The sequence below is a fragment of the Strix aluco genome, chromosome 3 (assembly GCF_031877795.1).
Source record: "Strix aluco isolate bStrAlu1 chromosome 3, bStrAlu1.hap1, whole genome shotgun sequence".
Taxonomy (NCBI): domain Eukaryota; kingdom Metazoa; phylum Chordata; class Aves; order Strigiformes; family Strigidae; genus Strix; species Strix aluco.
In genome coordinates this window covers 45,223,502-45,367,680 of record NC_133933.1, presented here as the reverse complement: position 1 = coordinate 45,367,680, position 144,179 = coordinate 45,223,502, and the positions used below count along the sequence as shown (strand labels likewise).

Here is a 144,179-nt window from a genome sequence, read left to right as displayed (position 1 = left end):
CATTCTGAAGTCACCCACAAATGGATTTAAGGGCTCATTTCTTAAAGGGCCTGCTTCTAAAATTCCCACCCCAGCAGACTTATTCACAGAAGTCTAGAAGTCTGTCTTTAATCAGACTTTCCATCTTTAAAGAAAATAGATTCTGAATCAGTAACTATCAAATAAGCTTGCAATGTACATGCTTATCAGTTTGCCCTTGAAGCCAAAGCTGTCGTAATCAAAATAATCTCTATAAAAGCTAATCCTCTAGATTGACGTGTTTTGTTCTGCAAGATAACAGCCGAAGTGTAAAAGTGGTTCCAGATACACAGTTAAAGCTTGAAACAAATATATAAAAATTCACCTTTGTGTCATAGTTTTGTTACATGCACTGCATATTTGCTTGTTGTCCAGATTTTTCCGAGTGAATGTCAATGAAGCTATAGAAAATGGCAAGTGAAGTTTTCATGCTTCACTGCAAAGTTCACGAGTGAATCCTGAAGTCTTCATTCAAGAAAAATTCGTATTAAACATTAATGGAGCCTCTGTACATAAGGACTTCATCCATTATTCACTTTGGATTTTAACCCAAAGCTTTCAGAAATACTTTATTCTAAAGATCTTCCTTCTCTATATTAGGCTTCACTTCATCATCTTTCAATCATCTTTCCACTGTTAGTGATTTCTTCTTTTAAAACATTATCATAAAGCTTATCTTGCTTCCTAACAGGTCACACTTTATGGCCAGTTTACAGTTCTGTATCTTTGCCCAATATTAACACTAAATGCTTATGTCAGAAAGGAGCGAGGGAATGGTTAGATGATCACAGATAAGGGGCTTAAATGCAGAATTTTGTACAAAGCAATCAAAAGCATTTGTCATTTGTGGTTCAGATAAACCTATTGATCTCAGTAAGACATACATCTGAAACATGATGCATTTGGTGGATCTGATGGGATAACTATGCTGGGCATCATAGATTCTCTGCTTTTTCTGTGGTCATTAAGCCTTTTTGGCAGAGCCTATATTTAAAAACAATTAGGGATAACATACACATGTACCCACCTTGATTTTCAAACACGATGCAAGTCTCCATAAAGATCATAATTTAAATTTGGATGACATTCATATTTAAATTAGAGGAAAAAATCATCTTACTTGCTATACCCTTCTTTTGTCTACTCATTGAACTTCTAGGCAAACTTGAGCAGTAGTAGTATGGTATTAATTTCTTTACTTCCAGCCGTAGTTGCATATTCAGATCAAAAATTACAAAGAAACTTGCAAGTTTGTTTCTACCGTAAGAAATAATAAATTCACAATGCTAACCTGAGTTAGCTAATTCAGGTTAAAACAGAAGTAAAACCAAGGTTTTCATTTGTATTAGCAACTGGAATTCCACACTAACAGACAAGTGTTGAAGACAACTTACTAACAAGAGTGAAAAATAGAACCTTCTTGTTATGGATTTCATGGAGCAAAATACAGATTTATTCTTACACACATACACACACCCCCCGCCCCCCAAGTAGGGACTAATTCTTAACATTGATTTCTCCATGTTGACTCTAGCTGTGATGCTTCAAAACAACCCCAGAACTTTAACAGTAAAGAACAGGTGTAAGTGTTCTTTAACTACTCATGATAAATAAAGCACAGAGGCTGGCAAGCATGTACCTGGGGATACTGTGGTAACTGTCCCTAGTATTGATGGTATCATGCTATGAAATTAAGCAATTTATGAGACTCCATATCCTGTAAGGTTGAGGCTCTCCAAAGCAGGGGAGGAGGTGGAAGGTGGTGGTTGCATGTTCTCCTCACTGTTACCTCATAATAAATGGTTGCATGCATGTGGTATTTAGCTTTATGCTGGCTAAATCAGCAGACTTCAGGGTCTCTTTCATATGTGATGCTCTAGTACGGATCATCTCTTTACAAGGCTAGGTCCTGCGTATTTCAGATGATAAGCAGATGGAATATCCTTCAGCTATGTAACATGCCTGGCTTGATGCCACAATCCCCCCATAGCACCAAGCTTTCGAGTGGAGCCATACCCTTGTGAGGCAGCAGGAATTGACTCCCAAAACCTTTAGCTGACATGGCAGGAATAAAAAAAAAGGAACCCTACACACAGCATTACCTAGAGTAGACACACACACAAATCTCATAAGTAGAATATTTGTCACTCTCTCAAAGATTGTCTTAAATCTGTTTTCAGAGCCATCCCTGGCATACCTCCCCACTCACACACATAAGCCTCTCTCGTCCTCTGTATTCCTCCATTTTTGGTATTTCTTTTTCAATCCTGCTGCCTACGAACACATTCTTTTATATCACACATTTTGGTGGGAAAGGATGGGAATATATGACAGTAGCAAGTACAACTACTGTTTTTCTTCTCTGCATGCTCAGAAGTCAAACTGAAAGACAAATCTATGACCATAAAGGATCTCAGGTCACAACTACCATTAAAGAAGTGAGAATACAGACCATCCGCCCAAGGATAATGAAACTTGAAGCATCTAATACATATGCCAATTGAAGTATCTGTCACTACTCTTACATGCCACCTTCTGGTGCCCATCCTTTCAATAAACTGGCCTGTTACCACCGCTGTGAAGCAGCCATGAATCTTTTGTTTCAAGCCATTATAAGTTAAAGAGGACTCCATACTCCAATCTCTCTCCTGTCCCTCGCTGTCCGTCCCCCGTCCCCCGTCCCCGTCCCGTCCCCTCCCCCCCCACCCCCAGCACACTAATTTTGGGTCAGTTTTAGTTGGCTGGTAAACAGCAGGTAATGATGTCCATTGTAACCAGAGTAACAGTGTTACCTGAATTAAGTCAAATCTTTGCAGAGATTTGCCAAGAGCACACAGATGCAAGGCTTCTTGTGCTGTCCTCACAGAGATGCAGTGCTTTGCATTATGCCATACACTTTGGTGGTAGTTCTTACCTGGAAGAACCTTGCGGTTTTTTAGCCCACTACCTAATCACATCATGCATGTTCTTGCACTGCTTACAACTAACTTATATATGATTTATGCATGTGGATGATCCCTTTTCTACGTACAATTCAGTTTTTGTGGCCTAGTGCAGAGGAAAGCACTGAATTTTACTTCCCTCCCAAGCAGCTTTTCTGGAAATTATTTAAATTTCATTCTGAGCAAGTTGCATAATTTAATATGATTAAATATGTGCTGATTTAAAAAAAGAAATCTGTTACAGAAAGCCATTATGGTTAACATCTGGGTATTAGCCCCTGAAATAAGAACCTGTACTTTTCTTCAGGCAAGGGAGAGGCAAGTGAGGGAATTAGTCTTAGCAAAAATATGCATTTCAAAAGTTTTTAGTTTTTACTTGAAGCAAATTTTGTTGTGCTTAAAACTTCTTGAGATACTTGAGATCTATGTATTTTGATTCAAGATTAAGGCCCAAGATTCTGAGGGCTGATTTACTCTACTAGCAAATCAGTTTTCCTCCTTCTGAAAGACCTGACTGCTCAGTGTTTACAGATAATGCTTGTCTGATCTGTAGATTTTCATCTCAGAGCATACTCCTATTTGTAAGTACTAGTTATAAACATAAACACTCTTTGTGTTTAGGAACTACAGATCTAGTTTTATCTCCGATTTAAACCTGGGCAATTACCCTCCTATGAATGGGGTCATTCTCATTAAGCTGTGTAGGTCAAATGTAGCAAAAGAAAAGTGTTTTCTTGTTTAAGCCAATAGCACACAATGTCTATGTTCCAACTCTTCCTCTTCTCCAGTAGCCAGCCACTCAGAATGACAAAGGAATAATAATTTTTGGGGGGTTTTTTTTTGAAAGAAAATTCTCATTTTTGCCATTTTTTATCGTTTTCCTACTGAAATACTGCATTTAGTGTAGATCTGATTATGTCTCATATGTGATAATTATTTCCTCTGTACTGTGTTTTTCCAGGTGTCACATTAGTCTGGATAAATGATTAAATATTGAAGCTGCACAGTGTGGGTCATCATGGAAAAGAGTGCAAAACACACCTGAGCTGCAGTGCATTGTCCCATACAATGTGTGTGTTCGATTTTATAAACCTTAATTAGAACAAAAATATTGCAACGCCTGCAGAACAGAGGTGTTTGTTAAAACTAGTTGAAACTATCACAACTGCTTCTGCCCTCTCCATGCAATATGCAGCTTACTTGCATGGTTTGCCACACTGCTCCCTGAAAATGTGGCTTGTAATTTGGACAGAGGTATCAGGTATGTATCCCTGAAGACTGAGCATCTCTAGAGTAACTACAGCAACGTAGTAAACTACAGCAACATAGTAACTACAGTAACGTAGCAAAGGAGATTCAGCTCTGAGACAAACAATGACTTCTGTCAAAGGACATATTTTCTGTATCAATTAATCCTTGACCTACATTCAAGTGCTGATTTACTATTTTGCATACCTAATCAGTGGGGAAAGCCACTCTACTCAATCCCTCCTCACCTCCTTCACATTTGAAAAACTAGACAGCAGCAATTTAGTAGAAGCAACTTCTTGTCCATGGCAAGACAAGGTGCTATCACACTGTAGTTTTGTTTCACAAAATATGTAACCAGTCTATTTGAATTCAGGAATTAGGTGTTATGGTACATTTTAGGCAACAGCTATGTATTACTCCTATTTTTTCAACAAATTTTAGCATCCACAGTCATAAGTAGGTAGATGAAAATCACTTCTTCTAGACACAACAGACTTCAAGTATATTTTATATACACCTCTTCTATAAAACTACAGTGGAATTAATCACCTCTTCCATGTTCAATCCTGCAAGTGATTAATTCACTTCAAAATAAAAAATTGTTAAAGCTGAAAGCATGCTGATTGAGTCTCCAGCTGTCTGTAACGTAAGATCCTAAAACTGTCTGCTGAGTAACCATAGAAAGTGCTTTTAGTGAGATTAAAGTCACTGCATATAACATACACTGGTAATGGAAGAGGGTGGCACAGGGCATTGTTCTTTCAGTGTGCAGAGAACAGCCTTAGATAAGGTAGCTAACAATTATATACAGATAAATGTTTTTGCTTTGTTTTAGAACAGGCTGTAAGTGAAGCCAGGTCCACAGGACAGTCTCTGGCAATTAATCCTTACTTCGTTATTGTGTGTTTATATGAGAGAAGGGGGAGGGGGGAATCAGCTTGCCCTAAAATAAATAAAATAACCTCAGCTGTACACTCTGCAGCTTTTCACAGAGAAGTACAGTCTGTAAAACTGCTTACAAATTTTCCCATCCTCCAGTTCACATTACTAAAAGGGAGTATACACCTGGATCTCAACATTTACTTGGTAGGTCATCAAGATCTAGCTGCTGTATACCAATGGTGACTTGTCCAGAAGGGTCACAATACTTCAATTAATTTGACATTAAAAGCTGACAGTGTTTATTTACCCTTACAAGAACTGCTTACAGTTAGGAAAGACAGAGGTCTCTAATTACACTTCAGTAGCACTAGCCTGTCTATCAGAAACAATTCGGGTGAAATAATACAAAGCCTACCCCAGAGTACAGCCTTACTCTGCAATCTTCTGCCAAGAGACTGTCTCAGATACACAATTTTGGTTCTTGTTCCTCAAGACCATTCCTATTATCAACCATTTTTTCCACTCCTTTCTTCCCTTGCTCAATTAAACATATCAGAAAGTGTTAGAAGAACACTACTGGCAGATGGTTTAGTTGCCATCACTTGTAGCTGAAGTGATTTATGCTTGAGAGGTACGCACGTATGTTCCACATTATCAGACTAGCTTACTTCTGAACCCTCAGGGCCTATTCCTACATACAGAAGGCAGACATCCGCTGCCTGTGGATGGGCAGAATACAGACTCTTGCACACATCAAATTCTGCAACAGTCATTTAAAAAAAAAAAAAATCTTGTTTGTCTCTTTGTGAAAAGCCAGCAGATGCACATAAACAATATTACACCCTGAGCCTGTATTCCACAATTAAACAAATTCTTGCTTCAGGTAAGAGGGTATCCATGTCTGTTAATGAAGACATTTGGGTATATTTAGCTGCCAGGTGTCTTCTCTAGCAATTATACTCAAAACCTATGCTCTCAGTGATAGACAGCAAACCTTCCGGGTATGAGTTAGACTGCTAAACCAGATAAAGAGAATACACAGACCTCTAGTACTTGAAGCTTGGTTGGCTACAAACAAGAAAGAGTTACAACCTTTCACATAAGGAGAGGGCGGCAGACTCAGTGGGACCAGCATCGAGTTGACTGTACGCCTCCATGGAAAGGTGACCCTCACTGTTTAAATATATCACTTAATTGAAGTAGCTATCGTATTCCATCAGGATACATCACCTGTTAAAAAATAAAGACTAGAACTCAATAACTAAATTAAAAGGGGATTACTGTCTAAGACAGAAAACCACATCGTTAAAGCTTAGACTAAGACTTGTCAGTTAGCCATATGATCTATATCATTTTCCCCACACTAATACATGGAGTGCTAAGAATGTCTTTGTAACAGCAGAGAAGCTCTTTTCATGGCCTCTGTTGTGAAGACATATGTACCTAAACTGTATCTTGACTTCAGAATCTAATGAGTAAAAGAAAATTGGGAGTTACTTGCGTGACAAGTACAGATGCTTGGTAGTCAAAATAAGTTTTGCACTGTAGCAAGCAGATCTCTGCACATTCTAAAGGCTCAATGAAAAGCTGTCAAGTCCCAGAAAAAATAGCTAGCAGTAGTATGAACAGTAAGTTCTGAGCTGTACAATGGAACACAAGGAGCAGATATTACTACATGGGCTTACCTAATGATAAAGTCACTGTGAGAAATGAATTGTAACTCCCCAAAACAGGGCCTGAGAGAAACAGGCCTGTGAGAAAAAACAGCCTGAGAAAGATAAGGGACAGGGGGTCTGGAGGCCCTCTGAGCCGAGGAATGTCTCAAACACTCACAAGTAGAGAAACTATAGTCATGGGGTGGATAGTGTGGAGTTTGGAGCTGGTAAGGCTGCCTGCAGAGCAGAGGACGCAGCTGGAGGAGGGAGCCCTGTGAAGGCAGGACGGTTCTGCTCTGGTGCACCTGTAGTTTCAAGGTCCATCTGTCTGGTGAATGACCTTTGCTTCACTAACCACAAAATGCATATTGACATCCCTGAATATGCTAATAAAGATTAACAAGATCATGCTAATTACATCATCGCATGAAGCACCTTACCCCTCCCCATACATGGGATATGTGGGTCAACCTGAGGGACAAACCCAAGGAAAGTGTGTATAAATTGAGGGGAGTGAGGAGTGAAAGGGGAGAAAGAAAAAAGAAGACATGAAGAAGTGAAGAAGATGGTGATCTCTATTTATCTATTCTCTTGATCTCCCTCCTTTTTCACCTTTTCCCTCACTACCACTAAGTAATGCAAGGCATACTATATTGCTTGCCATAACTCATTATATACTTAGCCAATTATCATGTATCCATTTTGGGAAGTTAATAAATGTCTGGACTTCAAGACTTGTCTCATCGTTGTCCACTCCGTTGGGGATTTACGAATCTAAGTAATTTGTCTCCCTTATCTGAGCAGGACATGACAGTCACAATAATGCAGAAGTAGACTATTACATGGAACACAAAAAATAGCCATTTATTCCTAGACAGAAAAATCTGTAGCTCTGTTGCCACCTTCTCAACTGAAAAGTTTCTGAATGCAAAAATCCATTTACAGTGTCTAAGTTCTGGATCTCATGGGCCTCCAAACTGCTAGACTGGTTGGTAAAGTGAGAAGCACTTTTACAAAGTAAATTTCCAGACTCTCCATCCAAAATTCCTAAAAGTGTAGAGAGGGCTCTCCTCCTTGTTGTGGGGGGAAAAAAAAACAGTTATCATCGTTATGTAACAAATATTTCTGAGAAGGTAAATGCTACCAGTTTATTTTAAGCACATATTCCACCTATGTATTTAATCATATTGACATTCTTAAGAGGAACATAGAAATACCTTGATCTTCACTTTCACAGAATTACAAAATTGTCTAGGTTGGAAAAGACCTTGAAGATCATCCAGTCCAACCATCAACCCAACATTAACAGTTCCCAACTACACCATATCCCTCAGCACTATGTCAACCCTACTCTTAAACACCTCCAGGGATGGGGACTCCATCATGTCCCTGGGCAGCCCATTCCAACGCCTAACAACCCGTTCTGTAAAGAAATGCTTCCTAATATCCAGTCTAAACCTTCCTGGTGCAACTTGAGGCCATTCCCTCTTGTCCTATCGCTTATTACTTGGTTAAAGAGGCTCATCCCCAGTTCTCTGCAACCTCCTTTCAGGTAGTTGTAGAGGGCGATGAGGTCTCCCCTCAGCCTCCTCTTCTCCAGACTAAACAACCCCAGTTCCCTCAGCCGCTCCTCGTACGACATGTGCTCCAGACCCTTCACCAGCTTCGTTGCCCTTCTCTGGACATGCTCGAGTAATTCAATGTCCTTTTTGTAGTGAGGGGCCCAAAACTGAACACAGTAATCGAGGTGAGGCCTCACCAGTGCCGAGTACAGGGGTAAGATCACTTCCCTGTCCCTGCTGGCCACGCTATTTCTGATACAAGCCAGGATGCCATTGGCCTTCTTGGCCACCTGGGCACACTGCTGGCTCCTGTTCAGCCGGCTGTCAATCAACACCCCCAGGTCCCTCTCTGACTGGCAGCTCTCCAGCCACTCCTCCCCAAGCCTGTACCGCTGCTGGGGGTTGTTGTGGCCCAAGTGCAGCACCCGGCATTTGGCCTTATTGAAACTCCTACAGTTGGCCTGAGCCCATTGCTCCAGCCTGTTCAGGTCTCTCTGCAGAGCCTCCCTACCCTCGAGCAGATCAACACTCCCACCCAACTTGGTGTCATCTGCAAACCTACTGAGGGTGCACTCGATCCCCTCATCTAGATCATCAATAAAGATGTTAAACAGGAGTGGCCCCAAAACCGAGCCCTGGGGGACACCACTTGTGACCGGCCACCAACTGGATTTAACTCCATTCACCACAACTCTTTGGGCCTGGCCATCCAGCCAGTTTTTCACCCAGCAAAGTGTGTGCCCATCCAAGTCATGAGCAGCCAGTTTTGCCAGGAGAATGCTGTGGGAAACGGTGTCAAAGGCCTTACTAAAGTCAAGGTAGACAACATCCACAGCCTTTCCCTCATCCAACAAGCAAGTCGCCCTGTCATAGAAGGAGATCAGGTTTGTCAAGCAGGACCTGCCTTTCATAAACCCATGTTGACTGGGCCTGATCATCTGGTTGTCCCGCATGTGTTGTGTGATGGTACTCAGGATGAGCTGCTCCATCAGCTTCCCAGGCACCGAAGTCAAGCTGACAGGCCTGTAATTTCCCAGATCATCCTTCCGACTCTTGTTATATATGGGCGTCACACTGGCCAATTTCCAATCTGTCGGGACCTCCCCGGTCATCCAGGACTGCTGGTAAATGATGGGAAGTGGCTTGATGAGCACCCCAGCCAGCTCCTTCAGCACCCTTGGGTGTATCCCATCCGGTCCCATAGACTTGTGTGTGTCTACGTGATGCAGTAGGTCACTGACTATCTCCTCCTGGAATGCAGGGCAGTCGTTCTCCCAGTCTCTGTCTTCTGGCTGAGGAGGCGGGATTCCCTCAATACAGCTAGTCTTGCTATTAAAGAAAACAGTATGAGCAAAAACCTCATAACAACACATGAAAATCTAAAATAAAGCTGCATGATCACGGTTTTCAAAGTGATTCCTCACTATTAATTAGAGTAATTGGAAAGAATCTGATTTTTAAAACTTGTTGAGAATTAACTCCGGATTTAGCGAAAATAATTTAAAAAAAAAAAAAAAAAACAATGCTTTAATCATGTGTCCCAAACTTGTTTGCTGTCAGGGGAACCTCTCATTTATAGGTCAAATGCAGAAGGCAGCTTACACCAAATACTGGGGTTTATGGGCTGTTCTTCCAAGAAAAAGAAATTACATAAGGATTTTCTTATTTGAACTTAAGATTGAACAGCCTTTGGGCCTGAAGAGCTGGTACAGAAAGCTCACATAGCAATGTCCAAGTTCATATTCAAGAATGTAATCACATGCTGGAAATAGACAGGTATTGGTTATCCAATGTAAAATGAGCTGGGCTAGGTCCAGTCCCAGCACATGTCCACAGCACTAAAGTAACCTCACATGGTATCAGAGCTACCACCACTTTACTCTAGAAATGTCCTTTATTAGGTCACTCTGATTTACTGAGCAATTGAAAACTGCAAAGCTGTAACTACTCTGCTTAGTTAATGAGAACTTCACTTTTAAAAGCCACCAATTTTGTATGTCTTCTGATCAATGAACACACTTTTTCTTCCCAAAAGTTCCTGGGGGGAGGCAGCAGGGGGAGCGTTACGCTTTAAGAAGCACTGCTAGGTAATACACATACAAGACTTCCATTACATTACCTTCCCCACCACCATGACCCCAAAATAGCCAACTTGGGCTTTTATATACAAGAGAAGTGTATTTATAAATACCTGGTTACTCTGAATGAAAGCTTCAATCAGTACCTTTGCCACCACAAAAACAAACAAATGAAAACACAAAGAACAAAAAACAAATAAAAACACGCAAAAGCCTTTAAACCACTACTCTCTTCATAGACATATTACAAAATGAAACAAGAAGCTGTGGTGGCAATAGTCCAGATGGCAAACACAGTGTGATGCTACCTGCAGGGCATAATTAATTTTTTTTTCCCCCCTCAGTATTGACATGCCCCTGCTATCCAACTCAGGTGGGGAACCACTTATCTTCACAAACAGAAAAGAACAATCTTTTCTCCAGCTGAGAACATGAAAACAATACTACATACTAAAGGAAAGCTTGAGATTAGACTTAACTTTATTAGGTTAGCATCAAATTATAATAGCCAAGTTAAGTATTTTCTATGACTTTACATGGTAGCTGAACAAAGTAAATTCAGGCATCAGGTATTCCTGAACATTAAGTTATGCATTTATTCTCTACTTCCATATGACAAACTACATACAAACACACACTCTTCTAATACATCATAAAAAAATTTCTTCCCACTGAAACACTATGGAAGAGGAAAATAACGTGACCAAGCACAGGAAGATGTAATTTTGCAAACCAGATAGCTTGACTAGTCTGTAGTTAAGGCCCATGAATTTGCCTACATTTCTTCAGAAACAAATTTATTAAATAAAGGGATGCAGAAAAGCATCAACAATGGATACATTTATAGTGACAAATTATGTAGCACACCCCAAAACAAACAGAAATTAAAGATCATATGTGATCAAGCAATTTGCTTGCCAATTTATACCTCATTGTTTCTATTTGTTCTATCTTTGGAAGATGGTAAGAGATTATTATAGTCTGTTTTTTAACATTACCCCTACTATGCATCTTATTTTTGACCCTATATGGACAATATTTACTATTTTTTAAGAAGGCATAATATGTAAGGGATAAAAACAGGAACAGAACTATACTTCACTTCTCCTGTGTAAGCTCAATGTTCAGCTGCCTGGCAGAATCTGGTTAGCAGACACTTGAGTTTCTCAAGCATTTGAACTGGCTGAGTGATGTACATAGCCTTATGTTAGCTACGTTCTCTAGTATCTTCCCTGATAACACCAACAACCAAATATCCGACAGCTGTGCACTGCAGAAATGACTGAATACCAAACCTTGCACAAATGGCTGACGACATCCTGCATCCACCACAGCTTCCGAGACATAAGATTTTTGCTGCACTGTGTAGCAGCAGTCAAATCAATCATGAGCAACCACGCACCTTTGTCCCAGCAGCCCAAAGGCAGACTATAGCGCCATGTGAAAAAGCTTACTAAAGACTTTAATTTGCGGTATTAGAGTCAGTGTATATACATTGCATGGGTGCACTGTGATCCACCTCTAATTTACACACCTCTGCCAGAAAACAGAAAGATCTGACATGAGCTTTAGATTTCATTACTGATTAGCCAAACACTTCCACCATTGGAAACACAATCCCGTTCTTTTGCAGCATCATTTCTCAATAAAAGCAAAGTCGTATTAACAGACTGCACATGCATAGCTGGACTGAAACCTATTCTTCTGCAGATTTCTGTAAAGGGTCTGTATGAATTTGAGGAAGAAAAACATTAAGAGCTTTGTTTTTGAAAATGGAAGTAGTGGAAGTACTCCTTCTGCAGTGCTAAAAATCCCATTTCACAGGAATCAGTGGCTTCGCAAAAGCCAACTGTGAGACTGTTATGACTGAAAGATAGTACTGGAATTTCACATATGGATAACGAAAGGCAAGGCACTGCCACGGCCCGGGCACCTGCCCGGGCAGACAAGCGCGGGCAACGGAGCGGCCAGACCCTCGGGGCAGGGCAGCACTGCCACAGGGCACAGCCAGGTTTCCGCCTGTTCCACCGAGGCGGGACACTGCCGACCCTACAGCCTGACTCGTACGTGCTCCTTATCCACAGATTGCAGCGCTTCCTCATGTAAAATACAATCTTTTAGGCTGATGCTCTACGCAACACTCGGTCAGCTTGGAGACCCCTTTTAACAAGGCTGCTGCCTCCTCCCCTCACACCGGCAAAGGCGGGAGGCCGACAAACAGATTCCCCGTGAACTGACCGTTTGCTCCGGACCGTTCCCCTCAGCACTGTCGACTTTCTTACCAGAACTCCGCCGCGCCGCGTCGCCGGGAGGGGCACCCCCAGCCCCTGTCCCCTGCCAGCCGCCCCGGCCGCCGCTCCGCCCCGCCCCACGGCCGCCCGCCGGGCCCCCGCTCCTCCGGCGGGCAGAGGGCTCCGCCCGCCCCGCCAGGCCGCCGCGCACCCCGCGGGGAGGGGGGCGGTAAGTGAAGCGGGACGGAGGGCTGATCCCGGGAAGAAACTCCTGGGAGGAAGCTGAGAGGGACGCGGCGGCCGCTTGAGGGAGGGGGGGAGGCGACGGCTGGGGCGAGGGGACGTGACGGCTGGGGACAGGTCGCGGGGGGGAGGTACGACGACACACGACAGACTGCGGGACCGCCGGGGAAAGCGGGCAAGGAGAGCGAGGGCAGCCGAGAGGAGGGACCCAGCGGGACAGCAGGCGACGGTGACCACATCACCCACCGAAGAGGCTGTTGCTGAAGCCGTCCCAGACGCATCCGGCGGCGTCCCACACCCAGCGGCTCCTCAGGCAGGACATGAAGGTAAGGCTCACCCCGAAGACGGACACCAGCAGGTCACTGAGGCTGATGTTGACGAGGAAGAGGTTGGTGGGCGTGCGGAGCCGCTTAAACTTGTAGTAGAGCACCAGCACCAGCAAGTTGTTGCACAAGCCCAGCATGCCGATGGTGGCGACGAGCAGCGCCAGCAGCTCGTAGGTGCCGGCACTGAAGAGGGGCCGCTCGCCCGGCACCTCCGGCTCCGCCGTCGCGGACTCCGGCCGGCTCGTCATGCCCGTGCTGTTTCCCGAGTGCATGGCTTACGGCTGGCCGCTCATAGCCCAGCCGGAGCGGGGCTAAGCCTCTCCACCCGCTCCCAGCCCCATCGCAGACCGCTAATGAGGGCAAGAGGAGGAGGAGCCCCCTCCGCCTTCCCGCCCACGGAGGGCGCGCCCTCGGGTGGCTTCGCCCTTGCCTGCCCTAGGGCGGGCCCCTGCCCCTGCCCCTGCCCCTGCCCCTGCCCCTGCCCCTGCCCCTGCCCCCTGTCCACGGCCTTGCCGGGCGGTCGAGGCGTAGCTGCCGGCGGCGGGAAGCGAGCGAGCGCGGTCCTACCGGCACAGGCCGCCGGTGCGGGTGCGGGTGCCGCCCGGCTCCTTCGCAACAGGTACCTGACCTCACCCTCTCACTTGCTGCGGTGAGCAGACGGGTCGTGACTGGGATGGGGCTGCTTCCTCTTCTGCCTTAAAGCCCTCTCAGCGTTTTGGCTCGGTGCGGCTGCCTTCAGTAGCACTTCCCTCAGGGCAGCCGCATTTGAGCAGCCCTCCTCTGCGCCTAAAGACTGAACCGATATTTAGACTTCTCCGGATATCCTGCCAATGAAAACTCCTGTTATGGCGATAGTTTCTTCTAAGGTGCTTCCCCACTGTGCTCAGAGGTGGCTCTGGCAGTTGCATCCTCAGTGACCAGCAGCATCATGGCCCAGGCAAACCTGTGGTGCGGGTGAACACCTTTTTGTCAGTCACGGTGCAAGTAAGGTACCAAAGTTCGCCTTATGAAGTCACCTATTTTTATACTTTTGTCTCCAGTGTGTGTTGTGTGAAAACAGTACAGGAATGCCCAAGCTGCCTGTGTACAGCCCTAGCTGGTTGTAGTCAGGGTGTTGTACTGACCCCCAGCTGTGCTAGGGTGGCTGTACTGTCTCCAAGCTCAAGCTGTCCCTGAACGTGTTGCAGTGATTTTCCCTCAGCTTCACTTTAGGCCTAAAACACCTTGCCTGACCAAACATCAATCTTCCTCACAGGAAGAACTCTAGTCAGTTTGCTTTACTAGCTGACCCACATATGTGCTGGTGTGTGACAGCCTTCACGAGGGTCCAAATAAAACTTTCAGTTTAGATCTATTCTTAGTTTAGACAAAAAAAAAAAAAAAAATGTCAGCTGCGGAAGCAACAATTTTCAAGGAAATGTGCCTTGGCAAACAATACCTGTTTGTTTTTTTCTTCTTTTATACACATTGCAGTATTAAAAGGGCTAGACTGAGGATGTGATTCAATGTGGACTGAGACTGAAAACATGGGTAGTTGAGGTAGGTTTGATGTCTTTCAAAACACACATCTATATACAAATTATGGGCTTGTCATGGCAATTTTGTATGACAAACTACTGCTGTAACAAAGGGTTAGAAATAGAGAAAGTCATGAGTCAGAAAAATAAAACACTAATTAAAGTAACTATTCATATCAATGTTAACTTTATTTGCAAGCTATGTTTCCAAATCCATCAAATATGATTTAATCGATAACTGAAATCTACTTTAAAAAGCTAGTTCAGTCTGTTTCTTCATTACTGGTCTTCTGGTTTTTTTTCATTACAGAGGCAGGAGGAACGGCTGCCTTTCTCAAATCAGTTATATTTTTCCTCCCTAATAGCTGGATTAATAGAACACATGACCTTCCAATATTTCCAGTAACAGACAACTAGTACTTCAGCATGGGCTTTAGGGAAGGCATAATTTTTTATATTTCCTTCTCCATAAAAGAGATTTACCTGTGCATGACAGATCGTGTGCAAAAATAAAGCTAGTAAGGAAGAACAGGGGAGAAATGTAATTTAGTGAGTAGTGCATGTTGGACAACATACTGTCCTTTGGTAGATTCCATTACATACTCGGGGGTTCTAAGTAGTTTTCAGTACAGCACCTGTCAAAAATAATTCCTCTACATGTCTTTTGAATTTCTAGAAAATGAGAGGAAAAGAACCCATAAATTACATTTTACAAAGATCATATCTCAGAATTCCTGGTTTGGGATTTTTCATAGCAAAATTAAATAGATCCATAAATATGCAGTCTCTTCAATGCTTGATTTGATAGTGGTCACATTATTAATACTGTCAAATTGCTGACATTATTCAAGTGATCTTGAATACTTCATGAGCAGAGCTCCATTTGTCTTCCATGCAGTGTCACTATTCATATGAGGCCCAACAAAAAGAAATGCTGTGTTACTGTATCATCAGGTCAAAGGCAAAGCTGGAAACAGAACCCTGATTCCTAATTCTAGTCCAGCACCTGTTTTACCTAACACAGTCTAGAGCCAATGCAGCTATGGCTTTAATATTCTAAGTAATTCATGAGCCAATCCTTTTCTAACTTTTCATGCAATTAAAAAGCTGAAACATTTAAGAAACCCAGATGTCTGCTTTGCAATGCTTGACGTTTGCACTATTTTATATTTGGACCAGACCCTGCTCATCAAACATGCATGCATATTAATGGAAATGCTGCAGAAGGATTCTACATTTACTTTTACAGTTGCATTAAAGGAGAAACCACAACCCAGTATTTACATTTCTGGAAATGTATGTCTATGGCTTACTGGAAGTGTGTCTCAACTCAAAGTACTAAATATATATGTAGCTGAGCTCATGGGATTAAAACAGTACAACAAGAAGCTGGAATACAAGGTTCCCAGTCCTGTACTGTAAAAACAGTCTTTGAAACTCCCAAGGACTTTCTAGGTCACTTCTGCAATAGTCTTTTTCATGTGTTGTCTGTTACGCACAATTTACATGGGATGTAAGAATGCATTGGCTGTAAATTTTCAGGTGGCCAACATGTACGTGTGTGTAGATCTATGCTTACCTTAAAAGCCAGCCTTTGAAATAATAATTTACAACTGGAAGGTCTGCAGATGTCTGAGACTGTCTTCAGAAGTTCCCTGCCTTTGCTGTATTTAGTAATTTGAAATGTTTCAGGACATCAGAGCATCGAGTGTCACTCACATGTTAGAGCTGAAGAATCTGAAGCAGAGTAAATAAAGTGCCAAAGTCTCTGCTACTCTCTAACCTTGTGTAGAAATACAGACCACAAACCATGACTCACAGTTCTAACTATACCATCAAAAATGTCACGGCTTTTGCAGCGAGAACATTGTGGGGCCGAAAAAGAGTGGTTTAAGTCATTCAGGAGACCTATTTCATTTCCCATTTGTTCATTCACTTATTTGTTGCTTTCACTCATTTTCTCTCTTCTTTATCTCTGCTAGTGTGCCTTTCAAGTCACAGGCTGTTTCCCATCTTTCCTGACAAGCAGAGAGAGAGCAGAAAACAATACACTTGTTTCAGGAATCACATGGTGCTGGGGTTTTGCTGTCTGTTCTGGACTTTGTAAAACTTATTATTTCAAAGGGCATGGTAGACAGCCAGACTGCAGTCCTCTGACAGAAAACAAAACAACCCCCCCAAAAAAACTCTGACTTTTTAATTTGGATTTTTACAGCCTTCTCCTAGCATTTGTTTTCTTACATACTCTCGTTGCTATTCTTTAGCCTTAAAGGCAGATGAAAGCCAAGTGATTATTCACTGTATCTATATATAGCTGCAGCATATATCTATAGAGCAAGGCAGTTTATGGACAGAAGAAACCTTTCATCTGTTCCCAACCACTTGGCATTAAAACAAGGCTTTTAATATAGATCGACATCTGTTGATAATGCAATATGTAAGAAAAAAAATGCATAAGCCTAATGGCAAAAGTTCAAAATTAGGGCTTGATCTTGCAGAATTTGTAATCCTAGTTATATAATCTAGTCCATATTGGGATGTGAACTTTAAATCATAAAACAAGGTAAGTGGAAAAGTTTCAGGAATCTGCGAATATTCTGGATTGAGAAAAGTGTTTGGCTCAAACACAGTTCCCAGAAGCAAGCGTTTGCAGCAGGAGGGGGACCCAAATGGGCAATCCTGGGAGGTGATGAGATGCTGTCAGAACATCTGTGCTACAGTTGGAAGTTGGCTGCAGCGTGTACCATGACATGTGAGCTGTAGTGTACCTGGCATGTCTACAAATAGCTGTACTGGCTGCAGGTGTGATTCATCTCACCTAAATAATGTATTTAGAAGTTAAGCACCTAAGACCAGGAAGATGAATCACTCTCTGAAAGTGTTTATTATTGACTGGCATATAAGGTGACTTGAATGATTAACTTTTAGATGCCTAAATTAGGTGAGATGAACTTCATGTTGGCTATACAAACCTGTGTGGGACTGCTCAGGTGACAGATGCATATTGATGCCTCTGTTTCTTGTTAGTAGATTAAAACAAGTGGTGATACATACTTGTACCTGCTGACCTCATACCTCCCTTGGTTGTATAGACACAGCTTGGACGGCAGCTTGAACCCTAAACACCAACATTGTAAAACCGATATAAGAACAGTAACACCAGCTTTTGCAACAATAACCCCATGAAATTCACTTGTGATATAAACTGTTTATTTTAAAGGAATAGCCTTCCATAGGAGTTCATCCTTATGCTGCAGCTTCATGTTAGTGTGACAAACCTGAAGTGAAAGTGATTACAAATTCACTGGCCTGTTGTCATTTTCCAGAGTCTGACATACAAATCAATAAAAGGTGCATAGGAAATACGCTTTTTAAAATTATCACTTGGTCATTTCAGCTAGTGTTAGTGACACAGAGAAGCAAATGCACTTTATAGCAAGGAGTGTGATACTGCTTGTGGAGCAGTAATATGGCAAAAGCAAAGTGAAGAATGAAGTCAGTAGAAAAGAGAGTGAGCTTGTGTAAAGGTAAACTTGATAGCACCCCTTCAACACCGTTTCATAGGAGAACTTTAATTTTTACATTGCTAAAATTAATGAAGAGTTGACTTGCTCAACCCCATACCAGTCAGAGAGGAGTTCAGCCACTCTGAACTCAAGCAGCTCTATCCTGATTCACCTGCGAACACAGCCAGGCTTAAGGGAATGTTTAAAAGGATGACATAGCAGAGGATAGGTAGCTTAGTTCATCAAAAGAAGGCAGCTTCAAGGACTGATTTATTTTTTAATGGCTGAACTTTATCTGGACCAAAATCAGAGTCAGCACCAAAGTCTTTTATGTGCCAGAGCCTCTTTAAGGACAACTAAGGCAATTTTAGATCTACTGTGTTTTGTGTGGGCTATTCTGAACCTTTATGTTAGCTGGGGACAATTTGTCTTTGAATGAGACTACCAGAAAGGGTGACTGGCAACCCAGTAGAGGTAGGAAAGATCTATATCACCTTTTGCTGGTTTGTTTTCTGCAGTAACTTTGGTTTATTTGTTACAAGCTGTCAAATGGCATGGTCAGAATGTTAAAACTTGCATAGAATTTCATAGACTTACGATAGTTCTTGAGATAAAGATTGAAAATGATTGATTTTTCAAATGAGCGGCCATTCCTGCAATGAGCTGGATGTAGCTGATCTTTGCACCCATACAGACTTACATATCATTAACTTTGTACTGGTCTGAGAATTTCCAATAATTGAGACTAATATGATTACATAGTAAGAAGGGGAGAGTTAGGAGGTTCGACTTCTGAATAAACTCTAACATATTCCATATCCAATGCTTTCCACAATATCAGTAAGGCAGACAGGAAAGAAAATGCTTTTCATTGAGTTAATGCTACTATAGACTTACTATTGCAAGGACTTCCTGTTACTCATAAATTTAATATTGAATTTCCCCTTTAGACTTATCTCCTAATGCAGTTCCTATCTTCTCCACTTTTGTATGTCAGTCCACTGAGTCATCATATCTTATTTTAAAATTGTACTGTACATTTTTTTGAGGTTAAACATTGAAGACAACAGAATCAACTGGTACTGAAAGCAATGGTTCCTTATTTGGTGTTTCAGTCTATTTTCATTATACTATATAACATGAAGTTTCTTCATGGGTGGTTGCAAGAGAATAAAACAGCTTTCTGTTCTTAGCCATTCCATTCCAAGATGGATGTTAATACCTTTTATAAACCATAAACCACTGTTACTAATTGGGAAATGAGAATATAGCCTGATGTCATACAAGCTTAGATGACACAGACTGGAAAAAAATAATCAACAGGAAACACTGCATAACAAGGATTCAGCTGGAAGCAATATATCAAATACACCGTAACTCTGACCAAGACATAGTATTCTGACGAACCACTGAGTATGTTGACATACGAAGGAAACATTTTCCTGGAGCATTACCATTGGAACTAGCAAAAATGCATCCTCAAGCTATCCTTCTCTTTTCCAGGAATCAGCGCTGCTTTTCCCTGCCAAACGCTTTTCCTTATTCTAATCAAAAAACATACTCATTACTACCATTGAGGAGTACCCAGAAATTTTTGTGCTCTTAACCTGTGGAAATGATAGAACTTCAAGCAGTTGGATTGCTCGTGTTTGGTAGCATATCTTGAAACACCACTTTCCCTGGAGAACTAGATATTTCATGCAGAGACACTTACATGCATTTTTTTAGTAACTTTGTTTAATACCAAATTGTTGTCTTCCCTGTATGTTTCAAAAATGTTGTTCAGCTGATTTTCCCAAGTGTGTGTGAAGACTATGGTCTTTATCTGTTTTTCTGAAGAAGTGATTTTGATATTCTTGAAACATGCCTGATTGATACCAGGCTTTAGATAGCCACAAAGAAATATAATTTTCCTTTCACCTACAGAATCTCCACAGAGCAGAGACTCCATGCACAGCAATTCAAGAAAGCCTTGACCAATGAGCCTGTCATCAGCCTTGGGTGAAGTAATAGAAAACCTGATCTGGAGATCGATAGCTAAAGAACACTACAAAGAAATTGATCAATATGATCTAATGAAAAGTGAATTTAACAAATAGACTGAAGTTAATTATTTGACCAGAGTACCAATTTGCTTATTATGGTATAGCACAGCAACATGGCATCAGCATTCTTTAAAGATGCTGAAAGCTGGCAAATGTGGAAAAGAATCACAAACATTATTAGAGGCCTGAAGGAAAGTTTTGCAGTAGGAGGCAGAGAGTTCTATCTGCTTTAATTAACAAGAGAAAGAAATGGAGAAGTAATTCAGGTACAAAGGCCCCTAGTAGGAGAATATACCAGCTACTACTCTAAATCAGTGAAGATATTCCAACAACTGCTGAATGGAAGCTGAAGCCACACAAATTCAAATAGAAAGCTTAAATTTTAACAATGTGAGCAATTAACCTTTGGAACAAACATGATGGATTCTCCATCTCTTAGTGTCTGCAGATTAAAACTTGATACCTTTCCACAAGTTATGCTTTAGAACAAAGTTGTTGGGCTCATTATAGTGATAAATGGCTGATATTTAATGATCTGTAACACAGGAGGTGAAAGTAGAAGATCTCAAGGTCTCTTCTGGATTTAAACATTTCATGATGTCTCTGTTAAATTTGGGAGTAAGGACACTAATTAGGGTCAAAGGGGATATTTTGGAAAATCTGCCTGTTCTGGTCAGATTTTCTCATCCAAAACTTAATCATGTGCTTAAGAAAACACTAATGTCTGTACTGGTATAAAACCAAAAATAATATAGCATTATGCAAATATACCTTGGCGAGGGAAATAAAAAGTGGGACAACAGCTTTTCTCGTGATTTCTTCATAAGCACCATTTTTTTTTTGAATGGTAGAAGATACCAGCCTCTATTCATTGTCACTGATGTGCTTCTCTGAAATACTTCAGAATTTTGTTGATCACAGAAATATGTGATTGTGTTAATGAATGTGAATTAATGACTTCACTAACTGGAAGATCGGTGAACAAATGTAAATGAACGTTTGTTTAAGCGTAGCTAATGCCATGAACAGTTTTATTCACCTTCAGTTACGGTTCAAGTTATATTTATTATGCCAATAATATTCATGTAAATGTGCAGCGGACGTGGAGTAGTGTGATAAACGGCAAGGTGCCAGAATTTAATGTCAGCATAGTGTAGTGATACAAAAGGAACTCCAGATATTGCACACATAAAATGTGGACAGTAACTTATAAGAATTATTAATACTTTAAAGGAACTAATTCAGGGTTGGGATGTTGTTCCTTTTTTACAGGTAAATTTTAGCAACCTGATAAAGTTACCAAGAAGCAACAAATGGCAGAGCCAAGACAAGAACACAGTTCTTCTGTCTTCACAGTGGAACATGCTGCCTCACATGGCAGTGTCAGAAAATGGTAAGCCTTTACAATTTGCAAAATGTTATCAAGCATAAGGGGTCAGATTCAGTAGAGAGTTGTAGGGACTGGAAGTTGATCATCTGAAGTGTAGCATAGAATCCAGAAGCCTGAGCAAGATAACTAGCTTCCATATGCAGAGAATCTGTGATCATAACATGATCCAAAGTAATTAACATATTAACTACCAACACTTACAACCTTTTTTTTTTTTTTTATAAACTGTGACTGTTTAGTCAATAGAAGACTACTAATGATCACAGGTGCAAATAGTGAAACTCCTTTTTCAAACATCTGTTTTTTCAGGAAAATGCTTCCTCCTCCTTAAAATACACTGCACTGAACCATTCTTTGAAGACAGCTTTTTACATCATTTACATGATTTACATTTTCCAAAGAATGAGTGAAACTTGATTCTTTAGAATATTCCCCTTGCCCTTTCTTCAGTAGTCACTCTGTTACTCATTCAGGGGGTAGTTTTGGATTTAATTCTCTTTCAGCTAGAAGAAAAATAAATTCACTTTTCCAGCACGCCAGTAGCATATCTTACAGTTCCACTATTCAGTAAATAATTTAAGATGTAGCAGGATAGAAAGATAACACAGATATAACACAGAGACTGGTGCTTTTGCACGGCAAAAATTGTCTGATCTCAAGACACTGGGTGGCATGTAAAACAATTTTGATTAGTTAGTGAGTGCGCTTGGCTGCCACTTTCAAAAGAAAGTGGTAGCTGCAATTTTACTTTCTGAATAGCCCCATCCTGCTTTTGTTTATGCCCTGAGAGCAAAAACCAGAAAGGTCCTTGGGGTACCTAGGTATAGGAATATTCTGACTTTAAGATCCTGACTGAGTTTAGGTGCAAGTAAAATGCAGACCCTTTTCAAAACAGTAACCATTTAAGACATACAGCTGAGCTTTGGGCAGGCACATGTTAAGAGCCAACACTTAATCTCTAGTCTCATTAGTTGTATGTTAGGAGAAGGAAAGAAACAGTAATTTGAATGGAAGCTAAGACAAATAAAGGGAGATTGAATGGCTGTGAGAGCTTAAGGAGAGGCAATTGGACACCTGAAAGTAACTAAAACTCCACCACTCCATCATTGGATTTCTTGCAATCACAATCATAACGATTTATGCAATTAAAAAAAATGTTTCTGCAGAGTAATTTGGTTTCTAGGCTGGAAGTTCTAGTTCATTGGGTAAGGATTTTGAATACAGTAAAGAGGACAATAAGGCATATATTCAAGAAATGGAGAGATTTACTAAGGAAGCAAACATTCAATGTTACATTCAAGAATGAACTGTCAAACAGTGCTTTTCTAGTTCACAGAATCACAGAATTGTCTAGGTTGGAAAAGACCTTGAAGATCATCCAGTCCAACCATCAACCCAACATTAACAGTTCCCAACTACACCATATCCTCAGCGCTAAGTCGACCCAACTCTTAAACACCTCCAGGGATGGGGACTCCACCACCTCCCTGGGCAGCCCATTCCAATGCCTAACAACCCGTTCTGTAAATAAATGCTTCCTAATATCCAGTCTAAACCTTCCTGGCGCAACTTGAGGCCATTACCTCTTGTCCTATCGCTTATTACTTGGTTAAAGAGGCTCATCCCCAGTTCTCTGCAACCTCCTTTCAGGTAGTTGTAGAGGGCGATGAGGTCTCCCCTCAGCCTCCTCTTCTCCAGACTAAACAACCCCAGTTCCCTCAGCCGCTCCTCGTACGACATGTGCTCCAGACCCTTCACCAGCTTCGTTGCCCTTCTCTGGACACGCTCGAGTCATTCAATGTCCTTTTTGTAGTGAGGGGCCCAAAACTGAACACAGTAATCGAGGTGAGGCCTCACCAGTGCCGAGTACAGGGGTAAGATCACTTCCCTGTCCCTGCTGGCCACGCTATTTCTGATACAAGCCAGGATGCCATTGGCCTTCTTGGCCACCTGGGCACACTGCTGGCTCCTGTTCAGCCGGCTGTCAATCAACACCCCCAGGTCCCTCTCTGACTGGCAGCTCTCCAGCCACTCCTCCCCAAGCCTGTAGCGCTGCTGGGGGTTGTTGTGGCCCAAGTGCAGCACCCGGCATTTGGCCTTATTGAAACTCCTACAGTTGGCCTTAGCCCATCGCTCCAGCCTGTCCAGATCTCTCTGCAGAGCCTCCCTACCCTCGAGCAGATCAACACTCCCACCCAACTTGGTGTCATCTGCAAATTTACTGAGGGTGCACTCAATCCCCTCGTCTAGATCATCAATAACGTTCTTTTTGGATTGAATTGGATGTCCTTGACCTCTTTGTACAACATGAATAATCATTCATAACTTCTCTGGTAAAATGCTCTTATTGCTACTGTAAAACCAGACATCCCCACCTAGATTGAGATCCCTGGCTGAGCCTTGCAGCAGTAGCACATGAGCTGGTCTCAGTTCTCCTGTCACAGAGGAAATGTAAATGGAGCATTGGCTCTGTCATTCTTCACCAAATGATGTGTGGATCCAAGGGAATCCACAATTGCAACTGCTCCTAGCTCTGTTAGTTGGTGTGCAGCCTTTGACAGAAAACTTGGAAATAATCCACAGCACAAGAAGACAATATGAAACTTAAAGATAACTGGTATAATCTTCCTTCCTCCTCACTCAGTACAAAAGTCTGAAAGATGTGATAAACTTGCAACAGCTAGTCTCAAAGGTGTGTTCTTACTGGAATGTGATCTCATGTTGCTAAAGCAGTGCCAGGTGTAGCAGAATTGAACCACGATGAAATCCTTGTCTGGCTCTAGAAGTGAGAAATTTCATGTGTGTTCAACCACCAATTGCATCAGATACCATGAAATAATCTCGTATGCCAGGTTATTAGTGCTCCTGGTTCATGTCCTAGGGCCACCCAGTAAGTAGGGTTCTGTGATGTAATGGGAGGTTGTGACATTGACAGTCCACTGCTGTGTTTGCCAGCTTGAGATGCTAAGCCAGTCACCTCTTTTTTGCTGTACCTGTCACACAGCTGCATCTCATATGAACTCGTGGGAGTTTAAGATTTAAGGCCTGTCCCAGGCTGTAAGAAGAACTTGTCCTCTGTTAGTAAAAGATGTCTGAAAAGAAGGATTGTGATAAGGAGAATTGCTCTGCTCTTGAATTGCTGGATTTCAGGAATGCTTTGAAGCAGTTCCAGAAACTAGTTGAAAAAACAGTAATCCAGAAGACAAAGGAGAGATTAGGCTTGTATATCAAAGATGATGGTAAGAGATACTCTTTCTGATGGAAAAGTGTGATTTTCATATGGAGAGAAGGTGTCATAGAGACAAGACTATAAGAAAGACCTGAAATTAGTGTTCAGACTGTGACTTCTTGATTTTTACAGGAAATAGGCAGGTTGCGCTATGAGACTGCTTTTCTCCTCCAGTTAGGACTTCTGGTCAAAATACAATGCTATGGTGGTTGATCACAAAATATAATTGGTGGAGCTGCCACATATACAAGTTAGCACAATGCAGTGTTTCTAGTGATCTGTAAAAGCACAAACCTGATGAATTCTGTAAATCCAGTTGCTTAATTGTAAATAAGGAGGGCAAAGTTTTGCTTTTCTCATTGAGTTGCTATTGTTGCATGAAAGGATAAACTTTATTCCAGACACCATTCAAGTTCAGATCAACAAACCAGAATTGTGGGATGAAAGTAAGGGAGGAAAGAAGAGGTGAGAATTTTTCACCTATTCTTTTATCTATCTGTTTCCTGTCATGCATTGCAAATTGGGTAGTTTTGAAAAGACTGAACATTAAGACTGAACTTTTTTTTTTTCTTTTTTTTTTTTGCAAAATGCTTTTGTGAATACAGGTTGAGGAGCTAGAACTTGCATGCTATTGATATTGAAGGAGAAATAAAACAGGAGGTAGGGGGGATAAGGAAAGAAGCTGTAGCTTGCCGGTTTTTAACTCTGTGTATACAGTTCCACCCATACAGATGAGATAGACTATGACAAGTTCTGTACAACCACACAGACTTTTCTTGGTCCAGAAGTCAAGGATCATAATGTTAAGGCCTTTTACAGGAAGATTACCAACAACCTTGATGCAAGAACAGAATGGTGTGAGGTAAGGATTTCTAAAACCTGATTAAATATAAACAACTAATTAGAATCTTAAAAGGTAACAGTGTTTAGCTGTTGATTATGTGTTGTTCATGAGTCTGTTGTTCATGAGCTCTATGGCATAATGGGGCACTCTCATTTATCCTGGCTGCCATTCATTTCCTAAAAATAACAATTATTTGGAAAACAGGTATGCCTTTGAAGCTAGAAAATTAGATAAAATATATTGGTTTTGTTGATCTAGACAAAAACTATATTGAAGAACTGGCTTAGAGTAATTTACTTGTTGCTGTTATCCTATTCAAGAAGTGATGTTTAATTTTGACAAGTTGAGAAGGAAAGAGGCTCCATGTTTGGTGTGATAATAAACAATTTAGAAACTTGCATTTGTCCATTTGTTGATTAAATGCAAGTTTCCAGGGAAGATGTTTGAAGATAGGAGGGTAAAATCTGTCTTTGGAATTTCTCTTGTGACATTTCAGTGATGATATCCATCCTGGTATAGACCTTGAGAACTGAAGGAGTTTGTAATATTGTAAAAATTTAGCTCTTTCTAGCTTGTGTTATTCTGTACCCTATGCTATTATACTTTTAGTTTAAGTAAGTATAATCCTATGCTCCTAGTGCCAAAACCTGGAATGTGAAACTTGAGCATCGTATCAGTATTCAGTGTACGTGGAAGTTGTAAATATGAAAATAATCCCTAGAGGCATCCCTAACCTATTTCACTAGAGTGAGGAGTAGTTCTAAAAGGGGCCTCCAGTACCTAAAGGGGACCTACAAGAAGGCTGGAGAGGAATTTTTTATAAGGGCATGTAGTGATAGGATGAAGGGTAATGGCTTTAAACTGAGAGAGGGTAGTTTTAGATTAGATATAAGGAAGAAATTCTTCACTGTGAGTGTGGTGAGGCACTGGAACAGGTTGCCCAGAGAGGCTGTGGCTGCCCCCTCCCTGGAAGTGTTCAAGGGCAGGTTGGACGGGGCTTTGAGCAACCTGGTCTAGTGGAAGGTGTCCCTGCCCCTGGCAGGGGGGTTGGAACTAGATGATCTTTAAGGTCCCTTCCAGCCCAAACCATTCTATGATTCTGATTCTTCCACGCCATCATGTCAGTGGAAGATTAAGTATGGAAGACCTTTGCTGAGCCCTGCCTTTCCCACCTTTTTCATATGGGTAAACAGGTGGGTATTTTGCAAATGACAGAGTTGTCTCTACAAGCTTTTTGCTAAGAGATTCCCTGTACTGGATTTTCTGCTGACTATCTCTGGCTAATTTCAGACTTCTAAATATATCATGCAGAGCAGCTTAACACATGGGAGAATCCATGCTGCTAATTCTAGCAGATTCTTAAGAGCAAAATTTGCTCCTACTATGCTGGTTATAAAATCAGTCCAGTAATTTCAGCAAGCAGGACTATTTTTATTCCAAATTTGTATGATTTTTCTTACCACTCTTTCCAACTTTGAGAGGTATCTGTCCTTGTAAAGCCATGCCACTGGAAGTCTGATTAGAAAGGTTAATTAGAATGAATTAAGTAAAGCCTGGGTAGGTTACATTTTTATTTGTAGGTGAACTACTTTTCTTTCCTAGCCCTACCTGTTTGGTACATCAGCCGAACCTGCAAATCAAAATTCTTATTAAACATTAGTCATGCTCCACTGGTTTACATGAATTGAGGAAGTTGGCCCCTGATCCTTGATCCTATTATGTGTATGCACATGAATACATGTTAAAGCGTGACCTAACTAAATAAAAGCATTTTTCCATCTTGTTTTGTGAAAAAGCACTGAGTTGTCTACCAGAACTGCTTATCCTCAAAGTTTGATATACTAGATTCCTGACAAGGCAGCAGGATCTGGAGCATGGAGCCTGAGTCTTCTTCTGAACTGCTTCACTGATATGCATTGGCCTCAGGCTTCTTGACAAAATGCAAAATCTCTTATGACTACAGTATGCAATTTGTGCTCTGAGGATAAGGCTATCTTTAGCTAAGCCATCAGAAATATCTTTTTTCTCTTTCCTCTCTTTTCTCTCTTTCCTCTGCTTTCTCTCCTTCCTCTTCCCCTTTTCACAGGGATAAATCTGGTCTTTACTTTAAATGTGAGGCATTAGAGGTATGGCAGCATTTATTAGAGAGTGTTTTTAACCACAGTGTTCTGTATGTATTATGTGAATCTGTAGATGGGCAAGATCCATGTAATCCATTTTTCTGTCTCTGGTGGCGGTAAATAGCAAATCTTTCTAAAAAGCATGTAAGAATGAGGTAACTATGAAATAGTAGATCTGGGTTACTTCTAGCTTCTGGCTGCACATAGCTTAAGGATTTTCTGTGCCAGAGTTGCAACTGCAGTCTGTGTTTAGTATCCTTTGATGGACTTTTAATCTATCCATTTATAAATTACTTCTGAACCCACCTAAAAAAGGATACTTCCATAGCATTCACAGTTTTACACATTTTGTGAAAAAGTACTTTGTCTTGTTACTTTTAAACATGGTGCTCTTTTTTTGCATGTGTTACAAGAAATTATGAACACTTGCTCTAGAAAAGTATCTTTTAAGGTATTTTCCCATGGATAGTGTTTCAAGCAACTATTTTGTAAAAATGACTGATTTTTACATTGTTTGAGCCAATCTGTATCAAGAGCATCCATCATTATACGTTACTGCAAGATTTTTGTTTGTTTTTTACCTGAAGACAGCACCACCTATGCTATCATAGGAAAGTTACTGTGTACTCCAAGTTATGTACTGTGGAGTACACAGTAACTTTTCTATGATAGCTTAGGTGGAACTGCCATATATAGCAAGTCCTTGCTGGACTTAAAGTCATAAGGTAAGGCATTAACAAGTGGCATGAACTATAAATTCATTAGCATATTCCCATTATATGTTACACTGGAACACCGTGTTATTATTTGAACCTTGAAGATACCCAACACCTGTTCTTTACATGTTATTAACGATTGCTAGCAAGTAATTTCCTAATACCATCCTAAACACAGTGTGTTTGGTCCTTTCAATTTAATAAGGTTCTGTATAGGAACATTTCTGGTTAATACCTCTCTTAACATTGTTTTTACTTATAATGTCACATTACTCACAAACTTTGGTTATGTCAGGCAGTAAAGATTTTCTTCAAGGAGGGCCTAAGGGAAATCTGTGAAACAGCTGTACAGGACATCAAACATCATGTAACTGCCTTCTAGTGAACTTGCCTATAAGCCCTCTTTAACAGATAGAACTTTAGGCTACATCCAATTCCTCTGTTATTAAATTCACCTTATGAGAGGTAAATTTAAATTTTGTTATCTTTGCATGTCTCCTACTTGCATGTCATCCCTTCTTCCTTCCTTCCTCTTTCAACATGAGAGGATACTTAAAGGTGAGGTCCTGGCTTTTCTCAACATTTCTTTGAAACTCTTTAAAAATAGGGGGAAAAAAGACATTTCTGGATTTGCTGGTACATGTTATACAAGCTAAGCTATTGAAATGGCCAACTGCAATCAGACATGCTGAAGTACTGCATGACAGCACCAGTCAAATTGTTATACTATTCAAAATTCTGTAGCTCATTTCAAGCTTCTTACTGCTTTTTGTATAAGATGGAGAGAAGTGATATAATATCTTGTGTAGATGTGGCAAGCTAGACACATATCCTATACAGAGTAAAATATACTCTATGGGTATGAAGCAGGGACCAGTTGAGAAAAGTACTTCTGAAGTCCTGGTGACTGTCAGGCTGACAGCCCTTTGTTTAGGGAAGCAGAACAGCAGCAAATTATGTTGAGGGCCATTAGTTTATAAGAGAACTGAAAAAAGTTCTGTTTGTTTGCTGGAGTGAGTATCTTTTACTCCAAAACCTTACTTGAGTTTCCAGTGCGATCAGGCTAGTTACCTGGATTACATAATTACACAAGCAAGCACAGGGGGTCTAATGAAAGAGGTGAAGCCAGCCCCTTTGGTTTCCTTATGAAATCTGTGTGGGAGTTGCCTGGGATAAAATTCCCCAGAACCCTTTCTATGAGCATTCCTCAAATTTTACCAAGTGTGAGCTGACTGATGACAGCCTTTTAAAATGCCCCGTGTATAAACTTTCTTGAAAAAATAGGAATGTGGTATTCAATGAATCTTCAGCATCTCACAGCATGCATTTCATGTAGAAGAGGGATATCAGTGAGACTATATTGAGTTCTGTAGGGAATGAAATAGAAATATTTGTTATTTCTCTGTTCAAAAGAATCCTGATTAAAGTGTTAATGTGGTTTTTTTATTTATTTTCTCTTGTGGGGAGAAATATTTAACATTAGGTAACTGGAAATCCATTATGGAAGTGATAATTCAGTTATGAAACAGACAAAGATCAGACTACTTGAATCAGCCTCAACCTGACATTGATTTCTTTACCTCGACACAGCCTTATCTAGCACAGTTTGAAATATAATACTGCATTGAAAAGCGGCAGTGAGTTTTTTTGCTTTTTTGTTTTCCTTCTGTGTAGTGGGAAGTCTGATGGTGATATGTAGTACAAGCTATCTATACCTTATGGGACATAAAGCTAAGCTCCTTTCCAGACAAAAGCATAAGATTTCTTTTATGGGTAGTCTGGGTATAGAGAAAGATGAAAACTGAATTAAGAAACCTGCTGACTCCTGAAATTCTCCAGATTTAGCTTACACTGAAACAGAATAATTGCTGCATTGATTATTTGGTTGTTGCCTAAGCCCAATTTACATCAGCCATAACTTCAGCATCAGCTTTTGATCTACTGTAATTGTGGTAACATCCTATATGTAATGATTGGATCAAACCACATATTTCCAGGCTTATTTGAATGGGTTCTAATAAAATAAAATGGGAATGGTTTGTATCCTATATATCACGTGGTGGTGGTCTTTTAAAAATTTATTTCTCTGACAAACTCTACAGTTTCAAAATGGTTTGGGTAATCCTGGAGAGTTGCTAATGTCAGGAAGGAGCCAGTGTTCTTTGTTCTTCTAACTATGCCACAGGCTTACAAGGGTAGCTGTACTACACCTCTAAAGTCTCCTCATCTCTTTTTCACCTCTTGACATTTAAAGATGTAGACATTTACTTACTCGTGAGGATCATAGATCCTTTTTTTCTTCCACTCATATCTGTAGCTCTTCCACTTTTTAAAGTTTTTTATTTTTATGTTGACTCTATTTAACACTTGACCGGCCTAAGTCCCATGTACTTTTCTCATCCTCCTTAGCTTTTCATTCCTTTTAAGTGAAACTTTTCTTTTTCTGGAAAAGAAAAAAAGGAAAATCTGCTCCTTTACATGCTTGAAATGGTAATTGGCTTTTTAAGACTGGAAAGTATTCTGAGTATTCTAGTTGAGACCAGCTGTTGTTTGAGAGAGATGGTGAAAGAGGAAGATATGCCTCTCTTAGCCGATACATTTATTCTTATAATGTTTATCAACCTACTAGTTATGTTAGACAAATCACATTTATAAACTGCAACTGGACATATCATTAATTACCCACTGTGAACAATGTAAGTAACCTTGATTTTGCTTCAGCTTCCTTTTTATCACTTAATTTTTCAAATGTATTATTGATAACAGTTACTTTCTGTAACATCCTAAATAGCCATCATGGTTTCTGCTGTCTGTGCTTCAGTCTTGTTTTTTTTCTAAAAGGACTGTATTTCATCCCTGTTCTTCTGAGTTCCCCTGCTGCTTCTGGCACTGCTGAGCATGCCCTCAGTCTTGAAAGTCAAGTCGCTTTTTCCTTTGATATTTCTCTTTTATCATCTCTCTCTCTCTGCTCCCCATTCCCAGAACTCTATCCCTGACCCTTTGTTCTTCTCTTCCTACTCTCACAGACCTAATTTTTTCAAATTTACTTCTACATATCTGGCCTCTCTTTAGCTTGACAAAATCTTCCAAATATACTTCCATGACCTAAAAGATCATGGCCTTGTGTGAGTGCTATTTCTTTATCTTTATGATGTTTCTCTTTTTCAAGTACCTCCATGTTCAAGGGTTTTCTAAGTTTCCAGCAGTCTCAACAACAGTATACCCATACTCAAAGGACACTTTTTTATTAAAGTTTTTAGTTTAAAAAGTCTTTAGTTAACTAACTTTAGTTAAATTAGAATCTACCCTTAGTCATTTAATGGCTTCAGAATTTAAAAGAGCTATCTTGGACAGTCTAACAGCTATCATTTATCAATGACTTGGGGAACTGACCTCTGCATCTCTTTCCCAAATGTAGTTGGCACTTTGAAAACTGTATTTTTATAGTGGCAAATATCTGAAAGATGTGTAAATTGCATTTTGCTTCATCTTCTATGTCAACCTCTGATAGACATTATGGGATGGGGTTTGCTGGGATCCCGTCTCCATGTTGGAGTCAGCAGAAGCCATTTATGCAGCTGTAAGGGATTTCTAAGATGCCCTTTCTTTGGGCAGTGTTTTGCCTGCTGGGCAAAAGCAAAAGATCAGATGTGGCACCGCCTCATGTCTACAGGAGGCATGACAGGACACACCTAGGTGTCTCACTGAGAACTTCCACCTCTGTTGGCTTTAGGACAGCTACTGACCTAGCCCAGCCACTGCATCCAGCATCCTGTCAGACTCAGGAGTGACCTGATACCAGGTCAGTCAGTCGTAAAGAAAAGGTCCTCCCACCAAAACTTTAGTCCCCATAAAGGTGAAAGGCCTGTTCTCCACTGTCTGGAAAACAGAAACATACAGTTAAGAAAGCAAAATGTCACTCCTGTCTTCAGTAACGGCAAGAGAAAGGATCCATGGAAGTACAGGACTACTAGCCTCGCCTTGATTCTTGGTGAAGGTGATGGAGTAACTAATTCTGGAAACCATTTCCAAACACATGTAGGACAAGGTGATCAGGAGTAGTCAGCATGGATTTACAAAGGGGTAATCAAAGAAATCATACTTAACCAACCTGACAGGATTCTACAATGAGGTGGCTAGCTTGGTGGGTAAGGGGAGAGCAGTGGATGTTGTTTACCTTGACTTTAATAAGGTTTTTGACATTGTCTTCCATAACTTGTAGGCATGCTGACAAAGTATGGGTTAAATAAGTGGTCAGTGAGGTGGAAAGAATACTGGCTGAACCCGTAAGTGATAAAAAAAACAGTTGAAGGCAAGTCACTAGTGGTGTATGCCAGGGGTCGATACTGGAGCCAATATTTTTAACACCTTCATTAATGACGTGGACAATGGGAGAGAGTGCACCCTCAGCAAATTTGCAAATACAAAACTGGAAGGAGTGGCTGATACACCAGAGGATTGTGCTGCTGCCATTCAGAGGGACCTCAACAGCCTGGAGAAGTGGACTGACAGGAAGCTCATGAGGTTCAACAAGGGAAGTGCAAAGTCCTGCACCTAGGGAGGAAGAACCCCATGCACCAGTGTACACTGGTGACAGAGTAGTTGAGAAGCAGCTCTGCACAAAAGACCTTTGGTCCTTTAAACATGAGCCAGCAATGTATCCTTGTAGCAGAGAAGGCCAACAGCATTCTAGGCTGGCTTAGGAAAAGGATTGCCAGAAGGTCAAATGTGGTGATCCTTCCTCTCTATTCAGGTCTTGAGACCACACCTGGAGTACCATGTCCAGACCTGGGCTCCCCAATACAAGAGAGATATGGAGCTACTGGAGCAAGTCCAGTGAAGGACTATGAAGATTAGGGGGCTGAGGCACCTCTCATATGAGGAAAGGTTAGGAAAGCTGAGACCATTTAGTCTGGAGAAGAGAAGACTCTTAACACTGTGTGTAAATACCTAATGGGGAGGGAATGAAGAAGAGAGAGACAGACTTCATAATGCCCACTGACAGGACAGGTTGGACGGGGCTCTGAGCAAACCGATCTAGTTGAAGATGTCCCTGCTCATTGTGGGGGGGTTAGACTAGATGACATTTAAAGATCCCTTCCAACCCACACTATTCTATGATTCTATTCTATTCCATGATTCTAGGGCAAGAGGCAATGGGCTCAAACTGAAACACATGAAATTCCATTTGAACACAAGAAAACACTTTTTTGCGGTGAGGGTGATCAAACACTGGAACAGGTTGCCCAAAATGTTTGTGGAGTCTCCATCCTTAGAGATATTCAAAACCCAACTGAACACAGTCCTGAGCAACTTGGTGTAGCTGACCTCCTTGTACTGGGGAGTTGGACTAAATGATTGCAAGAGGTCCTTTTCAACCTCATGACTTTGTGATTCTGTAACACTGTCTTTGTATTATAGGTGCAAACCTGTTACAAGAATATTAATTGATGATAGTGGAAAGAGTACATCCTTGATTTTTTGGGGAAACACTCCATTATAATGTTCTAGCCACACCAATTCTTTCAGAACCCTTCTACTTAATACTAAAGAACTGGGGCATTCAGGTGGAACAGTGAGAATCAACTGTGAATGAAAATGCTGTAAAGTGAAAAGCAGTTCATATGTATTACCACTTCTTGATTCATGTGTGAAGATTATGTTATTATGCCTTTGCAGAAAGAGCATACACCTAGAATTTAGGATACTAAAAACCCTGTATCCTGTCTTGATACAGGATGGAAAGACAAGGTGATATTACAGTGAACTAGAAAGACGGATGTAAGGAGCTATAATAGATGATGTATTGGCTGATGATGTATGATAGATAATAATTGTGTGCATGGTAAGGAGGGAACTATGAAGTGAAGGATGAAGAGTAATGTTGTGTAAGAATTTGTTTTTTGAAAGATGTACATCTGAATCTCTCAAAGAAGAAATATGGGAGTTCTGTTGCATACCATGAAAAATATTGAACTAGAAAAAAAGCGCAAAGTTTTGTCTTGCATCCAAAGGGGCATTGCTTTTGGAACTCAAGAAAGAGGGTATATATAATGTCCATAATATAAGAAAGGAGATTAAAAATTCTGTACAGCTGAGTGGGGCTGAACTAATTACCTGAGGAAATGACTGACATACTCTTGGGTACAGAGTTTGAGCTTTGGAGAGCATTTCAGCATGTCACACCCTGGAATAGAAATGAGCTACTTGCCTAAATATCCTGTGTAGGGATCTCCATCAGTACAAATGGAACATTGCCAGGCTTAGGCAGATGGCTGAAAAAGAATTTTAAAAAATGGACTTTATATTCAATTTTTTTCAGGAAAATGGGAATCTACATAACGTTGTGGAAAAGCTCTTTTTCTGTGCAGGCTAAACCACTATGCTACTTTGAATCTTTCAGTTTATATAGAGAAGTCTGTTCTGTCTGCCTTTTACTGTCAGCTGAAGTCTAGCTGAGAAAGCACAAGTAGGTAAAACTGGAAAAAGGAAATTGAAGATGATTATTTACAAACAAAAATCATTGCAAGGCAAAGCTGTACTAACAGCTTTGTCATTTAGATGATTTTTATTCCTAGAAGCCCTGTCTATGCTGTCTTCTTTCCAAACATTGAAGAAAGATTGTGCCTGAGTAGCAGATCTCAGCAATCTAAAGTTATAGATAGCTAATGGTTAAGGCAAATAACACTAGGAAACTTACTCAAAGAGTATTAAATGATAAAAATGTGAGGTAAATATTTGACTTTATACAAATAAACATATATTGCAGAAGTAGTTTTGTTATGAATTGCTTGTTCTGTCCTATTTTGTTTTGTTTAGATTTTTGGCTATTTCATAGGAGAAAGTGATGCCATGTCTTCCCAGCTGAAAGAAGAAAACATGGTTTTCCTTGTATCTGAAAAACAGCAGGTTACTCATGCAGGTGATGTACTTCATCTATTTTTTTTTAATGCCGTGTGTTGCACACTTTGTTGAAAGTACAGTAATAAGATCACATGTCTGTGTTTATTATTCATGCTTCATCTTCTTACGTGTTCCAGAATATATGGTTTCTTTTACAAAACTCATTGCATATGAACAGTCCACTGTTGCCTTGCCCAGCTCTCCATTTTCCTAAATTATTTTGAAATTATGAATTTGTCTGACTCAGACTATTTATTTATGCAGTTATTCTTTGCCTTTTTTAAAAAATAATTTAGAAAGAACTAGCACATCCATAATGCATTAATGATATTTAAAAATGCAACATGATTATTTCAATCAAGTATAGGATAATCTATGATATGATGCGTTACTGCCTTGGAGTTGGTACCGATATGCATTTCAGGAAGATAAAATGTTGATACTATGGTTCTATTTGTTTAGATTTTCTATGTCTGTAAGATGAAGAGTAATATTTTGTCACTGACAGTTGTCAAGAGACAAGATGTGATTAAGGGTATAGTGAAGGTGCCCCATCTGGATTTCACAGTAACATCCTCTCAGAAAGGAGTGCTAACTATTTTTAACAACCAGGTAATTCTGACTCAAACTTTTTTTATTAGTCCATTAAGTAGTATATATGGGAAGTGAGTGAACTGTGATCTAGCATGCAAACTACTACTAAAAAAAAAAAGCTAAATAACTTTTCAAATTAAAGTTAACTTTTTCTATATTTTTAGGTACAGTAGGAAATATGCATTGTTATTTTCAATTATAAACCTACTGAACAGTCCACAGAAGTCGACAGAAAGTAGAGATGGCTAATAAGACATTCTTAAGTTAGTTTGCTATTGGAATTAACTTCTGCATATACAGTGGAAACCAGAGAATTAACTATTTACTACAGCTACTGAGAATATCTGGAATGGACAGAAACATTTATCAGCTGTTAGCAAAGAAGAGTTATTCAATACAGCAATATCTAGAAAGTCGTGTTTTCTGACAGTCTGCATGACACTGCTTCACAGTTACTCCCCTTATCAGCAAACTGTAAGGAGATCTGTACCATTTTAAGTAGAAGTTCAGGCTCAAGATGCTGTTAAAGTATAATATGTAAGTGATTCCCCCAGATGATTTTATTACTATTCAGGGGCATGCACTTCTAGATGCTATGGGGTACATCATACATCCATGCTCATTGGCGCTTTACATTTGTACAATTTGAATACAACCAGTTTATTAAAAGTTGTTTCAGACAATGTAGTAAAGCATTAAAGCAGCACTAATGCTTTCTAGGGGTTTTAGCTAATTACTGCATAATGCTTATGACAGGAACATGTAAAGCAACAAAGAACTCCTGTGGATGATTAAACAACAAAGCAGTACGGCAGTTTTGCTAAGTACTGAAATAATTTATTTGAAAGCCTAGTTCTCTGTCCTCCAGAGCATTATCCCTCTTATGTACCTACGAAAAATAATTTCATAAAGTATAATGTTAAAAATAACTCTCTTCCCCACCTCCTACCTCCCCATGCTGTTTTCAAGTTGAATTGCTGCTTCTTGATAGACTGGACTGATGTCACTCTGACATCAGTGACTGCAGTGTAAATGATTTTACACCCAGCTGCTTAACGCAGTGAATTAGAGACCTCAAACTTCACTTATAAAACTATGTTCTGAAAATGACTAAGGCATTATGATGGCAGTCGTTTACTTATGATATGATCTCTGATCTCAGTTTGTCTGAGCCAGTGACTTTTGACTTCATTAGAATTGCTCTGATATATCTTGATGCAAGAGAGAAAACTAGTTCTTTAGCATTGCAGTCATTTGAGTCCTGTTGCTAGAATATGACTTCACATCACAAAGGCATATACAGAGTTAGCAACTTTTGCATCATTCTTCTTCTCTCAAAGACCAAGGATTTAAAGAGATCAGGCCTTAAAATCTCATCCAGGGAGTTGTTTTGTCTAGCTTGGCTTTGCAGCATATTGGTAAGGGAATATGAAGATGCTTGCCCTGAAGATGCTGCTTGGGGTGACTTGTGCCCTGGGTGGAGGGGCCAAAATATGAGTTCATGAGCAGTGCATTGACAAATAGACAGAGAGGCTTATTTTTGTGTAATTGTTCCATTTCTAGAATTATTAAACATATGGTATTCTTAGATGCACAAATATACCACAGAAGTCAGTGTGAGGCTGTACCTCAAATAGTTGTGTTCAGTTTTGGGCCCCTCACTACAAGAAAGACATTGAGGTCCTGGAGCATGTCCAAAGAAGAGCAACAGAGCTGATGAAGTGTCTGGAGAACAAGTGTTGTGAGGAGCAGCTGAGGGAACTGGGGTTGTTTAGCCTGAAGAAAAGGAGGCTCAGGGGAGACCTTATCACTCTCTACAACTACCTGAAAGGAGGTTGTAGCGATATCGGTGTTGGTCTGTTCTCCCAAGTAAGAAGTGGTAGGACAAGAGGAAATGGCCTGAAGTTGCACCAGGGGAGATTTAGGTTGGTTGTTAGGAAAAATTTCTTCACTGAACGGGTTGTCAAGCATCTGAACAGGCTGCCCAGGGAGGTTGTTGAGTCACCATCCCTGGAGGTGTTTAAAAGATGTGTAGATGTGGTGCTTTGGGCCATAGTTTAGTGGTGGACTTGGCAGTGTTAGCTTAACAGTTGGTCTTGATGATCTTAATGGTCTTCTGCAAACTAAATGATTCTGTGATTCTATTTGAGGGCTAAGCATTGCTTTCTACAACAAATGTGGACCCAATATGCTTCAACACCTGTATGCAGTTCTGCATTATCAGCCATTTCCTGCATACTCTAGAACATGAGACACCCTTTTCAAGTTCTCAGGCATGGATGCTGCCTTGATCAGCACAGAAGACCTGTAGAAGTAGGCAGCCTTAAGGAAAATTCTCTGTGCACACTCTAGTTAATGTTACTGTAGATAAAGTCAAATCTGGTAACTGCATGGATATTAAACTCCTGATTAATAATAGTTTTAAACTCTGCTCAAAGACTATGTCCATGATGACACTGGGCATCACACTTCTATGGGAAGAAAGATTCTGATCCTAGCTTCTTGGTTTATGAAATGTGGAATTGCTGAGATGAGGCATCACTGATTAATTACTAACGAGGGACAGGGGCAAGAGTTGAAAAAGCAGCTGTGGGTGTTTCAGAAGGGAAAAGGTTGGAAGTGCTTTTGAAAACTGGATAGTAGTTTTGTTAAAGAACAAAGAAGGTAATCCTGTCTCTACTGGATGATGGTGACAGGTATGCCTACCACCCTGTCACTTGAAACACTCCAGGTTTTGAGTCACATTTAATGGCACTAGTTGACATGTCATCTGGGACAGCATTATCTTGTGTTTCTGTATGACACATCCTAGCTCTTACAGGAGTTGAAGCTGTTCCAGCTGTGCCAGACCGTTAGACGCACAATTCCATCAGAAGAACAGCTGATCTGTACTCCACTGCAAAAAATGGGTATTTTTTTACTTATTTTGTTCTTAATTTGAAAGAAAAAAAAATCTCAATTTGAAAAAAAAAAAACCACCCAAACAAACAAACCAACAAACAAACCATGAAACAACTGTGAGAGGAAAAGAGGTTTTAAGTTCTTCAGTATGTATAGAGGAACAGGTGGTAAGTAGGTTAAAGATCTTAAGAAGATCTTAACTGCAAACTCTTTCTGTTGTCTATTATTGTTCTTTTCTACCTGTGATACAGGAGAGCTGGCAGTGTTCAGACTTCTAATTTAATTGCTAACTTCTTGTTGTGACAACATATTTTTGTTTTTTTCAGATGAGGGTTCTGGCAACCACTAGTGTTGAAGTAAGTTCATTTTCCTCCTTCTGCTAAATCATTTTAATTAAAAATCAGCGGGTACTAAAGTGAAATGATTAGAAACTGAGCATTGTTCTAATGCTACTTCGAACCTTGAGACTTCTGCATAATTTGTCATAGGATACCATAGGTCAAACAGGTTCAATTTATTCCTTTCAGTTATAGAAACCATTGAGTAACTTGATTTCTTTCCTCTGATAAAAAGAAATCTCAGATAAATGCTGCTTTTTCTACCAAATTCTCCTTTACCCATTACCTTCCCAGAATTTTTTCTTCTAAGATCCAACACTTCAATTGTCACTGTAAAACTTAAATAAGAAAAATTATAAGTTCATTAGTGAAAAGCAGTTCTGCATCTTGTTAAGTAGATTGGTTGGCTACACAGTATATACTTTAAAAGCTCATTTTTACCCTGGGAGTATCACTGCAGATTTTAATGAGGTAATGAGCTTCCTTCAGATGACCTGCAGACAAGAGAACTGTCATCAGTCTTAACAAAATGACATGACCTCTTGCCCTAAAAATCCATGTAGGTATCTTGTGCCAGGGGGCAGTGCATTTTGTTGATTATCTCTTAGATATTGTGGATATTCTAAAATGCAATAGAAGTACTCCAGACCACAGGCCCTACTACAACTCAGAAAACAGCTCTGGGCCTGCGTTGCATTTAATTTCTTGCAAGGAGTAACCCAACCTGTCAAATCAATGCAGAGAGGTAAACTTTGAGAAACATTCTTGGGACCTATCGACTTTTGGAAACTTTGACTAGAATCAGCTTAGAGCTTCTCCTACAGCTGTGTTACAGGAGTGAATTTTAGTACTTTCTTCCTGCATTGTTTGTAGGAACAACTTCCCAAGTCCAAATATGCAAAGGTAGGATCAGAACAATATTTAGTGCTTGTCCCCAGAGATGCCAAGGGGAACAAGCTGGAAGAAGCTGGAGCACCAGCCTGATGCAGTGGGCAGTATGTGGCTGCAGGGTCCTTTTCCTCTCTGAGCACTAAGCACCAATCTTAGGACCGATTCCTCAAGTGGATATGGAGGTCTTTTTGCTGTGGCAGTAGGATGATACTTGGCAGCCATGGCAGAATTAGACACCATGAAGGACATCTCTGCCATAAAAAGTGTGAAAAGAGGATATATGTAACATAATGGTATCTCCCAGTATTATGGTGTAATACCATAATTGTAAGGATTGTGACTCCAAACAAATACAATACCAAAACTGTTAGTCTTAGTATCCACAGATAACACTGGTTAGTATCTGTGAGCACCCACTTCTGTTCAGCTCTGCACCAGATCTGTGTGGTCTAGCCTGATCTGCTGTCTCTGTTGTTACATGCCACTCTCCCGTCCTTTCCCAGCTGAGATGTGTCCACTTTTCAAGCCTTCCCTAGGGAAAGGAAGAAGTTGGTTAGAAATGGTTTCGATTCCTTCCCTTTGGGATGGAGGATCATTGCTGCTGGGGATCACTGGATTGGTTGGGATCATTCCTGCTGAGCATAGCAGACTCTACCATAGGGTGTAAAGTCTTTCAGGGGGAAAATCTTTGGCTTCTCAGGGACATTTAAGTGCCTGGGGAGCTGATGGTTAGTGAAGAGAAAAGAGAAACCCATGCCCTTATAAAATCCCTCTGGCTCTTTGTCTGACAGATTTAATAGTATTTGGTGATGTCATGTTACTCTTGTTATTGTTATATTCACTTTTTTGGTATCAGGATTGTGACATTTTCAGGTGGTCTAGTTAAAAATTACTCTCTTCTGCTTTGTGCTCTGCCTTGTCTTAGGGAATAGGCAATCTTACCTAACATTCTTAAGTGTTTGCACTGAATAGTCTTGTCCTTAGCCAATTTACTTTCTTCTCATCCTTCCTCTAACTACTTCACTGAAAATAGAGTCAAAATGGCTTTTACTGGGCTTGAGGTTCCTGAACTTTTTGATGGTTGTTAAAAGATTTTTATGCTTGCAGAACATAATTTAAGCTATTTTGTTCTTAAAATTGAAATTCTATATCCTTATCCCAAATTGCAATTAAATAAAATTCTGGATTTTTTTGAGATAATAAATGCTACTTTGCAGACAATTGAAATGTATGATGCTATTAAGTTTATTAACTCGAGGATTCTTTGAGAGATATATCTCTAGAATTGGTTCACAGTTTTTCTGTTGTAAAGCATGCTTATTAAAACTGAAGTGTTGCATTTTAATAGCTTTTATCTAAACATTTATTAAAAATCAAAGGACAATATCTTATGTGAGTGTGATTCATCACCCACCATTTACTTATTAAAGATTTGGTGAACTATACTAGTTGAAGACCTCAGCACCAAATGGTTATAATGTACCACTATGAATAATACCTTATGGTTAATTTCTGAATAGCTAAAGAGAGAAAGCTGCCTTTGCCTTGCAGGGCTTGCATTTCTCTTTTTTTTTATCTATAGAAATAACAGTCCATTCTTTTCTCACTACAATTGTTATGCCATTTTCATCAGTTTTAACATCATCATCAATACTGGCATTAGCTAATTGATCAAGCTATATATTTGTATGCATCTCTGTGCAAAAGAATTAAGGTACTGAATTCAGAGACAAGTTATCAGACTCCAAACTTTCCATCTGTTGATAAACTATGAAGTGTGTAGAGGGTGGCTAACAAACTGCAGAACAGTCCTGAGGTTCCTCTACCTTCTTCCAGTCAGTGTTCTCATTCTTAAGATGTTTCAGAACAGAGACTTACTCAACCAGTGACAGGTCTTGACCCTGAGGATATTGAGCCAGAAAGGCTGCGAAACATAGTAGTTCTGAAAGTAAAATCCAGTGGACTGCAGCCATTGGAACTTTCCCAGAATCATGATGGTATAAATGGAACATGAACTATGAGTACAGATCATTTACTGGTTTGTTCCAGGGATGTTAGGGAGAACAGGTCATTTCAAGAAAACCTGATTTCATTTCTTGGTGGGATTATGTGACTGAGTGAAAAGAATGGAGGCATAAATATAACATACTTAAAACTCTGTACAGTATTTGACTTAGTACCATATGACTTTCTGTTTTAAAAGATGAGCACTGAAAAAACCACTAGAGTGCATGGGTTACCAATTCTCCAGCTGACAGGTCCCAAAAATAGTAGTCAGCATAGAATCATTGAATGATGATGGGAATACTGGTAATGAACAAGTCACTTCTCTTGAAGAATGGAAATGAAATGTCATTTAAACGTAGCATAGAAAAGCATAAACAGACCCAATGGATGAGCCAAACAAGCTGAAACAGAAACTGTATCGGAAATGAGGGAGTGAAGATAGAGCCCTTGAGTGACAGGATGAAACAAGGAAATAATGAAAAGGTTGATCTGGTGCAGCTGCCTTGTTTGTCTGTCAAGTATGGCAGTGCTAAGAAGAGAAATTCTTACAGCCTTTGCTCTAAAGCTGCAACTAGGCAGCTGTTTGGCTTATAGTCTCTGGCAGACTCTCAGCCACTTCTCAGTGTATCAAATTAATACATTAATTTGTGCATTGCTGTCTTCAGGACTTTCATACTGTTAGTTTCAGACTAGTCTCAAGCCACACCAGGAGCCTGTTTTGGTCAAGAACTTTCATTTTTGATCTTAAGGATAGAGCACCATTCTCTGCTGTTTACACAGCCTCTTTATTCCACAGCCTGAGGTCCTTGAACAAGAACTGGCCTGGAAGGCAGTGCTAGCTGACTTGAACAATCTCTCTGTCTCCATCAGGCTCTAAAACTTCTCAGTAGACATTCTCCAGAGCATGCTATGCAGGAAGCCAAACTCGGTTAATATAGTGGTCTCTCCAGGCCTTTATAAGCACTGATCTTTGGTGTAATTTAAGTAATTTCACTGGAATTATTAAAGACAAATTTAGTGCAATTTTGTCTAGTCTTAAGATGAGAACAAACCAGTTGTATACATGAAAACACTTCTATTGCTGCCTGTTCCAGGAAATTTCGATTTCTCTATGCTGGATCTTTCCCTGACTGCAACTACTAATAAACTGGTTCAATAAACACATTTTTTTCTGCTTTTGCTGTTATGTTATAAAATATGACTGTGCCTATAAATAATGCAAAAGGAACGAAGAGGATAAATCTGGAGTACTTTTTATTAATTCTTGCTTTCTGCTGGCATATACAAATTGCATGTCATATGTTGAAGCCTGATTTTTTCAGATACTTTTATAGACTGCCTAAGTAATTAGAAATATATATCTTCTAGAGAAGAGAATCTTACAAGAGAAATTCTGTCTTGGCCAACATTTTCCTCCTGTTGGAGTGTTCATTGCTTCCCTACCTATGTCTTTCTGCTTTCACTCAAAAGTTCATTGCAGTCCAGATGCAGTAAGGAAAATTTGAATCTGTACACCATATGGTTCTATTTGTATGTGTATTAGACATAGCCTGATGTGTGTAGCCTTTGTATAGATGTTGTAAAAAAAACTTCATATGAACACACGTTCTTATTTACTCTTCAAGCCAGAAGTGGTTTTAATGCTTCTTAGGTTGTAATTTCTGTCAGTTTTTCTTTTCTTTTTAGTGAAATAGTATATTAATGATAATCATGTCTCTAAGCCAGTGGATGCTACAATACAATGGCTAGGATGCTTCACTGGAAAAGAAAGATCAAGCTCAATTTTGACTGGTTTTTAAATGTTTACTTAACTGCAAGCAGGCCTTTCCCTCACTGAATTAGAAGATAGAGCTGTTCCTATTTGGACTAAAAACAGTCAGAACAGAAGGCACGTGTTATTCCAACATCTGTTTCCCTTTCAGTGCTAATTCTTTAGGGGAGTAATACTCCTCAATCCTATGAGAGAAGGATTTTCCCTGAGAACATCCTAAGCATTAAGGTACCTTTACATACCAATGCATGGGTGCGTGTTCCTTGTTTCATTTGCCTAGAGACTAACTACTACCAAGTTCTTGTTTGACAGTCTGATTTTCTAGTCACAGATACTGTGACAAGAGAGAGAAGCTGAAGCCCATGCTTGTACCCTGTTTGGTGGCTCAGCATCGTTAGCTACATGGCGAGAATAATGAGGGAGAAACTGATATCCAGAATTGCCTAATAAAGCTGGAACCAAAGTTATTCTGAAGATTGGTGGGAAGCAGACACTACTAAGGCCCTGTAGAATATAAGTATATGGACTAACTGAGACTCCAATGTAATTAAGAAGCTAACTACATTTTGTAAAGTTTAGTTACGTAGTTGTGGAAAGTTAAATGTTTTTCATTTTTCCTGGATGTGAAAGGTTGAATCCCACTTATCTGTGCATATGAAAATCTAAAATAAATTAATTGACTCCAGTGACTATGTCAGATTTTCAAAGGGGCAATGTGTCCCTGGCATCTGTTTCTATCATCAGTGAGAAAGGATCTAGCTTTCCCTTCAGTTATTCCATCCTGTGGAAAGGGCTCTGACCTCAGCTGAAAGAAAAACTTAAATGTCTCAGTGTCAGGTGCCAGCACCCAGTAAATACCCAGTGCATTTTTACCTGCAGGTAGACCTTCACAGGCTGCTGAAGAGGTGCCCTATAACACCTTTAGAAGAAAGCTTCAGGAGAGTAAACTTTGATAGTAGGCCTTGAGGCAGAGGTTAAAGGAAAACATTTGCTCTTTGAGACTTTTAGAGAACTGTAACTCACTGTAAACTGTAGCTCACTGCTGGACATGTGAACATCATTGTTCTAATATTTTGCTTAATTCCTCTGTTAGAATTAATAAATTGTGCCCTGAGAGAATATCCCCTGCCAGCCCAAATGACAACAGCCATTTTTGCTCTGTCTTATGTTCTCAAAGTATTTGAATTTGACCTTCAGTATGGGAAAACAGAATAGTAGCCTTGAGCTAACATGCCTAAAAGACGTTTAAGTATGATGAAGACATTTCCCTTGAGTTGCCAAGCTAACATCTAGCCTTTCCCACTCATTCTTCCTTAACTGTTATCAGCCATCTGACTTTCTTCTGTCTTCTAAGATTATCCTCACAGGTTAACTGAGTTGTTTCTCCCAAATAGGTGAGAAATACTTTGTGTTCAGCTGTGGTAAGTCCCCTCTCAAGGCATACACTGACTGACTTGGAAAGATTCAGTTACTAAGACAGCATGTGTGGGGGACAGAACTTTTCACAGGAGGTGGCATTTAATCTGTGAAAAACTACTAGTCATGCCTTCTCAGATCACTGTCTGGTAACGTGATTTGGTTTTTTTAATTGTTTCAAAGTAATATCAGAGATTCTTGGTTGTATTTCTAGGCAAGTTATGAAATAAAGTTTTTGGTATCGATGTTTTAAGTCCTTTCATCAGGGCTTGTTTGATTGCCTAAAATTCAACTACAACACAAAAAAGAAAGCGGAGCGACATCTGCCCCTTTCTCTGTAAGCAGTTAAGTGCAAAGATTCTCTTTACTGCTTGGTTTTGATCACCCTTTTGCCTCAGTACCATCTCACTACATGTGACAGCCTGCGAAACCTTTGCAAGATGCAGCTCTGTTATGTTGACTGCATCATCACAAGCCAGGACTACAAAATAGTAGCTTAATTACAAATGTAAAATCAACTTTTTCACACCAGTTAGTCATTATTATCTGACACTATAGTAAGGACCCCAAAAAGCCACAGTTAACAAAAGTCTTCCATAAGAACTACCAAGCAATCCATAAGGCCTTTGCAGGACTGACATTTGCCATGTGCTTATTGTAGAAAACAACACAAGAAATCCTTGTAAATGTATCACCACTTTCCCACAGGCCATTAGGAAGGAAAGAAGCTTTCTCCTGCAATAGAGTGTTGATATCACTTTGTCTGTATTTTAGACCCTTTACACTAGCAGCAAAATCAATATTGTGTACCACTATGGAAATAAAAGAAGAAGCATCAGCAGCTGCCTTTGATTTGCCATTGCTTTAGTATTGTGCTTTTTTGCTTCCTAACTCACTTTGCGGATGTAAACTATGTTTAACAACATAGGTCCCTGTTTTAGCTGTTTACCAAGTACTTCCACTGGCACTAGTTTTTTGGTGGTTACAGGTAGGTGTAGCTTATTGAAGAACTGCAGTAGCAGTGTTTAAGTCTGTGTCAAGTGTTTCTTTGTCACTTTAATCTAGAAAAGAAAGTAAGATGTTTCAGTCAGTATTATTTTATAGATGTTCTGAATTATTTTAAAGGAATAGATAATCGTGCCATGGCAGACATAGCAAATGGAGCATATTCCATTTCAATCCCACTCTCATTTAGGAAGGTCCATTACATTTTTGAGGAAAAAAAAAGTAAAATTCTGGCCAGTGTTATAGTGAATTTGAGTCTCTAATCTTATACTTTGCAAGATAAATAATTTTACATTAAGACCTGTATAATTGGAGGTATAGTTGAACGACAGATTAATATGGGCAGATGTATATCTTTGTAAATATTAGATCTACCTATTGGAAGAATGAAAATTATTTAATACAATTTACTTATTTTCATAAACATTTGTTTCAGTAGGGTTTGTGCTATTATAGCTGAAATTTTGACTGCCTTTAACTTTCTTTTGTTCTGAACTAAACTGTATCTAAGTAAAAATTTAATCTGCTTTACCATGGATGTTTTAGCTTAAGTTTCCTCTGCTCAGAGCGCTTTTCCCAGAGTGTCATTACAGTTCAACTAACAGTATGTATGTATTGTTTCCTCTCATGTGCAACATCTGTGCATCTGAGGTGAGTCACTGATAGCAGAGGTTGAGCCTGGTGTCTCTGTAACTTCATGTATGAGCTATTCCTGGAGTTAGAACTTGCAGTTCTGTTAGCTGGAGCTGGACCTAGCCGCTGCTAGTGCAGAGTATATGAGATTTATGTGGAGATAGTTGAAAATATGTACTTAAATGACAGTTTGTAAATTTACAGAAAATCCTTCTTTATCTACCCTTTTATTTTCATCAGGATACTGCTTGGATCACTGGATGTGATTTCCTACCTCAGCTGAAATGTGTCGTGGCAGTAACTGAAAGAACAGTCGTTGTCTGGGACTATAAATCAAAAGGGAGTCAGGTATTATGTAGGATCAGGCAAATGTTAAAGAGGAAGCCTGAAAAAGATTCATCTTTGTTTTCAATATGCATTCATATTCCTTTTGTCTAACAGGATGAAGGCATTAACTTTTGTCTTTGTAGGAACTCAGTAAAACAGTGGAATTTATTGTGAAGAAGGAATACCCTTTCCACACCAATTGGGATTATTAGAGTTTCTTAAAAACTTGGAAGAGAAAAATTTTGGACTATGTTGCCAACAACCCCCCAAAGAATTTATTTTCTATGTATATCTAATTCATATGCATGCACGTGTATATCTAATGTGTGTACATGTGCATATGTATATCTCGGAATCTATTAAGAATCAAGGGACAGGTTTTCCAAGGAATTTAACATAGACTCCTTTGAGGTAACTTCCTGATTTAAAGAAAATATTTCTTCATATCCTGCAATTTGTTCAGGACTTTCCAAGAGCAAAATCACCTTGATGCTGATAGTGTATGTCCAAACTATTAAAGTTTTCTTGAATGCCTTATTACAAAGTACAATTTTTGCAAGGAATTCTGATCCATACCTTAGCTTTTTCTTCCTGTTCCTGGCACTTTTCTCAGCAATACTGAGCTGGCTGAGAAGATGAGAAGAAGCAAAGTAAATATTTTTAGGATAAGATCAAGTCTTAGGATTTTTTTTTTTGTTCTCAGTTTTGGTCCCTGCTATACAAAAAAAGATGTGGACAGGCTGGAGGGGGTCCAGAGAAGGGCCACAAAGATAATCAAAGGACTGGGAAGCCTGCTGCATGCGGAAAGGCTGAGAGAACTGGGTTTGTTCAGCCCCGAGAAGAGAAGGCTTAGGGGAGACCTTATCACCATGTTCCAGTATTTAAAGGGTGGTACAAAGAAGATGGAGACTCCCTTTTTACAAGGAGTCACATGGAAAAGACAAGGGGTAATGGGTACACTTTACTCCTGGGTTAATTCTGACTGGACGCAAGAGGAAAATTTTTCACAATGAGAATAATTAGCCACCGGAATAATGTCCCCAGGGAAGTGGTGGATTCCCCAACACTGGACACTTTTAAGATTCAGCTGGACAGGGTGCTGGGCCATCTTGTCTAGATCGTCCTTTTGCCAGGAAAGGTTGAACCAGATGATCCTTGGGGTCCCTTACAACCTGGTATTCTATGATTCTATACTTTTGTTATTAAAAGACCGCTCCCCAAGCTCAGACAGGTCAATAGAAGTCTTTCAGTCAATCCAGTTGGACTCCTGTGAAGGAAGGCTCAAAAAATTTATTCTCCACTCATTATTCTCCAGGTTTCCTCCAGTCATTACATCAGTGAGAGCTGGAATTGTTCTGTGGCTGAATGGGAGCAGTTCTCTTTTGAGACCACAGAAGTAATATATAGACAGTTCTGTATCTGTGTTATGTCTCTAATGTTTCTGTGCTACACAGACAACACTGAAGCAGTTAATTCCTATGGCATTTGAACAGTTGCCAGTTTAGGTTGGCAAGGATGCTTTAATCAAATAACAGATGGAGCTGGGCAGTAGAACCAATAAACGGTATGATGCAAATGACCCAAAATCCCATTCCCAGGCCTTCTCAGTCTAGCAAAATACCACAATGACTTGCAACTGTATTCATTCGCACTGTCTCAGTTCCTGAAAATTCAGACACCTGCCTGTGTAAGTACACTTGGTACTCCCAGGCTGTATTAGTAATTAAGATTCTGATATAATTTCTCTCTGTGCATTACTGCTGCATTTTGTGGTTTGAATAATTCTTCAATTTTACTATTTTCCATTTTCTTCTAGAGAGCATCTTATTTTTGAACAGGAAGCCATATACAATCTTAGTAAATATACTATCCTACTTAGCACAGGGAGATCATCCCTAAAATTTGTAAGTAGTATTTCCTCACCAAAATGGAAGAGGCTACCTCTGAAATAAAGCCTCACTGAAATCCTTAAAGTTTGCATTTAGCTTCACTTGATCTTCCATGAGTTTCTAATACCAGGAAACAGCTATCACAGGGGGAGCTTGAAAAAAACAAAGAATTGAATGCTGATCTAAGTAGATAAGCCTGACATGTTTAGTCAACTTAAGGACTCATGCAATATCTAATAAACTCTTCTACATTTCACAGAATAATCGCTTTATCATCAAACCAATGGAAAATGGTCTGCTCTGTGTTTGCACGGTGACTATGTCAGATCACCTGGCTAAGGATGATATCCTAATGGGAGATGATAAGGGTTATGTTCACCTGCTTACTGTGACCAGTGATCACTTCGGATTGAAACAAAGTAAAGGCAAAAAAGAATCACAACTTCAGGTCTTGGACTCCAAAACTTTTAACATGTAAGTTGCTTATGGAAAAATATTATCAATCTGGCAATTTTATTTTTTTTTTTTTTTTTTTTAGTATTCTAGTGGAGGATTAGCTTTTGTGTATAAATTACCCACACCTAACAAAGAAAATAATTTTTCAAACTGCAGTAAGTATGATTTGCTTGTTGTTATGTGAAGGAAATGCCATCATTTTCAGTAGGAGGTCTTACAAGAGATCTAACAACAGAGAGGCTGCAGAGTAAAATTCCAGGGAAGAATTCACAACTGCTGTTATCCAGTTTGACACAGGCACAGCTTTATTGTGTCCAATTAGATGGAAGCATAATTGCAACTAGAGAAGTGCTCTAAGTTTAGCTCTGCTTGCTTTTGAGCTGGAAGAGTGGTTCTGTATCTGCCCCAGATATTAAATATTAGCATTGGTTGTGTATAATCTCACTGACAAAATCCCTGTGCACTATGGGCGTATTAGAGTAAATGCTAGTATATCCTAATAACATCTCAATTTTTATCCCCAGTGTTAAACGCAAGCTACATGATGACTGGGTTGTGAAAGTTAAGTATATTTCTGACCTAAATTGTTTTGGATCCTGCTCCTCAGACAGATTCATTCATTTGTTTTGGATGACATAAAGCGACTAGAGGACAACTTGTAAGTATATGACATCTTCTGAAAAAATAGACCTTTTGCTTTATAACTCTGCACGAGATCAGTGCCTTGCAAGATACCATCCTGTTGTACTGAAGTTGTCTTTTCTATAAGTATTGTATTTTGTTAATACAAACAAAAATACAACTACTTAAATACTTAAACATTTTTGTTTGTTAGCTTTTGATGTAGGAGAGGACTGTCTGTATGTGTTCCTTACTCACAACCCTTAAAAATAAGTTATGTTGGCAGTATTGTCTGCTCCAACTTCTCAGCAGGCAAATTTTAGTTAGAAAATTGATTGCTTTGTTACATGTGTATCATGTATCCATTCGTTTAAAAATTTACAGTTTCAGTTTCACAAGTTTCAGTTATACAAGCTTAAACCAAGAAAGCAATTTATACTGAGGGTTGGGAAATGGATTTGCTGTGCAGCAGGAGAGGTTGTGGCCTCTTTATTTGTGCTATATACTTATCCATATGGCCATCAGTGCTATAGCTGATTCCAAGCCTTACTAGTTTGTAATTTTAGAAGAGTTTATAGCCCAGTTAAAAAATAAATAATACAAACATAATTTGATGTAGAAAGGAAATATAAATAACATGTAGATAAAACTTTTTGTTTAAATATCTCAAAACATTGTAAACATACGATCGACTTCACAATTCCTCTGTGAGGTACATCCAGAGATTAATAGATTTTTAAGGCTAGTAGCAACAATTATGATAATCTCTTGTTTAACACAGACCATAAATATTCACACAGTAATTCTTGCATCAATCCAATAACTTTAGGTTTTATGAGTATTGCATGTCTCATGTGGACAGGAAAGTAAAATATGAAATAATTATAGCTTGTCCAAGTCACATACTGTGTCAGGAGGACAGCTGAGAAATCCTGTTTGATTTTGTTGGGAGTTCTGGAAAAACAGAATTAATTTGAGGAGAAAGAAAACAAAGACTGCAGAGACATAAGTATAGTCAAAAGAGTATATGCTGCCACCATACACTGTTTGTAATACAGAACATTAATTGCAAATATCTTGGTAGGTCTTTTTCATTTAACACTTACTATAATTGTGTCTCAAATTGCAATAGATACATTTTTCTAAGCAGTTTCATTCATCAGCTAAATGAAATTATATTTAGACAACTGAAAAATTACATAGCTGTTAAATTAATAGCCCTAAAAATAGCTATGGATCAAATCACTTTGAAATGCCCATTCCATTAGTAATTATGGTTGAAATAGATGATTTACTGGTGCTAACAAAATAAATTTCCCCAGTTAACGTTGCAGCAAGCAGTTGTTGTGCTTGAAGAGGGATGCAATGTATCTTGTCTCCCATGTGACTTTCAAGTTTCTTTGTGAATAACGGCTGATGAGCAGTTATAATCTTTTCTTGTGAAGTATCTATAAGAAGAGAGGTGTGGATGGGATCACAGGGTGTTTCTGTTGCCAGGGCATGACTTGGGCAGGACTTCACACTGCCAGAACCCCTTATTCACACTGATGTTGGAAGAGTATCAAGACCGTTCATTAAAGAGCCAACAGACAATTCATATTGAAGTATTAAATTTAAGAAATAAAGGAAAAAGATGACAAATCCTGAGGAAATCTGTCAACCACATATTTAAATCAATTAATTGCTATTTTATACCATCAAGAGAATTAAGAGTCCTCTGTTAGAGCTCTGGAAAGAAAGCTTTGCTCCTTCTAAGTCGTTGGGATTGAACAGCCTTTTATTTACACCTGCCTAGAAAGAACAAGCTCTTTCATTAATCCTCAGAGTTTCCTGAGTCTTTTGTCAAATTTACTGTCACCCTCAGTTACGGTTTTCAAAATTAATGGCTACTCTTTAGCCCAAAATAAATTAACTACCTACTTGTCTGGATTTCAAAGAAAAAATTTAAATGTGTACTTATTTAATTCTGTATGTCTTATTTACACTGACAGTCATTGTTTCCTGGGAGAGACAGGTGTTAGCCATGTTATTGCTGAATCCAAAAATCAAGAAAATATTCACTCATTACCGGCAATGTTTGAGACATGGAGAGACAAGCAGAAGTTGCTTAAAGGATTGGTTTAGAAGGGACATCGAGTCAATCTCAGTCTGTGTTGGCTCTTGTACTTTAGGAGTGAATACAACAGAATAATTCAATTGAGTTTCAGAAACTTGCAGTCTTCATGTTATTATACAACACAAAATAGGTAAAATAGATACATTATACAATAAATTTTATGTAAGCAGCAGAAAAGTAACTGCACTTTATGCAAAATAGAGGCCACAATAGACTACCATGTCTGAAAGAGGCAAAGCAGTTGGTTTGATACTTTTCCTCAGTGATAAACTGCTTTAAGCACGCAGACATCTGTGAAGGCTTACTTTGGCAACAGCTACTGTTTCAGGATTCTGTTTGGAGTACAACTGATAAAGGATTCAGGTGTTTAAATCAGAGATTTATTACTTTAATGGAAAGTGCACCCTGTTCCTGTTTTATAAATGCTAGTATCACTATAAGTCTGTATAAGTCACTGTTACAAATCAATTCACTTTTAACAAGAGATTGTATACATTATGCAAACAGCTATTCTATATACTAAAGAAAAGTGGAATAACTGTAGACTGTATTTTCCTAATGTTTCTTACCTGATAAACTGTTTTATTAATGATTACAGACCTGTAAAGGAATTTGCTGTCCCTAGAGGAGTCAGTGCCTTCGCATACCGTAGAAAAGCAAAAGTCATTGTCACTGGGGGTAAGTATTGGAGTTTTTTTCCATGAGATTGTTCTGTTGTGAATTTTTTTTTTCCCAGTTAAATAAGGTAAAATAAAGCTGAATTAGTATCTTAGTATCTTAAGAATTTAAATAATGGCTTCTGTCTTAAATGATAGGAAACAGAGGTCTTGCTTTTAATTGCTGGGAGGCTTACTCTGAAAAGATATACTTCCTGACAGGACTCTGTCAAGGGCTCAGTCTGGATTTGATTCAAGTAACATGTTATTTATATAATAAAACTGGAGAAAGTATGTTGAACTATTCTAAGGCACCTTTCCAAGTCACAGTGGCAACTGTCTTGGCCAGGTTATACACATTACTGCTTGCAGTATCAGCAGGGCTCCCATCCCTTCCTATTACTCTTTGGCCATCCTTTCCTATCTTAAGCAATCACATTGGCCCATCTTACTACTTTCTGTTGCTCATCTCTAATCACGTTTCCCTAAAGCTTTACTGTTTGTTCTTTCTCCCAAAGCAGACTACAGAAATTGCACTCTTACATCCATTTCTTCCCTGTTATGCAGTAATTTTATGAGCCTTTCTATTGTAGTGGTCATATTTTGTGCTTCAGAAATGTGGCTGGAGTATGGCAGCATTCTTGTTTGTATATTCTGTCTGACAGGGTGGTGCCCTGGAGTGACATTGATGCTGCCTATCTCCATGTCTTCAGTATGAAGTATTCAGTATTCAGTCTTGCTTAAAACTTTGTTAAAAAGTGCAATAGCAAACATAGCAATTCTTATGTATATATTCAACAACAAGAAAAAAATGACCAAGGCTCTGCTGTTCAGCTTTGATAATATGCAAGACAGTAAAATACATTTGGAAAAAAAAAAAAGACCTAGATGTGGCAAATAATGCAATTCAAGTTGAATTGTAGCAGTTTACCAAAGGGAAAACTACGACAGATATCAAAATAAATATCAGACCGTTCTATTGATTTTCTAGACACAAGATTTAAAGGGAAAGCAATAGGGCTATAAGAAAGTTATTAGTGAAAATTCTGAAGTTCAGCCTTGGAGGAGATCTTATTTGCATTGATTACCTTGTCACAAAAAGTAGTCTGGAGAAATTTACTGATGACATAAAGTAGGGAGGCCCTATAAAACAGAATGGTGTTAGTATTTCCTGCGGGTAGAACTGGAGGATTTTCCTGTGGTAATAAAACCAGGATGAAATGTCTGAATAGGACAGAAGGTCAATTACATAGGAACTAATAGAAATTTCTGTTACACACTGAAAATTCTTCTTACAGAAATAGCAGAAGAGAAAAAACTGGACAAACTTCCTAAGAAAATAAGAATAGCTATGGTAGGCCAGACCAAAGGTCTGCCTAACCCACTATCCCCTCATTGACAGTGACCAGCAATAAACACTTATGACAGAGCATAGGAATAGGGCAATCATGCAGCAATACTTGCCCTAGGTACCTGTGTTTGTTGAAATATCTGTTCTGCAGTTAACCAAGCATTAACTTCTCTGAATTTGACACTAGTAAAACCTCATGTTGTACTGGAATCCACTGTATGGTTGACATGAGCCATATTTGAGAAAGATAAGTTGAATATGGAAAAAGGGTGGAGGAAACCTATCACATAGAGACTAAACCTATTGCACAGAGACTAAAAAGTGTATTTTCTATAACCTAGCAAAATGACAATTAACAAGGAATACCATTGCTATCTATGAAATATCAAGAGAAAAAATAATAGAGGAAAATTTAGAGCAGTGATATTCTGGAAGAATCTTCTGAATAGTGGCAGTTGCAGAAAGGATTATCCTCCTCAGTTTAAAATGGAGCTTGAAAGTTTTGAAAAGGATAGACTGCATATTTGTCTGTGATGGTTGAAGTCTAGACTTAGAATGCAGGACCTCCTATCCCATCTAAACAGCTACCTAGTCAGAATATTTTAGAAGATGAGATTTCTCAACACTGCATTTTAATTTGTCTTGACTTTCACTGCACAGAAGTACAGCAAGCATGGGCAACATGACAAAAGTTTCATAATACAGTGTTCAAGGACTCTCTAATGATGATTTTGAAAACGTATAAGAATTGTACTTACTTAATCTTCCAGTCTATTCCTGGATCATAACATTTACGTACCCTTGAGTTGGAATCCTATCTTGCTTGTTCACCCAGTGGCCTTCATCTTGATATTAAAAGGCATCCTCCTGCCTTTCACCCTCATTTCCAATGCGTAGCTGTGCTGCTTCCACTGAACACAAAAGGAAATTATTCCTGAGCTGGATTACTAAGAGTGACAGGAGGCAGTGGGAATGCATAGCCAAAGACAAAGACAGGCTAGAATTATCTCTTTCAATTTCACTGTGAAGTTTAGATCAGCCTTGGGCTACTATGAAGCTGCACCCAGAATTAAGAATAATGCTACAGTGCTCGAGAAATCCATCTACTAAAGTCTCCAAAAGCTGAGATTTAGAGTTCAGTGCTCTATTAATAAAATACACTGCCCACAATGGCACAGCAGTCAGTCAGACTAGAGCACACTATGTTTTTGCATCAATATCCTAAAAGCCATCTCTTCTCTGGCTGAGAAACTTATGTTGATTATCCAGTTAATGAGAGGATTGAACTGTTTAGAACATAGGCTAGTCTTGTCGATTAGGAAGACTGCAATTTTACGTGTAATATACTCTAAAAATCAAGGAATCATCATACATAGATTTCTTGGTGACATGTGCAAACATTTGTAAAAGCTATGTTTATATGTCATATTCAGAAATTAAAAGAAAAATCCAACCTTTTGGATTGGTTTGCAGGCTAACTTCTAAAGTATTCAGGGGATAAATCTGCTAACCACTTTGCTAAGTCCCAACCTGTTGTTATTTAGCCAGGTGTTTATAGCACAAATGGTATGCAAAATGCTACAGTGTATTATTACACTGGGAGATGACTATTAAAAAAGTCATGTTTTGGCACCCTTACTCTTCCATCATTTATTTAGTTGTATTTGAATATGCTCATGGGTTTGTCAGTACTGTGAAACAACCTAATTTTGTCTTCCAGATATTTGACATTTATAATAATGAATAAGTAAGATAAAAGCAAACCTGATATAGAGTTCACTTTTCATGCTAAAAGCTAGACCTCAACCACTAAAATGATAGAAGACTGATAGTAGCCTAAAATATGGAGCCCACAATAGTTTAGAATATCTTTTCTGTGTAGCATTTTGCATTAATATTATGTTGAATGGTAAAATGATATGGTTTTCTTCATATTCTATATCCATTTCAATTCCAACTATGTCTTAATCATCACTTCAGAGAACAGCTACAGATAAAATCAAATTATGTATGCATATAAAAGCTGGAGATGATCAGTTTTAAATGACATGATAAATCAACTTCTAACCCTATTAGTTCTTCAAATCCAGCTATTGTTCTCCTGTGAGCAGTAAAGTAGAAGAAAAACTATTAGTGATCTCTAAATCTAACAATAGCAGCTTAAGACTGATAAAAGGAAATCTTCTGTGCATCCTCAGTATCCTTTGTGTATTCCTGGCACAAGTGAAGTAACTGGTAACATCTTACACATTTTTTTTTTACTGGCACTATACATTGGTATCGACATTTTCAGGAATTCCCAGGAATCCTAGTTATAGAAATCCCATCCCAGGACTCCACTAATATTAGCCCTCAAAAACATAGCAGACTTTTCTATGATGCAGTCTAAATTTAAGAAGAACATACGAAGACAGACAAGGCAGCACAAAGAAAAAAGAAAGAGGCATTGGTCAGTATGATGAACATATGAACTTGTGTTAGTTTACCAGATGTCTATCTGTTCTGAAGAGGTTTTGCAGACATTATAATCCAAGATTATTTAGAAGGCAGGTTTGAAGGAATGACAAGTTGTTTTAAAGAATAAGGGTTCCTTCTGTGTGAGAGGAGCAGCACAGAAAGAAACCAGGAATTATATTTTTCATTTCTAGTTTATCAGAGGATGCCAAGCTAAGCCTACCATTTTTTCCATTCAAAAATGCTGGTCTTCTCAAGGGGCTTTCAACACCATTGAAATGCAGACATCTCAGCAGACTTGTAATACCACACATATTGCAAAACTCTGTAAGCAAGGGAGACAATTTGCAAAGCATCACATGTTCAAAGAAGGTATTGGAATCCATAACATCTAGCTAGAATAGAGCTGTGGTCATAGAATCAGACTTTCAAAAAAACCCTAAACATATGCTTTCATAATTATTTCTCTTGGAAGGGAGAACACTGAACTGAGCTCATTATGATTCAAATAATTGATTTCACAGATTCTTAAACATTTGCTGTCGGATATGTAGACAGATAATTCATCTTCTTCAAGCTTTTCTTGAATGTGCTTAGTACCCGTGCCTTCTATGTCAGGATTCTGAATCCCAGAGGCATATTTGGAGCAGAGAATAAATGTTCCAACAAATGTCCAGTGAAGCAGCGAATGTTAGGGCCAGTCTGGCATTGGTCTAGAAAGAGGGGAGAGAACACGTCTACTATAACCAAATCCACCATTATCTCCACATCAGTAAAAGGAACTAAAACTAATAAACTAATCCATTATTTCACTTGAGAAGCAAACAGTATTTTTAATGTACGTAATGTTTTGTAATGACTCTTTTTCTTCCTGTTAATATCTTAAGTAAATAACATGTATTAGTGATTCTATTCTTAAAAGAAACTCTGTGCCACAATTAAAGGGCACTATCCTCCCATTCATTCATCTGCCATCACCTCAGGAATATAAAGAACAGAGCAGTTAGGAAGACTAAGAAAGATCCTGTTCCTCAAAAGTGCGGCAAATAGGTAGTTGAGTTGATCAGATACTGTCAACAGCTTCTACCTAGTTCACCATCATTTTAAGATATGACAGTTTCCATTTGGGGCTGCTAAAGGGCATGCTGTTGAAGCAGTTCCCTCTGACATTATAACTGATCTCACTGGAGGCTTCTGTCTACCATTATCCATGGTTCCCCTTTCCTATGCAGAAGTTATCCCTCCATTATGCCAGTACAGCTGTTTGCGTGGTTGCGTTCTCAGTCACGCTTGTGAAATGAACTGGCATAAACCAAAATGACTTTCTGTTGTAGCTATTTTAAGAGATCATTTCTCCAGTGAGCCTCTCTCATTTAGAGAGAAGCTACATAAACAGAGAAATCAATTTAACTGAGAGAACAGTAATGTTTAATAGAGGAAAAGGGAGATGGGGTGCTACTAAATTAATCACATATCACTGTATTAAGAAGGAAAGGAACAGATTTCTGGAGAGAGAGAGAGGAAGGGACCGACCAATGACAGTAGGTTGAACAAGCTCAAGGAAGATCCCTGGAGAGCAGACTGCAAGAGCTCTTTGTTAACAAAACTGAGCTGAGCATTGGAGTCTTGAGGTTGGGTGATTATTCTCTTGGGGCATGTACCTCCTAGTCTGTTTTTTTGGCTTTCTGCTCTTCACATTAAGTCAAGAAAAAACTAAAACTCAAACTGAAGTCTAGATAAAATGTGGCTGTTTCATTTATTGCGTGTCAAAATAAAGTGTTTGGCTAATTGCATAGAATTCATACAATTGCAATATTTGCCAGGAATTGAAAGTTAAAATATGAATTAATTAATGTAAAATTTAAACTGGGTTCATGTTCTCTTGAAACTCCTGTGAAAAATATTAAATATTTCAGTGCACTAGGTACAGTTGTGTTTATATCAGTATGTAAACCCAGGAGTTTACTAATACATTTTTAACATCTTTATGTTTTGAAATATTTATGGAAACTATTACAAAAATAGTACCAAAAGATTAATCTATAATGCAATCAAGGATTATTCCCTACATTTTAGGTAATTTAATGTTTGAACATACAAATTAATATGAAAGACCTAATTCTCATTTATTTCAAGACACAAAATCACTCATCAGCAGTTATTGTTTCCTATCTGCCCTCAGCTTTCATGCCTGCTCCCCTTCCTGTTCTGTACACCCACCCTCTTCATAGAGGTGGTCATCCCTTCATTTCCTGGCTAAGTGGGCACAAAAATTGTTTTGACATTTCTCTAAATTAGATCTAAATTAGGAAAAAAATCTGACCCCCAGTTCTATTTGTAATAAAGTATTCTGCTCCTATGGGACCAGCACGTGCAGTCATGTCCAGTGTCCCTGACATTCCTCTAGTGAAATAAAAAGGCTTTGAAAGGCAAATCAGATATGTGTTTTTAATACAAGTTTGGGGATAAGCAGTGAAAACATAAGCTGAAATCCAGCCCTTAGAATGAAGAATTCACATCCGTATGTGGAAGTTGCCTACATGACGAAAGCAGAGACTTATCTCTCCGTTATGAAGCTTATATGTAATACCAGTGACTATTCAGTCTTTCTGACTTTTTTTTTTCCCTTCAGGTCATGACAAACTTCTTCGTTTGTGGCATCCTGCTATTAATAGTAGGCCTACAGGGAAGCTATCAGGACACCAACATAGTATTGTGGAAATTGGGACAAATGAAAAAGATCAACATGTCATCAGCCTTTCCTCTGCAAAGGTAAAACACTTTTCTTAACTTCATGGAAATCAAAGCTATAAATGCAAGTAGGAATCTGCTTTTGTGTAAGTACTTCTGATAGTATCTAATCCTAATCTCATTGCTTATCAGTTCATTTATTTTGATAAAAAGTTTGAATTTTAGCTTAAAATTTCCAAATTATTTTAAATTGAGAAGCAAGATTAGAATGGAACTATTTGACATATTTTCTTTTTGAATGTGACAAAAGAATATTTGCAATAGTAGATATTAACATTCCAGTAATTTCCCTATTGCTTTGGCAACTGCCAGAATTATACCATAACCTGTACCTGAATGCTTCATTCAGTAGTGATCACCAGCAAAAACTCCCTACAGCTTCATTTACCCTTCTCTCTGCCTGTCACCCTAATAAATCCATAGGTGGAGCTTTTCTTACACTGGTGACTCTATACATCATGTTCAACTATTGACCTCTTTCTGAACAGTGTCTTCTACAAGGCTTACTGATCTAAAACATCGTCTATGAACAGAATTAATAATAAAATCAATAGTAAAACTTCTTCAACCAAATATTGCAAGATTCTGCTGGAAATGGATGGGTTTCCTTTAAGTTATTGGTGGAATCATGGCATCAGTAGTTTATCTCATTTGTTAAAGTGAGACTGTTCAAGAGAGAATAAAAACTTCTAAAAATATGTGCAAAAATAAATGAGAAGCCCCTGAAGGAGCAGTTATGAACAGCTATGGAGCTCTTTGAAGAGTGGTACTATGCAATATTTTCAATATTCAGCAGCATTCAATATTTTCATTAACATCTACAGTGATGGAATAGAGAGCATACATACTAAATTAACCAGTTACCTCAAACTGGTTAAGGCTGCAGGCCCTGAGCAGAAGTATTAGAGCTCAGAATGGTCATTAAAATTGAATTGTGAAAAATACCTCCTATAAATCAGTAAGGACCTAATATAGTTAGTCTACTGAGATATACATCTATCTCAAAGGTTTCCAGCTTTTTGTTGGGTTATGTAGGAAATATTACTGAGCTATTTGTTCTGTCTGCGCTGCCCCTCTGCCATGATTGCTTACCACCACTCATTTAAATGCCAGTAAATACCATGTTTTCATGACTTTAATGCTATTCTTAAAATAACCCACACCTTTCTAAAAGTACTACGAGCTGAAAATAAGTCATCAGAAATCTCCCATCTTCACATAATTCTGGAGCCGTAATCGTTCCTGCTTCCTCACCCCTATAAATCTATACCTGTCTGTTCTGTAGGTAATCCTGTACATTTGCTACAGGCATACATTACTGCCAAATTAAGGAGCGTTTTGACAGCCTGCAAGCTAAACATGTAGGAAAAATAGAATAAGACGTAAGACATGACTTCAGGGGAATGAATGTACATTAAGATATTTATAGAAAAGCAGCTAAGAATGGAGCCCCTGAGGCAGTAAATGACTAGAAGATCTCTTGAAGTCCCTTCTGGATCTTTCTGTGATTCAATATGATGACTCAGAGGGAAGCAAAATCTATTTTACAAGGCTCCAAGTATGTAGAGACCTGATCTTAACTAAATGTAGCTGAGTTGAGCCAACGACATCAGTAAGATCACTTATACATGAAAATGAATATGTGAAAGTATGTTTTAATTAAAACCTATGTGTCTTTAAACAGCACTGTGAGTTATAAGGCGGAAATTACACTTCTCAAAAAATAGAAATAGAGATAAGTTCCTACACTTTGAAAAGACAGGTAATTCTTGCAGTCATAGTTGAAAACTATATCGAAAAAGAAGGGATCCCTCACAGAGAAGTCTAAAGGACTTTACAAATAAAGTGGTGATCACTCTGTGCCTCAAAGAATTTACAATCTGTAGATGATATATGGTATACACAATAGCAGAGGAAGGTCGGCTATAACAGGATTGCTTACAACCCAGTTAAAGCACATTTGTGTTTGTATAAACAAGAACCAGGTATTATACAAAAGTGTTCAACTTCCCAGGGAACTTTTAATGTTATGTTAAACACATAATTTGTTTCCACCTAAAAAACAAAGACCAATTTGCAATCTGCCTAGAAAAATCAAAATAGTTTTCTCAATTTTGTCCTCACCTTTCAGTGACTGTGATATAGGAGGCCACTGAAGTAAAACAAGGAGAGCCTATATATCTTCACTGAAAATAAGTTAGAGATATCAATGATCTCATGGAAGCATTGTAACCAAGGGAAACAAAATCTCTTTATATTGAACAGATTTTGTATTATCTGTTTCACGGAATAGCAGAACTGGGGAAAAGCTTAGGAAAAATAATACTTTTTCTGGACATTCCTAAAATTAAATTTAACCTAAAACATGTCAGATGTTCATATTAAATTAAAAGTTCTTTTATCATGCCATATTCCAGCTAAAAATACAGAACAAGGTGAAAAGTAGGGAATACTTTTTTTTAATTACTTTTCTTGAACTATATTGAAAATTTTCTTGACTTACTGTAAAGATATTTTTATGTTATATAAATTACAAAGCTTTAAAACAGCATCATAAAGGTAAACCTAAGTCTAATGCACTAGAGGAATATTTTCCTCTGATGACACAACCTGAAAGAAGATTGTAGTATTTCACTGGTCACTGTTGGGTTAAACACTGTGTTCTTTAGGTAGATGTGTATGCAGAGACTGGGGTATTCTTTATACTGTCAAGGCCTCAATCAGAAATGCAGTAAATTTCTCTATATTCTGTGTATTGTTTGTTTCCATTTCCTTTGGGAAATGAGATGTGAATGTCAACATCATCATCTTCCCAGTCAAATTTAGTTTCTTAATGCTCACCAGGCATAGATAGTCCTTATTTTCTGACATAAGTGACTGTAGTGAGAAAGTTACAGTTTCACAGGTGGACAATCACAGCTTCTATCAGAGAACCAGGGGAAATTAAAGAAAGATGGGAAATTTTTATACATCATACCAGAAGAATACAAAAACCTTACATGTTACAGTAGATAAACTTCTCACTATTTTTAGCTGTTTTTTAAAGGACTTGAGAAATAGATGATACACAAATTATTTATTAAACTTAACTACATTTGCACTTTGTACTCACGAGATCTGGCCTTGGCATGAGCTGCTCCAGTATTTTGTGGAATAATATGCATGTCAGAATTCAGAAACTATTTTGTATCTGTCCTTTTCTACCTCCATCACTTCTTGTGTAAGTAGACACATGCTGATGATGATGTGGGCTCAATGGATCCTGTTGGCATCCCACACCTTTTCTGCTGCAAGTAAAGGCCTTAATTGCTAAAGAGGTAGATTATATCTGTTAAAATAAATCCTTAAAATGTTTTGAGATTAGGGTAATATGTTAAATGTCATTGCCTTTGTTATTGGCCCATGGGTCAGACAATGCGAAGGGCTGAACAGTGGGAATAGGGGATATTCCTGTGAAATATATTTAGGAACCTTTCAGAGAAAAAAATTCCCAAACCATTTTCTTGTTTAAGTTAGACTGCATATATTGCACTTAACTTCTGGCTTTCACTCCCTAGAATTGTAATACATAATTTCCTGTGATCTGTTACGTATTACTTTATGAAGAACAAGAGCTAATGCTGGATAGATGGCTTTTAAGATACTATGTGAGCTACATTCCCAGGGACTAATATCCATGGAGATAGAAAGCTAGAAAGCATATTCTTCCTGACTGTAGTTAAGAAAATCAAATAGTCAGTCTTTTGGTAGTCAGTTTTCTTTTGTATGTTTTGTACATGGTATTAACTTTCTATATTAATGAAGTGTAAAAATGTTTTAAAACAAGGATTCAAAGAATGTTGTTACCTTGCTTTGCCCTCATTTGACCTGCAAGGACTTTTAAGACTGAAAAGCCATACACAAATGAACTCAGAAGAGTATCTCAGCAGCCCATATGTAATTGATTTATACTACAGAGATCAGAAGTAAGGGGTCACATTGGCTTTTGGTTTCGGACTTGTGCTGCAGCAAATGTTTGCAGTCTGAAGGAGTAATGGCAGAGTTAGGGGGTTCAAAAACTCCAGTGAATGGTTTTAAAGATACCACAAATGTTATACATCTTTTACAAGAGTACTAGGGGATTCAGCTGATGGTATTAGCTTTAGTTTCATACTATAGAACATTAATGTATGCCGTAGTTTATTCAGAAATGTAAAAATGAACCAATTGCAGCACTTGTGCAAAAAAATAGAAATCACAGGGGATTTGTTTTACAGTGGAAGAGTTAGTTTACAAGAATATTAGCTCTAACAGTCTTAACATCCCAGAGCATGGAAAATGAAGAGTGGAGCCCAGGAGAAGGGGAGGGAGGCATCAGTGTGTTAAGGAAGTATCAAAAGAAATATCTCATGCAACACAATGGCCAAGATACAAAACAAATGTCTCTGTGAAGGGAACAGTATGATCATGCAGACCTGAAATCAAAAAATAAAACTCCATAAAGGAAAAAGGTTGTCTTTGTTTCTGAAGTGCAGGTATTCTTTACAAGTGTAAATTACTTGTAACTGTATGCTAGATTAAAGGCAATATTGAAGTTACCCAAGAAGTTTAGGAAAGCAGACATAAATAAACTATTTTTTATTATGCTCATTTTTAAGACCTTCCTTTTAACCATATGTGAAAAATTCTAAATAGAAATAAGCAAAATATTTTTAACACAAGGGTCAGTATTATGCACTGAGGGAGACTGTCCCAGTGCCATTACTTCAGTGAGGAAGTACATTGTCGCCTTTTTGTTTTAAGGCCTTTTAGCATATGTTTTATTTGCAAGCCATTGGTCTGATCACTCCAAGTATTTCAGGTGTTTTCTGTGGCTGCAATTTTTGCTCCTGAAGTCTGCTTTTAATTTCAATTCCATGAGTTAGTCTTTTTATTATGAAATATGACTACACAACATTTTAATCATTTTGATCTGTGATGATTTGCAATTTTTTTTTTTTTTTTAGAAAAAGCAGTCTGATTATCTGGTAGTCTAATTGTTGAATATGCCAGGGATCAATTTGCTTGTTTTAGTCAAGTTATTTTTAAGATGCATGTGCTTCATTTTAGAGGACTGCTCTGCTTGCTTTTCATCTGTTGCTGGATGGTCTGACTGGATTTCAGATGACCTCTTCTGACACTGCCCAAGTCTGTTCACATTACTTAACTTTTGAGATAGACAGATGATTCCCAAAGTACAGATTACTCAGAAGGTCACTTGTGTCTACAGAGAAGTCCCATGTGTACGTGGTAGAGGACAGAGGGAAGGAGGAAAAGGGTGGACCAGAGCTCTGAAAGAGTTGGGTGTTATAACATGGGTTTAGACAGCCCTTAGTAAGTGCAGATCTCCAGCGTAAAGAGGCTTACTGTCTTGGACAGTCTACTTAAAAACCCCACCTTTCTAAGTAGAAGACTAATCTCTCTTTGCAGTGAACCTGTGCTCAATCCCACTAAATGATACACAATCCGAAAGTCTCTAATTCTGTAAATTAGTAATCACATAAACAAGGACTAAACATACTGCTGAAACTGCATGAGTTACATTCATTCAGCAGAGGATAGTTTAGCCTTTATTTATTAGGAAAATGTGCAATCCACCTCCCGAATGAACTTGAGCATTTGACTGGCAAATGTTTTAATATAGGCTCTGCTACACTGTGTGTTGACATTACTTTGCTGCAATGTAAAATGCAAGTACTCTGTGGATTATTTTCTTTAAATCAGATTCTTAAGCAGCACAGCCTTCATTATGATAGCTCATAATTTCAGGCTGTGTCTAAACTGTGAATTTCAAGAATTCTGTGCATTTCTCTCATCCTGGTGCAAAACTTGTCTGCATCCTCACTTAGTGTTAGTGTAAGGACCAATGTGCACGCCATTGTCTCGCACCCTCCATCCCAGCATAGTTATTTCCACGGAAATGAACCTAGGCATGAACAAAACAGATTCCCAGCACTGTTTGTCCAGGTTCCTATCCAGATTATCAGGGAGCAAGGACTCTGTGATGAACTCCTATTGTTCATCACTATTGTTCCAGTGCACTGTACAGTTCAGATACAATGGTAAAATCTGCATGTACCATTGTGGCATTTGACCTGAGTATACTCTGATCAATGTTAGCTAGAGACATTGTGGTCTCAGCACTGCCTGTGGTAAAATAAACCAAATCTGAGCCTCACACCTTTGAAATCAATTAGTCTTGTTTCTGTCAGTCCCCCTGCGTGTGTATATATATATATATATATATATAAAAAAGGTAATCTTAAAGGAAATACTAATTCTTTATCTAGTGCTGTAAACCAAGTGTAAAAATCAGAAGTACAGCTCTAGTATAATAAAATTAATCTAGATGATCTTGATATAGATATTCTTCAAGAAACAACAAACGATCACTTTGGCCCTCCTTCATTCTTAACCAGTCAAAGTGGTGTTATGCAATCTAATGCATAGACAGCTGGAGGTAAGTCTGGATCTTTCTACACTCTCTTCTGAAAGAAGAGCTGGTGCCAAAATCTGAAATGTATATGTATAGCTTTTTGTTTTGAAGGAGAAAAATAGTCACTTCCAGTGCTGAATTAGTCACTAGCTCTCATATCTTTCTAGAATCATGAGACACTATAAAACAAGCATCAGTCAAATACATCCAGTGAAAGAAAAGTAATATCAAATGTTTACCTTATTCTTCCCTAGATCAGTTCTGCTTGTCAGCATGGGAAACATCTGCTGTCTGAGCCGTGCTGTCTTCTTGTAGCACTTCAAGTATTTTTTGTGGTAGACCTCAATAGATCTGCAGAGAGAGGACACTCACTTGGGTGTCAAAAATCGGTACTGTATTTGGTGGCAGACAAGCCCAGGACATGTTGCACTGAAACTTGGAATTCATGTGGATTGTTTTGAGAAGACTTCTTTATTTACACTGGGACATTCTGGCCAGTGTGCAATACAGCTTTCTGGAAAACATTGAAGAAACCTTCTGTGATATTTAATTTAACTGAAAACAGATCGTCCTGAGCCAGTAGTAACAAAACAAACATTATTATGCCAACAATTAAGAAACTATTTTGGAATTTGAATTCAAATGATGGTTCCATTTAAGAAAATGAAGATTCCTTAAACTAGTCCAGCACATGAGCACTTTGTTTGCTCCAATAACATAAGGAATTTTTTTATGGAACAAATTATTAGTAAACTGCTGTCAGGTAGCTATTAAAAAATGATGTATATCTCAAATTCTCTTATCACAAAAGTTAAACTTACTTTCTTGGTTTTATAACATAAGAATATATACAAATTAGGCGGAGCCATAGATTTGTAAATAATTTCTGTATATCCTTTAGTCATACATAGAGGAAGAGGGGAGGGCACAGTCAGGGTTTGTCATAATTCTGTGCTGTTGGACGTCCTTCAGAATATAATACTCCTGGAAATAAATTTGTCCCCAGTCTTCCAGGTTGTGAAGCCCTTAAAGGTAATGGTGTGCATAGTACAATTGCAGTTGTAGTCCACAGTCATGTCTTTTTCTTCAGCTGTTCAGTTAAATGAATTTACTAGGAGATCTGAAATATTGATGTGATCTATTTGTTCGCAGTCATAGGAACATGTTCCAAATCTTGTGTTGAGATTTTCCACAAACACAAACTATTCTCTATATTAAACTACATAGACATAGACCAACAAGAATCACATTCATCACAACCACACTTACAGTGTGTCTGTCTTGACTTATGTTTTGGTTGAAAATATTTCCAAAAGGGAAATACTGTTAAACTTGTCTGAAGGTATTAACTTGTCCTTTGTGTCATTGCACCAAAATACAGACTCAGGTTTTCACATAATACATGGACTCTTTGCTGAAGTGTCAGCATGTTGCAGTCACAGATTAGGTTATTGTCATGAAAGTGAAAGTGTATGTATTTTAACTGTGAATACAAATGTATATAACTATTTGCTTGGAGTTATTCTGCAGGAGCCACTAACCCTGTTTTCAGGAAACTTTTTTTCAAAACTGCTGCAACAGCCTATTCACTTGATTTGTGGCTGTAATTTCACGGATACGTATCATTTGGGAGTTATAAAAAGAGGAATGAGTGATGTATTTCCCACTGTTACAACTATTTTACACCTTTTCTCTTAGGTCTGAGGGAGTAAAAAGTAAAATAATATGGTTTATTCAAGCACTGAAGTAATATCTTTTTATTGAAGAGAAATGCTGGTAGAATATCTAAGTCCTTTGAAAAGTGCTATCTTTGGACTTGGAATTACAACTAAGCAGCATCCTCAGATGCTTCACGATACACTAGGTAGACAATGAACCATGACATGAGTTGCATGTTTCAAGCCAGGCAAGGCAAGACTGTCCTGTGTAAAGGTACTTGATCTGCCTGGTTACTACATTGGCACTACAGTGTTTTTCTACAAATACTAATACTGTAATTCAATAGAAATTGCTGGCGTTTTTTTTTAAATTGGCCCAATCAGCTGAAGAATTAGTTCTACAGAGTGTATGGTAATATGAGAGCAATCTGTGGGTTAGAGAAATAATGGAAAATTGACCTGGCACTCCACCCTAGATAGAAAAATGCTGTACAGGAAATCTCCGCTGTATTTATTTTTTTCCTCTCCTCCATGTCACTGAGCCCTTCATTGCCCCTTCCTCTCTATAGTCAGTTTGCCCATTGTTTTTCTCGTCCTGCAGTCTGAAGCATTTATTACTTCATTTTTTTTCATATTACAGAACTCTTTGAATGCATTCAGGAAGCATTGAGAAAAAAAAAAAAAAAAACACTCATAGGGATAGGGGCTATTAAACCTGGAGATGTGGCAGGAAGCAGGTCATTATCTGAAAGATGATCTTACACTCATAACGTTCTGTGGAAACAAGAGGATTAAGGCCAGTGGCAGAGACCAGACCAGACTGCATAGCCCTTGTACTGAAAGGCTGTGAAGCAGTGAGAGCAACTGCTCTCTCTCAGTTAGTGTGGAATGGGGATTCACAACTAGAACAGTGGAGGCAACTTCACGTCTTGCCTACTTGAGTCATCGATGGAAGCCAGTAAGCCAAAATTTGCTACACCAGTTGTTCCACTGATTTTACTAGAACACCTCCAGTGGTGGGTTTGGTTGAATTAGACCACTGAAGTGAGTCAGGTGAGCAAGATTTGAGCCTACAGGCTTCAATTCATAAAAACGGTCTCAGTTTTGTTTGATGATCAGTAGGGATAGAGTAAAGAGTATATTCCCAGCCTGTAGAGTATAATTTGTAGGCAACACAAAACCTTTGTTGTAAATCAGTGAAGGGAATGCTCTTTGGTCTTTTTCTCTTTAAAAGTAATTTCATTTTTGGCAGCTAATACCAAAAGAGCAATATGCACATTTACATGTGGCAGGAGAGTAGTGCAATAAACGGTGATTTCTCGCATCTCCATTATGGGGAATGGCAGATTTCCATTCCATTCATAATTTCTTCAAAATCTGATGCAGCCTACTTGATGTAAGCACATAAACACTTCATTCCTGAAATTTGCCCATACTAAATTAAGTCTGTTATATATATGTTAGTTTTACTCTTACAGAACCCAAGAGCAGATTTGCAGTGTTTCAGGGAGGATAAAGGGAGGTAAGATATGTTACTAATTTTTGTATTTTCTGACTTTTGCACATTTACTCAAACCTTAATATTATCAGCCTCCAGTCCTGTCTCTCCAGATCTGCCTAATGGCAAACTGGCTGTACTATATCCCAGTGGGAAGTCATAAATGCCTTCTGCCTGTCTGGAACTGTGCAGGTGATTGTATCAATGCCTGTGTAGGTTAGTGTGGATGTTTATCTAACCTATTTTGAAAGCACATGACATTGTTTTAAGGATATTTTTATAATACAGTCATTTGTCTTCCCGAAAAATGAGAGCAGCTGAGCTGGAAGCACAATGTTTAATTTATGTCAAACCATTGCTAATCACGGCTGTTACTGGAATGTGCTGTATATCAACAATACTAAATTTAATCTAGATAATTTTAAAAAGACACATTTGGGAAATCTGCTCCAGTCATCCTTCACAGAAGTTATGTGGCCACATCTATATCAGATACATTTTTCGTACACTGCTTTGAAAGTCAAAGTTAATCCTTCCCTTGCTGCTGTACTTCTATTCTCTTTGGTTTATTTTTTCCTCCCAGAAAATAAGAATATTATTCTCCTCTTATATTGCATAATCCTTCAAGGACACTGAATATTCTTCTTCAGACTCTTCATGTAACTTACCCAATTTTCTGTTATTTCCTGTCCTATTTTCCATTATTCAAATTACTTTGTCTCTTGGGTAGTCTGCAAAATTAGCCTACAGAAGAGAAGACTCAAGGCGGATCTCATCAATGTATATAAATATCAAGAGGGAGGGTGTAATGAAGATGGTGCCAGGCTCTTTCCAGTGGTGCCCAGTGAGAGGACCAAAGACACTGAAAACTGAAATCGGGACGTTCTGTCTGAACATCAGGAAACATTTCTTTCACTGTGAGGGAGAGTAAGCACTGGCACAGGTTGCCTATAGAGATTGTGGAGTCTCCATCTTTGGAGATATTCTGAAGCCATCTGGACATGGTCCTGGGTGACCTGCTCTAGGTGGCCCCACTTGAACAGTGGGGGTTAGACAAGATGACCTCCAGAGGTCCCTTCCAATCTCAACCAGTCTGCGATTCTGTGAAAAAGTAAAAGTAATTAGAACTACTTTTAAATGTACTTTTTTATCTCCTACCTAAATTTTCCTTCTCTAGTTTAGACTTATATGGTGTATAATATACATGCATGCTTACAACCAGCATGCAGCTGGACTGAAAATATCTCTCCTAGCTATGGCTGTATCTTTGCAAAATGATGTTTTGTTTTTCAGTATATCTGAGAATGCACAAATTGCCTTCATGAATGGATTGTCCTCATGTATTCTTAGCATACATGAAGGAAATGATCCATTAGGTGTTCTGTTTCTGGGCAAGTATTTGATGGTTAAAGTATTAAAAAATATCTATTTGGTGGAGATGGAAACAGAGCGGGATCTATATTCAGCCTGTGTTGATTTCTACAGTTCTTCTGCCAGAAAACTGAGATCTCGGGTTTAAGCTATATTAAAAATAAATTTTCAGAGCTGTAGTTTTCTGGTTGCTTATTCTTCTATGGAGGAATGAAGAAAAAGAAGATCTCCAAAATGTAAATGAAGTGGTGTATACCTGAAGATTCTTTTGAACACTGTGTCTAAGGTGAGAGCATCATTCTAAGATTAGCTGAAGATTGACAGGAGGAACCTGACTGGTTCTTGAGCTCTTCTGATCCAGGTGTTCATGGGCAGTCACCTCTGTCCTACAGTTCTATCTTCCTGGTTTTGACCCACATACCATCTAAATGTCCCCTGAAACTGTTCTCCTGAAGTGTTGAGGGTTATTTTATCTTTGCATTAGGGGTCAGGTAGGTCTGTTGTCAGCACACGCAGCACACAGTACAGAGACAGACATACAGAGCCTTTACACACTCAAACGTTACATAGCACCCAGTAAATATCCTGCAGGCTCATTACTATACAATTAGACTCACTATTGCATATAACTCAGTTTGATTTCTTTCCAGCATTACTCCATGTTTGGGAAAAGGAAAGTAACCTTATATATTACCAGGTTAATGGTACTGTCTGAGGAAGTGACTTGAAATGTTCATAATTTTGAACTTTGCCAAATTACAGTCTCAATAAAGCAGTAGTTACCATCTGCTGCACCACATTGCATTAATATGCTTAGAGCTAAATCCTCCTTGCCTTAGCCTCACAAGTAATCTCATTGACATCAATTTGTTCCTAAGTCTTCTAATAACTACAGGGAGTTGTAGTACTTTGCAGGATGACTTTCAGGGATCAGAAGACGCACAACACCACTCTCTGCAGATAACTTACTCTATTAAGTAACACTGCAAGCAGAACTGCAGTTTGACCTCTGCTTCATGCCTGGTGATTTTTGTCTTTGAGGGCTCAGATGCTCTGTATGAATTCGTAAATTTTTTCACTTAGACCATGGAGCCTTCAATCACCCCCTGAAACAGTTGAACAGTGTAGCAAATGGGGGCAGATAAACTAAACACTTCAACAGAAAATCAGCTTTAATTTTTGCTTACTCTTTCTGTCTATGCCTACAGCAAATGCTGTAGCTAGTGAAACTTCTTTCTGCTCCAAGAATGGTTGGATTTTGGATTTTTCTGCACAAATGTTTTTTCTTAAGTTGTTTTAAAGACTTGCAGCAGCAGCATTCTGTAAAACTGAGGAAAGTTGTCTGTCTTTTTCAAAACACAAATTTTCCTTAACTTACAAAAATTATCACCAAGATGCAAGAGTTTGGAGCCACTAAAAGGAAGTTACTGTTTTCTCTTGAGAGTTGTTGAGCTATTTTTGTTAGAGCGGTATTTTAAGGTCAGTTTCTTATTCTTAACTAGCAGTAATTTGAGGGATTATCTTTTGGCTGGGGGGAGGGGTAGGTGGTGGTAGGTGGACTTCCTTAGTCCTTTTCATCTCAGTTAATTACAGACGGAAATGGGCAGAAGAGGATTCACTTCTTCCAAACTCAAAGCATGTTTCCACCGTGGCCTCCTCGTAACAACCCAGCAGGAGATAACTGTTCCTGAGCCTGAACTTTATTGTACTGAGAGCATGTAAAATATTTATTTACCAATTTTGTCTTGCCCTGTTTCCCATCTTCTGTTTCCCTCTGCTGTTCCCATTTTACTTGGTAAAATGAGTCTTTTGCTCTTTGTCTGTCCCTGTGTACGTATTAAGAAAAATAGAAGAGAGGGGTGCTGCTGTTTCTACATGCTCATAAAACATAGGCTTTAAACCAGATGGAAAAGATAGTTCAGGCTTTTTTCTGTGTTCTGAGTTTTAGGGCTTGAAGGAAGGTGCTGCTTGAGAGAGAAGTGTTTATGCATGTAAATATACACATTTAATTTTTTTAAGGTATCGCAGAAGGCTTTGGCAAGAACTCCCACTGAATTCAGGAGGGATTTGGTTCCCAATTTTGCTTAGTGTCTGTGGAAATTCCATCTGTAAGTATGTGGCTTTCCCATTGGGTTGAAAAATGAAAGGCACAAGAAGAGCACCTCAGAACAGAGGGAATTGATCCAGACTGCGGTCCTGGAGAGGATAACAGAGTAGTTTGCTGAAGCTGTTGCAACCAAGACAGGAAAGAGAGGCAGCATGCATTTCTCGAAGGCCACTCTGTGCCTGTTACCAACTGTGTGAAAGAAGCTGGCCACAATGTGGGAACACAGGCAAGAATCCCTGCTCTGCTGACTCTTAAAAAAGGTGTATCTGTGGGTCAGGGCCAATTCTGCTAGCACCCAAACTGAACCAACGGGTTTTTCATTAATGTAGGCCAGTGTTGTAGATATAAGACTGTAAGTATATCTCAGCTTTTCCTGTAAGGTGGAAACAGCGTGAAGAAGGAAAGAAGTTCTTTCCAAAAGCATTTGAAGCTCCTTCTCTCCGCACTCCTTCTCCTCCCTAATATGTTTTGTTTGCTTGTGTAAAGTCTGTATTCTGTGATTTCAGAAGACACAGTCTAGAAGCATTTTGCCATAAAGAATATGTTTTCAGAGGGCGTCGGGGATTCCTGGCATTTGTCAGGCTGCGGTGGGAAGTTCTTCAATAAACAAGAACAATAAAGTTCTTCAATAAATAAGTTCTTCAATAAATAGAACAGTAAAGTTACTATTAACAAAACATTCCTAAGGCAACTCCCCCTAGTCACCTCCTAATTTCTAAATAAGCATGTCTTTTGTTGCCACTCTTCGTGCATGAATTCATGCAGTCATGTGTGCTGATGCAGATGAACAGCAGTGACATATCTTGCGGCCATGCTGGTGATGCCTTGTGTGGGAGTTACTCATGTGGAACAGTGATTTATGTAATCTCCCATCCCTGCCCGTGGGCTGGGAAAGGAAGAAAGCTGGGAGGAAGGGAAGAGATTTATGAATGCTGTGATGTGTCCAGGTTTTAGCTGTCACTTTAAGTGATTGCATTTTCTTAATGTGGTACTGGCATTAAGAGTTGAACAAGCAGCAAGAAATAGTGCAAGAAGCTCTTACTTATATTCACTTCTGCTGTAAAATCATCGCTTTGATAAAATATCAGATTTGTCTCAATTGTTGACCAGTTTAACTTGAATAGTCCATGAGATTATTAGAATTGTCTGTCTTTGGGGTTTTTTAGTATAATTTCATTAACTTTGTAACAGATCTGGGTGATGTTTGTGGAAAGGTCATGATATCTCTGTTCAGTGACTTATTCTTTTCACCTAACTAGAGTATCTCCATAGATACCTATTTCTGATTAATCTTCAGCTCTTACCGCTGTTTTTACATGCTCTAATTGTGACTGTGCCAGAACTGAGCTTGGGGATCTACCTGCAACATTGCCCTAACTTTCTCGATTTTCATCACCAATTCTTCTTTCTATTTTTGGTCTACTGTCAGATGGATCAACAGTTTCATCACTTTTTCTATTCAACCAGATTTCCTTTTTCAAGCCTTCTCACTGCCTATTTCTCTTTTTGTATGCTTTAGAAATTGCATTTCTGAGTAAACTCCTGAAAAATAATCAGAAGTCTATCAGAGGAATATGATGGACATGGTTATTCTGTCTCAGTACTGTCTCAGAGAAAATGTCATCTTAGTAAGAAGTTTTTTAGAGCCTTTTCCTTTTGAGTTTTCCTGAAAACAAACAAAATAATCAGGCGAAATTTTCTTCTACTTAAAATTCTAAAACACTCATGTATGAACTTCTCTCTGGTGCCAAAGGTGATCTGTTTAAACACTGATTGATGTGTCTGTTTCTTTTCTTCCCTTCCTTTTCAGAATTTTGCTGGATCCATTGTAACTCCTTTCAAATCTGGTTACGGATGGAAATGCCAACAATCTCAAAATCTGTGTATCTCCCTGACTACTTTCCATCTATTACTGTCACCCTTATTTTTATTCTGCATACAGTGAACAGACTTCTATTTGGTTTTGAGCGGTTTTTTGGCAACAGTGGTTTTTTTATGCTAAGATCCTCTTTTAAGTGAAAAAAAAGAGAGAAACTTCAATATTTTATAACATCCAGAGTAACAAACATTCATTCTCAATTGTGTAGTGTGTGTCTTTGGAAGAAATCATTCCTGGCAATTGCAATCAACTTTTCATACCATGAACATATGCACAAGTGAAGTCTTCCTCATTATCAAAAGCACTTTTAAGGATATGACATACTGTCTATGAATTATAATGGGCACACATTCTGTTCAACAGTAAAATAAGTAGATTTCAAAATGAAGAAGGGAATAGGCTATGGTGAGGAAAGCTGAAATAATCAAAACTTTTGGGTTATGTTTCAGACTATGATTTGCTGTGTGTCACTTAGCAAACCACTTACTTTCTGTGTTTATAAGTGTAAAATGAATTTTACATTCGGACTTGGACCTACCTTTACCATAATGTTTATTGCAATACAGGAGATCCTGAGATGAATCAATTTCCCTAGGATTTTTCCTAGGATGCTTTTTTCCCTCATCGGATCTTCCAGAATTATTGCTCTTTTACAGAAACAGCAGCCTAGCTCCTGTCAAGGCAGGCTGGCTGCTTCATGCTTTCTGGCCAAGACTATGAAATTAGAATTTGACAAAGTACATCAAGATCACCTAAGAAAAGCACTGAAATCTCAACTGAGTGACAAATTTAAGAATAAGGAACAGTTGAAAGAGGAAGACCTCCAGGGACTGTAGCACCGGAAGCAGAATTATTCATGAGAAATTTCTGTCTGAGACGCAGCTCAGTTATCAAATTCAGTTGAATATTTCATGGGTTTGTCCTGATGTGTTTTATGGATTTACATTATATGGAACATTTCATCCAAAGACTCAATGACTTTTGTGAATGCCCACAACACTCCCAGTATTGATGGAAGCATGTACCAACATGTGTCTGTGTTAAAATCCCAAGTAAAAATGCAGCCACACCTTTTAATAACACAATTCATAGAATCATATAATCATAGAATCATTCAGGTTAGAAAAGACCCTTTGGATCATCGAGTCCAGCCATCAGCCCTACTCTACAAAGTTCTCCCCTACAACATATCCCCCAACATCTCATCTAAATGACCCTTAAACACATCCAGGGATGGTGACTCCACCACCTCCCTGGGCAGCCTATTCCACTGTCTAACCACTCTTTCTTGAAAATTTTTTTCCTAATGTCCAGTCTAAACGTCCCCTGTTGCAGTTTAAAGCCATTCCCCCTTGCTCTGTCACTAATCACCTGTGAGAAGAGACCAGCACCAACCTCTCTACAATGTCCTTTCAGGTAGCTGTAGAGAGTGATGAGGTCTCCCCTCAGCCTTCTCTTCCTCAAACTGAACAGTCCCAGCTCCCTCAATCTCTCCTCATAGGATTTGTTCTCCAGGCCCTTCACCAGCTTCATTGCCCTCCTCTGCACTCGCTGCAGCACCTCGATATCTCTCCTGTATTGAGGTGCCCAAAACTGGACACAAGACTCCAGGTGTGGCCCCACCAGTGCAGAGTACAGGGGGACTGTCACCTCCCTACTTCTGCTGGTCACACTATTTCTAATACAAGCCAGGATGCTGTTGGCTTTCTTGGCCACCTGGGCACACTGCTGGCTCATGTCCAGCTGTTTGTCAATTAGAACCCCCAGATCCTTCTCTTCCACACAGCTCTCCAGCCACACCTCCCCAAGCCTGTAGTGATGCATGGGGTTGTTGTGGCTCAAGTGCAGGACTTGGCACTTGGCCTTGTTGAAGCTCATCCCGTTGACATTGGCCCACTGATCCAAACTATCCAAGTCCCTCTGTAGTGCCTCCCTTTCTTCATGCAGATCGGCACTCCCACTTAACTTGGTGTCATCTGTGAATTTACTGATGATACACTCTATGTCCTTATCAAGATCATCAATAAAGATGTTGAACAGAAATGGTCCCAACACCGAGCCCTGAGGAACACCACTTGTGACTGGCCACCAGCTGGATTTAGCTCCATTGACCACCACTCTCTGGGACCGTCCATCCAGCCAGTGTTTGATCCAGCAGACCATTTGCTCATCCAGGCCATGGGCAGCCAGTTTTTCTATGAGAATCCTATGGGGAACTGTGTTGAATGCTTTTTGAAAATCCAGGTAGATAATATAGACAGCTTTTCCCTCATCCAATAGTCGGGTCATCTTGTCATACAAGGAGATCAGGTTTGTCAGGCAGGACCTGCCTTTCATAAACCCATGCTGACTAGGCCTGATCCCCTGGTTGTCCATTATATGGCTTTTAATGGCACCCAAGATGACCTGCTCCATGACCTTCCCTGGCACCGAGGTCAGACTGACAGGTCTATAGTTTCCTGGATCCTCCTTACTGCCTTTCTTGTAGATGGGTGTCACATTTGCCACCCTCCAATCCAATGGGACCTCCCCAGTTAGCCATGATTTCCAGTAAATCATGGAAAGTGGCTTGGCAAGCACATCTGCCAACTCTTTCAGCACCCTTCGGTGTAACCCATCCGGTTCCATAGACTTGTGTGCATCCAAGTGGTGTAGCAGGTTGAATGAACACAAATAACTTGCACAAATGTCTATATAAAACACCACTTTTTTGGCAGCTGAATAAGAATTGCAGGCAGGTGTGATGACAGAATAATATTTGAGAGCATAGTAAGATTATCTTGCAGGGAAATACACCACACTAAAAGCCATGGGACCTGAGAAATTAAATCATGATTTCTTGCAGGATTAAGAGCAGCTTGCATGGGATAGCAGTAAGTTCAACACAGCTTTTGATTAGGCAGGATGAATAAGTGCTGCTAACATAATTATTGATGAGTAATTCTGGAGTTTAAAGCAAGAGCTGTGTTTTCCATTGAAACTGATAGTAAGAACAAATACATCTATCTAGTGCTTCTTACAGGATAGTACCCCGACCGTGATTGATAGCATTTGCTTATGGAGAGCACAAGAACTATATATGCATAAAAATGATCCTTCTGCAGTGTATCCTGATCCTGATTTGCTCCAACATCTGTTAATCAAAGATTTCAGGAATTCCTTTATATGGAACGCTCTGAATTTTATCTTTGTGCTGTTCCACACCATTTGACAGTCCAGATCAAATACAAGCTTTTAAACTATTAGCATTTATCTATATGTGACTGAAAAATATGACGCAATGGAGTCATCTTGTCATTAAGGATTAGAACCAGTTCTCAGGAGATCTGGTTCTGCTGTGGACTTGTCAGGTCAAGATTGCAAAACTCAACCTTTCTGCCCTGTTATCCCTAGTAAAATGGAGATAAAAATAAGTTTGATATTTGTCTTGCTTATTTTGTAATGTACCACACTTAACAATGTGATTTTCAGCTATAGTATTACTGTCATAGAAACAAAAAGTAGTTGAAAATCCAATCATGATACAGTAATAGATTTTCTCCTGTCTCTCTCCCTCCAGATTTTTAGAGTGTGGGATATACAGACCCTTTCACTGCTGCAGGTCTTCCATGATAATCAAGGGAGTCCTGGAGAGATGGAGAACTTTGCTATGGTATTTGACAATGATCGTGGCATGCTTATCACCGGTATGTTACTGCAGTTGATGTGTGAGAACATGGTCCTTCTCCTAGAATGTGATTTCCTTTATGATTACATGAAGCTGAAGCTGAATACAGGAATAAGGTATATGAGATGTTCAGAATACGGGGCAATAAGGGAATTTGCACATGAACACCATTTTAAAGTGGGTCTTTTTATATATGGTGCTAATTTCAATATAGAAATATGCATGAAAATATGCAGCATCAGAATTAACAGCAAGACCCAGAGGAAATGAGAAAGGCTTCTCTGAAGGCAAGGTGAGCCTTCCTTAGAAAAGTTAAACTACAGGTATTTTTCTGTAGCCTTGTCATTTCTTGAAAGCTGTTAAGTTGCTGATCTTCCTCTAACTATTCCTCTAGCACCCTCCTCCCACATGGAGAATGCAGCAAAGAATAGTCTCTGTGGAGCCCTCACAAGTGTATTCAAACTCCTTATTTAACTCAGTAGCTACAGAGAGTCCCACAATCTGTGGTGTCAACAGACATGCTGTCTGATTGATCAGGTATAAATTATTGTGGGAACTCATCCTGAGGTTTCTGGGCTCTGTTTCCTGACTGTGTAGCAGGGAGCCTGGAATCTCCGAGGGACCAGAGCTTTGCAGATGTCACTAAGGATGTTAGCCTTCTGTATCTAAGGCAGAGACTCTGGAAACCAGCAGGGTTTGTCTGCCCCAGAGATGCAGTCACTGAAAAAAACCTGCTTTGAACCTGTTCTGGGACTATAGAGACCTGAGACATACCAGGCAAATAAGGTCGTTGTCTTTAGAGAGAGCTTTTTCTGTCCTTGGATTAGGAATAAAGCACAGAGCTTGCAAAGCTTGTAAAATCTGAGAAGATAAATGTGAAACATTTTGTTTTCAGTGACCTGATAGTTTCTGCTGAATCTTTGTGCCAATAAACTTGTTTTAGAAGCCTAGATATAGTCATTGGACTAGAGTCCACAAATTGTTGTGTGTATTTAGGCATTTGGTAAGCACTCAGCTTCTAGGTCTTATTTTAAAAATGCCCAGAATATTAATCAGTCTAGTTTTTAAAGGTATTTAATCACTAAAGGATACAGATATGACCTTCAGTTCAAATTTAAGTTAGTGAGATTTTCAAGGCTTACTAATGTAGAGATTTTACATGGATAAATCCTTGACAAATGAGGTAACTTTGCCCTTATAAACCATGATTGGAGCAGTGTCTAAATATCTGTAAAAATCTGGTCCTGGACTCTGTAATGATTCCACTAAAAGGTTAAGTGGGCAAGAGGGGGGCTTTGCCCTGAAGAGAGCAAGAGACTGAGGCTGTATGTGGGCAAATTAATTCTCATTGCTATGTACCTGGCTTTACAGAGGAGATTTTCAGTTATTAGTTCACTAACATCCATAAATCATGGCTCACCTTCATGCTTCATTTGAATATCGCCAAGGCTTTCCTTCTGTGCCTTTTTCCAAGCTGCTGGCCTCTATGCTTGGACTTACGCCAGGTATTAGGCACATATATTAGGCAATTTTGTCCTTTGCTGCATGCTCACTGCTGACTGCTGCTCCTCTGCTGGTAGAACCATAGTAACACTGGAACTGCAATAGGAGACTGCATGTGTAGTCTGACTTGTGAGCCTATCTTGTAAAAAACTTGTCTCTTCTTTTGTCTTCTCATCCCCATCTGCCTCTCTGTCTTTACAACCCTTCTGATCTGAGAGCACTAGAAGGTGTCTGGAAAACACCATTCAGACCTACAGTGCTGTATAAACGAAGGTTCTGGAAAGACATCATCATTGCCTGCAGATAGAATTGCTTTATCTCTAAGAAAGCAGATACCAGAATTTATTTTACTGATATATCTGCCAATTAGAGTTTTATTTATTTGGGCTCATTTCATTCCATTCCATGCCAACCCACTCTGGGACTGGGGGATTTGTGGCTCCTAATGATTTGGACACAGGGTATCAGTCACATCAAAGGTGGGCAGGTGGTTGTTTAAGGCAGGTAGATACTTAGCCATTGTGTGGCATGGGAGCATGTGTGAATAATTTCTGGTTTAGAGAACAGATACTCTCAAGAAACAATATTCCTTATCCTCTTTAGAAGGACTCAAATGGACCCTATGTTTTACATAAAATCCTTTTATATCCAGGGAATGTAACTGGTACTAAACACAAAATGTATATATTCTCACTCCTCCGACCCTGTGCAGGTTCAGCTGTCATTGATATTTATCCCCTAACTCAGATGATAGAAGATACGAGACAGGTGCCACAGACACATGAGAAAAGCATCAATGCTCTTGTTTACAGCAAGGCTTTTCACCAAATTCTCACCATCTGCTCTGAGTCAATACTGAAGGTGAGTGAAAGTTGTCACCATTTAAAGTGAAAGAGAAAAGTCTCAGCTTTTTTTATTACAAATAATTTACTGGGCAATTAGATAAGTTATTAGTGTTTATTATTCAAAGTGTTGGTTTTGTGGCTATTTTTGTGCTCAAATTCTCCAGGGAAGTGGTAGCCATGATGAATAAACTATTTGGGTAGATAACTACTTCCCTGACCTGCACTGACATAATTGCACTGCAAGGCAGTGTCACAGGCAGATTGATCGAGGTACTGGATTTAGTTGTAATGTTATTTCCTTTGGCTGAACATGTACACTTTACCTTGTTTTGCAATGGATTCTTGCAAGTATAGCAATAGTAGTGGAAGTCCATTGGCTATTTAGTAGCTACAAAGAAAAATTTTGACTGCTATGATGTCAAACTGTATGTCCAATCAACAATTCATGCAAGCATAATTACACAATATTCTTCAATTCAGAAGACATATCTGATAAGCTTCTCTTTAAAGTTTAGGAAGTGCTTGAGTCTCAGTCAGCTTAGTAGAATATAAATGTGTATTTTAGACATTTTATGGATTGGTATGAAGCATGAAAAAAGTCACTTTATAAAAACAGGACTGTGTAAAAGATGCTGCTTTCAGATAAAATATTCCTTCACTAAAATTAAAAAGTTTCATTGGCACATACAGTGTGCCTAAACTATAAAACCTGACTTTTTATTCTCCTGTTTTCCTTCTTCTTCTTGTCTGATCTGCTTCTATTTGGCTAGCAGTTCTGGAGCCAATTTGCTGACTTTCTGTAGATACTTTTCTCATTCAGTTTCCCAGAACACATTGTTCTGAGGCTTAAGGATTTCAGGACACACAGTGAGGGAAAAATGTTGAACATAATAGCCAGTTAACCAGAAAAATAAAGTGGTGGAGATCACTTTTATCACTTTGTATCACAGCTCTGTTTGTGTTGAAACGTTAATGGAAAGATTAAACTTGCCTATTAACTTTACCATATGCTTTGGAACCACTAAAAAATAGTTGCCATGCATGTTTCAGAAAACCCACAAATGAATAAAATGAATCACTACCGGTGTAATTAACAGTGTGACAGTGATCATCAGAGGTACCAAGGACCTGCAGTTTTCATCAACTGTTGATGGGGTTATATGGCAAGTTTTGTAGGGAGAGGTAGCATCTCTTACTGGGCCAGCTGGTGATGCATGCCATTCCTGTGGAGAAAGGCTTGTTTGTGTAAAGGTTTGTTCGTTTTATGCATTCAGTAAAGATGTTATTTCTCACTGTAAACCCTGACTTCCTTAGACCATGACGGCTACAACATCATTACAACTACATGATAGTTTGGGGCACTGGGTGCTGCAGAAAATCAGATCTAGACAGTGCATATGACATGAGTGGTTACGTCATAAATCCAGTTGAATCTGAGCTATCCCACTATACCGATCCAACTTTGTACTGGTACTTCATTAGAAGGCATTGCTTAAATTCCCAAAAGGATTAGATAATGATCAGATATGGTTGTTCCTACAGTTTTGGATCAAATGTTTATGAAAAGCCTCATTTTGATATTCAGCACAGAAATTATAGCTCAAAGCATTCTTTCTCATTAGATTTCTTTGCCTTTGCACTGTAAAAACTCACTCTGTTTAACAAGTGTCTCTGAATTAACAAGGGTCTTTCTCACAGCATACTAAATCCCCTTGCCAGAATGGATTCTCTGGGGAGAGGGACATTTTCAGGGAAATTACACTAGTACTTCTGTAAAAGAGCATGGCAGGGTGCTATTGTAACAGAGAAGCTATTTCACAGAATCTGAAAATTTGCTCTTGGAAGTATTTGTCTTTCTCCAATTACACTAGAACACATTGTGTGATGAGTTTTAGAGGATGTAGTACAAGTAATTACCATCTTATTTTTTCAGGCATGGGACCTAGAAACAGGATATCAAATATATCAGATTGAAGATGCACATGGGCTGAATACAGAAGTGACCTGTGCAGCCATTGAAAGAAATGGTTTTTATCTTGCTACTGGGACATGTGATGGTAAAACAATTAAATAATTATACATTTTTTTACATTTATTTTAAATGACATATTACATGAGCAGACAGAACTCTTTGCCTTGACTGTCTCAGTGACAGAAGAATGAATTTTGGCTTTCTTCCAAGGTGGGAGGAAGTATGCACAGAAGGGAATTCACAGCTGTTGGTCTGTGGAAAAGGGCAGGGGGGTGTCTTGGCTTTTATTTGATAGGTGATCCATAGAAAGGTGATGTTTGACTGCTTGGGCTCTGGTGTTTTGCTAGCCTACTGCTCTCTGGAAGACTATCTTCAAAGCTCTAGGTCTGGAAAGATGTTTCCTCATAGGACTGAGGACCTAGATCTATAACTAAATGGCTGCAGATGGAGAACAGTTGTTTTTCAATTTTACAGTATCTAAGCTGAATTTTATAGTTGTCCTGGATGAAAATATTAACATGGTAATGATTAGCAGCAAATCAAGATTTATTAATGACTAGCAGCACTTAATTATTAACCAATTTAAGGATTTACAAAATAATTCAATAAAATACATTATTAAAATAGCAACTTAATTACAGATTTGAAGATGACAAGATTCACACTAACTTACTGTAAAGTATGCTAAATAAATGTATATAGATGTATATTTCATAAACACAGGATATACAAACATGTACATGGCCTCAAGTTGTGCCAGGGAAGGTTTAGACTAGATATTAGGAAGCATTTCTTTACAGAACAGGTTGTTAGGCGTTGGAATGGGCTGCCCAGGGAGGTGGTGGAGTCCCCATCCCTGGAGGTGTTTAAGAGTCAGGTTGACATAGTGCTGAGGGATATGGTGTAGTTGGGAACTGTCAGTGCTAGGTTAACAGTTGGACTGGATGATCTTCAAGGTCCTTTCCAACCTAGATGATTCTGTGTGATTCTTTGAGAGTCTACTCTGTGTTCTCTTCAGATAAATTTAACAGGATGCATTTGGAGCTCACAATAATTATGGTTTCATTTCTCAGTCAAACCGTGTTTCTGTAGAATTTTCTTCCTCAAATTGGAATGTTTTACTTTGGACAAAATTCGCATTCCAAGACTTTAAATCCAGTATGTGCCAGGGAACAAAGGTTGTGGGGAGAAATAATAAGTTTTCCTAGACAGATGATATATTTAGGGGAAAAAATCATCTTGGTAAATAATTTTTTACTTTTGAGACTCCTGCTAATAAAAAGCTGTTTTATACAGGGTTTTCTTTTGATATTTAGATTTTTCTGAAATACCATGTCACACCAATTGCCCCCCTGTGTTATTACTGAAATTGCTTAAATCATTCATTCAAGTAAATATATCCCTTGACAAAGAGGTTGGTGAGGATTTGTATCTCCTCCAAGTCTTTATGAATCTAAATACATTAATATTGTTTTGCATAACTGCAGAACTACTTTTTTATACAAATGTTTCAGTGATAATGAGAAATTACAGGTTGTTATTATTATTAGATTTTTAAGAAGCTCTGAATATGGTAGTTGGCAAGGTAAACTTCAGTAGCACCCCAAAACCAATTAATCCTTTGCAGAAGTCTACTATAGATCTCTCAATTTTAAGTCCTTCCCCCAAGGTATTTGTTGTTTGATACACTTAATATCATAAGATTTACTAAAATCCTAAACATTGCTTCATTCTGGAGTTCAAGACATCTATGAAAACAGCAGAAAACCTAAGGAGCTGATTTCAGTAACACTTCTCAAAAAGGACAGAAATACCAAAATTAAAGCAGAAACTAGATACTGAAATGAATTTGTTATAGTAGGAAAAACTATCAAGGTAAGTCCCAGTAGCCTCTAGGCACAATGGGGAGGAATCAGTGACTTGGGGCCATGGCTGAACTGGAGCTGCTCATCTCACACAATTGGAAAAACCACCAGTTTTGCTGGTATGGTAGATATGAATTGGAGCCTAGCAACACTAATAAAACAAGCAGCTATAACTGAAGAGACAACTTACTTTAAGGGGGTAGTTAAACTGAATAAAATCAAAATCTCTGAACTACAGAGCTGGACAGCTTCTAATATAACAGCAGGTAATTTAAAGTGAGCTGGAATATGTCTGGTTGGTGCTTCAGTTTGCAGTGTAGGCATATGTTAGGTGATATGGGTAATAGTTTTTGTAGTTTGGCACAGAAAACAAGCTTTTGACACACACTTGCTGATCATTTTCTTATGAATAGAGAAATACTTTCCCTTCTCTTTCATTAAGTCAGTTATTTTAATAGGGTAACTCAGTTCAAACATATCTGTATGTCACATGGGTGCTTCCTGAGGCAGCGTCATTTCCACGAAGGAATCCAGTTGTGTCTCTGTCACTGAAGCCTGACACCTTACAAACACATGATTTTTTTCCGGATATTCAACTGCTGTCTGACACCAGTTCTCTGAGGAATGACACAGAGGTAAGAAACACTTTAAAGTTCCACATCATTTACAGAAGATTAGAAAATAAATGTTTACTGTGCCTTCAAAGGTTTCATGTTTTAGCAACAGGATAAGAACCAAATTAGTATTCCAAACTTTTCAGAACACTGAAGGTCTAAAACAAATCATGTAAGGAAGTGATTGTTTCTAAGGGCTATATCTGCGTAATAATCCACTGCATGGTTGTCACCATGATTAAGCAGCTGCTCTGAACGTACACTTCACATTCCTTTACAAAATAGTAAGTTGAGGTTCTTGTATGAAATGAAAAGCCATTCATTACTGGAGCTAAACTGACCTTCAGTAATAGTGGCAGATAAAGACCAAGCTGGGTGTTAAAGTGATTCCATTTTCTTTTCTTATTGCTTTGGTAAAATAAGATGTCAAATTTATGTTTCAATTGTTGACCAATTTAACTTGAATAGTCCACGAGACTTAAGTTTTGTTTTGTATAATTTCGCTAATTCTGTAACAGATTTGGAAGATATTTGTAGAAAGGTCATTATATCTCTGTTCAGCGACTTATTCCTTTAACCTGATTAGAGTGTCTCCATAGTTACCTACTTCTCATTAATCTTCAGCTCTTACAGCTGTTTTTACATGCTCTAATTGCAACTGTGCTGTAGATAGCAGGTCAGGTTGGCAGATGGAGGCCCCTGTCCTATGCAGCAGAGAGTCTCCCAGTACTGTTACTCCCTACTTCCTTCTGGTGCTTCTGTGTAGCTCAAATACAATAGTATTAGAATAGCATTCAATATGCAGTTGTTGTAGACACTGGCAATTTAGGCATCTTGGTAAATTAACAGTTAAAACATTTCACTCTCTAGCATTCACATTGCTCCTACTCATTTTTTTTAATGTTCTTTGTAGAATTTTGTCCATTCTGTGGAAATGAAGTGTTTTGATGTTTTAAAAGTAGAAGAATGGAGTTTGATAGCTACAGGAAGTGCAAACGGTGCAATAATTCTGTGGAATTTTGAATCTACCTCTGTGGGATGCCTGTAAGTATTGCTTTCATGGAGGCATTTTGATCTCCAATATTTCATACCAACTTTTCAAATGGCATACTAGAAATTCTAAGATACCCAACTGTAAAGGGTGATGGACAAGCAGGACTTAAAGTAGCAATTTACATGGGCCCCCCTCTCTCCCACTTCATATTACTCTGCTAGCTAGTCCTGACATTGCAGGTAGAAGTCATCCAGAGTCATTTGGGGAAGGGATGATGTAATTAAGAATGGTGTTTTAACATAACTCAGCACTGCCACTGAAGGAAACTCCTGCTATGTAAGTCACTCTGTCATTGACTAGAGGCTGCTACTGAGCTGTAGAAACATCCTTATTTTGGAAGTTTCCTGTTTGGGAGGACTTCTGGAAATAATACTACTTCAGACGATAATGGCCGATACTCTACATTATCAGTATCAGTCTATACATAGAAGACTAGAAGTCACATTCAGCAATGAGAAATCTGAAGTGATGGTGGAGGTTTGGGAGAAAAAGTCTTTCACAGAAAGTGGCAAAAAGTGAGCATAGGATGATTCCAGATATTCTCATGCGGATTAAGCTGCTACCTCAGGAGAGTGAACAATGACAACATGTCTGGTTAGACTGAGAGGAGCAGCACAGCAGTGTTTCTGTGTTGGTGGTGGAATACATGCCTTTTAAGACCATACAAAGTCAATATTTAACTACCCTACCCAATAGTTTCACAGCATCCTTCATGTGTAAAATTGGCATGTTTGAGAGAAAATTAGTTGAGTTTTTCTGTACCATGGGAAATAATCAAAACTGAACTGCAGTTCTGGCTGTGTATCTTCCTTTGCTTTTGCCTCCCCATATATGAGGGAGCCAATTTATGTGGATGCATGGAAGACAGGAAAGTCAGTGCTTAGTAAGTAGAGTATTTTACCCACGGTTCACATGACTGGTTTGAATGCCAGGAGCAAGGTACTTTTCTAACATTAACTTAGCTAGTTAACTTTAACATAAGTTACTTTACTTTTCTCTTAAATGCTAATTCTCAAGAAAATACTTGGCTGGATGAAATGTTCATCATTCTATCAGGTTCCTGTTTTTCTTGGCACAGGCACATTTTGTACCTACTCTTCACTGACATTAATCCATCATAACTGATCAACTGATTCTGAAAAACTGTGACTAAAACTTTTAGGTGACATGCATTCTGGGAAATTAAATGTTTAATTTTTTAGATTCCAAATAAAGTCTGCAACTTTTTCTGGGAACAATACACAACCTATCTGACACATTGTGTACAAACATCTTTATTTTCAGGTGTAAAATTAATGAAGACAGCGAGGCTTCAGTTCTTCAAGCATCTGGGGTCAATGCCATGTTATTCCTTGTACATAGTGCTTTCTCTTCCAGGTAACTGTGTGCCCCAGGACACACAAAGTCATTTGGAATTTTGTTGTAGTAAACTGATGTAATATTTGTCCAAGATAGCTGATTTAAATTGGGATTTGGCTTGTATTTAATCAATTCAAGTTCAAACAGTTAATTAGCTTTCCCATCCTCAAACTTTGGTAATGCTTATAAATTCATATTATATGTTCTTTTTTTTTTTTTTTTTACCACTCCACTAAGTTGTCCTTTTGTTCTCTAAATGACCTCATAAGTCTCAGTTCTGTTGAAGAATTCAACAGAAGTCAGCTTTTGTCAGGTATCAGTTTTCCTGTGTAGGGTACCTTCTTTAATTCTTATCTCTGTGAGATAACACTGTGTGGCAGCAGGCTTTTTCTTTATTTTAAACCTGATACAATCCTCATGCTATTAGATACTCTCAGCAAACAAAGAGAGAAGCAAGGTCACTGAAGTGTGCAGCCTCAACTTTTATCTTAAAACAAACTAGAAGCTGGCATAGGTTGGTAGGGTTGAATGGAGAACAGAATTTTACCCAAATCTGCTAATTTTGTGAAAAAGGCATTGCACCTGTACATAACTTCAGAAGTGCTTGTCTTCCAGTGGATATGCAAAGGCAATGGTAGCCAAAAGGACTCGGTATGGTTTAAATACTTATGCAGCTTTAAGGTCTTAAAGCAATTAGGCAGGTTTTTTTCTCTCCTGAATCATAAGGATGGTTTATGGTCTTACATTGCTTTAAAACCTTCAAGTAGCTTATGCATTTACTACACACCTAAATGCACCAGTGCCACCTAACTGAGCATAAATTTGCTTTTTGACATTATAGCTTAATGATTACTTTAAAAAATCCTAGCTAAATTAAAAATGTGGTGATTGCAATTCACAAATAGAATTTTTTATAAATCAAGAAAAGTTCTGATTATGCTTAAGCAGGAGAAGCCTGCCAATGACTTTGAATCATATAGGCTTAGGATGTATGTACTTGGGATTTGTATGTACTGGGAAGGTACCTGAATGAATTGGACTGTGATCAATATACACAGGCACAATAGTCAAGAATGCTAGCAAGTTTGTAAAATCAAACACTGAAAAATTACGAAGTCATGGCCACCTGTCCAAATTAAAGTGGGCTACCCCAGCTACATACTTTCTGTAGGGGTTTTACATTATCCCAGCTATTCAGATTCTCCTATCAAAAACAGAGCAGCCTGTGACATTGGTGTAAGTTATGTGGCAAGAACCTTTCATTAGCACAGTCAGAACTTGACGCAGAAACACAAATGTTGAAGACCACATCCAATTTTTTTTCCTGAGTTTCTTCCACAGAATCCTATTTCTGAGAACTTTCTTAACAGATTGAAAATAGGTTTCTACAAATAACTGAAAACTATTTGCAGAGCAAAGCGCTCTGTAAAATGAAAGGGAACAAACCATTGGCATGCACTGAATTTTTCCCCTTCTTGAGGATGAACACCAGTGTCAATTTTGATTTACTACAGATTTAGTTTGCTCAAAACTCCTGACAGGAGAGGTTGGCTGTGTAATATGCAAAAATTATCTAGTTACTTGGATAAATTTCTAAAACATCAACAACCCTTAGTCTAATCAGTCTAATCAATTCAGGCACTATTTTATTATACTTTATTACACTGGATGATGTTTCCAGATAGCAAACAGTATCTTAAAGCATGTCAGTGATCTCCAATAGTTTCTTTCACACAGGAAAACTAGTTCCCTGCCCTCTACTACTGCTACTGTGAGGCATGGTATCAGTGCCATTCCACAGCACAAGAACAGTTCTTCAAACCTACTTAAGGTAGGTATAGTGGCTTCATGGATTTGATAGCATTCAAAACAAATTTCTATTTTCATTTTGGTTCTGGTTTTAAAATCCTGTAGCTTACTAAAATCCCTCCACAAAGCTAAGTATCAAGAATTACAGAGAAATGAACTTAGTTCACCTAAGCTGAATGAGATGGGGAACTAAGAATACATTCTGTCAGGTAGCAGGCTCTGTGATACATGGAATAGCTGACTATCAAAGTGTTTGTCAGATGCTTATGACTAGCAGTTCTGACTTTCAAATGGGGGTACAGAAGTACTCAAAGGGGAAGGTAAAATAGACAAATCATTAAATACTTGAATAAAAGTGGAACCACATCTACATTGCAGCCACACTTGCTTGGATACATTCTTTTAAATGACAGTATGATTTTTTTTTTTTTTTTTAATTTACCATCAAGATGCCAGTGTCTCAATCTGTGTAATTTTGCTAAGGATAGCATTATGATTTTTGTGACACTTTTTGTCCTTTTATGCCAGAAGAGCATATCTGCAGACCAACAAATAGCAAGTAGGCAAAAAGAGGAAAATCCTGCTACATCTCAGATTCTTTCCTGCATGTTGTTTCAGCAGAGCATGGCACTTTCACAGATTCCCAAGTAGACACAGGCCTATTGTTATCCGCAAACTAAAGTATACAGTATCTTGTGCCATGTAGTCATTAGAATAACAAAATGGACAGTCATTGGCAGCTCTTAAAAAGATCCCCAAAAGCCCAACATATCAAGCTTTACAGATCAATAGGTAGGATGAGATTGAAGTGGCATGTCCCCTTCTAAGATACCTCAAACACTCGTGGCTGCATAGTTTTTCCTGCCTTATTTGACTTGGCAATTTTTGAGGCCAATATACTGATTACTGTCAGCATTGGGGATCCTCAGAAGCCTATATAGTAAGGCACAAATGAAGAGCTGTGACAATTCTCATACTGAAGATGCAGATATGAGTAAATGTTATTGTTGTTTATGCACTTTGTTCATCTTTGCTCAAGGCAGTAACAAGGCTATATGCATATTCTGAATTAAACTCTGTAAGAGATCTAGGTTACATTTACATGACTGTAAGTGATCGACTTTACTTGTCCTAAGAAATTAATGCCATTCAGCCAAATTTATCTTTAGCATGCTCCTAAGTTCCAATTAATTTCATCTGTGATTTGTTCATCTGTGATTTTGCTTCTGTTCAGATGAAATGTTTCTTGTTTTCACTCAGTGCTGTTCCAGATTGAATGGAAATTGGGGTAATATTTGAATCCTTCAATTAAAAAAAAAAATAAATTCTTAAAAATAATTTCAGCTAGAGAACTGTTCTCAGTTACACCCAAATTCCATTTTCTAATTCTGTTACATTTTATTCCTTGCTTTTAGGAAAATGTAAGAAATGATGAAATTAAGATTCAAATAACAACAGGTATGAAAGATGTTTTGCATTCTCTTTGTTGTTGATTCATGAGTTCTGCCCAGATTACTATCAAAACTGAGTTTTTCAGTTTGTCTGGCAAACTGTGTTTAGAATAATTGGGATATCATTGGTGTGTGGATTCACGCCTCAAGATCTTCTGCTCCCTTCTGATTTGAAGTTATTTCCAAAAAGCCAGGCCAGGATGCAGGATATGCAAGGGCTTAATTTATGGTTTTTATAAATAGATATGATGCTGAAAACCTTGCACAATCTGGGAATGTCAGCTATACACACTTCTCTTCCACATAAATATTCAAGCAATGAATTATTGAAATGGTATAGCAGGAGCAAACTTGAGTCAAGCATGAGTTAATGGCCTCACAGACAAAATCTTCAAAAGCAGATGAAATTTTAGAAGAAAAAGTCTTCCCTACAGTATATATCCTTAAAACAACAGAAACAAGAGAGAGTCAAGTCCTTAAAAGTTAAAGCTGTCCAAATGGAGTTGGTGAATTTGCAAGCAAATCCTCTACATTCTTCTGAATCCTTTAGACATCCTCTGATGGAAAGCAGACTTTCCCAGTAACAAGAAAATTGATCATCTGAAATGTGAATTTAAACTGAATTTATTTCGCAAAGAAAACATGCCCTGAAACCAGAATATCCCTAAACCTTGTAGCTGCTCAATGAAATAGACAGTCATGTGAGGTCCTGCATATACTGTATGTCTGTTTCACTGAGAACCTTCACAGGACCCCCAAGCATTTCCAGCTCTGGGGAAGTCGTAGCAGGAACTCAAAAAGGTTCTTTGTGACCACCACCTTGCATTTAGCAAAAGTTTTGAACTGGAGAAATAAGTATAGAAATCTATGATTTCAGAACTGTTAAGTGTCATTTAGTTATTAAACTTCACTTCATTGCTGAATTTATAGAAATCGCTAGAAGCCTCATGCAGAGGCTGCAGAACTGCCTCTCAGCTGTCCTGATCACCTCTGTCTTGCACTCCTCCCCCACTCTCACTGGTGCTTGCAGTTTCTGTAAAATCTGTTGCTGTGCTCTAAGTAAGGTTCCCCTGCATCATGGAGCAATAGTTCTGGCTGGTTTAGATAAGATCATGAAGATAGTTCTAAGTTCTTTTCAGTTGTCTTTTATCCATATTTGTAATGTTTTCAGAGTAATCCATCTTGATGGAGTTTATTTTCAAATTTACTTGTTTTTTCCTAGTGTTATGTAATTTCTGTGCATTCAAATGTAGTACTAAAAATTGTTGAGAAAATGTATGATCATTTGTGTTCCAAAACAGAAGTCACAATGAAGTATAGGAATATCCAGTACTTGAAGAAGAATGTACAATCATCCAAAGCTGTAGCAGGACACCCACCAATACTGGCTTCTGCTCATGAAAATGGCTGTATCTGCCTATGGAGTATTCAGGTAGCTGACTGTCTTTGAGATGGATCTGGACCATTGAGAAGATAACTCTAATCTTTGGAAACATGCAATTTAACTAGCAATTGCAGCAGCAGATATTTTATTGCATTTTCTGGTTAATAGTTTCTTCCTTGGACACAAATTAGTTCTGCTTTAATAACTGTAGCTGGGAGTAATGGCAAGTGGAAAATGACAAAACATTATTTGAAATAATTATAACAAAAACTGACTGTAAAGTTATGTGAAAGTCTAGAAGTTGACTTTGCACACACAACATTTACCTTCTAAGAAAGGATGATAGGCAAGGAAGACTGTCCTACTCACAAAAGAGAGAAAAAAATCTCTGGAACACTGCATAAGCCAGCTAGCACTAGTAGGGTTACAAATCAGGACATAATAGTATCCTAACACATAATGTCAATCAGCTTGTAAAGCCAGTCATGCAACAGAATGCCAATGGCTTAGTTGTCATATCACCTCAGATCTGTAAGACTCTATTCCAGAAAACATGTTACTCTAAACAAGAGATACAAAGTAAATACATCCAGAAGGGAGAGTACCATGATATGATTGGGTAATATTGGTCATTGTGGCAGGCAGTGATCACAATACATCAGCCATGTCAGGCTTAAACAGGAACCCCAGCAAAGTCATAGGGAGATTTCTTCAGAAAGATGGTGAGGTAGCTTTGCAGATATGATGGTAAATGTCCCCAAGTACAGTAGGTGTGGGCTTTGTTGGGTTTTGTTGTCTTCACAGTTGATATATTAGCATGCTTAGATTCCTGTAGGAATCTCCAAGTTCAGATGACGGTGATGTCATCACTGGTATGATTGTCATCATCATTACATGGATGACACAGTCAAGAATCTCTTTATCAGCAAGACATTCTCCCTCACCTCCTTCCAAACCTGAAGAGGCAGTAAGGGAGAAAGTCTACAGGTGCTTACTTGAAAAATATCACAAGTTGGAGAAGGAGATATCACAGGCTCATTTGCAGCAAGAAATATTTCAGTGGCGAATGAGATACATAATGATGATATTCCACAGTAAATGAGAGGTAAGAGGTGAAGTAGGGGTACATACATCTAGACTGAATTGCTTGAAGAATGAAATAGCTTGTTCTTTTGATGTAGAAGAGACAGCAGTCCAGAAGAATACACCCCAGCTATCTTGGTCATTCAGTAGATTAGGAAACTACCTTTTTAGCAGCTTTCTGAATAGATATGAGCTGAGTAATGCTGAATAGGTCAAATCAATGGCACTCAACTTCTGATGTATTTTTTTTCATGTAGATATTATAAATATGTGCCTATTTATTTATTTCTTTTAGGGAACCTTAGGGAAAGAACTTTTGCCATTTTCAAATTATCCTTCAGTTCCTCTGACAGCACTATGTACAGACACCTCCACTAAAATGCTTTTGGCAGGCAGTAAGGGTGAGTAAACATGTTAGTCATTCTGTTCAGGACAGTCTGTAGGACCACAAAATATCATCCTGTAAATATGCCAGAAACGTGGAAATGAAGGTCCAAATGCTGCCAGACTTTCTCCATCAAGGCTATAATTAAATAATTGAAAAGGTATTTTCTAGTGTGAAAGGATGGTAGATTAAAGCTTAGCATTAGTAGCATTATCAGTAGAATTGTCTTCGTAAAAGACATAAAATTTTCTTCATTCACAAGCCCTGCATATAATTTCCATCTGAAATATTGTATTAATACCAAGGACAAATATTACTGCTAAGAACAAAAATTTCTCATCCATGGTAATAAAACTAAATGAAAAACTGCAGCTGTGGCTGTACCAAGAGCCATGATTCGGATGCTGATACAGAGTGCACAGTAATGGCTTCAGCAATATGCTGCTATATAAGGAAAGAAAGCACTTGTGGTCTGTGCTAGCAGCTCATTGTTAGACTTTTAATTTCACACCAAATCTGGCTTTCATTTGGCAGAAAGTCCAACAGTTTATCTGTTGTCTGATTCTCCTCCAAACCTTTAGAATCACCCTGGCAATTTTCCTCTTCTGCATCTGTCATATGAGATTTTTGTCTTTTAATGTGTCACTTTGCTTCTGAAATATCTATTAGAACTGTTTCCTGTCAGCTTCCTGCTCTTATGCTGTCAGAAGTTGGATGGAGCAAGTTTGTTTTTTTTCCATTTGTTTCAAAACTGAACAGTAGCTTGACATTGGTGCTGAAAATGAAGTTTCCACTCCCCATTGATTCAAATCGGTAAATGAGTTCAGGAAGGCAGCATGCACTGAACAGGATTTTAATTAGTTGTGGAAAAGTATCCGCCCTATTACCTGTTCATCTGATACTCTCCCTTTGGCCTTTTGTGTTTGTGCCACTGTGTATTTGCTTTTCATGCTTTCCACACCCTTCTCTCTTTATCTGCAGTGCTACCAATTTCTTGTCCCCATTACAGATTTTTCCTTGTTAGGAAAAGGTCAACTTCTCTGTCAGCCTCCTTGCTTGCTTGCAAATGTACAGTCCTAGAAATCAGATGTGACCAGTATGAAAGTTGGAATCACACAAAAGATTCCTCTGTCTAGTAGTAGAAATGAGAGATAAGAGGCAACTTCATCAGGAAAGAGGGAGCCTAGGCAGGAAACTGAGCAGTTGTGGGTCATAAGGAAAGTGGTTCTTTGAGTGCACTAAAAGGTTGTAAAGCATTAAGCTTTCATTATGTATGTAATTAATCAAACTTTGTCCATTTTACCAGGACTAAAAAACAGTTTAATCCCCAGGAAGCTCTCATACCTAGTTTCTGCACTAAATAACTGTCTTGACAAGATGACTCCTATTTTTTTATTGTTGTCATTTAAAGAAAAAACTTTACTTTCTTTCCATTTGAAACCTACCTAGTTAATGACACATGCTCACAAAGTGTATATATATTTCTTCACATATTAATGAATAGTCCATTATTTTCTACTCTGTGCTTGACAATGAGATAGTGGCGTTCATCTTAAAATAACTTTCACTGACCTGTAATCTCTGCTTCATTCTGCTCAGTGTTTACCAAGAACATATGGTAGCAACAAGTGAATGTGTAGCACTAACAAAATTTATTGAGATTTTACTTTTTCCTTTCTTAAACAGAGGGACATATTATGTGCTGGAACATTGCCTCATTCTTAGAAGATCCACAAAATAGTAAAAATGTAAGGAAAAATCTGACAGATTTTCTTGACTTGAACAGTATACCAAGATAAGACAAAAAGATAAAAATGGATTCAGAGCTCTACAGGGACTAAAAATATTTCCTGCACATAAAGGTCATGTCTTTTGCTTGAAATAATAACTTGATGCTGTGAAAAACAAGAAAAACATAAGTAAAATGCTGTTAGCATTATTCCATTGTGTTCAAAGAGGCTACGTTAAGAACGAATTTATCCATGTCCCCTGAGTGGTGTTTCTACCATATGCCCTTTGCAGGCTGTTTCATGGAGGGATTACTTTTTCACCTTTTTTAATTTTCAGAAAGCCATGCTGATAAATCCACTAAGCTAGCAACCATGGTGGCATATAGAACTGTCAGTAATGTGGTTATGTTGCTTTTTTTCCCTCAGCAAATAAAGGAGGAGCTCTGCTGGAGGGCACACTCTACTGAAGTGGTTGACTTATTTCATGAAGATGAGAAAAATGTGGTAGTGACAGCGTCTATTGATGGTTCAGTCAGGTACAAAAATGACTAATACTTCTTACTGCTATGGCCAATCAGTTGAACTATCTCCAGAGTTTCTCTTCTTGCTGGACTTGCAGATAGGCTAGATAAAGTACTTAAATAAAATACAACATTGTGTGCTTTTTCTGTTCTGCACCTGAAAGAATTCATTTTTTAATGTAACACTTCCAGTTTTCTCAGGAAGTCAGACCTTTAGCAGACCGTCATTTTCTTTCAGCAAGGTGACCTTGAATGCATAGGTAACAGCCCCATTATTTTAGAAATTACTTCATGTTCTAAGTCTGTTTTAGCTTTCAATACTTGTTAAATTAACATGGATCCTAAGCATTGCATCTAACCAATGCTTATGCAATTAAACCACTGCAGTCTGAAGATGCTTTATAGACAACTGTAATTCCTTGGCTAACAAGTACATTTGGAAGGGTTTCTTTTGTTTTTTGGGGGAGAATCAATAAGGAAATTCTGTGTAGATCCTACTTTGGTGGCAGCACCTTACTGTAGGAGAAATTCAGGATATTGGTGCCTTTACTCCTCAGTTTTGTAATTAGAAACATAGAATCATAGAATCATTCAGGTTGGAAAAGACCCTTGGGATCATCGAGTCCAACCATCAGCCCTACTCTACAAAGTTCTCCCCTACACCACATCCCCCAGCATCTCATCTAAATGACCCTTAAACACATCCAGGGATGGTGACTCCACCACCTCCCTGGGCAGCCTATTCCACTGTCCAACCACTCTTTCTGTGAAAAATTTTTTCACAGAATTTGTTTTCCAATTTTTACAGCCTCTTTCTGAGATTTTTTTACTCTCAAGTTAGTTACATTATAAACAGGGAACTTCAATCTCATTGATTTTTTTTTTCTAAGACTAGCATACTGAACTCTAAAACAGTGCTGCAGAACTTGAAAATCTAGACAGATATATACTCAACTTTTGTTCCATTTCTAAAAGTATTCATTTTTCCTTTCTGTCCTTTGGCACTGCTTCTACTGTGTCTGTAGGCACTGGCATGCCATGAACGGATGCTATCTTGGTTACTTTGGACAACCCAGGAAGTTTGAATTATCAGATATCAGTCGGTTGATTTTACCTTGTGATGTTAATAACTTTCCTACTATAATTAAAGAGGAAAGCAAGCATATGGAAAAGAAGAAGTTTGAATATCCTCTCATGCTGGACAGGGACAAGTAAGATCTCATACATTTACATACATGTATGGTTGGGAAAACAGTTCTGAAAATATACTTAAAAAGCACCTTTCACCTGAAGGTCAGAAAAAATATTTTTTTCCTAAATAACTTGTAGGAAATACTCCTTTTAAAAAATGTTTTTACACAGCATGGATAAATCTCTTAATTGTTATAGCCAGGTGACAGTCAGGATTAGGCGATGTTCAGGATTTGAATTCAGTAATAATGATGACTACATAATTGGCTCAGATTTTAGCCTAATTAGAGTCTGTATGTTATGTACACTGTTCAGCTTAGCAGCCTGTTTCCTTTCCAGTTCCACAAGCTGATCTACTTCTGGGATCCCAAAAAATTTATTGAAAAAGCTTAATGTGAATAGTTTCAACCCAAACCCAAATCCTTCTGTAAGAATAAACCCAATTTAATCTTTCAGTTTGAAAAATGGTCTTCCTAAATTCGCTGGGATGTTGTGGAAACATTCACATACCTCTGATCATGATGTTCTGACACTGGCATAAATGTTGTGTGTTGAATAGCAGTGTTGGACCTCTCTCCTTCAAGTCAGAGTTCTCAAGGGATGTGGGTTAGTTACAAGTCAAGCCAGAGAGCCTTGGCCCTCTAGCTTAAGTCATATTTCTAGTCCTGGAGCTCCCTAGTTCATTAATGAGTGGATTGCCCAAATTAACATAAATACCAAAGCAGAAATCTTCAGAGGCAACATGCACGGTGCCCTTAGTAACAAAGCAGTCCAAATCTGGGAAAAATTACTTCAGGGCTTAAAAAGTCATGCATGCTTTAGTGGTAAGGTTTCATATTCCATGTGCATTGTTAGGCCCCCTTTTAACCAAAGCACTTTGGGACACTGGAAAATCTCTAAGGTGCTTTTCTGTTCCCCCATTTAGGTTGGCATCCTGCTAACCCTTATTATTCCATATAGTTCTTACTAATGTGAGTAGTCACACTGAAGTCAGAACAATTACTCATCAATTTAGAGAAGTGCTTGGCTGTGTTTGAAGGACTAACTCCTGTAGTCTTTTTGAATAGTCAGCAGCTAGTTTGAAACCTCTGGAATCAAAGATACTGTAATTAAGCCAGCTAACCTTAAAGAAACTTTCCATAAATGACATGCCTGTGTCAAACTGTGACTACTTTTTGAGGACTTTTCAAATATTTCACTAAAGGAGAATGGCTATCATACATTTAAAACACATTAATTAAACAAACTGGAAGCAGATGAGAAGCCTGCTTAACTGTGTGGAGAACTGGAAAAAAAAAAGGCAGCCACATGCTGCGCAATAGAAAGTTTCAGTCTTATTGTTCTATATACTCTGTGTGCTGTCACCTCAAGAGTAACTTGATTCCTCTGGATAATTGTACCAAACAGTGTAATGGATAGCTAGCTAACTGTCATCCAAATGCTGTGTTACTTATAGATGCTAGGCTTTGTTCTTTACAGGATACAGAAGCTTCTTTTGGGTCAAGTAAGTTACCTTCATGATGATACCACAATTTGCTTATTGGATAGCTGTCATATAAATCACTAAGATAATATTTTAGAATTTCAATTAGTAAATGAAGTTATAAATGCTATTAACAGATATTCCCCAAATGTGCATATACCCGAAAAGGTACAAACCCAGCTGAATAGCATAGGTGCTTACAGTTTAAACAAGTGGCTCAGGTGATCTACTGAAAAATGTCAGCAGGTGGAGAGACCCAATTAGAAGAATAGTCACAGTTTCTCTCTGTAGTTTATAATTCCTTAGATTGTGTGATCTGACTTAATTTTTCTCATTATAAATGAAACTGTGTTAATCTACACTAACAGACACTCTAGATCATTTCTTCTTGTGGTTAACTTTGGAAACCAGATATATGAGCAGAGGAAACCTTCTTTGTTATGAAAATGGCATACAAGAACTGTAGTCAGAACTGACAGAAATGCTGAAAAGCCATTATTAGACAGTGAGTTAGCACCTAGCTGTGGTAACTAATGTTTTTTATATTAACTGACAAGCCTGTGTCTGGATTGTCAAAGTGTTAGTGAAGCACTTCATGACACCTACAAAGGTCCTAATATAAATTATATTTTGAAGATATATGGAATAATTTACACTTCAAAGTAATTTTCTTTTGGAGCCAGATAAGAATGTTGTATTCAAAATTGCCATTTTGATAGGTGCATCAGGTTTTTTTCTGTCTTGTGTGTACAGTTGGAAATCACTGACCAGATCACCTTTAGCTTTAAAAAAGCCTAAACATGTGGACATAATTCAAGACTTGAAGTTTTTCAAAGCTCTGGTTTCTCCAAAGGTAGGTAATGTATATGACAAATTTGTTTCCGTTCTGTGCAGTGCATAGGAAATGCAATTGTATTTAGAAATTAGCCACAAATAACCCTACATATTCTTCTCATTCAATGGACAAGCTAGAACAGAAATGTATAAGCATAAGGATTGAAGAAACCTCCCTGGTTTTCATTCTTATTGTATCACACTTCCAAATTCCAGTTTAGAAGGTAGCACACACTGATTCACTTGTTTGGTTTAACAGCATTAAAAAAACCCTAGAATTTTCACATGCTCCAACAGAAATCCTAAATATCTTAAGTTTACTTGAAGGAAATGTGAAAATACTAGAACAGTGAATCCCTGGTTATACACAATAGTTCTTCCAGGGTTCCCATTAAATCAGAAACCAGGAGAGTTCTGAGTTAGTTTAGATATCGTTATGAATACTTTTTACAACTCTAATTGAATAATGGTGGAGCTCCTCCATCTTTACCTGGCTTAACCCTTAAAAGTCATGGGAACAGATAAAACTTCTCTTGCAGTTGTAGTAGAAAAGGAAAAAGATACAAATCCTATGGCCACTTGTCAAAAAAGCTTCCGTTAACACCTTTCTGACCATTCTTCCCTAAAGGTTAATAGTCAACAGCTAATAAGGAATGTGAACTCTTAACACCCTCTCCTAAAATTTGTGGTACTGTGAGTCTCCTGTGTACCACAATCTGATATCCTAATGAAGCCAGCTAATGTCCAAACAGTAGTCAGTGACAGACAACATTACTCCATGTGACCAGCTACTTTTCTCTGTGTACCTTGGGTGAAAGGATGACAAAGTGAGTGGAACACACCTCTCCATTGTTTATCACCCTGTTTGCCAGCCAGTTCTTCCTTTCTCACTTATCTTCCTGACTGGGACACCAAGGATACAAGATCAGCTTTCATCTCATCTGGGAGCTTGACTATTTGAAGCTAGTGGATTACTTGCTGCTAATCAAAGGTAGTCAAGCATGCAGTTCTGAGGCATTCCGTCGTTTCATCCCAAGGCAGCAACAAGTTGGTAGCTCACTTAAGTCACAGTTATAAGTCACAGGTGCTGCACTGTCTCCAGAGCAGCCTGTGTTTAAATCACAGGGAAACTGATGTAGCTGATGTAGGAGCATGCACTACAAAGTAACAGCAGTTGATCATTGGTCCCCTGTTGTTCGACAGCTGTAGATAGAGCACTGTGTAGTAAGAGAGAGAAGTGTTAGTGGGAAAAATATGTTGATGATGGGTATAAAACATGAAATTTACTGTAGTGAAGTCAGTGGTTGAAGTCATTGGGGAACAAGTCAGTAGAGGTTGGCTTTACTTTGGGTTTTACCTAGTCATTTGAAAAGAGGACTCACTGGAGGTATCATAGCAGAAGATACTTGATATGTTAGCACTGGAGTCCCCTTCTGATTGAGCTTTTGGTGAGAAAAAGGCTTGATTCCATATCATTTTCCAGTGGATTGCCTATCAAACCAGTGGACTTCAGTTTGCACTTCAGACTAGAGGTGTGCTATTCAGTGGCTGTGCAAATACCTAGAGTATATGATTGGCTCACCATAATTCAGTTGTCCTGTCTTTCTGCAGTGGGTAATGCCTAGTAATTAATGCGTATGAGTAATGCTTAGAATTGACAGACAGACACTGGAAGAGATTCCTTTAGGAATGTTTTACATTGTTGAAGTTTTGGTGTCTCTTAAACTGTTACTACTGCAGCACACTCAGTAATGTGTTAGTAAGACCATAAGAAAATGTAAGTAGAAAATCTCTGTGTAATGTACTGTTTCAAATTAAACTCATGTTTTCAAATTTGATGGAAACAAGAGTTCTTTGTGGTATTTCAAGCTGTAGGTGCATTTTTTTTTTCCTTTTTGGACCATAAATTGGCTTCCTAGGGTGAAATCACAGCTATATCATGTAAAGACAGTTTCATTTCCTGCCCTGTCCGTAAGTGTAATACCTAGGTAAGTCTCAGGATTCATGTGAGTGTGGATGAACTGTCCAAGGTACCTGAGGTAGTTTTGCAAATTCAAAGCTTTCAACAGTTAACAGAAGAAATGTCTTGTTCATCTCCATCTTTCACAACTAGCTGCTGAAGCGTTCATGGTTTGCAAAGCCCAACAGGATAGCCAGACTGACAGCCCTGTGATGAAACTATCATCTGAGAGGGAGTTCTTACTCCATTACCCCTTGGCTAGACTTCCACTGTGCTCTGATAGCATGCGTCCACCAAACCTGACAAGTACCCTGAAAATTATTCCTTTATTGAGCTTATCCAGGGTGTTAATAGGTGAGAGAACTAAGTAAGTCTTTAAAACTAGCTTTTACTTAGGTGATAAAAATCATTTTGCTGTTAACTTTGTCTTGATTTTGTGTCCCTTGGGAAGCTGGAATTTTGCTGGTTATGCATTTTCTATAGCAAAAGACTGATCCTCTCCTAATTAAAAAAAAAAGTTCAAGGCAGCCTTCACATGGTACAAAGAAAACATGTGCATAAACCATAATTGCTCCACATAGTAATTACATACATTTCTTCAAATAACATGAATGTTACCATGCAATTCAATAGCAGAAGTAATGTCTTCATTACCTTTTGTCTTCAGCTAGTGTCCTGGTTTAACCAGGATAGGGTTAAGTTTCCCCAGCAGTGGGGGGGGAGCTCTAGCCGGGTTATTCAGATACCATGCGGACGTCACATCCTGGCAGGTCACATTTTTCCTGGCGCGGGAGCGCGGTGCACTCGTGGTTTTGTACATCGTGCTTCTCACTGCTGTATTTGGTAGCTATTTTGCTCTGTTCATTGCTATCACTATTACTGTTATTGTTATTGTTGTTGTTTGTTGTGTTGCTATTGCACTGTTGTATTAAACCTTTCCTTATTTCAGTCTTGGGGCTTTGTATTTCACTCCCTTTGTGGGGGAGGGGCAGCGGCCGCGTGGTCTCAGACCCCGGCAGGGGCTAAACCATCACAGCTAGTAATGCACTGACTTTGGCTTTCCTTGGTCAGATCCATAGACAACCTTTGGAATGTTTTGAGTCTGGAAACAGAGAGGCTGGCGCAGTATTTGTGTGTCTTCCAATATATGAGGTAAGCACAAGTGTTTTCTACTTTTTGTGGTGGCATTCATACAGCAGAAGCCATTATCACTAGTAAATTATTACAATCACATACCCTGACATTCCATTTTTAACTCTCTGCTTCTCAATTTCATTTTCTAACATGGTTTCCATTACTCACTACCCAATTCCATTCTCCATTTGGTGGAAGCTTGGGAAGCCAGTTGAAGAGAGCGTGCCGCAAGGTGAGTATTACAGACATTTACTTCTTCTGTTCAACCTCATGTCATTAACTTTTTGTTCAGACTTGACTCCTTTAACCAGCCCCAAAACTATTGATTCCTACCTTCACAAAGCTTCAGCTATTGTAAGTTAATACTGTTTTATGAGTAGTATTGATTTGATTTATTGCAAGCTGTCTAGCAAGGCTTCCTAGGTTGTTCCTTCTATGGAGAAAGACCAGAATGTCCACAGAGCCTTGTCTATCCCACCTATCAGAGGATGGAAAGAATCACCCCTAGCATAGGTGCTGATCTCTTTCTATAGAATGTACCTAGAGAAGTAGCTTGGATGAGAGTCCTAACATCTAGATGGCTAGCTTGGTGGGATGAATAGGATACTCTGCATTCAAATATATATGACTTAATGCTTGTGCATGCAGCATTACAGAGTATCTCAGAAAACAGAAAACTCAGGAGCACAGTGTTCAAATAGTTGGCACATATGCTATTGTTCTGACCATTAATGTGCCTTGGAAATCTATGTTTCGTTTTCTTCCAGAAGAAGAAAATACAATACAGGACGTCTTGTGTATTGGCAAGTTAGGAGCAACTACACTGAAGCCAATGGCACTGCAACGGATTTACAATAAAATGAGATCAGACTTTTTCTGTGAGCTACATGCACAACAAATAATTTTTTGTCTGTACTGTTACAAAATGCTATCAAAGTGGTCTGTTCACCTGAATATATTAATTAGTTCCTGAAATTTTGGAATTTATTTTTTTAAAGGTCTTCAGTGGAACAAAGCTGAGATGTCCAATCCCACTGGATAGATAATGGAGACAGGTTTCAGTCGAGGGTCAAGACAAATAAACATAGCATCCATCTTCAGGAAAGTGGATTAGCAGGTTCCTTATTTAAATTTTTTCTCTGTTTTTTCTATTATATTTAAATACATTTCATTATTAAGTAGAACATACAGAAATCAATTCTTTACTTCTATTCCAGTCTTTCAGTCAGAGAAAAAATTCTAACAAAGCCAGTGTATGATTATAACAAGATACTCACAGAAAAGCCCATCTCACTCCACTTTTTGATGGTTAAGAAGGAAAAGCACCTTACTATGATTAACTGCTTAAAGATTCAGAGCCATAAATCTGCAAAAATTCTTCTTTTGCTAGCCATACAGACTCCTCTGAAGAACAAGAAATGTTATTCCAGAGGTACTGCTTTAACCTTTGTCTCATGTTTCAGTTTTGGTGTCCTTGGATAGGCAAAGAGTTGATGGGATGTTCCATAGGTAGCACACATATGCCACAGTATCCTAGTCAAATGTCTTCTTCCAGAAACATTTAGATTTCCTTGTTAATCATATAGAGATAAGACAAAAGTAAGATTGAGAACTAGGCTCAAATAATGAGAGATTGCCCTATTTAAAGATATCTGGATTTAGGTCACAGCATCATAGAACATGCCATCTTTAACTCTGCACAATTTTCAGCTGAGCTAACTTTATATTAATTAAACATAATTACAGATACAGAAAAAAAAAAAAAAAATAAGCAAAGCTCCTTGCAATTGTGTTGTTAATGCTATGTGGACAAGTCTTCAGAATTATCATTCTACTGCCTTTCAGTGCCAATATTTCTGTTTGTTCAGGTGCCTTGACCAGAACTATTAACAGAGTGAAATGGCCATATTACCCAAAAAATTAATTTTCAGCAGCTCAGATTCCTTCTGGTTTATGCTACTTCAATTTAGAAAGGCACTACTAACATGTCACGGTAGGGAAAATCTGTTTAAAGAAGACTTTTTAAAATTAGTTTTTCTGATCAATTTACTGCCTGTCAGTTTGGGTTTATGGGCAAAATCCTGATCACTTGTTGCACCAATTTAAATCTTAGCTATCCAAATTTAATACAATAAAAAGCACTATAGGTCAATTCAATTGACCCCAATTATTTTCATCATTTTTATTATACAGTACAAACCAAGCCTAGGGCATGGCAGATGTATTTACAGGAACGTCAATGCATGATTCAGGGTGTAATGAAGGTGAAAGTATAATAGCATTATTTTATCATTATTGTGATTCAGTATGAACTTCTTACCATGAACTGTTGTACACAAGACCAAAATTTGTAAAAGTTTCTTAGCATATTTTAAGGTGATCAGAAATCATACTCCTTTTCAGCAGTTGCCAGTGGCTGTTTACTTAATGAGAGGCTAGTAACTATGTTGTTCTGGTGGATTTTGCATTAACTGAAAGTCTTAAACCATTCCTCTCTGGGATGTGCTAAAACTTACCTATTATCATCCTGGGTTTTATGATTGGATCCCGAACCCTTACTCTAAAACTGAACCTTTGGACAGACTGGAAGAGAACCGGGCAATGTTGGAAACTGATCTCCTCACCAACATTTAAGAAACCAATACACAGGTTTGTCCCTTCTTTTGTGACACAATAATGTCAGAAAGCTTTGCTGTTCTTATGTTTCATTCTCCATTTTCATCTAAATAGGAAATCCAAATCTTTAACTAGCACAGGTAATAGTATCATACTGAACAGCATCTTTCATCCAGTACTGCATAATGAGCAGCCCTTCCGCTTGGGAAAACACATGGCAAAAGGGAAAGGGATCTTGGGTTTATGTAAAAATCATTCCTGTTGAAATCAGTGGATAGCCCATTCAACATCTAAGAATTCATTATGGCCCTGAGACAAAGATCTTAACCAGAGCCAGTGTAATATGTACTACGCAGAAGAAAACACTCTTGCCTGAGATCTCAGATTAGACATCTGCTTCCTTACGAATGATGCTGCAGGAACTTCAGTAATCAGGAATGGATAAAATTGGTTTTACACACTGACAGAAAAATGTATGAATTTTAATGCCAAAGGAGATTGGCTGTATCATCCAGTCTAACCTTCTAGGTGGCACAAGGCAGAGAAACCATCATGAATACCTTCTGTGGCCAAATGCCTGTTTGTGTTACTATTTTGGTTTCCAGTTGAATGGACCATCCTAGGGTTCTTAATGTACATTTGATGCCAGTTACTCTCCATGTCAAAACCACAGGTTTCCTCTCTGCTCCAAATTTGCCCAGTTTTGACTTTAATATATGAGATATTACACTGCTTTTTTTCTGCCAGATTAAGCTTCATCAGCCATCAAAAATCCTTTCCAGAGATTATTCTTCTTAAAGAAGTCATTGTCTGCTCTCCACAATCCAGTTAACATGTCTGAGCTGAGAGTAAGGAGCAGGCTGGGCATTTTAGCTGAGGGGCAGTGCACTGCAGCTTCAGGAGCCAGCTCAGGTCTGAAAGTAGCGTGTTACACTAACGTGGCACTTGGTCTGAACTAACAAGCCATGTCAGCTCCAATAGGTTCTGCATAGATCTGGCTTCAATATCCCTGTAGATGCTCCCCAGGGCCTCTGGTTCTGTTCCTGCAAAAAGCCCCCATGAAACAGAAACTCAGGGGAGTGTGACATAGAGAAACTACGCCTCACGCTCTGTGAGCTGAAGGAAGAAGGCAGAAGGAAAACACAAAAGGTGTTCTTTACGCAGGTTCTATCAGCCTCCCAATTACTCTTGATAGCAAGTGAACTGTAATTTGAGCTTTGTGAGTCTCTCAGTACAAGGCAGATTTCTGTAGCCTTTTTATCTCTTTGTGTCACAGTGGCTATCTTCAAGGGTCTGCCTTAGAACTCCAATTTATACTCGCAATCTTATAAGCACCAGATACACAACAAGGAGTTAACATGCCCTGCTGTTTCTGCCTGTTAGTTCCTTGCTTATGCTTTCAAAGAGCATGTTCATCCTCTAAGCAAGAAGAGTGCATGCTGAGCTCATATTCAGTTGATGATCTGTCATGATTCCCTGAATCCTTCCTGGCATTTCAGCATTCCAGGACAGTGTCATGACATGACACAGGTCACAGAATACATATTCTATGATCCTTTGTCTGGCTAAAGGTACAAATCCTTGCCAAGTGTGTCACCTTAGTGAGTACTTACAATATTCCATGTAACTAGTGCCCTTATTAGCTACTATTTTGGGAAAAATAGTGGGTTTTCTGTATTACTGGCAATGAACAGTGTTTGATCTGCTGGCCTTCTTGGAAAGAGTGTCTTCTGATGAGCTGAATATACAATGATTTGCAATGACACCTGTCTTCAACTTGTTATAGGGCTATGATGGATTTTGGGCTAATACTGCTTTTTTTTTAGCAAAATATCTTGTGGGAGTATATTTAAAAATACTATGATCAGTTGTACTGGGTCTGGCTGGGAGTAACCTAATTTTCTTCAAGCAGCCTGTATGGTGCTATGTTCTGGATTTGTGACTACACCAGTGTTGGTAACACACCAGTGGTTTGGCTATTGCTGAGCAATGCCTGCACAACATCAAGGTGTTTTTCTCCAGCAAGTAGCCTGGGGGTGCACAAGAAGCTGGGAGGAGAAGCAGCTGGGACAGCTGACCTGAACTGACCAGAGATATTCCATACCATATAATGTCCTGCTCAGCAGTAAGAGCTCCTGGAATGGGGGAGGAAAACAGGGAAAATAAGATGTTCATGGTTATGACATTTGTCTTTCCAAGTAACCATTATGCGTGCTGAGGCCCTGCTTTCCAGGAAGTGGCTAAACATCTGCCTGCTGATGGGAAGTAGTGGATGAATTCCTTATTTTGCTTTGCTTGCATGTGCAGCTTTGTTTCACCTATTAAACTCTTTTTATCTCGACCCATGAATTTTCTCACTTTTGCCCTTCCAAATCTCTCCCCCATCCCACTGGGAGAAGTAAGAAAGCAACTGGGTGGGCACTTAGCGTCTGCCAGGGTCAACCCACCACATTAACTAACCTTGTGATTAAAACTAAAATCAAGGTTGTCTAACAAACCAAGTGGCACCAGATAGCATGTAATCTGCCATTTACTATTTGTGTTCCCTTCATTCGCCCCATGATTTAGCAGTTAGTGTATGAAAGGTAACACCCCTGCAGTCCCCTGAGTCCTATTTGCCTTTGAAAGACAGCTACATCAGCTCTCTTCCAGTTACCTGAAAATTGGCTAGTCTTCAAAGATTATTAAAAATGAACTGTTCAGGTTCAGTGAGCTCCTCACCCATTTCTCTTGATGCTTTTACGTGTTATGTTTTATAAATGTATTGTCCCTATTTCTAGTTAGAACTGTTTTACTGTGGTTGAAAGATGCAGATATCCCACTTCTCTTCAGTTTATTAACTGACTATTTACTTCCTCAGACCTCACTATTTACTCAGAGCTGACTATTTACTCATTCTTTTCTTTTTACCAAACCTTTAGCACTGCTGGCATTTCATAGGTTCTTAATTTTTGAATTTTGCTCTGTTCAGTCTTGCTGCCTGCTCCCTTTGGTTTTCCTTATTAATTGCCCATGTTTTCCAAGAGCTGATTTGTACTCATGTGTATTCCTGCCACTATATTCTCTACTGTGCAGAAGAGCCCATCCATAATGTAATACTATTCCCAGTAACAATCAAGTTGTTAATCCTATGCTGAATTAAATCAATGGACCAGCTCTCAGGAGGGAATGATGCTGTAAGCAAAACTGTCAAAAATGCATGATATGTATGTGTCATCTTTAGCAGCCTTCCATCCACTTACTACCTTACTGTTGCACTGTTTAAACTGTGACAAAATTACAGTGCTATAATGGTCTCAGAGGGTTTTTTTGTAATTCATTAAATTAACAATACCTGAAGTAGTTCAGACTGTGTGCCATTGCTCAGCATTACTGTTTACTTGAAGAGTTCCAACTCCTAGGGTTTTATAAACACCAAATGGAAGCTGGTCCTGGCCCCAAACATTTTGCACAATGATTTTATCCAAATGTCTTTCTTAAATGTCACAAGAAAAGCAGAGACACTTCATTTCTTTGAAGAGATAATCTACTAAGGCACTGCACAGAATTCATTAGAGGAATAGTTGTTTATTGTGTGCTAGCAACAGAGGATGCTACCGGAAAGAAATTAAGCGCAGAAAAGCATAGCAAGCAAGTGATACTTCCAGATATACCCACTCATCTTCAGGCAGTTTTGTCAGTGCTGGTTCTAGTACAAAGCTGTGTGTTAACGGACTTGTTGATATTAGCTGTGGATTTTCTCTGTGCCGATGTCTCTGTATTCCTTTGCAGGTTAGTTTCTTTCCATCAGCATCCACAGTTACATTGCAGGCTTAAATGTTCCAGGTGTATTAGTTGCTCTGTTGTTCCAGATCATTACTGTATTATGGAGAGGTATCATAACAAGACAGCCTCTTTCAGCATGGCAGAAATTCATGGTTGTACTGGCTGCAATAGTTAGTTTGCCAGAATTTCGTTACAGCCCTTGCTAGCGCTTTACAAAATCTGGGACATTCTTCAGCTGCCCTCACCCACTGGGGTAGTTCAAGCTGAATGGCATCAACAGTGCCAGAAGTACGAGAACCAAAAGTCTTTGTTATGTATCCACCACTGTAGTAGTTCCCATTATTTGGGCTAGGATTGGATGGAGAAGGCACACAAACATAACTGTTATTTTGTTCTTCAATATATTTACCCAAACTTCTGTTCCCAGCAACTACAGTCTCAGAAGACACATTGACTAGCTGACTGGCCAGATGGCTAATTGAGGAACATGATGCAGAAAAGATGCCTGAGCTAAGAGTAGTTTTTGAAAGTGTGTAACCTAGTTCTATCCACTGTTCAGGATGTGCTTGTCCATGGATATCTAGAATCAGGCCCCCTGTCATCTGAGATTTTGCAGCGGTCAAAAATCCCATATATTCCTCCCAGGCCTGTTCTGCTTGGGGAATTCCAAAGGAGGCTTCTTCCTTTTCCCTGTTAGCATCCATCTTGAACCTCTGTAGGTGGTTTATAATGATATGTGGGAAGAAGCCATCAGTAATTTTGTTGATTTCTTCTGCAAGAGCCTGAGCCACCTCTATAGTATACCTGTCTTGGTTGGTAGACACTTTGCATTTCTTGTAATTTTGAATACTTCCAAGAGGACACTCATGAGAGAAAATACAAGAGGATATCTTTGCATCCCAGCAGCCAGCCTCTCGATCGGGGATGTCTTTGGGTTCCATTGACCCACCGTGTGGGACAGAGAGAATCAGGTTCATGTTGCCCACTTGATATTCTGTGAAATGATTATGACCAAATATAACCTCTTTGGTGCCAGTGACTTTCAAAAGCAAATATAAAATGGAAAGGAGGAACAGATACATATTCTTCATTTGCTGCTGGACGACTCAGCAATATGGAATATATCAGTACCTACATAAAAGCAAAAGACAGATTTTAGGTTACTTACAGCTGTTCAGCTGTTCAGCTGCTGCTGGAATAATTAGTTACTGATTAACCTATTTTAATTTTATTCCACGTAGCACAAAGAGGAAGAGTACTTATATGAGAAACAAAAATGAACAGGGCACTTAGTGTGGCTGGATATAACTGATGCAGTTTCCAAAAGAGAGGATTCTCTCAGAATAACAGGGCAAGGGAAATGGTAGGTTACTGGGCCTCTTTCATTTCCCCAGGAAGCACAAACACTGATCGTCCTATCTGATCCCAGAGAACCACTGGATCCCAGCAAAATATTTGAAATAATCTTTTTCCCACCAAGGCCTCCCTTTTTTTCACCTCTGAAATGTAAGAAGATTCTAACAAAATTTGATAGAACATCTGCATCTCATTGACATGTGTGAAATATCCTTCCGTTATCCACATGGTTACAGAAACTAGAGGCTATGTCAGATCAGACCAGCACTGGGCTTGTCTAAAATAAGCAGGCTGATAAAAATTGAGTGCTGCCAAACTCTATCTCTAGCTGTGCTCCAGGCTGAGTTAATTTGATAGAATTATAGATAGGTACCAGTGAGTGCATTAAGGAGTGTCTCAATATATTCTCTTTAGTTTTCAAGTCTCCATTCTCTTCAAGGGAGCTAAGCCTTTTTAAGCCCTCACTAACTTCTCAATTTTTTGGAAAGCTGGAATTCAGCAAGATGCTGACAGTGCTTTCTGGTTTGAAGTCATTACATCTCTAGAAAGATCATAGTCTTGAGTGTAACTGCATTGGACAGATGTAAAATGAGCGAGTAAAGTCCATGAAGGACAGAATAAAAAAAGGATACTTTTCACTTCCATGAATAATAAAAAAAAAGGTCAGTATAGGTCAGATGAGGAGTATGTAAATGGATACATCTGCAAATGAGGCAGGCTGTCCTGTTGTCTGTCCTACCCCTATCATTTAAGTCATCTGCAGAAATGCAGAGAATGAGAGGCAGACAAGGGAGAGCGTAAGAAGGATCTGCAAGAATCTGTCCATAACATCTGGCCTGAGAATGTGTATGGGAGCACCCAGTAATACTGAGAGGGCAGGGTGCATTAAGGAAGCATCCTCCCATCATCCACCTACTCTAAGAAAAGGAGAGGGCAATTTCACCCAAATAATGCAGAAAAATATTTTTTTCTTGCTACGAGGGAATCCTGCTGGCTTTTTAGAGACGACCTCCACTGCCCACTGAGCTAGTCCATACTGAGGGGCCTGTACACAAAAAGCAAACATCTGTCTTCCTCTCTCAGGGCTGAAAGTCCCATAAAAGTCTGTGAGCTGGAATCAGATCCCTGAGAATCTAATCTACAGTTTTCCTGCAGAACATGATTAACAGCTTTTTTAGTTTCTTTTAACCTTTTAGTTAAAAGGTCCTTTTACTTGAGCTACTGGCTTAAAATAAGCTTTTATCCAAGTCCTTGTATAGTTCATACTTCCCTAGATTTACCTGACACACAGACCTTCACCTGCTAGTACACTGTTTGCATTACCAGAAATGTGGGGGAAAGGAATATTTTCAAGCATTATTCAAAATCCCTTTTCTCATAAAAATACACTGCACATGCAGAGTAAGTCTAGGAATAGCTCACCTCAGATGCAGTGGGGCCCAGCACCAAGTTAAATAAATCAACAGCAACAACTCCCAGGTGCTGCTCACCTGCCTCAGAAGGACTCAGGTTTCCTTTGCCTCAGGCTCTCACCTTAAATACAATGGCACAGCTGTTCCTTTCCCAGTGCTTGCCAAACTGTTTGTTGTCATCTGCAGCAGTTCGCTTACCTTTTTGCAATTTCTTGTTAATGATTGAATCAAGCTGTTAACAGTACTAGATCATATGGAGAGAGCACTCTGTATAATTCCTAAACTGGAAGAAAGTTGCCTCGGCACAGCTCAGGTTCTGGGCAGACTTGGAGAGTCTAGAGGAACTCGATGATCCTAGACTGGTTTAAAGAATTTCCTCAACAATACAGGGGGTGCAGAGGAAAAATGTTAAGTCACAGGTTAGAACTGCTATTCTGGACTTCATCATAGCAAAACACACACCTTTCCAAAGGATTTTAACTCAAAGGGATGGTGTTCAGAGAAACACAGAAGCACCTGCTGCTAGGGAATATGCTGGAAAATTTACCTGTTTGTCTTCTTCAGCACAAGGGTGAGGGTCACATGCATAAGGAACAAAATAACTGTAATAGGCTCCAAGTTCTCTGTTGATCATAGGGAAACTTACATTATTGTGAGGTTAAAAAAAAAAATCCACAATATTTCAAACTGGTAGTAATCACTGCAGGACTAGTTTGAAGATTTACCTGTAAAGAAAGGGAGAGAGAGTTGTTCCTGCCTCTGCACCTTCAAAAACAAAACTGAAATGACCTTTGCACTTGGCTTCAGCCGGGGCTCCCTGTCCCAGAGGCCTCTGGAGGCCAGGCTGAGCCCTGCAGCTATGTGGCACAGAGGCTTCATCTGCACCTGGATGTATCATTTCACAACAAAGGACCACAAAAAGTAAAAAAAAAAAAAAAAAATGTGTACTGGTATACTAGAAGCTTAGCGTGCTTTTTGTTCTCTATACTGACATATGTTTCTAGAGATCAAAAAAACTTGTCACAAGCACCACAGCCACACCAAAAGTAAGCTCAGAATAGTTAATATAATCAGTAAAGTCTGCAAAACTGGTAATGCAAAGGGTTTTGAGGTTTACTGGCAAGGATGGATGCCCTAATTCTGGTTTTGGTTTTGGGGGTCTTCTGGGGAAAGTCTAGGAATTTTTCTGAGACTTCACTGTAGGAAAGGTAATAGAATACATCTGTTTGTGTGCACACTCATCTATGTATTTGAAGTTATCTATTATCTCTTCCTGGCTGAGCAAATAAATTCTCTCCACTCAGAGTCATTCCAAGGTATGCTGGCAGAGAAAAGGACTGAAAAAACTGAAGATGGCAAACTGAAAAGACCTGTGAGTTGGCAAATAAAAACAAAAGGTGCAGACCTTTGCAATACAGAAAGGAGGTGAAGGATCTGAACGTGAAGAATGGAGGAAATATGGTGATTTCTAATAAGAAGGCACTGAGGCATGAAAGAAAGGTAGAGAAAGATGAGGCAGACTACTGGGGTTTTTTTCCACAGTGAATCAACCAAGTAGAGGTAAATGCAAGAGTCAAACACAGTCCACAGTCTTCCACAATGCTTTTTCAGTTTTGCCTCCGTGACCCAGCATGGTATGATGTCTTTTCCTGGTGTTCTCACTTGGTACTGATACGGAGCCGCTCACAACTACATGTTGCTGACTGACAGGATCCCATTCTGCTTCTCATTATGTATCACTTCACATTATTTTTAGTAAGAAGTGCAGAATGACAGGTTCCCAACTCCTTGTCTCTAGGCTGTGATATTGGATGTAGTGCCTGTCCTTTTCAATATTTTCTTAAAGATCAAATAGGCAATGCATGGTTATATTAATCACTGTAAACTGATTCAGCTGATTTCAGAAATGCACCTCTTCCACGTCTTTTTTCAGGCTTCTCATTGTAGAGTAAATTATGAACCAATTATTAAATTATTAAACTTCTACAGATAGTTATGCAAAATATTAAAAATAACTACTGCTATGTGGTTTTTTGTAAATGGAAATTCCTTCTAAAAATTAAAACATTTACACACACCTCTAACAAAAAAACTGTTGGGATCTTACATGCAGACACAGGGGTTAGCATTGTAGTACCTCTAGAAACATACTGAACCTGCAGGAGTTTATGAGCGTTACAGGTAATATTCCTCCATGCATGTACCCACTTGTCAACATGCAGTTGCTGTAGCTGCAAACTGTTGCTGCAAATACACATACCTGGATCTTTGTATATGAACTGAGGAAAATGCTTTTTGATGATAACATATATGGTGAATTTTGAAAAAAAGAAGCAAAAATTGCCACTAGGCCCTGAGCTACTTGGTCTTGCTTTGACAAAAGCCTCACAAACTTCAGTGGGGCTGTGTTTGGATTTGGGATTGTACTATAAGTAACACTCCCTCCTGGCTTCATTCTCCTATACATCCCTACCTTAGCACTGACAAACCTCTGATGAGTAACAAGACTGCCAAGGGAGATTTCACAGCATTAGTGCATTATGTGAATGTTGTGTCCTTATACTCTTAACCGCAGGAAGACATTGTTTCTAATGCATACTCAAAATGAATGCAGTCAGCACTAGGTGATTAGAGAAACATTTAACGTTTCAGAGAGACAGTGTGTGTCGGTGGCTCATACACCCTCATATTGACAATGTGTACGCAAAAGGTTTTCTAAGAAGGTAAATAGCAATTTGAAATACAACTAACTCTTTTATGCCTCTTCTGTATTGTAAAGGCCAAGGAAGACTGCATTTTTCCCTGTTTTCAGTACATCCATAAGAGAGCATAAGCTATGGAGACAAGGCACTGGAGTGGGCTTGTGTGAGGATCTGAGCCTGCTGACAAACACAGGAATAGATTAGATAGAGATGGCTGAAGCAGTGACTGCCTCGGGCATTTGCTTTTCTGCCTCCCTGGAAATTGTTCTCTGAAGGAGAACAATGTGGCTGGCGAATCAGCTGCTAGTTTATAACAAGAACTAAAATACACGTGTTACGCACCCCTTAGCATTCTGGAAGGTAGACTGGTTACTGAATAATTGTGGTGATCCATACTATTGATTTGGAGCTTCCATGGCTTCTTTCACTCTGTTACAATCGGTCATCTGCTTTAACTTCTTTAACATAATTTATGATCCCTGTTTAGATTACTTGAGTTTTGGTAAACTACAGATCAGTAAGAAAGGAGGAACACACTCAGTATACACTGTCAGATAAATATAGCTAATAAAGCAGAGCTCCACAAAGACTCCTTTAATAAGTGTCAGCAATTAATTCTGGCAGCTAGTATCATTCTTACGCATCACAGTGTATGTTGCTCAGCATATTTCTCGTGGAACCACTTACGAATCCAGATAATACAAATCTTTTACCAAACCTACATCCTGTCACTAGTATCTCTGTTTCCACTAGTCCCTAAGTGGAAAATTTGTGAATTTCATGGAGCCTGTGCAAAAGCAGCAAACTGCTAAACATGGCAAGTTAAATGGTAACTGCAGGAGCAAACTCCCAGGTCTGTAGCTCAAAGGCCTCTTTGTAGCCTTAAAGGAAGAGATTAAATTTATTACCTGATACATTTGAAAGTAGTCTTTATGATTATTGAAAATAAACTCATTAGATGCAAAATAGAAGTATGTGATTATTCCACAACCTCTTTTCTTGCCGCCACTTATATCTTATTTCCTCCAAAGAGAAAACCATTAGGTGAAATGCAACTAGTCACAGTGCCATTATTCCCCTTGGAATCTGCTCAGGCTAATGCTTCCACCTTAAAAAAAATCTGTTATCTGGATATGAGAACAACATTCTCTTAATTCAGGCTATGTATTGGTTGATTAATAAGCAGGTGGAAGGAGTGCAACTTACTGAGCCACCCGTGCTGCTTCCAAGCACACCTGAGTTTCCATTAGAGGTCTACAAGGCTGTTCTTTACTGGGCACAGCTTGATTTAGTCACAGGTTGCAGCCGTAGGCAAACTACCACTGGAGGGAAAAATGCACTTATGTAACAGACAAGTAGGGGCAGGAGAAAAGTAGTTCTGTTAGCAACAGAGTTAATGAAGCCTCATGTTCTGCTCCCCTCCCTCGATCTTCCCGATTTCCAGATGAGGGAAACCTCTTCCTTTAGTAGGGGAAAGACAGACAACAATCTTCCAAAAAGCAGGTTTTCCAGGCCTAGATACGTTCCCTGCTGACACATCAACTTCAAATCTAGAGGAGACCAAAGAGTGCCCCAGGCTCACGCCTTTCTGTAGCTTTCATGCAAAGGAAAGCCTGCACTGATCATGATTTGTAAATCATGATCCATAGGACTGCATGATCAGGGCAGCAAGGCCCTGGGGCGCTCCACGGCCTGGACCAAAGGTTGAGCTCTGTAAGCTACCACGGAGTAACGCTGGGCACAAGTACTGGGAGAGGAGTGGCTGGCGAGCCACCCTGCAGAAAGGGATCTGGGGGTGCTGGTCGGCAGCAGGCTTGATATGAGGCAGCAGTGTGCCCTGGCAGCAAGAGGGCAAACCGCATCCCGGGGTGCATCAAACAGAATAGCCAGGCCGGCAAAAGAGGTGATTATCCCGCTGTGTTCAGCATTGGTGTGGCCTCACCTTGAATACTGTGTGCAGTTCTGGGCCTCATATTCTGGGCTGCATAAAAGTTAGTTGTCTGCATCAGACCAAGTGACCCCATTTCCTCTCTATAGTCAGTGTTGAGAAAGAAGCAGTTCTAGAGGTAGTTCAGCACCCTTATCTTGGGCACCTATCTTAAATTTCCATTAGGGGTCAACAGGGCTATACTCTGTATAGCTTTTCGTTTTTATTACATCATACAAAACAGTTGGAAAGGAAAGAAAATGTTTCTGCTACACTTTCTATTTCCAGGTCTATTTGAAATGTATTCTGCCACTATTACAAAACTGCCCAAAGAAATGGAAAACATACAGGAGAGATTTGGTAATTTCTAGTCTTGGCGAATTCTCCAGATACACAAGCTACTTGTGAAAGGATTGTACATATTACTGTAAGTCTTCTAACTAGCCACAGTGCAATGCTACTTTCCAGTTTCATCTGGTATCTATGGGAAATAAAACTGCAATACTACAGTATTCTTTAAAGGAATAACTCACCAAAGTATTATCATCTGCCTACTTCCTTCCAAGAGAAACTGTTGATCTTAAAGACCAGTATTTTTATCCCGCTTAAGTCAAGATAGCTCTATTGAAACCAACAAAACTTTTGACTCATTGTATAAAATTTCTATTATTTTATAGAAGTTATGAGATATAAATGAAGTTGGGTCATAGATAATCAGGCTGAAGACATTTGTAACAAACAATGTTGATGCATATCATTCTGCTTCCTCAGCTCCAAGGTATCCACCCTTTCAGATTAAGAAATCAAAGAGGAAAATCTGAGCTGGGCAGGAATTCTGTAGCTCTGGATTCCTTCAGTGCAAGTTCCTTGGCTCCAGTGCTTCTGACTCTGAGGTTCACCTTATGACTATTTTTAATGAAACCTACAGATAATAGTCAAAACTAGATTTAATTGAATTGCACATGACATTTTGAATGCTATGGATATATTATACTGTCTACCCTGATTATTGTACTTCCCATGAACACAGCAGTTTGAGGGAAAAGAAATGTCAGAATTGATGTAAGAACACATTCTTGAGAGAAGCAATCCTAATCCAAACAGAATTCTAATTGCAATTGAATTGAAACTCCTGGAGCATGTCAAATGCAGAAAGAATCATGGAGTGAAAAAAGAAAGAGTAAAGAGGAATTTAATCGATCTTTTCAGCTTTAAAACATCTTATGCTGTCACCATGGCCAAATTATTTCTATTCATTTCTCAGTGTGCACACAATATTCTTAAATTATAATTCAGATGTGCTCTTTTCAAAATGCATTGAATTTAGGCCTTGCTGTCCACTGTCTGGAAACATTGCTTTTCTGCCCTGCTGACTGAGTCATCTGTATAATGGAGTCAAAATACTGAAAGGACTATACAGACTTCAAAATGGCAAGGGCAAAATAAACTGTTACCTGGTAGATATCAGTCTAGATATATTTCTCACTGCAAATTTTGTTTTAATTTAAGCAAGCATACCTTTATGTTAACTAGCAAGAAAAAGCTTTATTACATATTTCAAACTCAAAACTCATCAATTGTTCATCATTTTACTCCAGACAATCTATTTTTCACTTGTAACTTGAAATCTTTGCAGTGGAACTGCAGTACTAACATCTCAGATGGCTTGTGTTGTGGCTAATACAACTGGTGCTGGCCCTGATGTGGGAAATGTAACTGTGTGCTTTGACCAGCATGTTTTCTTCATTTCCACATCTGGGTGGGCCTTCTGGAGTGAGAGCAGGATCTCATCAAGACACATCAGACATGTCACACAAGGATAAGCCCATCTGATAGTTCCTACCTGTGTAGGAAACAGAGGGGAAAAAAAAAAACCCAACTTGTTCAAGGTAGTCGAAAGTCTCGTCTAAGAATTTGTGCTATTGCATTTATACTAGTTATTGCATTTATGCAATATTTATTTATTTATGCTATTCCACAAAACCTAGAGGGACACATACAATCCTGTTGCTCAGGAAGGGAAAACTTTATACATAGAAATAAGTAATTTGCTGGTTGCAATTACAAACATACCAGATATTCAAAGTCTGTAAAATGTCAAGCAAAGTACTACATTTGTTTCCTCTTCATCTCTATCACTTTTCCTCCATTCCAAGACAGTATCACAATTCCTCAAACTCTCCTCATAGAGACAGATGTACCCTAATCAAGATTCAATCAGCAGGTTACTAAAGCAGTTAAACATCACACTTCCTTTTTTAATTTCAAAAAATCAGTAAATAAAAATACTTAGTCCAGTGCAGCAGTAATTTTTATTCTAGAGTGCTGGCAAGACTTCTGGTCTAGTGATCTCATTACTTGCAGCTGGAAACACGCACACACCCTTGTATTTGTTCCAGTCTTAGCTGAGTACTAGCTCAACAAATGAAGCAGACATGCAGGGTTTTATGAGTGCAGAGAACTGCATAATTCAGTACTGCATGCATGGTCTCTCTTTTGTTCTAATTTTCTCCCATTCTTTACTGAGTTTCTAGACTGCATTTGTCCTCTTTAGCAATATATGAAGACATACTTCCTGAGGACAAGAAACATCAGGAGTAGGATCAATCTGAGACTGTTCTAGGTTCCAGCATGTTGCCAGTAGGAAGAAATTAAGGTTGGCACTGTAGAGTCCCTTGTCATCCTGGTCTATGGTATGTGCAGACCACATGTTGGCTATCAAGCTATGGTTTACTGTGTTTAATGTGTCAAATAGGCAGAGTGAGGTAGTGCAACAGATGGTTAAATAAGAACTCAATCCCACGCATGAGATGTCCCAAAACATTAACTAGATTTGTGGAACAAAAATGTTATTTGTATGCCTTTTTGTGTGTGGTTGGAGTATTCTTGTAAAACTCCCTTGTGCACCACTTCAAATTCCAGTATGTGATATGGGTGTTCAGGGCTTTTTTTAAATGAAAGTAGTTATAGAAGTATGAATACAGATTTAAAATTCTAACTTTGACCATCAATTCTTACATTCACCACAGGTTTTCACTGCTATAACATCTGTCCCTCACCTCCTCCTTTTCAGTCAGTGACCTGCTGCCACTTTCTCCCTCCCCACTCACAGGGTTAGCTACAGGACTCGGTCCTTTGTCCTGCCAAAATTCTGTGAAGCCTTTTGATTCTAGTAAACTTAATGTTTAAAATTTTCCTGTTCATTGTTGTTATCCACATGCTGTCTTAACTGCACGTCATGGATCCTTTGCTGTAACTGAACCACTCTGGAGCAATCACAGTGAAGAATATTGTCAGAAATGGATCATTCAGTATGACTGTCATCTCAAAATGACTAATTCAGAATACAGGTTACAGCAATAGTACAAAGTGATGGTTACTGTATTTAAGTTCCTTATTCATATCTCTACTTAGACCTGTAACTTTTACTTATTTAGCTTCTTTACACATAAATATTGTAAGAAAACAGCAGACACAAATACATTCTTACTCTCTGCTGGTTTTGTTGTGTTTCTTTCTAGTTGATAACTATCTGAAAAACTTTTCTATATACCAGGGTACAGATGTGACCAGATAGCAAGAATAAAAAGAAAGAACTGAAAATAAATGCTAAATACTATGATTACACAATGTTTCTGGGATGTTGGCCATAATTTTCTCTACTAGCAACTTGGTGGGTATAGAAAATTTGCATTAGGAAGTATTGCCAACACTAAACTTTCAAACACACATGTTAGTCCCGTGTCACCAAAATAGGGAATAAACCTCCTAACGCCAATGTAGCATTAAGAAGGAGGCATTCACTCCACCTAATGTGCATACATTAAAAGTTCATCCTTTATATACTTTAAAGACATGAATATTCATACATTTTCCAAGAAGCCTCCACCTTTCTGCCTATCTACTACATTTATATAATGCTGGCGTTGCAAAACTACACTAGGCATGTGCGGGGGTCTTGGGTGGTCGTCAGTGGTCGTTTGGGGAGGTAGCCCCCTACTCCTTTTTCCCTTTTACAGTCATGAGTCTTTTGAGAACAATTTATTCTCCTTGGATGTTTCCCGGCTCTGTTATCTGGCCAGGTTGTTCTTTCTTATCTGCCTTGTTTGAGCAATTCTGCCAGGATGTATCTATTCTCAAGGGTAGGGTATCTTCTCTGTACACTTTAATTGCTCAGGCCTTGTTAAGTACAAAATTAAACTCTGTTTGGTAAAATAATTTCTCAGTATTTGGAAGCAATGTTTTCCCAGTTTTCTACTTTACTGAGAGACAGCAGAACTGAATTTGGCACGGGGTATGTGGACTCAATGCTACAACACTGAATCTATTTCAGTGTATTAAATGTATTTTAATACTTTTGCAGATGCTTGCATTAGGGGCACTTCCTTTGCTGGCAGCAAATGTCACAGTTTACCCTTTAATGTCACGCCCCCTCAGAACCCCTTTCCCCAGCACTTGTGGCTCTCCTACCATCACTCTGCCCTGACACCCTTCTCTTTCAAGCTCAGTTTCAAATGACAGAGAAAGTTCCGGACAACTCCCGGCACCCAACACGGGAGCGATTCCGAAGCGACCTGGATCTCGGAGCCAGTTTGGCCGGGGAAACCAAAGGCGCGGCGCGGCCCCGCCGCTCGACTCCCCCGTGGCCACTGCGGCCACTGCGGCCCCATAGGCCGGGCCGGGCCGGGCCGGGCCGCCTCACGGGGCCGCAGCTCGCGCCATCATAGCGCGGCGCGTGCTGGGACTTGTAGTTCCCCCGGCGGGGCGGGGCCACTGCTCTGAGCGCGCGCTGCTTGAACGCCCCGAGCGGCTGCCGCGCGCCACGGCCCAGCGGAGCCCAGCGAGCCCAGCGGAGCGCGCGGGCCTTCCCTTCCTCCCGCAGCGAGGTACTGGTGCGCGGTGCGTCGCGGCGGTTGGTGACTGTGCCCCCCACACCCCCCCCAGCACCCCGCTCCCTCCCTCACCCCCTTCCCCGGGCAGCGGCGGCCGCGCCGAGGTGGAGGCGCCGGCGGCGCCATGGGGGAGGCGGCCCCGAGCCGGGAGAGCTGCCTTAGACCCTCTGGCCCCCGGACAGGTAGAGTTGCTGGTGTCGGTACGCGCGTGCCGCTCGGGGGAAGGCCGTGAGGGACTGCGCGGGGGCGCCGCTGAGGCCCCGCCGGCCCCTGACCGAAACGGGGGGAGGGGGCCGTGCCTGGCGCCCACGGTGTCCCCTCCCGACCCCGCTGTCTCTCGGGGCCGTGCGCGGGGCCCGCTGCCCCCCAACTGCCTGCGGGCCCGCCGGCGGCCGGGAGCCCCGTCCCCGCGGGCTGCGCGCGCCGCTGGCTTGAAGGTTTTGCATCTCCTCGGCCGGCGGGAAGGAGCTTCGGCTGCGCAGGGTGCGCGGTGGCACTCGGAGGAACGTCTCGTTCCTCTGGTTCAACCCAGCACCCTGTCTGCAGCCTGACCTGACGTTCCGTGCGCGAAGATCGAGACTCAGCCTGGTGTTCACGCTTTTCGTCTTCCCGACTGCAGTTTAAGGATCATCATGGGGATCCAGGGCCTGCTCCAGTTTATCAAGGAGGCTGCTGAGCCTACCCACGTGAAGAAATACAAAGGGCAGACGGTAGCTGTGGACGCCTACTGTTGGCTGCACAAAGGCGCTTATGCTTGTGCTGAAAAGCTGGCCCGAGGGGAGCCAACAGATGTGTAAGTCTTGGTTACGTTTCAGTCTTGGCCCTCTTCACAAATCAAAGTTTTGTTAGCTTGACATTTCTTAAGTTAAAAACTAAGTTAACACGGTTTCACTTCTTACTGTTGCTTATGAATTCTCGGTCCCAGTTGTACCTTTTGCAAATGGAAATGTTAGCTTTCCAACTGTGCAAAATAAATATTGAAGTATATATTGGGGGGAAAAAACTCTTTAAAATGTTTCCTATTAAAATGCCAATGGTTAGGTGAGTTAGTGTTTTTTCCAGCATGTCTCACCATTATAATCTAATCTCTCTGATGAGATTCTGTAGATGCAATTCATATGTTTCAAATTTACTGTCATTTTCAGGAACCTTATTTGTACGAAGTGATAGTTTGTAAACACCACTGTGACAAAAGTTGTAATGATACTGAGTAATTCTGATAGATGTGTTGTGCCCCAAATAAGGTGTAAGTTTTTTTGCTCAACATACGATATTTTTAGTAAGAATACCTTTTTCTAATGTAACATGGATTTTTCACTTACACTGTTATATTTCTAAGGAAGGAAACAAACAGAAATTGTGGTCGCCTTTCAAGTTCAGCTTTGGAGCTTAGATCAGATTTGCATAAGTTGTTGCCTGTCTCTGGAAAACTGGGTTGAACTTTTTAAAATTGAATATAGTTTTAAATGAAGATTAATCTTTCTCTTTTCAGAAATAAAGCTACACTGATCAGTCTAGATCAAACCACTTATGCAGTTTTGATTAAATGTTTGATTGGAGGCAAGAAAGAGTTGGTGGTTTGCAAATGGGTTCAAATCTTTTAACTCCTGCTTGAAGAACTGTAGAGGTTCATACCACCCTGCTACCTGCCTTTGAAGGTAGTGGAGATCCCTCGGAGTCTTGAGAGTAAGATACACTTCAGCTGAGAAAGAAATCAACTGACAGGAGAAACATTAATCATAGGAAACTTTGGAATGGTTGAATTTAACTACATTAATATTTTATGACCAAATCTTGTTTCCATGCATATATGGTTGCTGATCTTAGACTGGCACTTTAACTATAGCACAGAGAGTCCTTTCACACTTTAAAATTCATCTGAATTTAGGTATTATATAGCTACAATTCCATTTGCTCCCGTCTTTCACAAATCATAGTTATTTTTTGGTTTATGTTTTGTAGCTCTAAATCCAGTTTCTTCAGTGCTCATCTCCTTAGATTATAAGTGCTCCTGAGTCCCACACTCCCTCATCTCCCAGCCCCCTGCTTCAAAGGTTGCTCTTGCTGTTTTAAACAGTGTCCTCAAAAGAAAAAGAAAACTTTTTTTGTTTTTTTTCACTGAACATCATTGATTTGGGAGGTGGAACATTTCTCTTGTTTAAAAAAACAAAAAACAAACAAAACAACAAACCCCAAACCCCAAGCATTCAAGTGTTCTTACTCTTTTCGTGATGCTGCGGAAGTATATGGCCCATTAAGATCCTTGAACAATAGTTAGTCCTAAATTTACAGTTCTCCTTTTCTGCATGCAGAAAATATGCAATAGACTTGTGCTTAACAATACAGTTTATCTTTCTTTTCTTACTTTTGTTATTTTTGATACAGTTATGTAGCTTTCTGTATGAAACTTGTTGATATGCTCCTCTCATTTGGAATTAAACCAATTTTGGTATTTGATGGATGCACCCTACCTTCTAAGAAGGAAGTGGAAAAGGCCCGACGAGAGTAAGTACTGAACTGTATTGATTTGCAAGCAAAGCAGTATGTTTAACACTGCAGTTCATTTTCAAAGTTGAAAAACCTCAAGCTTCTACTAGGTAGTAAGCTCTGGTAAACTTTCCTGCAATGTAGTGTTATTTCATTTAATTTACATTTAAAAATCATACAAACCTCTTCTTAGAGGTTTTATTCCAAAAATAGAAATGCACTTCATAAATGAAAGCACTTTTATAGAGGAAGGAAGTTAAACCTCTGAGCATTAGTTCCTGTAATGTATTAAAGGCTTTTAGTTTACTCCCCCTTAAGATCTCTGGACAAAGATATTTCTTCCCAATATAATTTCATTTAAAAATAACACCACCTTCCTGATCTTTCTCTATCAGATAAACTTGTTTCAGGTTTGGATTCAGGTCCCTATATAATGGGACTTCTCACTGAAGCAGTGAGAATTTTTCATTAGTGGTTTTTATTTATAAATTCTCATGGGACATATGCTTCCTTCAGTGTGGAGCAAACACTTTTCGATATTTGAAATGAGGTAAATGATGCCTTCTGTCCTCTAAAGTAGTAAGTATCTAATGTCAGATACTCCCAAATTCCATTAAATATTTTACTGCAAACCGAGAGTGGATACATCTCTTCCTTAAAACTGCTGACTTCAGTTCCTGAGTTGTCAGTGTTTTCTGATAAAACATTATAAATTTCAACATGCCAATCTAATCGTCCCTGTCAATACAATTATTTAGTTATTCATATGTTTTAAAAAATTATGCAGTGGAACAGATTTGGGAAGTGTTACCCACAAAACAATTTGTTTTTCCCCCTTTCCCACCTGTCTCTCTTAGTCTTTTCTGCTACGTGTTCTTTTAAGTGAAACATAATCTGAGATTGATGGATATTTCTATTTATCTCTCAGGAAGCGTCAAGCCAGCCTTCTGAAGGGGAAACAATTGTTGCAGGAAGGGAGACTGTCAGAAGCTAGGGAATGTTTTGGACGCAGTGTAAATGTTACCCATGTTATGGCTCATGAAGTTATTAAAGTAAGTTGTTAATGCTGTTGATAGCGACAGTTTTAAAAACATCTACGCAGTACGTAGCATGTCTTACTCTGCTTTTGTATGGCTACATCACTACCTCTTCTTTGTAGGCAAGAAAATACTTCCCCCTTCTTAGCCTCTAATAAACTTTGCTTCAAGTTTGTTATGGCCAGTTGTATAAATGATGATGATTTGTCAATTGAAATACATCTCTTCTTACTGCTATGAACTGACTTTGATAACACCAACAGTTTTACTTTTGCCTCACAAAAACTAAACACAATTTTTTTTTTTTTTTATTATTTTCCCCTCAGCGATATTCCCCTGAGAAGAGACTACAGAAAAAAAAAATTGTCTGCTTAAAAACCTTTCTAGTATCTTTTTGTTATCTTTCCACTGCAGTCACAGGATCTTTATCAAAATAGTATTACATTTGTTCTAGTGCTGTTTTCCCTTGTCCAGACTATAACTTGCATGAGTTTGAAGCTGCCACCTGTGGTCAGATGCAATGAGCATAGTGATACAGGCCAACACAGGAAAGGTTGTTTTTGTAAACTAGTCTATGTAGGTCTAAACTGCTTAAAATTTGAGTTTTGAATATGAAACATCAGGCTCTAATTGGGAGGATGAGTGTGTGATTGAGAAGATGGCAGTTTCAGTTTTTTAATGTAGAGGTTCTTACGCTTTCAGATGTCTTAAAGTAATTACAGAAAATTGATGCAAAGTACATGTGTGCTTCTTGTTTGTGTACAGGCTGCACGAGCCCGGGGAGTCGACTGTATCGTTGCTCCTTACGAAGCTGATGCTCAGCTGGCTTATCTTAATAAGATTGGCATGGTTCAAGCTATAATTACAGAAGACTCTGATCTTTTAGCTTTTGGATGTAAAAAGGTATGGAAGAAGAATACTAATAGCCTTTACCTCTGGCTGTAATCTTAAAAACAGAGTTTGAAGTTGCCAAGTGGGTTTGATGTATGGCTTTACTCTTCTACCGCAAATGGGGGAGACAGGAGAGATGAGAGTAGCACTCAGCCTGTTGTTTCCTCCAAGTGCAACAAACTAACTTATATGGGTGAAAATTATTGTTTCCACTTCCTCTTAATTTCCAGGTGTTTCTGAAAATTGACAAGTTTGGAAATGGACTAGAGATAGATCAAGCTCGACTAGGAAACTGCAAGCAGCTTGGAAATGTATTTACAGAAGAGAAATTCCGCTACATGTGTATTCTTTCTGGTTGTGACTACCTCTCATCCATTCATGGAATCGGGTTAGCTAAAGCATGCAAGTTACTAAAATTAGCCAACAATCCAGATATTATAAAGGTAAACTTGGTTTTACTTTGTGTGTTGTTTTTTTGGGAGCCTATATCAGTATATATGAAATTAACACTGAAATGAAAATATGAGGGGTTCTTGACTTCCTCTGTTTTGAGGAGAATGCTAAAAGAAGTAATTTTACCTGTGCTTTAGAAAGATACTGAGCTAAACTTAGTCAAGTTTTGAAGCTATTGTATCTCTAACGAAATACACCAAAGTAAATGTAAATGAAGAATTGTTCTAATGCTTCAAGGGTGTATTCTATTTGAGGAGAGATTTAATTTGTTTGTAAAGCTCTGGATTATTTTGTTTTTCTCCTCATTACCTGCTCTTTTGTTTTTGCAGATTAGTTATTAGAACTGCTAATTGAACTCTGTTACTTTTGCATAAGTACTTTTATCTGTGTGGGGAGGGGCAGGGATTGGGAATCTTATCTGATTCCCTTTTTGCGTTTAATTACATACATATGGATACAGACATTTCTTCCACAGTGTTTTTAATATATAAAAGTTTGCTACTGGGCAAAACAGAAAAGGTAGGTGGTTTGTTTTCCTATTCAGTGCATGAAATGAAAACAAATCTAGTATTAGGAAATACAGAGGCTAAGAGAGCAGGAATAACTTCTGTGTAGGTAGTAAGGGAGAAGAGACATTTTTAAGAGCAAATAAGAAAAATACCTTATGTGGCTGTCTTGGAGGCAGGTAAATCTAATCCAGAAAAGCATTTAAATGTGCAGTCTAATTAGCTTACTGTATTATCTCTTAAGTTACTTGTATGCTTTAGTGTTTTTTCTTCTCTCTCAGGCTGTACATAACTATGATTTTTAGTTTTAAAATGTTTTGTATTACATAAAGCAGGCATCAGAACTGGTTTGGTTGGCTTTTGTGGAAGTAAAAAAGGAACTTTGAACTTTTCCCGTACAAATGATGGTTTCCTTTAACATATCTCTTTTTGAGCAAAATGTCAGGATTTATAATTTGAAAAACTTTTTACTTAGTAATTTGTCATGTGATTCATCACTGCTGTTTTCCAACAGTGTTGGAAAGTCATGAGTGAATCAAAAGATATGAAGCAGTCCAACAGTGCCTGTTCAAACTCTTACTTCTTAATGAGATGAGTAAATTTGCCTGTGTTTAGGATGCATGGCCAAAACACAGCTGATGTCTTATTTGGAGAGGAGGAGAAACTCTAACCTCTCACAGTATGATAAACTTGATCTTCAAAAGAACATAATCTGCCTTCTGTGAAACTGGAAAATGTAGAGAGGACAATGAATTATTAGGAACTGCTTTTAGAGTGGTGCAGTAACAATATGTAGGAGGGGCTACCAGATCAATGTGTAGTCTTCTGTGATGAGTGATGAAGGGTTGGGGAGAAATCTGATTAGTTTTGCTTTTTTCTAGCCTAAAAAACACCCACGTATTGCTTACATGTTCTGATAATATGAATGATAAAATTTGGTATGCATTTGTTTTAACAAATATAACTTAAGGAGATACTCCACATTTCTATTCAGATTTTGTATTTATTTATTGGACAAGAAGTATTTATAAAGAGTTGCGCTGCATTATTTATGTGATTGTAAACCATTTGAGAGTGGAAAAATAACGTACAAAGCTTTTTTTCCTTCCTCCGTTTAAGGTGAATCTTCTTGTTGTAACAGGACACACATTCTACATTTAAAGCAAGCAAAGATACTTAGTAATTTAAGTGTATTTAACCTTTTGTGTAACCTGTTTAAATGAAACAGTTAAGCATTTTTTTTTTGACAGGTTATTAAGAAAATGGGGCAGTACTTGAAGATGAATATAACAGTATCAGAAGAATACATACAGGGTTTTACACGAGCCAATAATACATTCCTTTATCAGTTAGTTTTTGATCCTGTCAACAGAAAATTAGTTCCTCTGAATGCATATGGGGACGATATTGATCCAGAAACACTAATATATGCAGGACGGTATCCTTTGTGGTGAAACAGCAGAGTGGGGAAATAAGGGTGAGCGGATGGGGTGTCTTACACTTTACTCATAGTTTTCATTACATCTCTGCTGTTAAGTAAAGCCTCGATTTTCTGCAATCTTAGAAAGTTGGGGTTTTTTTCTTCTTTTCTCTTTTACAGTGATTTTAATTAATAGAAAAAAGTGCAGGGTGTAACTGAGTTGACTTGTCATTGACGTATCATTTTAGGTAGAAGTTACTGATCTTTTTATTCTTTTTAGAAAACTGCTTGTTAAAGTACAGGTTATATTTAAACTGTTTGAGTTGCTTTACTTTCTTTAATTTCTTTAATTACTTTCTTAATTTCCTTAATTACTTTTCTTTAATTTCTGCCTAAGTGTGTTATAACCTCTGCCAGTTTAAGTCTTGCAATCAGTGTTCAACTCATTCCCCAATCTGAGCACTTCCTGTTTTACAGGATATCTCTTCCTATAGAACAGGCAGCATTTTGCCACATTTGTGCAGCATAGATTTCAGCATGGAAGTTTAGGAAAAGAAAGGGACCAGACTGTTGAAGTAGTTACTAGCTTTGTATGTTCTTTAAGACACCTAATCTCTAGCATTTCCAGAAATTAGGAAGGAGAAAGATGGTAATTTTCCTGCTGATGATTGAAGGTTTCCTTTTGTGATTTGCCATGCACTGTAGATCTATTACAATTGCTGTTGCATCAGACTGAGCCATGAGTAGTATTATTATTGCTTTTGGTTAATATTCTAGCAGTGCTTTTTAGCACCAAAATAGGAAGAAGCTATTCTAACCTTCATGCTATGGTTCTTGAAATTTAATATAATATTCAGATATTTTCCTTTACTATGATGGGACAGACATTTTGGTGATGGTACTGCTTTTCAAATTGCCATTGGCAACATTGATATCGATACCATGGAACAAATTGATAATTATAACCCTGACACTGCACAGGTAACATCTTTGTTCTGAGGTTATATATTTAGATTTTGATGTGGGCCTGAACAGTCATGGAAAAATATACGATTGAATGTTATCCACAGCTGACTTGGCAGTGAAACCTATTCTGCTATTACAGAAACTGTATGCTCACACACACATTTTTTCATTCTTTGTACAGGTAAAATCTTACCTTTCATGGCATTTGACTTTAATGTTTGTTTTACTTTCAGACTTTTCTGATAGTCCTTAATACTATTGACAGAAGTAACTGATTTAAAAAGAAAATTCTCAGAGATTTGAATTTCTTTCAAGTATATAACTGAGGAAAGTATTTTCCCAATTTAGGTTTTCTGAATAGAAATAAAATTTAAACTTTTAATTTTGTCTGAGATGCCCCATATTGGAATGCAGAAGTCATAAAATTGACAAACAAATTTGTATGAAAAGTGTGACAAATGTAGGAACAAAAAAAGAAAACGTTTGTGTAGACTGTGTCACTAGTTGTGCAAATGTCAAAACGTCCTTATATGCTAAATCAGGAAATCATATGTAGAAGGCAAAATTATAAACCTGTATCTTGTTTTTTACGTATTTTTTTTTTGTAGCCTATGCAGCAGAGAAGTTGTGGCTGGAATGACAGACCTGCTAATTGTGTAAATAGCATTTGGAGCAGAGACTACAAGCTTGGCCCTAATGCAGATACTGTTCCTCATAAAATGAGTCTACTAGAGAAACCAACAACCAAAGGCATGGAGAAGATAGTTAGTGTTAAAGGGCTGAAACTTCCAGGCAAAGAGCTCTTGGCAAAAAGGCCAAGGAGTGGTATGTTTTTATTAAAATAAGTATATAAATAACAGCAGAAGGCTGTGGGGAAAGAAAGGATTTTATCTTGCACTTGATGGCGTGAGATTTGAGAGCCTAACTCTAACTTTTATTGTCTGTATTATTTTTTCAGCAGGCTGCAAGACTAACAAGCCATAATATTAAAGCCTATGTAACAATTAAGGGTGGCAGCAAACTTTGGACAGCACTTGATTTTAAACTTTCTTTAATTACTATAAGACTTAGTTGTTGTCATGTTTAATACCATCTGTTCTATTTTTAGATGTTTATGGTTTTAATCTCCATCTTATAATGGCCTGTGAAGAAATTAAAATAGCCTATTTTTCCTGGAGTGGATTTGACCAAACAGAAAATCTAAATAATGTTTTCTGTACTCTTTGAACACCGTGCTGCCTGTATCCCCCATATATGTATTCTTTACTCCAATTTTCTCTAGTAAATCTGTGCTATCTTGTCTTCTACACCACCTAAGGTATATGTGCTGAAATAAATTGAGGGTTTGTAATAGAAGGGACACTTCTTTGTTCCCATTGTGCTTTTTCTGACATGTTAAGTTATTTTCTCTTCCTCTGCTTCCTTTTCTTTCTGATTATGCTACTAGGGCTCCATGTTTTGCCTTTGTTACTCCTAATATCTTCCTACTCCCTGGTTTACCAGAATTTGTAGTTAGTCTAGCAGCCTGCCCTTAAGTCAAATTTAGTTTTGCTCCAAAGTGTTTAAAAAAGCAAAACAAAAAAACCAAATATCATGTTTCATTTCAGCTGTTCTGCATTCACTCCACCTACCTTTCCATAGAAAGTTACTTTGAAGGCGATGTACTAGAAAACAACTGTGTTAAAGACTTCTAAACTGTAATGTCAAAAATGTTCCTACCAGACCTTACTAGTATTTTTAAGCCTGTGAGAATAAATATGTAATACTCAATTCTGTAGTAACTGGTTAATTCTACAACATGCTTCAACAGTGATGCTTAAATTGTCTTTAGATTTAGAAGAAATCTCTGACGGAGATCTGTTGAACCAGTATTCATTTTCAAAAGCAAAAAAATTCAGAAAGGAGGGTGATCATGATGGTCAAGCACAAAAGAGTATCTCAGCAATACAAAGCCGTGATTCTTCAGGGAATTCTGTCACTCAAGAAAGCTCTAACTCCCTATCCAGAGTTAGAAATAAATTTGCTTCCTTTCTACAAAGGAAAAACAAAGAGAAGGATGCTGTAATTGTTCCAGGAACAAAAAGCAGGTATGCTTACATCACATGTTTTAATAAGTAGCAAAATGCTATTTGCTGTCCTGGTTGCTGAAATAATCTGGATACTGAGAATGAGAAAAATGCTGCTTAGGACTTTAATGCAACTGCATTAATGCACCTGTAGTCCTGAGGTGAGGTGAAGAACCCTTTGTGCTAGGCATGCTATCTATGTGTGAGATAGAGATAAATAATGTCAATTTTTTACTGCAGAAATGAAGACTGTGAGACCATTCAATACAGCCTAGCCTCCAGGTATCAAAATTAATTGGGAATTGGCCATATTTCTTTTCCAGGTGAAGGTCATATGACATCTCAAAAAAAAAAAAAAAAAAAAAGCTGCTTTGTGCCACATATGTAAGCAGTTAGTGAATATATTGACTCATGTTGACAGGGTTTTTGTTTGTTTCAGTAAAGCCAACCCTGGTCATGCTGTATGACAGATGCCTTTCTTATCCCATCCCAATCAGTTGATGCTTCTGATCTCTGCACCAGCACTTAGAGAAGAGGGACTTTTGCTTTGTTACATTTTTTTAATTGGCTGTGTGTTATGGATTTCTTGGTCACATTTGGCCACAGCTACTTGAATTGGTTTTACAAAGCATTATCATAATTATGTGTCTTATTGTATAATTTTTATCTTAAATAATTTGAAAATTTTTGAGCAGTGTAATTTTACAGAACAGTCTTAATGCTGATATTCTTTAGCTTTAATACGCACCGTCCTGACCTGAAAGTTTTGTTATGTTGCATCAAAAATTAGAGTTGTCAGTGATAGTAGGTTCTTCTCTAAAATAATGCTCAGTTTCTTAAAAAGCTCTGACTCGTACTTTTAGGAGCTGCTGTTACATCGTGGAAAAGAACTAGATAGGTTCTGGTTTCCTTGATCAGAGGTGCTGAAGTACTTCACTACTGTTTAGCTTTATGATAATTAATGAATATATTCTTAAATTTTATAGGATTCCTAGATGTTTCTCTTTTTCAGATGAAGAATCTTATTAGTATTTCAGTCAATGAATGACATGTTTGCAGATGTGTGTTTCCCCTTCTTTTACTGTTATCTGTTAAATGACTCCCTGAGGGACTAAAACTGCCTATTGTCAAAATAATTTGTGTCTGCAAGTGCACTTCAAAAATAAAATTGATGGATAGAGACAGCTATTGGATTTTGGAGACTACATACTCTTTAGCAGTAACCTTCTTCTCCCTTGCCTTCACCTTTCTTTTTTTAAATTTTTTTTAGGTTTTTCTGCAATGATGCAATTATGTTTGATGATAGAGCAAAGGAGGATGACAGTGATCTAACTCAAGATGCTGAGCAGGATTGCCAGAAACAGGAAGTAAAACATGTAGCAGAAGGTGTTTCTCAGTTTTCAGAAACTGAAAAATCAACAAGGACTATCTTTACACCTCCTGGAGAAATGCAGAAAAACTGCTTCCGGTGGTTTAGCAGCCTTGTAAATAATTCAGGAAATCCTGGTCCATCTCATACTGTGTTTTCACAGCAGTTTCACCAACAGAGAAGCAACTGTGTGATATCCCAGGAAAATCAGATTAATGGGGTACAAACAGTGAGTGGGGCAGTGTGTGGTGAATTGGAGGAGGAATCCTCTCTCTTAACACAACTGGAACGGTCATCACAGTCTCAAAGGTCTAGCGAGCCATCAGAATGCAGTTTGGAGTCTTCAGAAATGCTGCAAGTGTCTAACAACGGTTCAGATGCAGAAGTAAGAAAAATAGACATTGTTTCAGCATTTACTTTCACTTTAAATTATAAAAGAAATTGTCTTCAAAATGATACCCTGCAGATTATGTAGCTTGTGCTAACAAAATTTGGCAGTGCTTAATGTAGTTGTGTAGAATGGATTGATTTACTAGCTTAAATCCAGTCTGTGCTCTGGTTTTAGTTTGTCTTTAGTCTTTCCACTGCTGTTGCTACAGTGGGTCATAAAAAAACCTGTTAGGCTAGCTTTTGTTCTCTGCTTTTGTTAGTCCCCGAAGAAGTCCTTTCAGAAAGCATATGTGTGTCACCATAGCATTGCTTGCTGAAAATAAGCCCAGGTTTTATATAAGTTCTTAGATTTGCTGAAGACATTCTACCTTATAAACTATATTTGTGTAGATATAAAAATACACATTGAGTGTGTGTTTAAAAAAAAAAGAACCCCACCCCCCCAAAAAAAAATAAATAAAAAAACCCCCACCCAACTCTACAATCCCTAAAAAAACCAACCTGTCTTAAAACTAAATGAATTTTCTTTTGATGAAGGAATCTGACTCCAATTCAAAACTGGCTGATGATCAGTGTACTCCATCTCCAGTATTTTCTGCTCTTCAAACTGACAGAAAAAATACAATCATAAAGACCAAGGTAAGAATTCTTTTAACTTTGCTGTGAGCTTTACTAGACTCTGAAAATCAGTTTTTGCTTTCTACTAGTTCATTCTAGAACTCTTAATGAAATAATCTTAAGCAATGAGCATGTTGGCCAGAGAAAACTGTATTCTTTTTCATCTCTATCAGAGCTGAGATGAACTACAACCAGGCTACGTATGATTGATGTCACAGTTGCAACCCGTCTGGAGATTTTAAACACTTTGGTATAAAATAAGATACCAAGCCAAGGCAAAAACACTTCTTAATTTTCCTCAGGCATGCTAAATACACAGGTTTTATGATGCAAATTGCAGTCACCTTCATAATTCAGATACAGTCACAAGATACAACATAATTTCATTGCTTGTTTTGATAAATCTGCTAGTTTAGCAGTCTCCTTCCTTTTTGACTAGAAAAAGCATGATTAAATTTCAAAATCTGGAAAGGTTTTAGTCAACCTTTCTTGTTTAATTGTTTTGTTAAAAGCCTTGTTAGACACTAACGAATCAGCATAGAAGGAGAGTCAATTTTACCTCAGAGCCCACATTTCAGTTATTTTTCCTATTGGTTGGGCACCTGTAATCTGACTTCTATGTGGTTTTGTAGCTGTCTAAGAATAAACTTAGAAAAGTCACAAAGACAAGTGTCTTAAGATCTTTACCCATTTGTCTAGCTGACAAAACTTGTAAGACTTTAACAGCTAAAAGTTCTCTGATTCCTCAGGCATTGTCATTAGAATTGGGCAAAAGACTTATAAGTCAAAGGAAGATGTTTTCATCCTTTCATGTACACCCCTACTAACTTCTTTCTTATAGACAGACTAAAAATCACAAGCTGCTTTCTGCCGGAGAAGACTAGTGTGTGTATTTTGTATAGTAGTGACATCTTGTGGTTATTGTTAGTAACCTCTGTGTTAAGATGGAATTTACATCTCTGTTCTGGAACACCTGATTACAAAAACTGATGCTTTTTCATTAGATTAACATCTTCTCAACAAGATTGAGCAATGAAATGAGATCATCCTGGGATTCAGAATTTTATTACTTTGTTTTTAAGAATCTATTTAATAAGTTTTGCTCACCTTAAAGGTATATTTTGAGAATGAATACACTAAATATGGGGGAATACATAGTATGGAAGTACTGAGGTAATATAAGCATCAAATATAAACAGATTTTCAGGATGCTTGGAGCTCTTCAGACAATAGAAATCTGCTAAAGATCTGTGAGGACAGTAGTGTTAGTTTAGAGCAAGCGGCTAGTAGGAGAATTTCCCCCACTTATTTCCTTGGCCATGCATTCCCTCTGCTTCCTTTATGTGCTGGTAATAATACTTACAATGAGTTGAACCAGAAAACTGACCTCACTGTAAACTAACTTGACAACAACAACCAAAAGGTCAATCGTATTGGAACTCTGGTCCACCCAGACTCTTGGGGTCATGTGAGTTGTAGCACCAATGAGACCGTTGGAACAAGTAGCCAGAATTGAAGAGGGGGCAGGTGGAGATAAGGAACACCACTTTTGTCTCAGTTTTCCCTTAAGCTTGTTTACTGCAAGTATAAAACAAGGGAAATCTTTGCTGGTACGGTAAAAGATACCGAAGGGAATAATGAGTTCCAAATTTAGGGAAGAAGCAGTTGATCACTTAAAACATAAATTATTCTGATTTTGGTAAGCTGAATGACATAGCTGATCTGTGGAGAAATTTAAAAATTGGGGGAGGCAATCTGGGGAAGCTGACAACTCTTATCATGGTTCCGATCCAACGTGTGCAGTGCCTAGCTAGTCAATTCTGATATCAAAAGTAATAGAAGCTTTCCTTTTAACAAATGCCTATAAGATCATGAGCTCTCTAGGACCTTTAGTTTCTTCTGTGATGGTATTCTGGCTGTGGCTTCTACTGCTGATTATTTTCCACAATTGCTGTAAGCTCAGCAAAGAGGCTAATATTGACAAAAGAGACCAATCTACTCTAGTTTTTAGTTTCTTAGTGGGTGTTCAACATGAGCTTTGCCTACTTTTGTGTTCGTTAAATTAAGTTATAACTCTGTAATTCAGTACCACAAAGAAATGTAGGATTATGGGTGACTTCACGTGTGTTGCAAAATGGCTGAGGTGATAAACAGCAAAATACTATAAGGCAGAGAGTTTTAGGATTTTATTCTTCCTAGTATTGTTCCAATTCTTAGCTTACATTTTAAACATTTTTTTTCAAATTTTATTTGTGATTCCAAGATCTTCTTAGTCTATTCAGGTAAAAACAATGTCATTTCAATAAAAAAATCTATAACAAGTGTGTAAAGAACTTCTTAGAACTGTAGACGGTTACCATCTCTTCTGTGGGTATGGTATTTTGCTAATTATGTTTTAGTCCTCATAATGACAGACAAAAGCTAAAATAGCAGGCTAGAAGTGAGTGTGATCACTTTGAAGCTGGTAATTATGAGTAGTTCATATTCTACAATGAAGTGGCAATGAAATGGCTCAAACAGTAAAACTGGTTTGCCAGTCCTTACAGCTGCATTATGTCTAATGTGTTTGAGATGCCATTTTTTAGATGATAGAAGCTATCTAAATATACCTTGTTGTGGCAATTCATGTTGCACTATCTCAACACAATATTAAAGTGCTTTATTTTTGATTATAAGCGTTGCAGCATAATACCTGTTGCTTACAGGTTGTCATTTTGACCATTTGTGCTGTAATATTAAAATCTCACAGGTTCCTGGTTTACGTAAGTCCAGTTGTATAGGGTCACGTATTGTAACAAAGCTCAAGCCACTGATACCAGCTAAAGCAAGTGGATTAAGCAAGAAACTGTCACCTGTGCAAAAGAGAAATCACTGTGATGCTGAAAATAAGCTGGGACTGCAAGCCACCATTAGTGAACTCCGGAAAAGCTTCCAATTTAAAAGGTGAGTTTCTTTAACCCTTTACTTAACATCCCGTATACTTATTTTTCCAAAGAAACAATTTTCAAAACAAACTCTACACATCTCCTCTACACACTTCAGTAAATATAATAACTTGATAGATATTTTCTACATACAATTTTTAATTTCCTAAGTTTGATACAACCATGAAGTATGATTGCTGGTAAATATACTCTTCTAATTACTTTTTTCTTTCTAACCAGGAAAAATTCTCAGCTAAAATTCATTTATTGAAATAGTGTATTTAGTTTAACATAGTTTATAGGAAAATTATTACCACTGTTTGACATCAAATACCAAAAGGCATTTCTTAGTCCAAATGCAAAAGCTGCATAAAAGTTGCCAAACTTAATTGAATACAAGGTTATTTAATGTATGTGCCTCTCATGTTTTGAGATGGCTGATTGTCAGAACTGATCTGCTTTCAAGATGATGGTGAATTGATGGAATATTTCTGTTAGCTGAGGTCTCTGGTTACAAGACACATTTTTGTACATCGTAAAATGCTATTGTGTTCCCTTGTGCAGACGTCTTGGCTAACTTGAAGTTTCTGCAAATATTTGCAAGGTGTGAAGGACAATGACTATTTGAAAACAAAACAAAACCAAAACCCAAGAAGTGTAGGTATTCTAACTTACACTATTTCCATGGGCTCAGGTAAAAAACCCTGGTTGCAAAGCTTTCCCCACTCCAAATAGCAATCTCAACTTTGAATAAATAAGTCTTATTTAAATAAAAGTATTCTCATTAACCTGAAACCAAATGTGAGTAGGACAAAAGTCTTCTCTTTGCACTGAGTAGTAAATGTGAGACTGGTGAGCATGTGGTAGGTCAGTTCAATATATTTTAGTAAGTTTGGGCTTTATGGTAGGCTATTACAAACATAGAGCTGATTTCTGTTTAAAAAAATATTACTTTGATGTATTAACATTTTTAGAAATCTTACTTTTTATTATCCTTTTGATGTGTGTTAAGAATGACAGTTTCAAAGCGGGAGTGAAAGTGTTTGTGTATGTGTTGCTTGACCTCTAATTGGGAATGTCTGACCAGTGTTGGTCACAGGGAGCAAACTGATATATTTTGATTTATCAGAGTACAGGCAGATAGAAAAGGGTGAGCCTAGATGGCACTCCATTACTTTTCGCTGCTGATGTTGCAAGATTTAGCTCCCAACATCCACATTTTATCCATCCAGTTTTGGTTGGTCGTAACTTCTGGGTATATACTGGGGGTATATATTTTTCTATATATTACTTCTATGTAAATAAAGTACTTGTTTATTAGCTTTTAGGGGATTCTTTTATTTATTTCACAAAAAGGTTTTTCTCACTGCCAGGACTTAACTGAGTATTCTGTTTATTGTTTTTTCAGATTTTAACATGTTTCTAAAGTAGCCTTATGTGTTAAGAATTATATTGTTTGATGGCAAATAAATCATGTGGAACACTAATCTGTTCTGTCCTAATGTCAAGACTCACAGAATATTTATGAAACTACAGTTATTCAGAAGACTTAAATATTAAGGAAGCGTGTGCAACCCAGAGTAGCATGGGGTACATACAGTCTCAGACATAAAGCTAATAGTTACCATTCTGTCACAGGATAACTGGAACTGTTGAAATCACTTTCAGTGAAGTTGTTCAGTTGTAGTAAAATTGAAATAAAAACTTTCCATCACAAATTTTTATTTTGGGCTTATTTACAGATCTGTGGGTACTTAGGTGAGGGGCCTTGCTTTGTTTTAACCCGTATGTTCTTACAGGCCTGTGGTTAGAAACATACAATATCATAACATTCTTGGGGTTTTTTCTGTCTTTTTTTTTTTTTTTGTGCAGAGAATACGAAAAACTTCCTTCTTGTAAAAAGTCAGATCCGTTGTCTCCAATCAAAGATAATATACAGCTCACTCCAGAAACAGAAGAAGAAATCTTTAATCATCTGGAACAACGTAGTCATGTTCAGAGAGCCATATTCCAATGAACTGTATGCTGTGCGCAGCAAGATGCATTTTTAATCATTGTCAAAATTTACCTTCTGCATATTTCATCAATATAGAAAAGATGCTTTGAAAACCAACAATATATTTTAGTCTGACTAGTGATTTGTCTTTTTTTTTTTTATAAAAGCATGAATTGAAAGGTACAGTTCTATACTGACTAGAATAAAATCTTTCAGATGCCTGTGTTCCCTCATTCAAAGTCCCATGATAAACTTTTGTCCGAAACTTTTTCAGCTGCCTAGGACACATATGCAGTTCAAGTTTCTACAACAGTTAATGGCTTTGCCTTTTCACAGCAGCAGCAGAACAAATTTAATTTTTAATAGTTGATCATTTTTTTGTCTCTTCCTTCTTTCCTCTTGAGCCTAATTTGGCTCCAAGACAGGAGTAAAAGTGCTGTTCAATGTTCATAATAGCCTTCACTATATTTCCATACTCTGATAACTATTTCTTTTCCCCATAAGGTAAGATCTGCTCTCTCAGCAGTTAGCTTTGTTTGATACAGTCATGTTATTGGTGGGAATAACTTGGGGACTGCAGAAAGAAGTATCACAAATATTTGGTCCCCAAATTCTCACATTAATAGAATGATCTCTAAAGAAATATGGTGTGTTCCTCTGTTTCACCCACTCTTTCCATGTTTGTGGTTTTATCCAAGAACACACACACAACATATCAGTCAGAACTAAGGGTTAAAAAGAGCATTGTCCTCACAACAAACCAATCTTCAGTCTTCAACAGCTGATCAACTAAAGGGAAAGACCAGGATACTAGGGTCCTTGCTTTGGATGACTGAATTATCATGAAATAATATGATGGGATTTCAGATTTCTACCTTTAAAATCAGGATCCATGTCAATGTAAAGATATGTCTAAATTTTTTTTCCTTGTTTTAGGAAAGGTTAGTATCTATTTCTGCAGCAGATTGAAGGTACTAAAGGATATCTTAACCTCTGAACTGTATCCTTTCCACTCCTGAGATTAATACTTCCCTTCCATCTTTGATCTTTTTGCAAAAATTTAAAGTTTGAAATTGACCTATGAGAGGCAGGGTTATTCTAATTGCAACATACTTTTTAAGAGAATTTGCATTTGTGAAACTAAGGTGGCTGGCTGCATTAAATTACAAAGAACCTACTTACAAGAGTAAGTTATGTGTATGTGGGAGTGGTCCTCTTATTTGTGTTGGAAGGTTTGGGATATAAGGAATTGAAGCACTGATGCTCTAGGACAGGCTTCCTCTCATATGTGTACCACTAGAAAATCTGTACTCCTGAAAAGCAGAGTTTTTAGCACTGATGTTCAATATGAATTTTTATCTCTGTGACAAATAAAGACCAGGGATAAATGTTTCTGTGTTTCCAGTCATAGAGCTATTGCCTAGAATGAATTTTTGTGTGTTGCTGCTAATACATTAATAATGACAAAATGAGTTTTTGAAGGGGAAGCATAAAAATAATTTCTTTTTCTCCATTACTTGTTTGTCAGTGTGGGAGTTGCACGGTTACTTTGTACAGTCCATCCTTGCCTTTTGCCTGCCTCTTCAGTCAAAGAGCCATTTGTTCCTGCTTTAATGGGTCATCAGAAGAGACAAACCACTTGTGGCTGTATTTTCAAGGACAGGTAATTTTAAGGGAGTGTAGGATATCTTGCATACAAGCTACATGTATGAAAGCAGTACTACCTCTTTTTATTCTGTTGCCTGCAAATACTGCATTACCTGTTCTTGTAGTGCATTTATTGAGAATACCATCACTTGTTTTACTCTAGCTTCTTTGAAGAGAGAATCAGAGGAAATAAAGAAAATGTTATACATCCATCCATATTGACACTATTTTGTCACAAATGGGTGCCCTGTTTTTCCTGTATACTCCTGTATGGACAGGAGAGTAAAAATAATTGATGGTGCCTTAAAAGGCATAGGGCATGTAATAGCTTGCTGGAGTGCTAGTTCAATGGTAGATATTAGAGGAATTATTCATGCAAAAGTGCTTCTTGATTATACTACATTGTATGGTCTTAAACTAGTTTTAAAAATACTTCTGTATAATTTCTGGCTCGTGTCTTGGAGGTCTTGGGTTCTGAATTCACATTACAGGGAATTCTTTTCAGAAAGCAGCTAATAGAGTAGAGGCCTCTATTACATTACATGTAAGTATATAATACATGTAAGCATATAATACCATGTAAATTTTATAGGTAAGTGTGGAGTTCTTGGGTTGGTCTTTGTTTTATGGTAGAATAACATATATGCAAATGAATTTGTGCAAGACACTATTCCTGAGTTAAAATTGACTCTGGGTAAGGTAATATTCCATAGTAAAAATAATTCAGTATCAAAATAGGAGAAATTGTGACAGGTATGGGGGGAGGGGAAGATAAATAAAACATGCTGCAATTAAAAGAAAAAAATAAGAAAGAAAAAAATAATTAAAAAAACTTGGAGAGAAAGACAGAGTTCGGTTGTTTTTAAAAAGCAGGCATTTGAAAGCTGGAGGATATGAGGGTGGTTGGAAAACAAGAAATGAGTAGGAGGAAATGAAAGCAGATGCCCACTTGGAGGCATATATTGTTGCTTCTTAATCTAATACTCTTTTTGGAAATCAGAAGAGGTGGAGAATATTTGCAGCAGGAGGTAACTGCCAGAGAAATGTGCATATATATCTGTGCATATCTCTATAGACATTTAAAATTTGTGTCCTTCCAGCTTAGGTAGAAAAGTAACTTTTCAGAGGTTTAAGATGTTTCTTTTTGGCTGATGTGGTAAATGTGCTTTGAGTGAAAGATAGGCTTGAGAAGGGGTTACCTCTCCTGGGGTGTTTGCACAGCAAAGTATTAAGTATAGGGGAGATTCCTCTGGTACTACTCCAGGAGAGGTATTAAGTAGGTATTGTTCTTAATATTACAAATCCTATATAACGGTCTTCCCAATTCAAGAATATTCTACTAGAGACTGAGGTGTTCCATGCTTAAGACATGTATTTAAAACTGTTTACATCCTCTCTGTGTCTGCAGAATACATATTCTAGGCATGGAGTGAACTTTGTCAGATTTTACAAGAACATAAATTAATTTGAGGTATAATTAATGACTTCTGTAAGGAACAGATTGGGACACCTCTACTGTGCCCTGCATAGTTTATGTAATACAATAAAATACACTATTCCATCTGTTTAAAATCTGATGCTTTATGTACATGCTGCATCTGAATTACTTCTATTATGATTTTTTTATCATCTGTGATCGTGTCTTAAAACTAAATTTTCACCTTCGCTTTAGACTGAAGAATAAAGTACTGTGGTGAATGACATGAGTTACTGCCCCATTTGGAGTAGGACCTTCTTCCTTGTTTTCATTGCTGAATTCAGCTTATGCATCCCAAAACGCCCCATCTGAGAGTAATCTCCAATTCTTCTCTGTGGAAAGTGGACTACACATTTTCTTCCTTCATATTGGAGACTGTAAGAAACATAAGGTCCGTAGGCTAGAAATGCTTGTCAGGGAGACTTGCCTTGTGTGAAGGATTAGTTTCTGTTCCAATAGCTCTCATTCTCCCCAGAGTCTGGCGCTCCAGGCAAAATGTTAGTTTTAACAGATGTAAAATTGTGGATTTGGAACATGGCATATACCTCTGTGAGGTCCTGTTTTGGGAAGGATTCTTTAATGGCTCCAAAGTAACTGTGTTTAGTGTTACAAATGTACATATGACCTGGAGCAAGGCACTCTAATAAATGTTTGAGGTACATAGAGAGTATACCAGTAGGACAGACAAGACTGAGTTTGGGAAGATTAGAAGTTTTATTCTGTGCATTACTTTGAAAACAATAGGAGTTAATATGAGCTCCTCTACAGCCTGTGTCAAACAGGAATTTAGGATTTTGTTTAGTTTTTTTCAAGTCCAGTATCTCGAGCACCAGAGTTTGTTTTATGGAAAGCATCCAGTTTAAGTACTTGCAGTGAAGGAGAAATTGTTGCGACACTTGTAATAGCACAAGCACTCAAATGATGGATTTGTTTTTTAGTTTTTCAAGTCTAGCTTGCCTTTCATCCATTGGCTTGTGTTATTTTTGTCTGCTGTATTGAAGGAGGTCAGTTCAACAATATTTATCTATTAGTTACCTCATCTTAGAAAAACAAATCAAGGGAGTGACTAAATGTATTTATTCTAAGCTCCTACTAATTGGATTTAATTATATTATTGATTTCTCTGAAATGATTATTATCTTTCCTTATTAACGATTTCTGTTAGTATTCAGCAGAACTCAATATTAAACTGAGAGAGCTTCTGGAAATACAGTAGAGTTTACCACATTGAAGGCAAATTAATTTTATTTTTGGTAGTTCTTTACTGCTGGAAGTGGATCAGAAGATCTTGTCTGGCTGCCTCATTCACTGCCAGAAGATGTCAGTACCTCCGTAGTAGTGAGGGAAAGAAATATGGCTTAGATCTTAAAATATTTGGAGGGGTGGGGGAGGTGTTTTGTATGTTTTAATTGGGTGGTATTTATTTCTTTAAAATAAACTACTTATAGTAGTAGTAACAAAAAAACCAGGCGGCTTGCCCCTTGCTCCCACTGTAAACATATTTATGCCAATTCACAGCTGCTTATGAATGAGATTAATGAATCAATTTTACACAAACTAGTAAACTTTTTGGCTGTCAACAGCAGAAAAATTTCCTACTTTCTTATTTTTAAACTAAACTTTTGAACAATAAAAAAAAAATTATTACCACAATCTTACTAATTAGCACTCTCAAAACAGTTTTTAAACGCTGTCAAGTGAGAGGAAATCAAAGAGTTGCATTGCACATGAAGATGCATGTGATGTGTTATTTTGTTTAACAGAGTTCTTAAATTTAAAGTTAATAAGACTGCTTGCTAGAAACTTAAAAATCCAGATGACATTTTTAATTTCTGCAGTGCTTGTACTTAACTGTTACAGCATTATGGTAGTATTTTTTTTAAAGAAAGAGTTACCCTTCCTGCTCCCCATATTTGAAAAGACTTCTTTTTTAATCTTATTTTTAGAGAAGGAGGTATGCAAAAGCTTTTTCTCTTATACTCTAAAGTGAAAGAATTGCAAGTTGTAAACAGAAAATAAATTACATCTTAACAATATCTCAGAGTCAGTTAACCAAGTTATCAAGAATAGCATTGGCTAGAGCATTTTTCAAATGTTTACTGCTTCTCTTCAAGCTGAATAAATAGAAACAGTTCTGTATACCAGTGTATTTAAGTTGCTCACGTGTCTGTAGAAGTCCATTGAAATTCCTACTTTGCTGCTGTCACCTAAGTCACCCTGGGCAAACTTCTTAATTTCCCATGCCTCACTTTGCAGGTTGTATAATAAGAATACGAAATGTTCCAGTCCTACTCTCTAAGGAAAAGTCTGCAGAGAATTGAAGTGTTTGTGTCTAGAAAGAGAGACAAAGGATTTGAGGCATATTCCAAACCCTAGCCTGATTACTTAGTTACTTGTTTGTAACTTTATAAAATGAAGCCTAAATTTTTTATCTAAAAGTGACCCAGTTTTGAACTGCAGTGAAGTGTTATTCTGGTAGGTGAATTATCCTTGTTTATACTACAAGCAATTGAGTTGCAGTGATGCAAAAAAGGAATTGAAATTGTTCTCATCCACACAATTTTTCTGATGTATCTAGCTCAAAGAGAAGCTGCAAGAATTAAGATAAATACATATGAAATTTACTAAAATACAATCATGCAACTGGGAGAGTACCTGTTCAAGGCTAATGCAAAGAAAAATTGAAAACCATCCATTTAGAGTCATGATTATATGCTGCCGTGAGTTATACTAAGAGAATTAATACATCTAAATTCATATAGGATACGGGGGGGAGGGACACAAGGCACTCACTGTGCTCACTTAATGGAGAAGCC

The 144,179-nt window shown here is 38.5% G+C and overlaps 3 protein-coding genes across 3 annotated transcripts in view; 2 read left to right on the top strand and 1 right to left on the bottom strand.

The window, feature by feature from the left end:
- Positions 1-13,469, bottom strand: part of OPN3 (opsin 3) — a 24,490-nt gene extending 11,021 nt beyond the window's left edge. The window contains exon 1 of the mRNA XM_074818381.1: positions 13,109-13,469. Coding sequence (XP_074674482.1) covers positions 13,109-13,460 — 352 coding nt within the window. The 5' untranslated portion in view covers positions 13,461-13,469. The remainder of the gene's footprint in view (positions 1-13,108) is intronic.
- Positions 13,470-24,734: 11,265 nt separating this feature from the next.
- Positions 24,735-102,527, top strand: WDR64 (WD repeat domain 64). The gene is given in 27 exon segments (XM_074820531.1): positions 24,735-24,885; positions 25,607-25,737; positions 35,375-35,477; positions 35,967-36,070; positions 39,280-39,309; positions 47,255-47,362; positions 49,490-49,704; positions 50,211-50,296; positions 50,299-50,344; positions 53,022-53,101; positions 59,517-59,656; positions 78,162-78,288; positions 80,485-80,633; positions 82,551-82,674; positions 83,064-83,110; positions 84,913-85,089; positions 85,982-86,112; positions 87,407-87,499; positions 89,219-89,312; positions 90,706-90,759; positions 92,084-92,173; positions 93,504-93,609; positions 95,280-95,341; positions 95,750-95,859; positions 96,870-97,055; positions 99,272-99,371; positions 102,384-102,527. Coding segments are annotated over 27 exon segments (2,988 nt in total).
- A 19,221-nt stretch (positions 102,528-121,748) lies between these two features.
- On the top strand, positions 121,749-138,511 carry EXO1 (exonuclease 1). The gene is made up of 13 exons (XM_074820663.1): positions 121,749-121,909; positions 123,502-123,621; positions 124,532-124,655; positions 125,406-125,543; positions 125,762-125,974; positions 127,741-127,928; positions 128,795-128,891; positions 129,485-129,701; positions 130,708-130,963; positions 132,213-132,669; positions 133,239-133,340; positions 136,069-136,262; positions 138,116-138,511. Exons 1-13 carry the CDS (start codon positions 121,749-121,751, stop codon positions 138,258-138,260), a joined length of 2,412 nt encoding a protein of 803 aa, XP_074676764.1. The 3' UTR covers positions 138,261-138,511.
- Positions 138,512-144,179: the final 5,668 nt, after the last annotated feature.

Coding starts and splice junctions, on each gene's coding strand:
- EXO1 (XM_074820663.1), top strand. CDS start 121,749: ATGGGGATCCAGGGCCTGCTCCAGTTTATCAAGGAGGCTGCTGAGCCT. Junction 127,929..128,794: donor ACACTAATATATGCAGGACG/GTATCCTTTGTG, acceptor ATGATGGGACAG/ACATTTTGGTGATGGTACTG. Junction 128,892..129,484: donor ATAACCCTGACACTGCACAG/GTAACATCTTTG, acceptor TTTTTTTTGTAG/CCTATGCAGCAGAGAAGTTG.